Source organism: Glycine soja, chromosome 5, assembly GCF_004193775.1.
Source record: "Glycine soja cultivar W05 chromosome 5, ASM419377v2, whole genome shotgun sequence".
In the NCBI taxonomy this organism is placed as follows: domain Eukaryota; kingdom Viridiplantae; phylum Streptophyta; class Magnoliopsida; order Fabales; family Fabaceae; genus Glycine; species Glycine soja.
Window position 1 is genome coordinate 42658750 of NC_041006.1, and position 117890 is coordinate 42776639.

Below are 117890 nucleotides of genomic sequence, written 5' to 3' on the forward strand. Positions count from 1 at the left end.
CCGAGTTAAAGAATTTAGCGTCCGATAAATCATGATTTTTTTTTGTAGTGTGATTGGTAATGACTGTGACGTTGAGATGATATAAAAACATAATAATTGCATGTTAATAATTTTTATAAAAGCATATTTGGATAGAAAGTTTATAGTACGAGGTTGATTATAACTTAGGTTGATGGAGATGGAGTCCTTACTGCAGGAACGAAACAGAATCAGACTAGCCAAAAAGTTTTTCTGGCAAGTAAGCAAGAAACTAAGATAAGTCATCAAATTAACTTAGTCTTTTGCCGGTGAGTATGTAGAAGAGAATCTTGAAGAGTGGAGAACGAGTTGCCTGCCTTATTGGGAATGGATGTGATCGCTTTTACCGTATGTTTTTTTTTTTTTTCTAGATTTCTAGTCAATAGGTATGAAATTGAACAAACAATAGTTTACTGCTACTATATATGTCACATGACTGACCATCATGGGGACTAATTGTTCGTATATTATGGTACATTGGTCATTATACGAAGATTGACTAATCCCAGACGAAGTATGGAAAATTGACAAGCCAAAGTTTTAAGTGAAGTAATCTAGTAGAGGGAGGGCAGTTCAATTATGGGTGGAATCTAAAATATTTTTTTTAAAAAAAAAAAATTGACAATTATATGTTAGGCATATTTTTTCGTCAATATAATACATATGATGTCTTTTTTGTTTTATAAAAATTAATTGTAAATACTTTTTTTAATAATCTAAAATTTAAGCTTTAATTTTTTACTTTTTAGTCGACCATAATCTTAGAGAAACAGTAGTCTAAGAACTTTTTAATTAATTTAATTAGTTTAAAAGTTAATTTGATCAAAATAAATTTTATTCCATAAAAAAATTTATTATAATAGTTTTTAAATTATTTTCATAAGCTATTTTAAGTAGCTTACTAATTAATATTTTTTTTCTCATTTACTTGAATTTTTTTAATCTTATATTTTATTTTACATTTGTGTCGCTTTAGATTTATCTTTTAGTCTAATAGCAAATATCACCAAACATTTTTAATTGAATTAACTAGCTTAGACAATGTTTGACAAGCACTTTTAATTAGCTTTTTTCAATTAATTAAAAAATTTGTTTAAACTTATTAATATCATTTCGTAAATATTTCTTTTAATAATTTCTAACAATTTTCTTAAAACGCTACATTGTAGTTTTTAATATCTTATTTCACACCAAAAAAGCATTTAACAACGGTGGATCTTGAACTGAAGTTGTATCAAGTGAGCTTGAAAGTGAAACACCTTTCATATTAATTTTTAAACCAAAAAACACATTTTCACATCGGTTATGCCTAAAATTGATGTAAAATATTTGTCAAAATATTTAAATCAGTCAAATTACTATCTCGATCTTTTATAAAATCAATGTAAAAAATACTTATATAATATCAATTTTATACCACTAAAATATTTATTAAATTTCCTTATTCACATCTAAGAAGATTATAACTAAAAAATCCTAACTTATGTAAAAAGGATAATAATAAATTTTAATATACACATATTTATGTTTATAGACACACTTAAATGAATTATTGAAAACTTTTTAATTTTAAACTTACAAAGTTTGAACTTAATTTATTTACACAATCAAATCTAAAATAAAGTTTACCATAGAGGACATAGAGGACGTTGACATCAAGTTGTTTCAATTTTACTAGTGATATCAAGTTTAAGTTTTGAATATATAATTACATTAATATTTAAAGAAGAAAGTCTTTTGCAATCAATAATAACCTTATATATCTTGAGTGAAATAATCTTTTGTAGAAGATATATGTGATTTATAGAAAAGAAAAAAATAGTGAAATATTTAATGTATCAAACTTATTTAATTGATAAACAATTAATCTTTGATTATTTCAAAAATAGGTGAATTAATTTTAATAAAATTTAAATTAAATAATTAGTATATATATATATATATATATATATATATATATATATATATATATATTTCAACCGTAAATTTTATATCAAACAAGAACTTAACCACTTAACTATTATTATTTTATGAATTTTACTATTCATGATAGTAAAATTTGAAAAAAAAATTAATGATAAAATTTGTAAAATAATGATAATTTAATGGTAAAATATCCAATTAAATCAAGAGACAAGCCCTTCATATGCATTCACTTCCACCCACCTTCAATGACATGAAAATAGACCCCCACCAATCACGTCTCCAACAGCAACCGCGCGTACATAAGCTATGTTTTTTTGTTTTTCCTACTAAAATCAGGAGAATTTTGCAATAACATGATGAACATGTTGATGGAAACTCCACGCTTGGCTTGACTTTCATAAGAGATGCCTTATGGAAAGCAGTAATCATGTTAGGCATGAAGTTTCAAAGCAATAAACATCATTTCCAGGTGAGCAATTAATTACCAAACATCGCCACCACGCGAGGCCATGCCATTTCCACACCCTATTTATTCTTCTTTTCGATGTGACATGCGTTGTTCATCATCCTTTCTAATTCCAGATCTCTTTGTTTGTCACCGCTTGTCGTTTTGATGTGATATTTAAACTGTTCTCCTATGCTCATTTCCTCAAATGTCACTTTCCAATTGGAAGTAGCATAACATATTGCTTTTTCTCGTTACAGACGTTAATGAATGCGTGGATTGTTAATTACTAAGTTGTTGTAGTTTAATTACTAAGTTTGAGTTTTGGTTGCATTGGGTATTTGGAAACAGAATTTGGCGCTCTTAATAGTCTTACAAAGATCGATTAAGAATGTCTCTCATAAAAAAAATATCAATAGTATAGACCCAAATAAATAATGATTTTTTTGTTTCCTCAGTGCGTGTTTCAGTTATAATTGATTTTGATATATAAAATTAATTTTAATTAAAATGGAATTTTTAAGTAATATGATTTTTGCTCCGATGTTTTATTCTAAAATAATTTGATAATAAAATTCAGTATAAATTTTTTAGTTGATGTAAAACCTACTTAAAATTATCTCAACTTAAAATTAATTTTATACCAAAATTAATTTTTTAACGTGAGACTAACTTTTTCTATATTCACTTGAAATTACATTAATTATAATGTTTCAACATAATTTTGGATGATTCAACGTAAACCCCAACAAAAATTCTGAAAATAATTTGATGATAAAATTCAGTGTAAAATTTTGACTTAATGTAAAATGAACTTCTATTTCAACTTAAATTAATTCTATACCAAAATTACTTCAACATAATTTCATGTTGTGTTGAGTGAAATTTTACATAACCTGATCGGTACTGGCCCATGTGCTACATAATGGATTGCTCTGGTTATAAAGGCCCATTAATCAAACAATTTGTCCAAGTGATGGGCTAGGAAAAAAGACTGTATCAAATGGACAAAAAATATAAGGGAGTTGCTTAGGACACCCAGCAACTCGGGTGAAAGGGCTAAAATGCCTTTCACCCTTTGGTATACAATTAAATAGTGACTCGTCTGGACGAGTCACTATTCCCTCCCCCACAAATGCTTCTTCTTCCTCCCTTCCTCTTTGGCTTCCTACTTCTTGTTCCGTCTTTGGCTTGATGCGTATTTTTCCTACGGTGATGTGTGAAGATGTGTGCGTTGCTGCTTCGTCTTCCTTCTTCTTCCTTCGGCTTGCTACTATTTCGTGTGTGTTGCTGCTTCCTCTTCTTCTACTTGGTTTCTCCTTCGAGGTAAGTTATCCTTCTTTCGATGTTTTTTGGTGATTGTTGCTACTTGGATGATGTCATTGTTACTGCTTGTTCTGCTTCTTTATTGTATTTTTGTTGGTGTTTATTGTGGTTATCTAAAAAAAATTGACGTACGTACGGATCAACAATCCATATGATTCATATGGATCAACCTGTATGGTTTATACGGATCAGCAATCCGTATGAACCATATGAATTGTTGATTCGTATGTACGTCAATTTTTTTTTAGCTCTTCTCCTTTTTTGATGATGAAAACCGACCAAAAATCATCATATACTCCTAAAAAATTCACGTACACCACCGGAGACCAAATACGCTTTCAAACTACCCTTAACGGAAACAACTTACACTATGTTACGAAAAAATTTGTGGAAAAAAAATGACACTGCATAAATAAAAAAATACAACTACTATTTATAATCGAAAATATTATAAGGATATTTTTGATATTTTGGAAAGTTACTGAGTGCCTCAAGCAACTCCCAAAATATAAAAGAATTGTGTGATAAGAACTTTTTTTCAGAATTGGTTTATGTACTTGTAATTAGATCTTGCCCTGGAAGGAAATATGATACAAGAACATTCAAGTACAGTGTTATTCGTCATTCTAGGTTAAGTGTTACTATTTATATAGGAGTCTATCAATAATTGACCTGATATTATCGCAAGAGTATATCATATAATTCTATGCGTTTGTCTGGAGATCCTTGAGCATGTATAGCAATTGGTTAAAGTTGTTTAACGGCTAAGGATTAAGCAGCGCGTAAAGTGGGATGTCCAACTGGCAACAAGTAAACCCTCGCCTCAAGGTAAAAAGGGGTGCAATTTAGATTTTCTGTTTCTAACTGGATATTATTGAAATTCTCAAATTGCGCTTTTATATGTTTCTTTAAATAGGCAAATTTGTTGTTAGCGCATTCATAAATGGAGCATGTGTTGATTTCATTGTATTCGGAAGGAAAATAATCAGGTGGTGAATGTGAAATGTGAATCTCCTCTGTACATGATTAACGGTCGTCAAACAGAGCCGGCTGGGCGGCAAAACGGGTCCCACCCCTTGTTCATCTTTTGCCGCTAGATTTCAAAGTGGACAGAATTACCAAAATGTCCTCACTCTTTTGGCCTTACTCCACTTCCCATTCCACACAGCTGTTATAGATGCTGCTATTTTAACTTCCATCTTTAGTTTTCATATTTTTTAAAAAAACTTTTAAACTAGTACTAATTTATGTGAAAGTTTGTCTTTTGTATAATTTTGGCTATTGTTCTTTCTTATTATTTACTAACTCGAATTGTATGAAAGTATTTCCGTGTTAAATATTGGGGGCAATTACCTGTAGACCCATTGAGTTACCCGTGTCCTTTCACAAACATCTGAATATAATTTTGACGGTAATGTTAAAAGGACTATCTTAGCACAATATCTTTGGACCGATTAAACTTCACAAGTTAAACAACCACATTGAAAGAAAGGATTAAAAACTATCTGTGACGTATATATAAGAGGTTCCATTTGATTCAAAACTCAGTAATTTTTTGCAGTGAAATACAAGGGTCACATTGGTAAAGTAAAGCATTTTTATACTAAAACATGGCAAGAGCAAAACAAGGGTCACATTGGTCATTTCAGAAACTGCCGTCCGAGTCTTCTAATTCCGGCAAGTTGAATCCAATCACCGTAACTTCATATTCATATACCCCCCGAACGGACCAAAGTTTCACTCACTCTCCCGCCACCATGACCACCGTAACGGTCACGACTCGAGCTCAGATCCTCCGCCACACCGCCGCATTCACCTCCTCCGTCCTCTCGCAATCCGAACTCCGGCGCCGCCTCATCGCCACTCTCCTCCGCGACACCCCACTCTCCGACCAAAAACACCTAAACCTCGCCGCAGACACTCTAGAGAGCGCGATCTCGTTCTCGAGCCCCCCCACCCGCTCCTCGTCCCTCTCTCTCGCCGAGAAGCTCCTCCTCCCTCTCCCGGACTTCCCCCTCTCCTCGCTCCTCCTTTCTCTCATCCACGCCCTTCGTAGTCGCCCTACCGAATCCGCCGTTAGCCTCCTCCGAATATTCCACTCCAACAATAACGCTTCCCTCGCTCGTTCCGAAATCGCTCCTGCGCTCTACGAGTGCCTTTTCTCTCTCCACCTCTTCCCCGTCTTCCGCTGGTTCGATGACCAGAGGACGCGGATTCTCTCCTCGAGCCGTAACGATGACGATTACATTTATTCGGTAACTTCGGAGGAGTACTCCGTGTTGCTGCCTTGCGCGAAGGTGTTGTCGAAGATGAGCGAGGAGCAGGCCGCGAAGCTCAGGGAGGTGGAGAGAGAGTACGAAGATGTTCTCAACCAGAACTGCATGGTTCTCGCCGAGTATTTCAAAGAGGTTTTGGTCAACGAAAACGGTGACGCTGCTGTGGTCAGTCCACCGTCGTTGGTACTTAAGAGCGCCGCTGAAGATGGCCACGGCGGCGGGGAGATCAGAAAGGAGGAGATGATGCAAATGAACGTGTTGGAGAACGGACGGTATAATAATGTAATGATGTTGTATCTACTTTGTTTATCCACTTCGTTACTCTTTGCAAATCAATTTCTTTCCCTATCTGTTCATTTTTTTTAATAGATATTAATTGTTAGTTTTATTATAATGTTATTAGGAGAGAAAGAATCCATATTATTTATTCTTATCAGCTCGGGACACGATGAGAGCATGAACAAATTAATATTATTTTCATTTTCATATCAACTTATTATTTAATTATAGGATTACAATTTTTTCCTCACCAGCTGATACGATTTCTGTTTTCTTGAAATCATTCTGAATTTTGTCCAAGTATTTCATAATTTTCATGTTTTATGTTCAGTTTCCATTTTTTTTAAAGAAAGGTTTTCAGGTACCTGAAAAATTAGAAGAATGTTCATTAACTTTTGAAGGTGTTTTTACAAAAATAAGTTCTATTTTTCTTATTAACTACTAGTATTTTAGTTAGTAACATATAAGATAATGATTATTTTATATAAATAAATGTTTTAAAATTTTAAATTATATTATAATAGGCTGCTAAGAGAATTGAATATGATAAAGATAAAAAGAAAATTATTTAAAATATTTAAGAAAGAAAGTTTTTTTATCACTTGTAGAACACACTTCCATTTAAGTTGATGAATTTGTAGTTCTTGAATGTGTGAGATGCTAGTATAGTAATCTCTTGAATTAAAAAAAAATATATATATATTAAATAAATTATTGAAGTTGAAATTACTATATGTTAGTATTTGAAATGTACAATTTATTATCATTACAATTCCAAACTTTTATATGAGAGATCAACGTATATAGATTTCAAATTTGAATTATATTTGATATTTTTTTAATTCTAGAATTATTGTGACCTCACCTCAAATTTGATAAAGAATAAGGGGGGAAAACATTAGATCTTAACATATATAATAGATTTGACAATACTAGGTACTTGCATTTCATGATCATTCTGTGACGTTTATATCTACTGATTGCTGCAGCCAATATGGTCCGAAAGGGAAGCATCTATTGAATTTTTGAGCCCCAGTACCAGCAGCAGATCTTCCCAAGCGCCATTTTATCCTCAAAGAGTCTTGTCCAGAATCCTCAAGCCCCAAAAAGCTTCAAAAACTTGGACAACGCCAGTCTATTTAAACTCAACCGCTGATACTGATTTTTCTTTAGATGAGAGTTTGCTTAGTTCTTCTTCAGATTCTGAGGCAGAAAATGACGAGGTAATTCATGCTACCGAGAGAGGGAGCCGAAAAAATATTCCCACGAGGACTGAATTTTATATGCTAGTTGTTTTTAGTTGTTGAAATGCTAAGTAATAAAGCTGTGTCCTGTAGGAAAAGGACAAAACTGTTGCATTGTTGGAGCCTCGACAAAGCCAAATTAAGGAACAAATGCCAACTATCTTCAAACAATCAAGAGGGTACGCCAATATTTAAGACCATTCTTCGTTATGTTATTTCATGGTGTTCTGCATTCATTTTCTTTAACTTGGATTCTTCCTACTTGTAGTTCCCCAGATTATCCAATGGCAGACTTGGATACCCCGCTGCATGGAATTGGGAAGCATGCACATCCCAAGGACTTTGTCTGTCCAATAACAAGTTACATATTTGATGATCCAGTGACTCTTGAGACTGGTCAGACATATGAACGTAAAGCTATCGAGGAATGGTTCAATAGAGGAAACTTAACCTGTCCCATCACACGCCAGAAGCTGCAAAACACCCAGCTACCCAAAACAAATTACGTGCTCAAACGACTAATTGCGAGCTGGAAAGATCGCAACCCCCATTTGGTCCCACCATCGTATGAGATTCCGTACGAAGAAACCGAGGAAGCTGTGAAGCTAACAATCCCTTCAACTTCTCCTAATAGCGTTATAACGCAAGCCACGGTAGATGGGATGATGAGTGAGTTACGCTGTGCAATCAATAACCTTTATATGTCAGAGGTTCTCCAGGAATCTGAAATGGCCGTGCTTCAAATTGAAAAGTTCTGGAGAGGAGTGAATGTGGGAGTGGATATACATAGCATGCTATCGAAACCTGCGATAATCAATGGATTTATGGAGATCCTTTTCAATTCTGTTGAGCCCCAGGTGCTTCAAGCATCAGTTTTCCTTTTGGCGGAGATGGGGTCCAGAGACAATGCTGTTATTAAGACTCTCACACGTGTGGACTCTGACGTGGAATGTATCATGGCTCTTTTCAAGAACGGGTTGACAGAGGCTGTTGTGCTGTTGTATCTGCTAAACCCTTCCACTGTGAATCTTGCAGAGATGGCAATAGTGGAGTCTCTAATAACAGTTTTCAATAAGAAAGAGGAAGACTTGGTTAAGATGTGTTTGAAGCCCAAAACAGCTGCAGTGCTTTTACTTGCACGGATTATTGGAAGCAGTGAAGAGATAATTTCATCTTCGGTTGTCAATACCCTTTTCTCTGAAAAAGCAATAGGAACTATTGTCGGCAGTTTGGGAGCTAACTTGGCAAAGGAGAGGATTGCTGCAGTGGAGATCTTGTTGAGATGCATGGAAGAAGATGGCACTAGCAGGAACAACATTGCTGATAAAGCAGAGCTGACACCTCTTTTGGAAACCTTAATCGGTGCAACTGATGGAGATCGATTTAAGATTATTCAGTTTTTCTCTGAGTTAGTCAAATTAAATAGGTACCTATCTATCTATCTATATATATCTTTCATATTCATAGTTACACTAATCAAACTAATCTACTTTTTAGTTTGTCTGATAGCTTCCTTTTGGGTTCCCTTCAGGCGGACATTCAATGAACAAATCCTCCACATTATAAAGGAAGAAGGACCTTTTAGTACAATGCATACTCTTCTTATTTATTTGCAGACAGCCCTTCAAGATCAATGTCCAGTTATGGCTGGCCTCTTACTCCAACTCGATCTTCTGGTGTGAAACTTTGATGCTCCCTGAATATTGAATATAAGAACTAGTTGTATGATTTCTTGTTACAGTATCTTTGAATTACAGCCTTTAATTCACAAATGATAAAAATCTGTTTTACAAGTAATGGTGGCATAATTTTCATCATGATATTTTTAGGTTGAGCCAAGAAAAATGAGCATATACCGGGAAGAGGCTATGGATACTCTTATTTCATGCCTGAGAAACGCAGATTTCCCCGTTACCCAATTAGCAGCTGCTGATACAGTTATTTCACTGCAAGGGAGTTTTGACTTCTCTGGAAACCCTCTAACCAGAGAAGTCCTTCTTAAACGTGCAGGTATCGAGAAAAGTTCCAGAAGTCTTGTACAGGTGAATCAGATCAGCAACTTCAGCCCAGAAATAGATATAACTCCAGTAAAGTCCTTCGAAACTCTTCCTGCATTTTGACTTTGTGGATTCTGCTTGCCAAATATTCTCTCTGATACCTTATTTTTTGTTTGGCATCAACAGGAAGAAGAGAAGGCAGCTGATGATTGGGAAAGAAGAATTGCATCTGTTCTAGTTAGCCATGAGTTTGGCACTCTTTTCGAGGCTTTAGCAGATGGCATGAAGAGCCGAAATCCAGAACTACGATCAGCATGCTTTATATCAGCTACATGGCTCATATACATGTTGACCATTCTACCAGATACAGGGATACAAGTAGCAGCTCGAGCCTGCTTGCTGAAGCAGTTCATAGCTAAATTAAATTCTACTAAGGATGTAGAAGACAGAATCCTTTCTATGCTTGCTCTCAATAGCTTTCTTCATTTCTCTGGTAAGTTTCACAAATGCAGCCATTGATTACAAGTTACAATATTTCAAAAATCTGGTACAGCTAGATAATGACAAACATAAATATTGTCTAAGAAGGAATAGCTTCCGATCAGCAGTTCTTGAAGCATGATAAACTACTCAATACAGAATTCAACATTTATTTAGATCAGATACTATCTATATTTGTATTGGCTTCGTTATTAGTCTGTGAGACTTTCTTAAGATTTATATGTTCAAGTTCATGCATGTCATTGTTATACAAAATAGAAAATTGGTGATCATACATTATATCGTGAATTTCAGACGGCTTAGGTGATCTAACTTCCTACACTAAGGATATCATAAAAGGGTTGAGAGAGCTAAAGAGATCCTATCCTCTAGCAACTAAAATGCTAAAGGTTCTGGTTGAAGAAAATGAATCTAAAGCGGTAAGTTTGTTGTATTCTTATACCATTTTCTAGTATAGGCATGGTAGATGATTGAAAGTTCTTGAATGGAACAGGACATTTGGATACATACACAGCTCATAAAAGAAGACTGTAGCGAGAATGGAGAGGTTCTGTCTGTCATTTGCTTTAAGGATAAATTTTTTTCTGGACATACAGATGGCACTATTAAGGTAATTAGAGTTGCAACTTTACATGCTTGTATACTCTAGTGAATATTGAATTTAAGTCTGAACGAAAATATCTATAGTAGTTGAAATATTTGTTCCTTAGAATTACAGGAAAAATAAATCATTACATTATTGAACTATCGATTTATGCAATTACCATAAAAGAGAATGACGTGAAGCTAGACCTAAATACGTAAATATATAACACAAAATGGAGTGGACTTTATGGCGTGTTTTATGCCACATGCTTTGAATAGCTGGAAAAAGGGCAAGTCATGCTTGATCATTGGCAAAAAAAAGTTTGGTCTTGGCTGCAAATGACAGCTATATATATCGTAACATGAACTAACAGGAAAATACTTTGTAAATTCTGAAGGTCTGGACATTAAAGGATAACTTATTCTATCTGTTGCAAGAGATCCAAGAACATACTAAGGCTGTGACAAACTTGGTGATTTTAGAATCTGATGACAGACTATACAGTGGTTCACTTGACCGAACTGCAAAGGTAGAATTTTCTGCAGTTATTCTAACCTTAATATTGGGCTGCCTCTGCCTGCTAACAAAGGTTTATTAAAGAACAGGTCTGGTCTATTGGAAAGGCAGCAATACATTGTGTGCAGGTGCATGATATGAAGGACCAGATTCATAATTTAGTTGTAACCAATAGCTTAGCTTGTTTCATTCCGCAGGGGACTGGTGTCAAGGTACTCTTAAACTATGAAAAGTGTTCTCCTTTAAATGGTGTTGGCTCACTTCTTTTATGCAGGCTAGAGTGTAAAATAACACTAGTCTCCTTATTATGAATGTCTCTCTGTCACACTTACTTGTACACACAAACATTATTCTTGATACATTGCTCTGAGCTGTGTTGCCGTTCACTTTATTTTCTTCCTTTCTGATTATGTCTTTTGACAACAAAATCCCTAGGTGGGATCTTTACAGGCCATTTTTTGTAACAGATTCTGTTACTGCTTTGCCCTTAGTACTGAAAATGCTTTACAATTACTTCATACATACATACATATATACTACAATAAGTAACATTGCTTTCTACTGAAATTAGTTTGCTCTCTTATCAGGTTCAGTCATTGAATGGAGAATCAAAGTTGTTAAATTCTAGTAAATATGTGAAGTGCTTGGCTCATGTTCATGGGAAATTATACTGTGGATGCCATGACAGTAGTGTTCAGGTATCAAGTTTTAGCAAGTGTAAGACAGTCTAATGTGATGCTATATCAACATTCTTGCAATATTATTCTCATGATATTTCAGGAGATACATTTGGCCACTGGAACAGTTAACACTATTCAAAGTGGTTATAAAAGATTACTTGGGAAAGCAAATCCTATTCGTGCACTGCAAATTCATGGTGAACTTGTATATGCAGCTGGCTCTAACTTGGATGGATCCGCTATAAAGGTATCTCAGACACGTATATATAAAGATTAAAAATAGTTACAGTTCTTGCTAGAAACATTGGGTTTCATGATTTTTTGAATTCCCAAGCACAGAAAATCTTTGAGCAACTTGATGTTAATTTTAAGGGTGTCATACTAGCTAACTAACTGTTGCATATATAAATGTCAAGATATGGAACAATTCCAATTACAGTATGGTTGGATCTCTACAAACTGGATCTGATGTGCGGGCCATGGCAGTGAGCTCAGAATTGATTTATTTGGGGTGCAAAGGAGGTACATTGGAAATTTGGGATAAGAAAAAACACAATAGAGTTGACACGTTGCAAATGGGTACGAATTGTAGGGTTAATTGCATGGCTCTAGACGGCAATGGAGAAGTTTTGGTAATTGGAACTTCAGATGGACAGATTCAGGTGCCTTTTTCATTTATTCAATTAATAAACCTCTTGTTTGTATTTTAATTCCAAAATAATTAACGATGGGAATTGTGCTCTGGGTCTACTTATTAGCTTCAAGTTTTTGCATTTTCATGTCATCTATACACCATGTAGCATTTGTACTTTTCCAAATCAGATATATAAACGAAACTGTAATTATAGACGTTTCCATTAACAGTTACTGAATCTATGGTTAACTGCAGGCTTGGGGAATGAATTAAAAGAAGATGCTGAAAGTGCAGCGGTACAGGAAGACATAGATGAAACTTACCTTGACATTTGACAATATTACATTCATTAAACCTTAAAAATACTTTCATTTTTTAGGTTCCTTGTGAGCTGTATATAGCTCAAACTTTATACATCCAAGTGCCTTGTACATAGATTAACTCGTACATATATTGCTATATCATATGCATGAGATTGTCTTTTTAATTTTTATGCATTCTTCGTTTTTATTTCTTTATTTTTTTCCTTTTCTTTTTTTTGTTTAAGGATGTTTGGATGGGGACTTTAGTAGGGAAGGAAGATGAGGATGATTTTTTGTATTTTGAATAAACATTCTGCTTATATGAGAAATTAAAGAAAAATCTACATTTTTAATAATAAATACTATGCAATAATTTTCCATCTGTTCACAATATAAAGTTGTAGCATTCAAATTCAAATGTAACATTTTTTCTCTCTTCAAATTCACGTGTCATATTTTGTAAGGAAATTTGAGTAAAAAGACATTTAATGAAGTTATTTTAATAAATAGTATATTTATAAAAACATCACTTCCCTGAAGATTGAATGTGAACAACATCACTTCTCTGAGGACCAAGGGAGCACAAACGTGAGAATCCACACATCCTTCTTGAATAAACTTAATGGCGAATTTCGAATCTGACTACACAAGAAAGTTAGAGAAACCTCTATCAGTCGCAAGCTTGATTCCAATAGCAATGGCCCCGAGTTCCGCAAGATTGACCAAGAAAGCTAACATGACAAGACCATTGTGCGAAATGGAGACATCGCAGATCAACTTAAAACTGTTCTCTGGAGGAGCTTCCCAACAGATGGAGGAGTGTTTCAGTCAATCAAAAAATCATTATAATACACAAACTGAAACTTCTCTCATCTGCACTAATTCACTAATTAATATGTATTATTATTGCTTGAATCAATCAAAACCGAAATATCAACAAAACTCTAATTTCTGTTAAAAACAGGGATCTCCAAACTCTAATACTTATTTAGAATTATTTCATTTTATAAATGATTTGTTTAGATAAATTAATTTAAATGTCTAGCATTTCAAATTCTTAGTTTTAATGGGATAATTCTATACCTCAGTATGCAACATTTTATTTTTAAATTCATATTTTTCCAAGAGTATGAAAATAAATACAGATTTCTTTTCTTAAACTGTGACAAAATGGAAATTTATTTTTTATTATATTCATCAATCAAGATGAAAATCATATAAATCATATATTTTTTTAAAAAAAGTTTTCATAATAGTTTTTCAAAAATAAAAAAAATTATTTGATAACATTCTTTTGTTGCCACCACAGTTATTGTCGTGTCTTGTTACCAATACCACACCGTCGTTCTCTCTCCTTCGCATGTGACACCACTATTAGCGTCTTTCTCTCTCACTCCTTATTAGCATGTGACATCGTTGCCACCTTCATTCTTTCTTGTGACCACGTGTGACATCATTGTTACCATCGTTTTTTCTCTCTTTCGTGCATGACACTACATCATCGTCATTTTCTCTCTCTCCCAAGTGTGGAGTCACAAGACAACGAGAGTGAGAATTAGCGAGAACATCTCTAAATAAAATTTAAATTTTTTATTTTTTGAGAATATTTTAAATTCCTCTAATTTAATATAATTAAATTACCCAATAAAAATACTAGCATTTGAATTTCCTTTTAAATGTTTTATACACACTAGTCATTTCACTCAAAAAAATTTAAGTTTTGTTTACAAAATAAATTATTCGATTTAAATATCTCATCCAAATACATGATAAAAGAATTTTTGAAGTAACTCTAATTTTATTTTATAGAAATAAAGGTAGTGATATAAGTATAGGTATAATTCCATTCAATTCAAACAAATAAAATTATAATCACTGTGCAGCAATATCAAAACGTTATTTTAACGCTAATTCAAACATAATCAGAAGGTGAATTTTTTTTTTCTTCTGTTGTGACGGACAATGGTTTAGGTCTGAACATAATTGATTTAGGTTTTAGAATATCATCTTTATGTAATATTTGAATTTTGAATAATATGATTAAATTTTAGTTTTTAAATAAAATTATTTTTATGGTCTATTCTTTACAAGAAAATGGTTGTACTTTGTTTTAATTTATTACATAATAAGTTATATAAAATCAAGTTATTAATTTGATATGATTAACAAATAAATATAAGAAAATCTAATTAAGTTTAAAGACCACTTTTTTATCTTTTTTTTTTTGAAAAAAAATACACATAATGATCACTTCTTCAAATGTGTATGTATATTAGGGCTAATTTAATTGAGTGATTTTTTCCTATAATCATTGAGTTTTTTTAAAAAAAATTCAAAAGAGTATTAGATATTTATATTTAAATTTAATGTATACAATTTTATATGAAAAATCTTAATTATATTTCTTTTATATCAAAATATTTTTCAATAATGTTTTTAAAGTATAAAAATTATATTTTTTGAACTATTATAATTTTTTTTGTTATGTTAATGCATATTTATATTCAAGGTAACATAGGAGAGCGAATATTTATAAATTCATATTTATTGATCCTTTGGGATAATTTTTTTATAATCATTAATTTTTTATGTTAAAATGCTCTTAAATATTTATATTTATATTTAATGTATACAAATTTTATATGAATTATGTTTAAATTTTTTTATATCAAAATATCTTTCATTTTTTAATTTGAGAGTATAAAATTTATATTTTAAAAATTATTATATACTGTGTTCATTTTTATTTATGTTCATCCGTCGCACAGGTATCTATATATGACAAATCTATTGGACAATTTTTTTTAGTCATTGGTTTTTTTTATGTCAATAAGCTTACATATCTATATTTAAATTTAATGTATATAACTTCTATGAATAATGTTTAAATATCTTTATTTGTACCAAAATTAATTTAAATTATAAAAATTAGATATTTTTTAAACTACTACATATTTTATTTATGTTGCGTAAATCCATATTTATATTTAGCCATCACACAAGTATTCATACTACATTAAATCATTTGGGATCATTTTTTATAATTATTATTTTTTGTCAAGAGACTCGTAAATATTTTATATTTTAATTTAATATATACAATTTTCATATAAATAATGTTTAAATTTATTTTTATATCAAAATATCCTTATTTTTAATTTGAAAGTATAAAAAAATATTTTTTAACTACTACATATTTTATTTATATTTTTCTATTCCACATTTATATCAATTAATCACAAAAGTACTCATACTCAGACAAATTCTTTAGAATGATTAATTTTTTAAATCATTAGTTTTTTATGTTAAGAGTTTCTTAAATATTTTATAGGAAAAAATATGTTTTGGGTCCTTGTAAAATTTAAAAAATATTAATTATTTTTATAAATTTTTTGTATTAATTTGGTCTCTATAAAAAATAAAAACATATTTTTGATCTGTTAGACGATCTTTTAATGTGACTAATATACTTAATTATTTTTTCTCTATAACTTCTAAAGCACACTCAAAAGACAACATAATACTTAATTAATTCATTGTTGAGGGTTTAACTGTCAAGAGATTATTTAATCCGTTTGTAATTAAGTTACACCTGCAAGTATAAGTTTATTAACCAGGTCACATTATCATTTAATTCAGTTATCACTTAGAACCAATGATAATATGTTTTATTTTTACATGAACTAAATGAATATGAAATTTTTTATGAGAACAAAATTAATACTTTTCAAATTTTACAGGAATCCAAAATATATTTTATCATATTTTATATTTTAATTTAATATATATATATATATATATATATATATATATATATATATATATATATATATATATAGCTTTTATATGAATAATGCTTAATTTTATTTTTATAACAAAATATCCTTCATTTTAAAATTTGAAAGTATACTAATTATATATATTTTTAACCTATTATATATTTTATTTATGTGCACTAATCCACATTTATATCCATCCATCACACATTCATACTAGAGAAAATCCATTTTGATGATTTTTTTTTATGTCAAAACATTTTTAGATATTTATATTTAAATTTAATGTATACAAAATGTATATAAATGATGTTTGATTAAATTTCTCATTATATCAAAATATTATTTTTTTTAAAATTGAAAAGTATAAATATTTATATTTTTTTAACCATTATATATGATATTTATGCATATTATGTTAATCCATATTTATATTTATGCATTATAAGATAACTATACTATGACTAATCAATTTAGGTAATCATTATTTTTTTATAATCATAGATTTCTAAAAGATAAGAGAATATTTCATTATATTCAAGCATGAAAAAAAATACCCAAAAAAATTTATTAGCTAAATCACAAGCCTTAATGGTAATATTTTTTTATGAAAGTAATAGTTATAAAAATAACTATAAGAGAAATATATTCAAATATATTCCTTTTATTGACCGAAAATTTCATATATACTCATAAAAAAATTCGTCACTTTATATATAGAAGCTGTGTTTCATGAAGTTTTGCCTCCAGGCATATTTACCTAGACATTTAATCATTGCCAAGAAAGAAAGAAATAACTAATAAAGTCTTTTTTTTTCTTCAAAACTCTTATATGTTCAAATACATAAAAAAAATTATTTTTGAAATAAGTATTGACCATTTTAAAAAATATATATAATTAATATTTATTTTGAAAATATTAAAAATTGTATATTACTACATCCATTCTTATAAAAATATGAGCACTTACAAAATATATTGATTTCTAATTTTCTTTAATAATCCTGATTTATTGTGAATTATATTAGCTGAGATATCATCATTTTTATGAAGCTGAATGTATTTATTAAATTATTAACCATATGACTCTACCATAAATAAAAAAATAATATAACTCATATTTATTGGTTGAAAAAAATTATTATATTAACGAGCTATCATGTTTCTATGAGTAATAGTATTACATTTAATCAAATCATTACTTAAACCAATTAGTTATATAAATATATTTGGAATAAAATTTAACTTTATGACAATATAGAGTAAATTAATTTAACTATTTTTATTCATCGTGATAAATTAAGTATTTTTTTATATATAAAAATGAAAATATTATTATTAATTATTAATATAAATAATATTTAATTTAACCATTTGTATTAAAGAGTATTTAATTAATAGTAATACAAATTTTATGAGTAATAGTATTTGTTTCTTACTCACACACTTTACGAGGGTGAAGTGTAAAAATTAAAAATGTTCTTCTTATGTAATTATGCTACAGTGCTTCACCATTCCAGGATTACTCTAGATAAAAAAGGTCACACATTTATTAGATATTTTAATTTGAATAACGTGGCTATTGATTGTGTTTTTATCGTTAGTATATGTAAATTTTCCATGTGGAGGGATCAAAATGTTCTTTTCGTGTAATTTGACCGCAGCGCTCGTCAAATGCTCTATAAAAATAAAAATTGTTTCAATAATGATATTTTATTACTTTAGTAATATGACACAGGGCCGTGTCTACCAATTCTAAGTCCTTAGGCAAATTTTATGTTGAGTATATTATAATATAATTTATGAATTTATTTTTTATAAAAAAAATGTAATTTTAGTTTCTTTATTTTTTAATTGAGAAATTTTATTCTCACTTTTTAAAAAAATATGATTTTAGTATCTATGTCTAAATTATTAATCATGTGACAATTTTTTTTAAAAATTATTTAATTACTAATAAGTTTAATTTATTAAAATAAATAATTTAAAAAGTACATAATCTTGAAATTAGTCGCGGAAATTAAAATCCTGAATGTTTTAAAGCTGGGAACAAAATTTCTCAAAGAAAAAAATAAAGATTAAAATCGTGAATTTTTAAAAAATGATAAATAAAATATCTCAATTAAAATTACTTATTAAAGACAATAAGAATAAAAAATTATATTTTATTCTTTTTAATTAAGATTTAATAATCTAAGTAATTTTAATATTTGATGTCATGACAATTCATTCCATCACTATCTTACAACATTTTTATATCAAATTAAATATAAAAAAAATTTAAAAAAATTTCTCTTGACAATTATAACAATATTTATGTATATACATATTTTTAAATTGTATAATTTCACTAATAAAGTAAATACGTGTAATATAGCAAAATTTATTATCAAATAAATTAAACAAAAAAATAATAAACCTATACGTAAAAACTAAAAAATCAACAACGACAAAAGTTTGAGGCGAAAGCCTACCGCCTCATTCGCCTTGCGGCAGCCACTGCTCTGATATGACATTTCATTTTGTTTTCATTAGTATAGAATTTTAGCCCACATATTATATATACGAATAAATAAATTGTATTATTAATTTTCAATAACATAAAAGATATATGAAAAATTATTCATATCTTAATTTCAAAGTAAATAAATATCAAATGATTCAGATATATAGAGTTTAATTAGTAGCTTTAATCAAAATTAATAATAAAAACACTTTAAATAAGATGACATTAAATATGTAAGAATGATAATAAAGACATAGAAAAATACCTTGAAAGGAATCGAAAATAACTATAAAGAATTTATTTTCCCTTAAATAATATATTAAGATATTAATATGCATAAGTTTAGGGGGGAAAATCTGGATCAGTAATTATCTCATATATAAATTGATTTTTTTAGAAACACCTAATCTTAAGATCCCCGGCCCCCAGGACTGCTTAAAAGGCAATTGGATAATAAAATTTGATAAAGCAGAATCTATCAAAATCAAATCATCAACTAGCAGGAAGGAAATACCATATTATAATTATAATTAAGATGAATGAGGAATCAAACTTCACTGCCGTTTTTTTGTGAAAAGGTGTTCTTTGCATGTAATTTGGCCACACCACACCTAGTTTTCAGTTATTTATTTTAGGTTTAAATATATACTTTTTTATTTAATATTTTTTATTTTTAGTTTTTCAAGTTAATTTTTCTAATCCTATTTCATGTAAGTTTATATTTTTTAAATTTTAATTCTTATAAAATATTTTTTTATTTTTTGTAAATTGATATTTTTTTTTAAATTTCTATTCCTATAAACACAGATAACTTATAGGAACTATAAATAAAAATATTAGAATCTTATAAGAAATAAAATCAAAATACATAAAATTACAAGAAATGAAAATAAATAAATAAAAACTTAAAGAATATAAATTAAAAAATATCAACTTACAAGAATTAAATTTTAAAAAATAAACTTACAAAAATAAAAACCCTAAGTTACAAAAATTTAAAATATATTTAAGTTATTATTTTAAAAATAATTTTATACTCCTCATCCAAAGTTGATGAAGTTTAAAAAGTTAAAGTGTTTCGAAAAAACTTGTTTTAGAAAGAGAAAAACAAAAACCGTTTGAAGAGGGTGACGTTTCTGCACTGCCTTATCTATCTTTGAACCGGTGTTGCAGAGGCGGTGGGCGGAGGTGGCCGGCGGTGACAGCGGACTGTAGTGACAACTGACAATATGCAGAGAGATTTTTGTGCGGTGAAGAATTTTTTTTTTTTTTTAACTTTTATGAATCAAACGACTTTTTTAATTTTTAAAAGAATAGTCAAACGGGCCTAAGTTAAATGGAATCCAACATTTTAAAGTTCAAGTTTAGGCTAAAAAATGATATTTAAGCTTCAAACGAGTTAAATTTGAAATTTAGGTCTGATTTATTAGAATGTACAAATTTGAAATTTAACGTATTTAACTTATTTATAATTGTATTATTTTTTATTTATTAAATATATTCTTGAAATATTTTTTAAGTTTATTAATTATGTATTTAATATATATTTTCATGTTAAATATAAAAGGAAAGTGTAAAATAAAAGAATATTAGAATATAAAATTAATGTAATGATAATATTTTAAGGACAAAATTACCATTTATCTAATTTTAAATCAAATGGACAGTTAAAAAAAAAAAAAAAAAGACAGTTCACCGGCCAATACTTGGAATGACATAAATTAATTTTGTTTTCCTTCACTTTGGAGTTTGTGAATATTCGTAATTGGACACTTAATCATAATTTGAAGCGAGTTGAAGGGAGACGGCAGATACCGATATAAGACTAATTAGATGTGCCAAAATCCATTATTTATATCTATTAAGTTCTCGAAACGGTGGGAGTTAAAACTGATGTTAGTTAGTTAAGAAAAACTTGCTTAATTTGGAACTTCATGCAGATTCACACGCACAAGCATTGCCATTTTGATCCCTTGAGCAAACTAATTAACAACGCGAAAAGCTCAAGAAACTCACACCTCAAAAAAGGAAATTAGGAGATAATGACCAACGCCGTAAATGTAATGTGCTTTGCATGAGGAAAGCGTAGTTACTTGGTCTTCCATTATCCTACAAATTGGTAAGGAAAAAAGAATGAATATATGCAAGTATTTTATTTATGATATAGGGTGTCATTTCTTCGTAGTTTTTATGACGATAATTAAATGGTTCAATTACTGAGATGCGACAATAAATTAGATAATAACGAGGTCTAGCTGCACCGAAATTTAACACAGGAGGAAAGATAGATAGTGTGTGGAAACAAGAGGTTTTGTCCATGTCTGTGTATAAAACAAAGCTCTTGTATTGTACTAGTAACTAGCTTCAATTATACTTTGTGTGCAATCTTTTCATGTGTATCACAAAAGAAAAATGGAGATGTCGTCGATGGAACAAAAGAAAGCTACCGAACTGGTTGAAAGGAAAAAGGGTGGTTACAGAACCATTCCCTTTATCATAGGTGATGATTCTTTAATTTCTTTGCATATATCATCAAATATATATATATCATCAGAAGTTCTAACCAGGTTGTGATTTTTATTCTGCTAATTGGTCTAGCAAACGAGACCTTTGAAAAGGTTGCAAATGTGGGACTCCATGTGAACATGATTTTGTACCTGCTACAAGAGTATCATTTTGACCCTGCAACAGGAGCTATTATAATATTCCTGTGGAACGCCTTGTCCAATTTTTTTCCCATCTTTGGTGCTTTTCTTTCTGATTCTTGGCTTGGACGATTTCGTGTTATTGCTCTCGGAATAGTCATCGACCTTGTTGTAAGCCAATACTACTATTCCTACAACTCCTTATTGTGCATGTTGAACAACTTATTTGCAGTTTAACTACGTAGGTTTATCTTAATTATAACATAAGCAAAGTTAAAAAAAAAACTTATAATATGTTCATAAATTATTTTGTTGACGGATTCAATTCATTTCAAGTAATAAAGTTAAAACAAAAGTTTGACTATCGAATCTAAATTGACTTTATTTGTTCTTAAGTAGATGAATAAAAAATTAAAGAAAATTGAATTGAAAAAATTACGAGAAAAATAATAATTTAAATTGACAGAAAATTAAATCAAATAAAAGTAGAAATTAAATAAGAATTTAAATTAATTAATTAGAAATAGAAAGAAAAAGAAAAACCAATTATAGAAGTTAAATTCAGAAGATGAAAATGTTGAAAACTTAGCCTACTAAAACTACTCCTTGATATGTAATATTAATGATTTTTCTCTATTAATAATTATTCTAATTTATATATACATTTATTAATATACTCTAACTTTAAATTAGTCTGATTTTTTTAATTATCCTTGATTTCTTATATTTTATTCTACTCATTAAGGATCATAAATTCATCACTTTTAATATTCTCTATACAAAAATTTAAATAATATTAATTTAACAATTATTTGTTCAAAAAGAAAGAATTAGAAGAGAAAAAATTATAAATTTTTATATAATTTAACCCCAAAATATATTCGATTATTATATTTTTAACTTATTTCAATAAATTTTCTAGGATGACTTACCAAAGTAACTTACAACTTATCTTCATTACAGGGCTTAGTTGTGTTGTGGCTCACTGCTATTTTTAGGCATGCAAGACCTCAATGTGATGTAGAACCTTGTGCGAATCCTACAACACTGCAACTCCTGTTTCTTTTCTCTTCCCTTGCTCTCATGGCTCTTGGAGCTGGTGGCATTAGGCCATGTACCTTAGCCTTTACTGCTGATCAAATCAACAACCCTGAAAACCCACATAATGAGAGGACCATGAAGAGCTTATTCAATTGGTACTATGCTTCGGTTGGCATTTCAGTAACTGTTTCAATGACATTTATAGTGTACATTCAAGTTAAAGCAGGGTGGGTTGTGGGTTTTGGTATCCCTGTGGTGCTTATGACATTTTCTGCTATCATGTTTTTCTTGGGTTCTTGCTTATATAAGAAAGTGAAGCCAAACAAGAGCTTGCTCACTAGCTTAGCTCAAGTGATTGTAGCAGCTTGGAAAAACAGACACTTACCCATCTCTCCCAAGAACTCTGACATTTGGTATTTCCATAATGGCTCTAACCTTGTTCAACCTACAGGGAAAGCAAGGTATGTAGTACGTAACAATTTGTTTGTTAATATGATCCAGTTACAAATTATTCTATGTATGCTATGCATGCATGTTAATTAGGTTTGATGATAATTATCTTAAAGTGATGTCAAAAATAATTTTTAATTAGTTGATAGTATATTTTTTTTTTTACATTAATGGTGTATTCCTATTAAAAAATTTAAAATCTCGAGATTTTTGTATTATTAGAGACAAATATTAAGCACTAATGTTTTTTTAAATGAATTTGGATTCATTTCTAAATAGATAAAAAAAGACACAAATTTGCAAATAACATGTCATGATCCGTTCCCCCATTTTGTAGTGTTAAATTATTAATTACACAACTTATTTTGTGTAACATATTAATAAATTTTTGAGATTCTCCCTTGTTAGGTTCTTGAACAAGGCTTGCATGATGAAGAATAGAGAGAAAGATTTGGACAGTGGTGAGATGCCAATTGACCCATGGAGTCTGTGTACAGTAAGACAAGTGGAGGAGTTAAAAGCCATAATTAAAGTCCTTCCCATTTGGTCCACCGGCATCATACTTGCTACTAGCATAAGCCAACAATCATTTTCTATTGTCCAAGCTCAAACCATGAACAGAGTGGTGTTCCATATGACCATCCCACCCACCAATTTCGCTGCATTCATAATCCTCACTTTGACCATATGGGTGGTTGTGTATGATCGCATTCTAGTTCCCTTATTTCCTAAGGAGCGAGTACTCACCGTTAAGCAACGAATGGGAATTGGGCTATTGATCTCATGCCTGGCCACTCTAGTAGCAGCATTGGTAGAAAGGAAGAGAAGAAATGAAGCAATAAAGGAAGGGTTTATAGATAACCCCAAAGGAGTGGTGAACATGTCAGCTATGTGGTTAGTGCCCCAGTACTGCTTGTATGGTTTAGCTGAGGGTTTGAATATCATCGGACAAATAGAGTTCTATTACTCTCAATTTCCTAAGACAATGTCAAGCATTGCTGTTTCTCTATGTGCCCTTGGTATTGGGATGGGAAACGTCTTGGGAAGCCTTATTGTCAAGGTTGTGAAAGATGGGACCAAGAGAGGAGGAGAAGCTAGTTGGTTAGCATCAAATATCAATAGAGGGCACTATGATTACTACTATGCCCTCCTTTTCATTCTGAATTTGGTTAATTTGTTATGCTTCTTCATATGGAGTCGGATTTATGGGAGTACTCGTGATATAAAAAATTGGGAGGAAGAGGTTGACACGAGAGTATTAGAGAAAGAGTTGGACACAAAATGAAGGGGGAAAAAGAATTAAGAGAAACTAATGGATTATCTTGTATATTTTGCCAGTACTTAGGAACCGTGAAATACATGAGTATTTAGATTATTTAAATATATTATATCAAGAAAAAGAATTTACATCTTTTATTTTTGCAAAAATTATAAATTCAACAGTTAAAGATGAATAAAATATGTTTTTGTCCCTCTAAAATTTTTAAAGTTGAGTTTTGATACTTTTACATATATGATTTAAGAGTTTTATAACATACTATGCATTATGGTGGTATAAAATATTTTATGCTATTAACCAATAAAAAATTCTTATTGATATGATTATTAAGGTTATTATTATTTAAAATAATTATTATAAAAACTATGAAACTGATACGTATGATTATTTATAGATATTAAATGATGATGTAAGATTATTTTACATTATTAATGTATAAGTTATTTTCTTCTGACTGAAAATAAATTTTTACTAATATTTTATATGTATATAAGATTTAATTATTCTTTTAATTCTTACTGGTACAACAATTTTTATTTTTATTTTTTATAGTTTAAAATATTTCATTTTAGTCTTAAAGTTACAATATTTTAACCCCTCTTTTTATTATGGTTGTTTAGAGTTGCCTAACGCTATTACATTCATATCTTTTAAAATCCCTACAAAAATTAATTTGTCTAAATTTTTTTGACAGTTTTCATCGTCTACTTTAGTTTTGTAGCAATTTTAAGGAATTTAGATATAATGGTGTTAGACGATTTTAGATAATGAAGATCAAAATGATTAAAAACTATAACTATATATAAGGATAAAAATGAGATGAATGATAGGAACTAAAAGAAAAGGTTGTTATAACTATAGTTATCCTCATCAAATTTTCATTTTCATAATTCATTTTTTTTCTTTCGTTTTTTTAATCTCTCAATCAATTATTTACTTTAAAAAATAATTATAACTAATTCACATCTAATTTATACATACTACTTCTTAACTTATTTTTAAAGTAGAGAAAAGTTATCAAAATTACGTTCCTTTGAATGAAATTGATAAGATTAAATCTTTTAAGGAAAATCTCAAGTTCTTTGTAAAAGAAAAATAAATAAATTGAAAAAGATATTTCACTAAAATAGTCATCTTAAAATTACAAAGTACTTTAATTAAGATCAATAAAATTCGAAAGGTGTGAAAGAATTTTTTTTATACTTGTATGTGAATTAAATTTCTGGCAAGTAATCTTTTTGTACGTGTAACTTCTGCTTGCACCAATATAACGGGCGATTCTTCTAAGAAAACAAGAAATAGGTTTGATACGGCATGTACGTGACTTGGAATCTAATTAACTAGGAGATGCAAAATAGAGTACATGAAGCTTTCGTTACACCGAGGGGACCAAATTTAACTTCCATTTATTTATAAATTTAAAAAATCATTTTCCAAACATCTTATGTAAAACGATTCAATTCAAATTAACTTTAAAACATATTTCAATATTTAAAATCAATTTCGTTAAAATTACTTTTATCAAATCAAAAGGACAGTTAAGAACTGAAGCCAGTTCACCGATACTTGAAATGACATAAATTATCTTTTCCCTCACCCTTTGAGCCTTTGATCCGTCGTTGGACACTAACCTAAGCTTTTCGTTCCACCGAGTCACATATTTAATACATCGTAATCTCTCACTTAAAGCTGGTTAAAGGTGGATGATGACAGATACCGATTTAAGACCAATTAGATAGTTTCTGAAATCCTTTAATTTATATAGATAGTAAGTTCTCACAGCCATGCATGGGAGTTAAAACTGAAGTTAATTAGTTAAGAAACTTGGAATCTTGCTTTGGAACTTTATACAGCGCGCCCAGAAAAGTATCCTAGTTTGTTGGGAGTGTGACAAGCTTCTTATGTAATTTCAGCGCTGAAATTGGTAAGGAAAGGAAATAATATGCAAGAATTTATTTATGTTATAGGATGCCATTTCGTGTAGTTCATATGACAATAATTAAAGGGTTTAATATGTGGTTAATTAAATGACTCACCTTTAGTTAAATGACTCTCACCTTTAGATGATAATTAAGTGTCAAGAAAATAATTTTTTAATTATAATTAATATTTGCTTATAGAAACACCAAAAATTAATTTTAAACAACCCCAGACATGCACCTAGATATATTCTAATTTATTAATTAATTTTTTAGATCTATCACCCCAACAGTTGTTGGATCACCATAGTGGTTATGTAAATTTTACGCTAAAAAAATTCAATCCTATGCATGGAGTGTGTTAGACATGCCATGTAGACTAATAATGTGATCATCTTGTGAATTAGGTCTTGGGACCGGTTAAACTCAAATCCAAATAGTAAAAAAAAAACTTCCTAAGATAGCTTAAGAAAACATCTTATAGCTTATATGAAAACGATTTGATTTTATTTTCTCTTAAATTATAGGAATAACTTATACACCGTGCGCTTATGTGATAAACACTTCATTAACCACTTTACCAAACAGGCTTTCTTAAATGTCGGTTTTTATCTTCATTATAGGGCATAGTTGTGTTGTGGCTCTCTGCGATTGTTAGGCATCCAAGGCCTCAGTGTGATGTAGAACCTTGTGCAAATCCAACAGTACTGCAACGATCCTGTTTCTTTTCTCTTCCCTTGCTCAAATGGCTCTTGGAGCTGGTGGCATTAGGCCATGTACCTTAGCCTTTACTGCTGATCAAATCAACAACCATGAAACCCCACAAAATGAGAGGACCATGAAGAGCTTCTTCAATTGGTATTATGTTTCGGTTGGCGTTTCAGTAACGATTTCAGTGGACATTTATAGTGTACATTCAAGTTAAAGCAGGGTGGGTTGTGGGTTTTGGGATTCCTGTGGGGCTTATGTTGTTTTCTGCCGTCATGTTTTTCCTTGGGTTCTTCCTTATATGTCAAAGTGAAATCAAACAAGAGCTTGCTCACTGGTTCCGCCCAAGTGATTGTTGCATCCTGGAAAAACAGATACTTACACCTACCTCGTCAGAACTCTGACATTTGGTATTTCCACAATGGCTCTAATCTTGTTCAACCAACAAACAAAGTAAGGTACGTACCAATTTGTTGTGCCACAAATTTCATACGACAAGCTCTCATGTAATCTGTGTCCATGTTTCTTTGAGTAGAGATTAAATAAGAAAGCCCTGTAAAAATTAAAGTGGACACTATGACCCAAATTAATTTGCTGTTAAAAAAGGTTAGCCAATCAAAATATAAAGTCTTTTAAAAAAATAAAAATTATGGGCTATATTAATTCTTATTGAAGACTAAAATGTTGAGTTTTAGGACTAAGTTCTCTGTTTGGATAACTTTTTTTATAATTACTCGTAAAAGAAGAAAATAAAATAGACCGAGTTTCTCATATAAGCTAATATCAATTTAAGCACTTAAGTTTTATAAAAGGTTTTTTTTTTCATTAACTTCTCTAAAAACTAAAGTACATTGATTGATTTTATCTTATGTGACGTCAATGCATTTTACCTTGTTAATTATTTTCTTCTTTTATATATAAGTATTTATTTATTAAGAAATTTATAAACATGACCTTAATATGATTTATATATTAATTTTACCTCAATGCATTATATCTCTATACTTTTTTTCTCTTCCTTTTCTTTCTTTGGGAGTTTAAAAGTATGTTGTCAAGGATGGACCTATAGGTAGCTACCTTGTGGACTTGGGGGATTTGGTACCCAATTTATTTTAATTTTAATATATATATATATATATATATATATATATATATATATATATATATATATATATTATAAAGTAATTAATTATTTCATTTGAGTTAAATAGTAACATTTTAGTGTTATTTTTTCTTCTTTTTTTTTATAAAAAATGCTTTTTCTATAGTTTTATTATAAAGATAATTATTCTTATCTTTTTAGAAAAATATTATATTTTTCTTACATAGTCTTTTGTAGAGATAATTGTATTTTTTTTCTCTCTTTCTTTGCAAAATATTTGAATATCATTTATTTTAAATAGTATTTTTCTTTTATCATATGTGTACATACCAAAATGTGGAGTTGATTGACTTTAAAGGAGACGTAGTCTAGATAGATTTCACGATTTCATACATTGAAGGGTAACTATCCTCTCCTCTATTAGGAAAACATAAGGAGAGACTTACAAAATAAAAGACTTCGAACTCAAGTAAGCATGTGAATGAGTTGAAAATAAAATAAAAAATGTGAGATAGAATATGGTATTTATAGCGTGGAATAAGAACTTCGAGTCCTTAATGGTAGGAAATAGTGGTATAACAACTCTTGTAAATAATTCATTGTTCATAAATAATAATTAATAGATAATTCATAACTTGTAAATAATAACTTGTAGATAATCCAATGAATTGTAAATAATTCATCACTTATAAATAATTCATTGTTAATAGATAAGTACGTACTTGTAACTTGATAAAAAAAAAAAAGTATTATCATTGAGATTCAAATATTGAAGTATTTGATTTAATGATAACATGTCGTTAGTAGCTGGACTGTCAAGGATGGTGTGTCCGTGTTCCTGTAGGACTAGCTAACATGGAGAGCTAACATACATATTGGAAGGTCAGGTCATTTGCCACGTTAATTTTATAAATCCCGAATAATACAATATGTTATTGTTATTTTAAAAACTATAAATAATTATATTTTCAAGACTTTATTAGTTTTTCCCCGTATTATAAATTATGTAAGAATTAAAAGTTATTTATTAACATTAGTCAATGAAGTAAACTTAATTAATTACGAAAACCAAACATTGGCTTAACGATATAAAGTTTGAGATGCACTAGTAAATATTCTCTATTTCCAATCAATTCTTTGAATATATTTTTTCTTTTTGTCTATAATTTTTTTTTCTGGTATTGCTTATGAAGCTCCAACATGTTTTTAGCCTTGAGTGCATAGACTCAAACACATCGTTGAGTAAATCTTGAAGAAGCAAACCAAATACCGAGTTGTATTAAAGATATCTCGGAATTTATTTTTAGGACAATGACTATTGTCACAGTATGACATTTTTCTTCTTTTAGTCTTTAACAATCTAAAAGGATGCTTTTCTTTATTGATTTTTGGCCACTATTGTTTCGTGAGTAACATAATTCATTCTAAATTAATAAAATTTTAGATCACAATTAATATGAATTTTTGCTAAAACATTATTATTAATGTATATATGAATATTTTTATTATAAATTCATGATTTTTTTAGCACGTGAAATCAATGATTGACATTTATAACGTTAGGTCTTTAAAAAAAATGTTCATGAATTTGTCCTCTGTTTAGATATATTTTCAATTAACATTTTGATAAATTACTAACTTAATTAATATTTTGGAACATAAATATTACATATATGAAATTTGATGTGTATATGAATCTTAATTTTTATAGTTACTTCTAAAATTTTTGTTTAGCTCTCTATCTTTAATTTGTATGTGGTTATCCATGTATCATTTTCCTAATTAATTATTTGGTTTTTTCCTGCTTAGGTTCTTGAACAAAGCTTGCATAATCAAGAACGGAGAGAAAGATTTGGACTCGGATGCCCATTGATCCATGGAGTTTGTGTACAGTGAGACAAGTAGAGGAGTTGAAAGCCATGTAAGTTCTTTTCTTATTTGAGATACTCATGCTTAGGATATATTTATTAAAAAGTTTTGAATTTCGGTGTCTCGGGATATAGGGATTGGTATCCGATATGTATTGTTCTTTTGCTTTCTACTCCTTTTATAAGTTTAAGGTAGTTTAATTTTAACACGACATCACATTTAGCATGAGTTTTCGTGTTAAGCGCGTCTTTGAACTTACTTGTGAGTTTTTTTCTCATTAAGTGTGAGTTGGCATTAAGCGAAGAGACATGTTGGATTTATTGTTTCGGTCTTTAACTTTTTCTTCAAGATTTTTTTCTTCACGTAAAATTTTCTTTTTTTGATTCCTCTGGATAAAAAATTATAATAATATTTTTTTTTATTATTTCATTAAAAATAATATAAAATTTTTAGACAAAATTAACTATCAAATTAACTTAAATTTAACGTTATCGAGTAACTCCTATGTTGAATCTTATAGAGGTGCTTAACTCCTTTTTCTTTTGAGAATCTATTCTTAATATAAATTACCATTGGAGTAAAACTTAAAATGGAGTAAAACTTAAAATAGGTAACAGTCCATCTACAAGCATCGGTTCTTACTTGTCAACCTTAATGTGGAACCATTTTGTCAGCTTTTTAATTTTTTTTATATACTTTTTGAGTTGCATCAGTTCAGTTAATAAATAAAAGATTTAATTATTTATTTATTTTTTATAATTTTTAAATTTATTTTTTTTAATCTCTATAATTAATAAGTATATTTTTTAGTCTCTAAAGTTTATATTTTAATTCTCAAGAGGTCTTTGTCATTAAATTTTTTTAACTCTATTAGTTAAAAAAAATTAATGTTAAAACTTTTTAAGAATTAAAATATAAATTTTCAGGGACTAAAAAGTCTACTTATTAACTATAAGGATTAAAAAAAATAAAAATTATAAAAATTAAATGAGTAATTAAACCTAAATAAAATTATTGTTAAATAAGAACATGGAGTTATTGGTGGCTCTTTTGGTAGATTTTTTTAGAAATAATGGGTTATAGAGATTGGGTGCTTAGGCTGGAAAAGATAAAAATAACTTGTGTGAATAAGTGGAATCCACTTAAGAACTCCAAAGAGAAATACTAAATTGGAAATGGCCTAAAGTCTCAATTAAATTGCTTACCCAAAGGGCACTTACTTGAATTTCTTAATTACATGTCAGTTTTTATCTTCATCGCAGGGTGGGCTGTGAGTTGCGGGATTTCTATGGGGATTGTGTGATTGTCTGCTATAATGTTTTTTTGTGCCCTTCCATATACGTCAAAGTGAAACCATATAATAGCTTGCTCACTGGCTTCGCCCAAGTGATTGTTCCAGCCTGGAAAAACAGACACTTACCCCTGCCTCCCAAGAACTCTGACATTTGGCATTTTCGCAATGGCTCTAATCTTGTTCAACCAACAGACAAAGTAAGCTTACTTAAGGTATGTATTAATTTTTCATATAATTCATATGATAGACTCTCATGTAACACTTGTGTATGTGCTTCTTTCTTTGCATAGAGATTAAATATATATAGGCATGATAAAGGATAGAGTAAACACTAAACGACCAAATCTATTGTTAAAAAATGTTAATCCTTAAACATAAAAATCCCACTTTAATCTTTAAAAACAATCAAATATTGGCTATATTAGTCCTTTTAAAAAACTAAAGTGTACCATGTTTTATATGACTAACATTTATAATTTTTAGAAACTAAATAAAATAAGATTTGTGTAGTATTGGAGATTAATGTGTCTTGCACTAATTTTTTTCGAGAAGAAATTTAGGTATATTGCTAAATTAGTAAGAAGAAATAGACACAAAATTTGAAAATCGTGTACAATTATCTGGTCCCGGTCCTGTAATATCAAATTATAAATTAGAGGAATTATTTTGAGCATGTTAATTAATTCAATATTTCATTGATCTCCCTTCTTAGGTTCTTGAACAAAGCTTGCATAATCAAGAATAGAGAAAAAGATTTGGCCTACGATGGGAGACCCATTGACCCATGGAGTCTGTGTACAGTGAGACAAGTAGAGGAGTTGAAAGCCATAATCAGAGTCCTTCCTATTTGGTCCACTGGCATCATACTTGCGGCTACTGTAAGCCAACAATCATTTTTCATAGTCCAAACAGGCACCATGGACAGGATGGTGTTCGGTTTAGATATCCCAGCCACTAGTTTCACTTTATTCATAATGCTCACTTTGACCATATGGGTGATTGCATGTGGTATGATCTCATTCTAGTTCCCTTTTGGCCTAAGGAACGAATATTCACTGTTAAGCAACGAATGGGAATTGGGCTACTGATCTCATGTTTTGCCATTATAGTGGTCAACATGTCAGTTATGGTGGCTGTTGAAATACAAGTATATGAGATAAAATTTCATATCAAATACAAATAAAAAAATTAAATATATTTTCTTAACTCTTCTTAATTCTCGAATATGATTTGACACAACGTTTTACTTTCATTGGACAACTAGGGGGGTGTTTGGTTTGGTTGTTTTCTGTTTTCATTTTCACTGAAAACAGAAAACGATGATGAAAATGTGTTTGGTTGGATTTCTGAAAACATTTTCAGTGAAAATGAAAACAGGAAACAACCAGAAAATGAAAACAATAAATTTTCGTTTTCAGTGTTTTCAGTTGAGAACAAAAATCTCATTTCGGGTAAAATGAAATTGTGGTGACAATGAATATAATTTTAAGCAAATCTAAAAATACAAAAAGACAAGAAGTCAATATATCATAAATTTTCAGTATTTTTATTTCATGAAAACAGAAAACAAGAAGTCAAACCAAACATATTTTTAGAATTCTAATATTTTAAAAATGAAAACAATTTTCAGAAAATGAAAATAGAAAATGAAAATACAAACCAAACACACCCTAGAGTTTTTGTATTCTCAATTTCCTAAAGTAATGTCCAGTGTTTCTGTTTCCATATTTACCCTTAGCCTTGGGGTGGGAAACTTGGTGGGAAGCCTCATTATCAAGGTTGTGAAAGATGGGACAAGGAGAGGAGGAGGAGTTGGTTGGCTAGCATCAAATATCAATAAAGGGCACTATGATTACTACTACGGGCTCCTCTTCATTCTAAATTTGGTTAATTTGCTATGCTTCGTTGTATGGAGTAGGGCTTATGGGAGTACTCAGGATATAAAAAATTGGGATGAAGAGGTTGACAAAAAATTGACATCAGAAAAATGTATTCTCTTGTAGCAGTGGAAGAAAGATATTTCGTGAATATATTTTTCTTATTAAAAGAAGAGTGAAAATAAAAATGGAAAAAAAGAAGTAAATATATTACAAGAACTATTCAGTCTATTTTATTTTTACATAAAATATAAATCCAACAATTGAATATTTAAAAATAAATTTAATCAAATTGTGAACATAACAAGTGCAATAGAAATCACCTAATTAGAATTAAGTCCTATGACCAACCGAGCAGCAATGAAAGAAGCAACAAAAACAATTGGATTTATGATAGTTTCCTGATAGTTAACGATATAATCAAACAAGGAATTATGACTTTATTTTTTAATTACTAAAATTTATTTGATTGAAATAATTAATAAAAATTTCGAATTGCAAAAAGTAATAGTTATTTAACTATCGGAATTACTTTCAAATTTCTGTAGAAGAAGGATAATTACTTTGAAATATTCCAGGAATTAATTACGTGACACTTATAAGTTATAAATAAATGTTGTAAATTGTAATTCATGAGTATCATTTCAACAAATCTATCACATTTAAGAGGAATGGTAGCATTTCTCTTGTATCACTGTAATTGATTGATAATTGATAGGGGGGCAGAATTAAGAACAAATTAATAGGAGAGAAATTTTTTAAAGCTTGAAAAACATAAATTCTGAAAAATATATTTTCTGAAAATGAATCAAATTTCTTTGATTAATCGTTGCAATGCTAATTTAAGTTTTTTAGAAATCAAAAAATTATATAATATTTTTATCACATTAAATAATTTAATAAAAAATAAGATGAAATTTTTACTGTAGTAAAAGAGAAAAGAGAAATTAGATGAAAAAAAAATAAGATTTTTATTTCTTCCATGGATTTTTTTGTTGAAAAATTGAATAAAAAAATTTAAAAAACATAAAAAAAATGTTGTTTTTTTAAAATTAATAACAATGTACGATTTATAATTTCAAAAAAACCAAAAATTTCTCTCATACTGCTCAGAAAATAAAAAAAGAAAAAGTTGAGTGAGAACCGAGAAGAGACTGATAAAAACTTAGAGGCGAGGCAATAGGCATTGGACTTGGACAGTGAGTGTGATGGAGATGGATCCTCCACCGAAGAGCTGGAGCATCCACACCCGATCCGAGATCATCGCAAAATACGAGGTCATGGAGCGGGTCGGGTCGGGAGCCTACGCCGACGTCTACCGTGGCCGTCGCCTCTCCGACGGCCTCACCGTGGCCCTCAAGGAAATCCACGACTACCAGTCCGCCTTCCGAGAAATCGACGCGTTGCAGCTCCTCGAGGGCTCCCCAAACGTCGTGGTTTTGCACGAGTACTTCTGGCGCGAAGACGAGGACGCCGTCCTCGTCCTTGAGTTCCTCAGAACCGACTTGGCCACCGTCATCGCCGACACCGCCAAGGCCAACCAGCCCCTCCCCGCCGGCGAGCTCAAGTGCTGGATGATCCAGATTCTCTCCGGCCTCGACGCCTGTCACCGCCACATGGTCCTCCACCGAGATTTGAAGCCCTCTAATCTCTTAATTTCCGAACACGGCCTCCTCAAGATCGCTGATTTTGGACAGGTTATCTCATTGTCAACAATCGCAAAACCCTAACCATCTAGCTATTCAAATGTTAATTTAGCCCGTGTCTGCAAAATTGATTTTTAATTTATAGTGAATTCTCCTATTAATTTGTATTTAGAATAAAAAAAACTATTCAAACATAAAATCAATTTTGCTGCTCATCTAAACACACACTGACACACTTAATCCCTCAAAATGAAACCAAACAGCCAGTGAATTGATGGGTTGTTTTCTCAGGCAAGAATTCTCATGGAGCCTGGTATTGATGCTTCTAATAATCATGAAGAATATTCTAGAGTTTTAGATGACATTGACAATAAGGATACTATTACTAGCACCCACGATGGGAATGCAACATGCAACACAAGTGACGTAGATAGGGAAGAGGAAGAACTTGGTTGTTTTACGTCATGCGTTGGGACTCGTTGGTTTAGGGCTCCTGAGTTGCTTTATGGATCAAGAAACTATGGTTTAGAGGTTGATTTGTGGTCCTTGGGATGTATCTTTGCAGAGCTTTTAACGCTGCAACCTTTGTTTCCTGGAACTGCTGATATTGACCAGCTTAGTAGAATCATTGGTGTTTTGGGTAACCTTGATGAGAATGCTTGGGCTGCTTGTTCTAAACTTCCTGATTATGGGATAATCTCCTTTAGCAAGGTGGAGAACCCTGCTGGTCTTGAAGCTTGTTTGCCCAATCGGTCCCCTGATGAAGTGGCTCTGGTGAAAAAACTGGTTTGTTATGATCCTGCCAAGAGGGCCACGGCGATGGAGCTGCTTCATGACAAGTACTTTAGTGATGAGCCTCTTCCTGTTCTGGTTTCTGAGCTGCGAGTTCCTCTGACCAGAAAAGAGCAAGATGGGGATTCCCCTGGTGGGTGGGGTGATATCAACGATATGGATTCCGATTCCGATTCCCAGTTTGATGAGTTTGGCCCTCTGAATATCACAAGGACTGGTACTGGTTTCTCCATACAGTTTCCTTGAAGAATTCAAGGTACATTGTATTCTTGGAACTGCCTTTTTGCCTTTTCTGTCGTGTTGCTCAACTGTTACTATTTGCTGGAAATTCTTCGGTGAGAATATTGATAAGAAAAATCCCTTTTTTTTTTTCTGATTTGTCATTCACTTGTGAACAAAGGGATAAATTATTCAAAAGTAATTAGAATGATTGTGTGTTTACATGACATTCATAGTTGACCATGACACTCACAGTTGATAGTTTATATAATACATGGACTTGTATCCTTCCAAATTCACACATATAATGATAGCACGTACTATAGTTATTTTTGTGTTTATTCCTCTCATGACACAACTAAGTAAAAAGTTAGCTGCAAGAGGATTCATATCCATAATACAGCATCATATAAAGAGTAAGGACCGACTTTTTGTGAGTGGAAGTGGCAAATTCTGCAGCCCAGCTATGTTAACAGGGGTCTTTGTGAACTTAGACGTTGAAATATATTTTGTTTAAATTTATATTTTTATAAAATTTAAAAGAAATTAAATAGAGGAATATAATTAGCTTTCCTCTTTCTTTTTATCTTTTTAAGAAATTAAGTTTCCTCTTATTAAATAACTCTGTTACCTTTTTAATATGAACTCCACTACCTGTTTTTGTCTCTATATATGAATACTATTTTGTCATAATCATTTATTGGAGAAAAGCTAGGCATACCTTATCATCTTTAACTGTACATAGAAATTGGATAATGAAAATGATAGAAATTGGATGGTTATCTTCATGATATTTGTAATCCACTTTAAATCCATAGTACCATGATTTGAAAAAAATTAGAAAAAATGAGAAGTTATATGTTACTCATGACTTATTGGTTCTCCCCATGTCTTTTGATTAACATATCTTATAGCCTATACTTTTTAATCTTTAATACCTTTTATTGATCTAGAATAGGCTACTGCATAAACATTATGAAGAGAGACATACTTTTTCTAACTTAATGTCCATTACATAATACTAGTGCAGGTTCTTTAGCCTTGGAATTTCCTATCGCACTTCGAACAATATATATTGATTTATGCAATTTCGGAATCAGTAGAGTACTAGAATGCTACTTGGATTCTACTTCTGAAGAAACCATTTTAAACAAAATATTTATAATGCTAATTCCTGGATGTTTATTTTTCTGTCAATTAATTTGCACAAAAAAAAGCTTTTTATTCAACCTTGTCTTGGGACAAATGTAACTTAAATATATATATCATTTTAGACACAAATATATTTAGAGTTACATTAGTAACAGGTCTTATTCACTTTTTTTCCTGGAAAATTTGTTCCAAATAAGACGAACAGTGAACCTCTTATTTCGGGACATTTCCGTGAACACTTATGCTGCTCAATACTATAGCTTTCAACTTGAAGCTATTATATACGTTCTTTCTTCCTAAAGCATTACGTTAAAAATGAGACAAACTTTGAAAAATGGAATGTTATTAAGCAGGTATCTCTTCTCCTTTCTATTTGTAAAAAACATTTTATTTTCCCCTTTCCAAGCGTGGAAGGAAAAATAAGTAATTCAACAACATATCAACCTTGGGCAAAACTTTATGCCATTTATATGGCAAATAATTCTCTAAACTAGGCATGGTAGAAGGGCGGGTTTAGTCTTCCTTTTCTTGACTCCCCAAGTATTTCCTTCCCCCACCCTCTCAATCTCTGGGGTTCAAAAATCAGACTCATCTTTGTCCCTCTTTGGGAATTGAGTTTCTATGTCCCGTCCGGTTTTTAATCCTATCTTTTTTTATTCATAAAATAATAAAGAAAACAAGACAATTTTTTTTTTTATAATTGGACTGAAAATTGAAATTTTAAGTAAAAATTATTTAATCTTATTTTTTTTATAAGCTCAAAGAAATAGTAATTATGACAACTTATTTATCAAGGGTGAAATTTCAAGTAATTAACAACATATTAAGTAAAAATTGTTTGTTTTCATTTATTTTTTAAGCATAACATGAAATTAAATAAAACTTGTACAAAAGTATAAGAAAAACAATAATTTCATGTGTAAAATAAAACATTAATCCATTAAAATTGTAAGGTTATAATAGTAGTTTAAAATATTTATTATATCAGAATAACACTAGGGTGGAGGCGGGGGCAAGGACCAACAAACTTGATCTCATCCCCGACCCCAACTGTCTCAATTGAAAAAAATTCGAACTCGAACTCAATCCCGATCAACTCAATTTTTTCTTATCAAAGTCGGTCGGGCATAGATTGTTCCTCGCGGGGACAAGTACACTTGTCATGCCTACAATGTCAGTTGATTAAAAAAATAATTACAACAAAAAATTAGAAAGAATGATAATCTAAATATGAGTATGATAGTAGGATGTGAGTTACATTCTTTATCTTGTATAATATAATTCAATTCAACTCTTGCAACTGTAGTTCGAATATACTAATTTACAAGTCTTCATATCTCATTAGGAAGGATCTATTTATTTATTAACTATATTCTTTATGAGATAGGAGACCTTTAAAAGAAGGTCTTCATGATGCAATCAAATCTAATACCTAAAGGGGTGTTTGGTGATGTAAATGTGTTTGGTTGAATTTCTGTTTTCTCAATGAAAATATTTTCCCAAACTAACCTGAAAATAATAAAATATTGTTTTCAGTTGAAACCAGGAATCTCATTTTGGGTAAAATGAAAACACGGTGACAAAGAATGTAATTTTAACTAAATCTAAAAATACATTCCTTTTGAAAACACATTTGCAGTGTTTTTATTTCTTGAAAACATAAAATAAAAAGTCAAACCAAACATGTTTTTAGAATTTTAATTTTTTAAAAATGAAAACAATTTTCAAAAAATAAAAACAGAAAATAAAAATACAAATCAAACACACCCTAATTCTTCTTCATTCAAGAGTCTTTGAACAATTAAAAATAGTATAGATTCATTTCCTACAATGGCTAACGTTTCCTATAATTTCACAATACTCATATTAACTCATTGAACGCATTTGAACAATTGTTATCAAATTTTATGGTGTACATATCCGTTAGTTTCTTTACGACGAGTCTTTTTCCTTCATGATAATCAAACTACTTGACAATGGGGAATATTACTTGGAGAGTGATCATGATACCTTTTGTAACCTTCACCTTAAAAAGAATCAAATAATGTCTTGACTTTTATGATGAATTGCTCTCATGTTCGCTTATATTGGGCTAATCCCAGTTGAGTGTGTCTTCCATGGTCCAGTTTTAGTGGGTAGTTCGATTGAAGTTTTTAAGCTCTTTAAGCCTTTTCACACGGAATATATAGGGTTTAATGGTTTTATCACGTTTTCCTTAGAGCCACCATACACATACAGAAGCCTCTGCCCTTTCCCACCAGGTGGAGTCAGTTTGTTATCTACTCCTTTGCTATCACCTCTGGAAAAATACAAAACATTTAAACATGTCATTTCCTTTTCAATTTATTATCCTAAACATATACAGCAAAAGACTTATAGAGTTTATATTTCATTTTCTTCACCACTTTTTGTCTTTGGTCCCAGAAAAGAAAAAATAACTGTAATACAGATTTTTTAATTACCATGTAATAAATATTACATTTGTTTTTTATTTATAAGACTCAATTAATTAATTTTTTAAAATTAAAAAAATGATTAATTTAACTGATAACAATAAATTTATCTTAAATTTTTATCTTTTTTCAAAAATGCTATTGTTATTAACGTTGCTCTCTCTCTAAATGTTTATTAATACAACATTTTTTATTTAATTAAAGATGTTCTAGTGTAAAAATAATTAATACAAGAAATATTATGTATTTGATCTTTTAAAAAGGAAAAAAATATTATTTTTAAATTAAATCTTATAAATAGGAACAAAGTAATTAATGTTACTTAAGAAATTTGAGTTTTTCATTGAAGTTTTTTTCTCCTACTCGTACTTTTTTATTCACAAACTTTTGGCATATGAAAATTAAAATTTAAAGAATACAAATATAAATATTTTACCATTCTGAAAAATTTTATTGATAATTTCCCAATATTACTCTAGCATGAAAGCATGAAATGATAGCAAAGTTAGCTCGAAATTGCACTTAATGGTAAAAAAGTTTGCTCTTGGAAGTCAACAACTGGAGTGGGACCGCTTTATTTTAGCGCGAAATTCTCTCTTTATTTACATTGTAGGTTTAACCCAAAAAACCGAATCACCTGCTATAAACCCCAGCGACGCAAAGTGAGACTCCAGGTAAAAAACACACACGTGTCCACAATGAACGGATGACATAAAAAATGGTTTTGGACGAGGGTTGAATTGAAGGGCAGAGAAGCAAAGAGGCGCACCGCTTCTATGAATTTGCGCCGCGTGATCGGTACTTTAATGAAGGACCGTTGGATGAAGAATGGAACGATATCTGGCCGTTGAATATATACGAAAATTGAATTTGAAAAGCTTGGGAGAAAGAGGGAGGAGGAGAGGGGGCGAAGGCGAACACCACCAACAAAGAACACACACAACACAACCCCTTCTCCCTTCTCTTAATAATTGCAAAGTTTTTTTTTTCTTTCTTTCGTTCTTCTGTGTCGGTGTTTGGATCGAATTGTCTTTGATTCGAGAGTTGAACGCAGAGTCGGGCGCCGTTTGGATCTGAAACCAGTGAATTTGAGCTTATTTTTTGTTGAATTTGTAGCTGATTATTGTTGTTGTTATTATCAATAATCGGTGAGAGGAGTGAGTGAAATTTTGATTTTTTTTTTTTTAAATTATTGTTTTGATGGGGGAAGGTGAAGCTGAGGGGAGTGATGGCGCTCCCAAGAATATTGTGTCAAACGACGTCGTTGCGAATGCCCTGTTGCCGTTCGATGTTCCCGCCAAGAAGCTCGCGCGGCAGCTCGATTTCACCGATTTCGGTGGGATGCCGGCGCCGCCGCAGCCGCCGGTGATTTTGCCACTGCCGCCTTCTGCTTCTGTCAGGGTTGGGTGAGTTTTTTTAATCCTAAATGTTTTCTATTTTTCATTTCTCAAGAATATGGATTTTCAGATTTCTTAGAAAAAAAATAAGGTGTAATTGTATGTTTTTTTTTTAAAAAAAAAATGTCTGACTTTTGGAAATTCTGGGATTGCGAGTTCGGGAATAAAGTTTCGATTTTTATGCTTCTCGTACATGCGCGATGCTTGTTTGGTAGTTAGGAAGTTGAGTTGCAATCACAGTTTGTGAAGTGTTCTGTAGGAAATTTCCTTTCTGGTTTTGGGTTTGGCTGGTTGAGAAATGAGAAAGAAGTGACCGATAATTATTATTAGGTTTTGGTTAATTTAGTATGCATTGAATTTTATTTTATTTTTCTTGCAGCTGACGTGCTTGTTGATTAATTGAATTGCTCTTTGGTCTTCAATTAACGTTTGTTTTATTCAGGAAACCAGAATCTCCTAAATCGAGACCGAGGCCTGGCTTTGAAATTAAAGAAGCTACCCCGAAGAAGCAGAAGCAGTGCAATTGTAAACATTCAAAATGCCTGAAGCTGTAAGTGAAATACTCTGACTTTCTCTGTGATTTTTGTATTGTGCTTTTGCAGCTTGTTGGATGCAATGGGAAACTATGTGGAGCTAATGTTTGAAATGTCTTGAGCAGATATTGTGAATGTTTTGCTTCGGGAATATATTGTGACGGCTGCAACTGTGTAAATTGTTATAACAATGTGGAAAATGAAGCTGCTAGACGAGAAGCAGTTGAAGCTACTTTAGAACGGAATCCAAATGCATTTAGGCCAAAAATAGCGAGTAGCCCTCATGGAACACGTGATAGCAGGGTATGTGGTTGGTTTAGCTTTTGTGATGATTAATGTTGTGTGTTGTTTTTATATTGTGGCCGATAACGTTGATTAAGGGTATTGTATTTATTGATTATAAATTTAGAACCACATCAGGCTTGAATCTGCTCCACTGTTACAAGACATTATTACTTTTCTTTAATATGCACAAGGGATATTTTCTGCATTATAATTGGAGGTCACTTCTGCTTGTGTAATTGTTTTCCCACAGCATAATTTTATGTTCCATTAAGTGCATCATTCCATAATTATGGAATTATGCCTTTGCTTATTTAAAACAAGACATAGTTTAGATAAATTCGTTTTTTGGATCTCCTAAAATGTTGTGTCAATGAAACCAATACATTTCATTTTTGGTTTCCTTATTTGCATTTTCTTTTAATTTAGTAACACAAGGATAGAAAGTCAATAAAAATCGGAAAGCAATGTAACTAAAAGCAACTCAGGACTCAGGTAAGTGACAACCACTTGTCTCATTGTCTGCACAAAATGTTGGCTTTTGAAGGTATACAATTTTTCTATGACAGTAACCTATTGTTAATACACCTGACAAATTCACTTATATATGCTCTAAAGTGTAAAACTGTAAATAAATGATTTTTTTTTTCTGAACTCAGTAATTTTTCTAGTATTGTTAAAGATGTTGCATTTTTTTTAGTTTTTAATTGTTGACTATCTGTGAACTTAAAAATAAATGTAGGAGGATGCTGGGGAAGTTTTGATATTGGGAAAGCATAACAAAGGGTGCCATTGTAAAAAATCTGGGTGCCTCAAGAAGTACTGTGAGTGCTTCCAAGCCAACATTCTTTGTTCTGAAAATTGTAAATGCATGGATTGCAAAAACTTTGAGGGAAGTGAAGAGAGACAGGCTTTGTTCCATGGAGATCAAAATAACAACATGGTGTATATTCAGCAGGCGGCCAATGCTGCCATAACTGGAGCTATCGGTTCCTCTGGCTATTCTTCACCACCAATATCAAAGAAAAGAAAAGGTCAAGAACTGTTATTTGGGCCAACCGTCAAGGATCCATCAGTTGGCAGGCAGGGGCAACAGGTAAAAATTTGTTAATATTGTTCAGAGGTTTATTTTAACTTGCGAAATTGGTTAAATTGCAGAAATGGAGAAAAAAAGTTATCCAGTTTTACAATGTACTGTCACATAATCTTACTTGACTGTAATAATTACAATCATGTAATAGCAGTTTATATTTCCAATTAAACATGAAAGATGCATTTAAACTTGATTTAGTCCTTATTTAATTTATATATGCTCCCTTTGATTTGTTCCAATGTGTCTCCATGAGGAAGGCCTATCTCAAAATGCTAATCTATTGTGAATGAATAAAGACAAATCAATTCTGTAGCTTTGATGCTGAAAGTTTTGGTTCAATACCATGATGACTTAACATCTGCTCTAAAAAAAGCTCATCATGAGTTGCTATTTCATATTAGCTCGCTGCAATTTAGGGTGAAAACTATTAATGACTTTTTTATTTTTCAATTATATACAGTAATGTCATGAATGATGAATTATATATATATATATATATATATATATATATATATATTCTTTAATGTTCACCTGTTCACCAGGCAAACAATGTCAGAGTTCCTGCACCCTCCTCATCCTTGTCACCTATCCCAGGTGCTCGTGTTGGACCAGCAACATTAGGTCCTTCAAAATTAATGTACAGGTATGACTGGTTAAATTCATGAAAATAATGAACTTAAGATATATTTATTTAATTTAGTCATTAACTTGATTACTGTTGTAGGTCTCTTTTAGCAGACATCATACAACCACAGCACCTGAAGGAACTTTGCTCAGTTCTGGTGCTAGTATCTGGACAAGCCGCTAAGATGTTTACAGGTATGTTGACATGTTAAATTGTCAATTATGAATTTGTGTTATTTGTTTTGGAAGTATCATTACTGTTTTCTTTTTTAATTTCTTATGAGTAGAGTGGTAATAACCAAGAAAAGGTTTTTCTGTTTCCCACATTTTCCCTGTCTTTTCCCTTTCTCAAATGATCCTAAAAAAGTTGAGCTGTTCCATACAATGAGTGAGCATTATATATGGATTGGTATAATTTTGCATCTTAGAAATTGAATTGTTACATCAGATAAGACTTTCTAATTTGTTGTTCTAGAAACAAGTGCATCAGAAAATGAAGAGCTAAACAAGTTTTCAATCACAGTAAGGTTTAGAATTTTTTTTATCACCATGCTGTTTATGTGCCATCAAACTAGTTTGAGGATTTAATTAGCTAAATAATAAATTACAGAATTCAGCCTGTTTTAATTGATAATATACCTGCAAACAATAGTTTTCTTTAAGGGAAATGAGGAAAGCAGAAAAGGAAGTGCAATTAATTAAAAGCTGTTTATTTTGAACTTTGAAGTGGAATTAATTCTATGACACCTCTAAATGTTTGGTAACCCTGCCCATTTGCTGATGTTATTTGCCACTTGATAGTTGTTTGGTGAGTTTTAAATATGGGACGGAGTGCAATGCTCAAGATGCTGTGGTTTGCAAAAAATTTAGCACCTAAGAAACCTCTATATTGACAAGTGACCTTTTAGTGAATCTAAATTTTTCCTGTTATTCCATAGAAAATATGATTAGGAAACAGTTCATAAAACACTAAGAACTTTTTGGTTTCTGGAAATGCTTTCTTTTCCTATTTTCTGTTTCACTCATAATTATTAAAAAAAAAATTCATTTTATTTTGCTTTCAGAGATTTATATTGGAAATGGTGAAAACAAGAAATCAAGTGAAAATAATGTGGCATTTTTGTAATTATATGTAAAAAATGAGAAAATTGAATCAAAAAATATTTCCCAAAACCAAACAGGCTCTAATACTCGTGGAGTCGTGGTCCATGAATTTACAGATATACTTAGAAGTAAAGATTTTGGACTAGAAACTTCTAGTTTTCTGAATAATTGATGGTTCCAGTTGCTATCTACCAAACAATATTAGCTTTATCAATGTGCAATTGTACATTATTGACTTATTTTCTCTCACCAATTATTTTTATGACTGTGACAGACCACAAAAATTTCATGGATAAGCATGCTGAAGATCAGACAGAAACTTCTCGTGCTTCTTCAACTCAGGAGCAATTACCAAGCCAAAAGGAGGCTAATGTTGAGAAAGCTATGGCTGATGATGATTGTTCAAGTGCAAACCAGACAGATAATATCAGCCCGAATAATTCTTGTTCAGATGGTGCTGATGTCCCAAAAGGGAGGCCAATGTCTCCTGGAACTTTAGCATTGATGTGCGATGAGCAAGATACAATGTTCATGACTGCTGCCTCCACTGTCGGGTCAAGGGCACATGCTTGCAACACATCTTTGCAACCGCCTTATGGACAAGTAATGACAGAGGTCTATGCAGAGCAAGAAAGGATTGTATTGACGAAATTTAGAGATTTTCTCAATAGAGTTATCACTATGGGAGAAATAAATGGTAAGTTAATACTTTTTTCTGTTCTAGTTATAATTTCTTTGCAAAAAATTTATGAAATCCCATTCTTAGCACTGGTTCTCTTACAAATGAACCTTCTCAACTTTCAATGTAGACAACACCCACCCTCCCAATATCATTGACAAACATCCCAATAACTGCTTGTTTATTTTCCATTAGTTGATTTGTCTTTGTACCACCCTGTTAGTTATTTGAAGCTGAACCTGTATTATTTATGTATAAAGTGTCTGTATTTGAGCTCTGGTACTAATATCTATCAGTCCAGAGACAGTGTGTAAATTCATGAAGATAAAGAAATACGGCAAAGAAAGGAAAAGAGCAATTCTGGAACCTTCTGTTAGTTATCTGATACTCCTCTGACCCATTTGCTTTATGCCTTCTGGCACTGTCCATCCATTTCTTTAAGCTGCACATTTAACGTGACTATCTTCATGATTTCATTGTTGCTCCCCTGCTGAGCCTTGAGGCTTGATCCTCTTCTCAACGGTAACATTTAACTCCTCTTCTCAACGGTAACATTTAACGTGACTATTCTTAGTTATATCACATCCCTGCACATGATTTTTTGCCCCTCTGCCAAGAGCCAATCTATTCATATTCCATTTATTCCTCAGCAAGAGCTTGTGCAGTCCTTATACACCTAATCCATTTACTTTACTTCAAAGTTACGGGGGTGGTTCTGTTTTTTTGCTGATTACAATTTAATGGTGGTAAAGGATGAGTGAGTTCTATCATCTATGGAGCATGAAGTGAAGACCTCATATGGATAGAAAATGGTTGTCTCTATAGTTGTAAAGTGTACATCAAGACAGTTAGTCAGATTAACCAGCTGTTTCTAGTTTATTAATGCTTTGTCAGGCCTGCTTTTATATCGTTATGTCAGTTGAAATGGATTTGAAATTTCTGATTTCCATGGTCAGAAAGTATTGTGTGCTGGATTTCTTGTTTGTCTCAAGTAGAAATGTTAAATGTAATTGTTACACATACTAACACACTATATGTTGTGTATTTTTTGCATTTCCTACTTTATTGCTTGTTTGAAGTGACTGATTTTTGTTCCCAATTTCAGAAACAAAGTGCTCTTCATTAGCCAGAAGTGAATTAGAGAGTCAAAAGGATCCAAACATCAATTGTACTGGAAACGCCAGTACTGAGACACAGCATCAGCAGGGAGCCACTAATAACGGTGTTGCCAAAACGGCGGGCAACTCCATTAATTCTACATCTTTGTTTCCTGGTGGTAGTCTTGTTTCTGAAAATGGTGAAACTTATCCGAAGGTTGAAGAATAGATATGAAAGGAATCTAACATAGATGAGCAGAGATAACTCTGGAAGAAAAATTGTTTGAAGGTATGCTACAACTCTGAACTGTAAAAACACTTTCATTCTTCATTATATGGCTTCTCTTTGATGGGGGTGTCAATTGTCAAGCACACAGGCCCACCAAGTAGTCCAACTAGGATCAATTTTTTCGGTTATCAATTTTCTTCTTTTAATTTGGTCATTCATATAGAAATCTGAATTAATTGCTCTGCTTCGTCGTCTATTAATTATTAATCTATTAACCAAAAGATGGTTTTGGTGGACACATGTCAAAATCTCATGGAATTTTTCCTCCCTTTTCCAACAAGATCTAGTTCATTGTTGTCTTTTATTTGAACCGTTCAGATGGCATAGTGATTAACAAATATTTTTAATTATAAATATATTGTGCTATCTCTTTTTCTTCTAATAATAATATTATCGTTACTTTTCTTAATCATAATATTATTATTATTAGAAGAAAAAGAGACAGCACAATAAATTTATAATTAACAAATATTTGTGAATAATTTGAAATTTTTTATTATTTGTGAATAACTTTACATTGTCAAAATATAAATATTTAATTTTATGATTTTGTTCATATATTTTCTAAATCTTAATAGGTATTTTTTTTATACTTTTACTCTATTTTTTATTTTCATTACTGGGTAAGACAGTCGTGTTATTGCACTTTCCAACTAGTCTGTTCTGGTGATTGTGTTGTTCTTATATTGTGGTTGAGTCTCAAAAATACAAGTTCTACTGTCTGCTGAGATAAACATGAATAACTTCTTTATTTTGCGGGGTATTATGCCCAAACAAAAAGGAGTTACATGTGAATTGCCGTAATTTTGTTAAAGTCAGATAAGATAAATACTGGTATTATTCTGTTTAGGATTAATTGGAATCATTTATGTGTTTGGTCTACTTTGTTTTTAAAAAATAACTGTTTTTGTTTATTTTTCTGAAGAATTTTTTAGAAATAAGTGGTTATTTTTCCTAAAGTTATTTCAAACGTGATCAATCGAATAAATTAGATGATATGATGATAACGGTTTATATTTGAAATACATATAAACATTTTTAAACATGTAAAAATAGATTAACATGTTAGTCTAAGTAAAAGATTTTTTTTTTTTAAATAAAGTCTCGATGTGAACCTTGGATGGAGTTTTAGGCGTCCGTTAGTACAATTGTGTCATTCAGCAGCTTGCATTAAAAATTGCCAAGGATTTGCAAAATAAAATCTGTGCTTTGCTATTTCCTAACACGAATGAACATTTTCTAATCCGCAGTAATTCTGTATTCATTTTGAAAAAATGTGTAATACAATGCGCTAACAGGAACGGTTTAAGTTTGATTGTTTTTTTAGTTTCAGGCCATATTGAGCTGAATAATAAAAATATACTTTATGCGTCTGGCTCCCAAAGGAATATAAAAACAAAGTAGACCAGTAAAACAATTAGTCCTCTTCTCTCCGTCACCGCACCTCCCACAACCACCATTCTAGCAACTACTGCCAATCTCTCTCCGCCGCCACTACCTTAGCAGTCCGGTGCATATACGATCGAGAAGTCAAGATAACAGCAAATCAAGAAATCAAAAGCAGAAATTAAAAACAAAGGATTCAGAAATCAGATCGCAGGATCTTTCTCGAACAAATTTCATAATAGATCCAACAAATCGAAAACAAGAAATTGAAAACAGATTCGTCACCGCCACACGCGGCTTTGTCTCGCGCCTTCAACAATCATCTTGGTACCACCAAGCCATCACCTCCATTTGCAACATACGCGTCGGGACGACTGCCAGAGACGACCATTCCTTTTCTCATTGTTGTATCGCCGCAAAACCATCGAAACCAGAGCCACCGTCGTTGGTTAGGGCCACCCGCAACTTCCTCGCTCTTGACACCACGCTTAATCTCTCTTAGCGTCTGGCGGCAACGTTTCTAGCGATCTCGTTCAACTCATTTGTCATATTTTTTACAAATTTAGATATAAATTTTTTATTTTTTCTCCGGAGACGACGTCTAATAAATTTGAAAACGAAAATGAATATTTATTCAATTTAATATTCATAATAATCAAAATAGTGTAAAAAATTGTACGATCAATTTTTTTTATAAATATCCTATCAGTTAATTATAAATATCTTAAGCATGGCTTTGAAGTAATTAATTAATTATTATAAAAATCTTGGAAGAAACGGATGTAATTTGTTAAAAAAAATAAAAATAAAAGAAAATGAGAAATGTAAAAGACGAAACGGCGCCGTTGCGATGGTAATAATGTGGTCCTGGGAAAGCATACTGCATAGTGATAGTAGCGGCGGGCGAAGGTTTGATACTGGGAAGAAGAATGGCAATGGCATCATTGAAGGTAATGTGTAGGTTTTCGTGTAGGTTACAGAGTGTTATTGCTCATAACCATAACAAGTTCACCAAACCCTCTCTCTCTCCTGTTTCTCTCTCTGCGCCACGCCTTTCTCGCACTTCCCGGTGAGACCACACCCACATCACTATTATTAACGTTTCCTTCTTCTAAACCTAAAACTAAACCTAAAAGTGACATTTTTTTTTCTGTGATTAGGTTACCAGTGGAATTGGGATGCTTGGAATCAATGATGCCGTTTCATAGCGTTGTAGCTTCAGCTCGATTAGTGTCAAGCTTGTCTATTGAGTCTCTCGGTTGGGGATTAGTTCCTCAAGGTCTGTCTCCTTCACTAATAGTAATCTTCTTCTCATTGCACACCACACTAATACCCCTTACTTTCTTCTTCTCTTTTGCACACTAAACCAACCCTAGTGGGTTAAGTTAATATTTCATATCTTGTCCTGTGTCCATTCTTGCTGTTTTCCGTTGCTTTATGAATTAGAACCGTAAATGGGGTGACTAAGGCCTGGTTGGATAAACTTTTATAGGAAAAGAAAATAAGAATGTAAAATAAATTGAAATCAACTTATGCACTTCAGATTTTAGAGAAGTTAGATGAGACAGCTTCTATAAAAGTCAAGTGCATAAGTTGATTTAACTTTTTGGAGAAGCATAATTCATTTTTCTTCTCCTATTACAAGTGATGTTTGAGAAATTTATCCAAATTAGACTTAATCCTGAGAACTAGTCTTTCAAGGTGTGGATAAAATGCTTCCTTGCTGATTTGTATGGACATACCATTTGGTTCTTGTTGGTTAGAGTTAGAGCTTTGTTGTGTGGAAGATTTTTATAGGGTATACCATATGATCAGCACTTGGGCACTGGAAGTATTTATATTTGTGATAGAATTTACTTAGATGTGAAAAATCATAAAGTGGGCTTTCAAGGGAAAAGATGTTCTGAAGCCTGGCACCAAGGGGTAGGAAGAGGGGGTTCTTCTAAATTATACAGTAAATTGCTCATATCATTTCCATTTTACCCATTGTCTTTAAATTTTGGATGTAAGGCTAACGTTAGAAAAATAGACAGGTATTGTTAGTCATATGATAGAAATCGCACTATGATAGTTGTATTAATATATTATGACTTAAAAAATGTCAAAATAAATCATGGTGTTATTTATTTATTGAAGTTTTGCTGAAGTGAATTCCAGGGTACAAGTGTTAACTGTTAACTAGAGATACCTGATGCTCAAAAAGATAAATATATTCATTTTTTTTTAATTATTGCATAAAATTGTGTTCTTTTAGACTTTGTTAGAAGTAGAGAAGTAGCCTGCATGAGTAAATAGCTACGTTTGATGTAAATCTTGTTATACCCTGTAGAATTATTAGATTTTTTTTAAGTACATTGTTGATATGATAATTGCACACATCTCATTTTTCCTTCTAATTTGAGGTACCAAATTTAATAACTGAACAACAATAACTTATTGTGATGCTTCCATTTGTCTATTTTACAGGTATTTCCATGCCTTTATGACAGCATTTGTCTGCAGTTAGTTGCTGCAAGGTAGCATTTTCATCGGATGGCAGGCTCATGTTGATGTTTTCATCAATTGTAATCTTGAGACCACTGACATAGGATCCTTCATCTGACATATTTGAGGAACATTCAGTGCAATTGATGTTGCTTACATAATGTTTGGTTCATTTTATCTTCCTATATTTCTGGAATATCATTTTTTGGTTTTTCCAGTCTGGATGATTTTCTTGTCAACTAATAATGCATTAAAGTGCATTATACTGAGGATTTAATCCATTTACTAGTTAACGTTTCCATTATTACTACAGATCTATGGTTTTACAACTATAAGTCATTGGCAAACCAGGTATGATATAGTAGTGTAGATGGGTCTAGCAAATGGGAAATGAGAATCATATATAAAAGTTGCACTCTCCCAATAACATTTCTCATGTAGGAAAGAGAGTGCTAAAGAGTGGATTGCTAAGATTCTCATGTAGTGTGATGATTTTGCATCCTTGGTTGACAGTTGACATGGGTGGAATGGGAACAAAATAGATTGTTGCTTTAGAACATGCTAAATCGGTACCTGCTGTTGTTGATACCTACCCTTTTGTTTCTATATGCAGTAATCTTGTTCCAATTCCATTTTGCTTGTTTTAATGATTTTCAAGAATGGTTTGATTGGTTTTTATCTAAAAAAAATAAAATTGTGGATTTGTTTGAATCCTAGGTTAAAAAAATTTAGGTTTGAATATGTTTTTAATCCCTTTTAAGTTGATATTTTTTCATTTTTAGTCCTTACAAGTTTGTTTTCTAATTTTAGTCCCTATAAATTGATACTTTTCCAATTTTGGTTCATGATTAAGTTTTTTTTGTTCTTTTTTAGTTCTTGTAAGTTTATGTTTGTTCAATTTTAGTCCTTTTCAAGATTCCAATTTTTTCATTTATACTCTTCATAAGTTCGCACTTATAAGAATAAAAATTAAAAAAATGTAAACTTACACCACTAAAAATGAACAAATTATCTTGCAGGGACCAAAATTGAAAAGAAGTAAACTTACAGAGACTAAAATAAGAAAAATGAATCTATAGGGACTGAAAGTGAAAAAATACTAATTTACAAGGACTCAAAATATATTTAAGTCAAAAATTTATATTGCATTTTATAGCAAGGCGTAGTAGTTTTCACTCAATTTTGATGTTTATGTACAAGCATTGCTATGACCCAAGAAAGGTTTGTAAAGTGTTTCTGTTGAGTGGCTTTGGACATCGACTCATCTCAATTGAAGGTTTTTTTTTTTTTTTTTTTCCATTGAGAGGAACTCCTTCCAACTATTGGCAAATGCAAGATATTTCTGTCTTTGAAGTTTTACCAAATGTGCATATTAACCCCTTTGTATGTAGTTAAGGTAGCTTTAAAACACATTGGCAATTTTTGGACCTTGATTCATCTCAATTGAAGTTTATTTTTTTCCATTGAGAGGAACTCCTTCCAACTATTAAAGTGTTTCGGTTGAGTGGATTTGGACCTTGATTCATCTCAATTTAAGTTTTTTTTTCATTGAGGCATGTGCAAGAAATTTCTGTGTTTGAAGTTATCAAATGTGCATAGCTTTAAAACACAATGACAATTTTTTCAGATAGTAAAACGTTACGGTGCAAAATTTTAGTAGCTTATTATATACCATTAAAACTCGGGGTGAGTCTAGGGAGTGCTCAAGTTGAGCTTACGTTGAAGAAATTGAGTTTTTAATTAACTTAGTCAATTTCATTACTGATAAACTTTATTAAAGCGAATCCAATGTATATTTTATAGTGGAAAAAATTAACAAATTTGGCACTGGATATGCAAGTTTAAAAAAGAAAACGATTATTGGAGAGACAACAAAGGGAGAATCATTTTGAAGTGAAGAACAGTTTTCTTTGGGATACATATGGATCTTTAGCTAGTTTACACAAATGCACGATTATAAATCTGGGTGGTAGTAGTACGGTCAAAATTTATATAGAATAAAATATAAAGAGAACAAATTAATTCTTTTGAAATATAAGGATCAAAATTTAAAAAGCTAAAGATTAAAAATGTATTTAGTTCACATAAAAGTAAATTTAGTGATTCAGCTCAGGTATAAGATTTAAATCTTAATTTTGGAGTTTTTTTTTTGTATTGGGAAGTGATTTAATTTATTTTTGTTTGTTTGAAAGGGTATATAGAATAAGAAAGTCAATGAGGTCATTAAGTGAATTGGTTGAAGAGGATGGGTGAGTAAAAAAAATATAGAATTATTTAAAATTGTATTTTAATCAATTTTTTCTATATGAGAAAAAGTTAGGATAAACCTTAAGATTCAGTGAGTGGTCACAGGATACTTACATTGTATATCTCAATTTCAACTTAAGTACCTTTATATTTAAATTGAAAATAATATCTTGAGAATTTTGAGTTAAAAAAACACAATCGGCCGTGAGACCAAATTTATTTATTTATTTATTTTAAAAAAAGAATTTAACCAACTATTTTTTTTTAAAAAGTCTCACAAAATTTTAATTAGATAAAGCTAAAGTGGAATTATAAGTCTTTTTTCTTAATCAATAAAATGTATATATATACCTCAAATATGAAAGAATCCATTGAATAAACCTTATGTGTTTTCACTCAAGACAACACTTATTATACATAATATGAATGAAGCAAAAATATTTACTAAAAAATAAAAAATTCAAATAAATTTAAATAAAAAAATATAATAATGTTAAAACTAATACAAAGGTTAACTTAAAAAAACAAAAAAAAAACAATACAGAGATCTATTCTTTACCTTTGGAATGTAGAGTTGTATCTTTGGCTGATTTAGGGGACTGCAACGACCTTGCATTTCATTTGACATATTGTGGCGTGGTAGAGTGTGTAATAAAAATTAATAATTAATTAAAGAAACAAAAAAAATTCAAGAAATAAAAGACTTTCATTTTTTTAAAAGGTAACTCAATTTTTTTATATCATAAAATTAAAGAAATTTATTTTATTTTGGAAAATAAGTAGTTGTATTGATTAATTAAAAAACTAATTAACAATTTGATAAATGGATAAAAGATAGGTAATCGAAGTATGAGAGTTCAAATTTTAAGCTATATTTTACTCTTTTTTTAATTCCTTTTTCCCTATCTTCTCTCCTATACAATTCATTATTAACGTCTGGATATATTTATCGTAATTTTTGTATTTTCATCTTTTAGGGACACATTTATCAACGGAATGAGAAGATGAAAAGTAAAAAAAAAAAATATGACAAATAAGTCCTATGTTGGCAATCCATGTTGGCAATCATTTCAGTGACAAATTTGTCCCTTCGTGCCACGTAGGCTATGTTATTAACATTGACAGACAAAAGTTAACGACGAGATATATTTGTCGTATTTTTTACACTTTGAGAGACTAAATTTTGTATTTTCATCTTTCAGGAATGCATTTGTCAGCGAATTACACATTGAGGGACAAAAGTGACTATTTACCCTTTAATCTAAATTATTCTTGATCATAGGGTTATTGTGAATAGGACATCAATCATTTAGATCAATATATATGTAATGATTTTTATTAAATAAAGATTAATAAATCTCATTTATTAGATTGCATATATAGATGATGTATATGTAAATTTCTTCATTGAACTGACTCAATTGATAATTCCTCGTAATGAATGTTATCTTGAGATGTCAATAGGAAATTCTCAAGAAGAAATATAATGATTTCCTTTGATATGATATTATCATAGTAATTAACAAATTATTTGTTATATTTTAATTTCGACCTTAGGACACTAGTTGAATGAATATTGGATGTGATTAAATTCTTGGAGAATTAATGATTGATTAAGAAAGAATCCATCAACTCTAAGTAATGAATTTGAGCTCTATGATAAAATTAAGACCTTGCACGTGTAAGACTAATAATATAGTCTAGTTAACCTTGAGTCATAAATGATGAAAGGAAATATTGCATTGTTACCTAGGCGGTAAGGAATGTAGTTAAGTGTATGATTAGTAAATTAATTATGATTAATGAATACAATTTAGTATTGAATCTACGAGGTTATACACAAACGAGTATTTCAAAAAAAAATTTATTTGATATTTAAATTTGAGAATTTAATTTAATCAAATAAATATTTTAGTGAAATATTATTATATTCTTTGCTAGTATCAAAAATATAATTAATATAAACAAAGAATATTATTTTACAAATGTGAAAGTTACGTATAAGGTAAGAATAAGAATAAGATTCTATTGTTATATATAAAGTTTAGATCATATGATTATTTACCCTAATTAATCATAAAAATTATTTTTGCATTACATAAAAACTTCTCAAAATAAAAAGATATGAGATAATTTTTATTTTCAAATATAAAGATAAAAAAATATAAAATTATTTTAAATATTTTTTTTTAAAAAAAAAGTCAAGATCCATATCTCTTTAAATGTTGTAAATAGATAACATCTACTTGATAGTAGAGTGCACAAAAAACAAACTAAAAAATGTAAGGCCGCTAGACCTAAACAGGAGAGAGAGTTTGCTCTCTATTTTTTATTCATCAAAGAGAGTTGATGCTAAAGATTGATAGTCTTCACACTTATAGAAAAAAATTATTACTTGAAGAATCTAATCTTCTTTATTTATTTACTATTTTTTTTAATGCAAATTAAATTCTAATTTTCCTTTTGGCAAGTGTTGAAAACAAATACGTATCATGTTGGTGATTGATGGCCCCCTTTAACTTCAACAGTCTGCAACTTTCTCACTCTTTGTCGCGTGTATCTTCCTTGGCCTTCAACTCAATATTCTTCTTCACCGGAAACCGTCACCAAGAGAGACAGGAGGGGTTCTTTCAAACCAAAAGCTAGCACTAGCAGCAGTTACAAGGTTAGTGAGTTAGTGAGAGAGTGAAGAAGAAAAAGGATAAGGATAGCCCTGAAGTGAAGCTGAAGAATGGTTTGGATATGTGTTCTAAAAGAGGTGATGTTATGGGGGCATTATCCTTATACGACTCAGCAATCTCAGAGGGTGTCAAACTGGGGCAGCATCATTACACTTTGTTGTTGTTTCTTTGTTCTTCCGCTGCTGTTGGTGTTGTTCGACCAGCTAAAAGTGGAAGTGGTGCTAGAACTTTGAACGCACTTGTTTCCTCCAATGAAGTTCCCAATGAGGGAACAAATGGCACACATTTTGAGTTGAACGGCAATGCTGAATTAAATTCTGATTTGAATTTCACCGAGAAAGATGGGATATAATTGGTGAGTGAGGATGTCAAGAGATATGCACTGCAGAGAGGGTTTCAAGTGTATGAGAATATGCGTGTGGATAAGGTTCAAATGAATGAGGCTGCGTTGGCGACATGGCTTTTGAGATGGTGAAGCAGATGGTTAAGGTCTTATGGTCCTGCTTTGTCCACCTTTTGCAATAATGGGGAAATAGATAAGGCATTTGCTGTTGAAAAGCACATGCTAAACATGGTGTTTACCCTGAAGAACCTGAGTTGGAGGCTCTCTCCAGGGTGAGCGTAGGAGCTGGAAATAGTGATAAAATTTACTATGTGTTGCATAAACTAAGAATTATTGTGAGGAAAGTATCACCGACTACTGGGTCTTTGATTTTTGATTTGTTTAAGAACAAGCAGGCTTCAAGAGTTGGGAAGAGAAAATGGGATAAGAGATTAATAATGGAAGCAACAGAGAATAATGGTGGAGGCAGGCATGGGCAAGGGTGGTTGGGTAAGGGGAAATGGGAAGTTGTTCATACAACTATTGGAAACGATGGATTGTGTAAATGCTGTGGGGTGCAGTTGACAACTATTGATCTTGATCCTGTTGAAACTCAGAATTTTGCCAATTTGGTTGCATCCTTAGCTGTAATGAGAGAAAAAGGGTCAAACTTCCAGAAATTTCAAGTAAGGAACTTTTATAATGCACATTTGTTCTAATCTCATTATAGATTGATGAAATTGAACTTGGAATATGTGAAATTGTGCGTTGCAGAAATCGCTTGATACTATGGACCTTTTGAAGCAGTGGTAGATGCTGCAAATGTTGGTCTTTTCGGCCAAGGGAGGTTCATGCCACAGAAGGCAAGTTACTGAATGTGCCAAATACTTCTTTTTTTTGCCTTGCTTGTTGTTCTTATTATGGTTATTGATTATTTTCTTCTGAGATGAAAAATTTTAGATCAATGCCGTTGGCAATGAAATATGCCAAACGCTCCCTTCAAAGAAGTTTCCACTTATTATTTTGCATAATAAACGCAGCAAGGGAGACAAAATGGATGAACCAATCAATAGGTCATTAATTGATAAGTGGAATAATGCTGATGCACTCTATGCAACACCTTCTGGATCAAATGACAATTGGTAAGAACAAAATGGGATAATATATTGCTGATAACTTTTTTGTTATCTATTTCTACTGATTATGCATATCATGCTTCATTTACTAACATGTGCTTCAGGTACTGGTTGTATGCAGCTATAAAATTTAGATGCTTACTTGTTACCAATGATGAGATGAGAGATCATCTATTTCAACTTTTGGGAAATGACTTTTTCCCCAAGTGGAAAGAAAGGCATCAGGTGAGCAAAGCTTTTTGGAAAGAATTTTTTTCTATCAGATATTCGTTCTTATTGTCGTACTGGTTTTATATATTTGCTGAAATAAGGCTTAACTTTGGTTTTTGGTTAAATCATATATGATGCTTGGCTTTGTTTCTCTTTCTTAGATAATTTGCAATTTAAGGCCGTTCTAATGTTGGAATCACTGTCTTCCAAATTTAAGGTACGCTTCAGTTTCTCTGATACTGGTAGTCCAGTGTTTCACATGCCCCCTCCTTGTTCTGTTGTTATTCAGGTAAGCTCTTACACTGTTTCAAAAATGGCGGAACAAGAATACAAATTAAATTATATTTGTCTATAAATTTAAAGTTTAAACAATAAAGTTTTAAAGAAAGAAATATAACATGGCAATTGTGGTAGCAGGAATCAGATGAAGGCCACTGGCATATTCCAATTTAAGCAGAACTTAATTATGAGTCAGAAAGAAGATGGTTGTGCATTACCCGTGCTAAATTAGACGTGCTTTCCAAAGATTCTTCAACATCTATAGGTAATTGCTGGCACACCGCACACTCACTGGGGATTGTATCCGGTTCACATTTACATGGTTGCTTTTACAACTACTTATTGTCTTCATTATTGTTGTTTCAATGAAATTAATGATATCAATTTCATGATGTATTGATATTTCTCAAAGTAAAAAAAAAAAAAATAGTTCTCAACAATGAAATTTTAAGCTTTAGCAACAAATTCATTATCAAAATACATGCTATATAGAAGAAATTTGTACTTTTCTAGAGGTTTTCTAAATTCTATTCCATTGATGCTTCTTGTATTAACTCTCCATAACTTATGCTACCCAAGTACATCTGGACTAATATACTCTCAGCTAGCTTATGATGAGTGACTTAAGAATGCCATGAACTGCTCAGGAAATTATCAGTTCTTCTAAAGTAATTACAGTAACTTTAAAAGTCTAAACGTAGCTCAAGCACCGTGAAAATGATATAATTTATTCAGTACTCGTCATCTCAATATATATTCCCTGGTTAACCTTTCCACCCAACCATTTACAACTTTCAAGCTATGACACTTTAGTAACGGTTGCATGAAAGTGTCATGTAGCCTACTTTAATTCTGTCTATAACAGTATGGCACACCTCAAAATCCTCCATAGAACTTATTTTTTGCGTGCATGTCTGCTTTGCATCCGTCAACATGAGCATGGTTTAACAACTTGATGCCTACTTTTGTATTCTGTACTTGGGAAGAGTGACTTCAATGTATGCCATATCTATTGCCAATTATAAAGTTATCCCTTATAAAAATTAACTCTGCATATCAATTTGGTGAATTTAACTGGATGTTATACTAATTCCCTCCTTGCTTTCCCTTCCTTTCATTAGACTCTAAACCTTTGCAAAAAGGAGAATGTGCAAGATCGGCTACTAGAAATGCGTCTGTGTTAAGATTTGACTGTTGGAACTGCCTAACAAATTATAGTAGATAAGATTTTTATGCTATTTTTTAGGAAAAAATAAAAGTCATGTTGACTGATAGGATAAAACAGTTTTGATCCTATTCTCTAGGCATGATTTGTTAGTGGTGTTATCTTTCTGTTAGTGATGTTATCTTTTTGTTAGCAGTTACTATATTTTCCATGCTTTTAAATACGTTGCTTCATATCAGAATAAAGAAAGCCTTTGCAGTCTCAATTTCTTTCTTTATGCTCCCTTTTATTGTTTAATATTTCTGTCTACTCTTATTAAAAAAAATAACAAATTGGTATCTAGAGCTCTTATCTTTAAGGGATCTGTGAGTTGAGAGAAATCACAATGGAGGGAGAAACATCATACACAACAGGTTCACCACCAATTTTTGATGGTGAGGAGTACGAATTATGGGCTGCAAGGATGACTGCTCATCTTGAAGCTTTGGATCTTTGGGAGGCAGTAGAAGAAAACTATGATGTTCCTGAACTACCTTTAGATCCAACGGTGGCTCAGATGAAGAATCACAGAGAAAGGAAGACCAAAAAGGCTAAGGCTAAAAATTGCCTTTTCTCTGCTGTGTCAAAAATTATTTTTACAAGAATTATGAACTTCAAGTCTGCCAAACAGATTTGGGATTATCTCAGATCAGAATATCAAGGTTGTGAAAGAACCAAAGGCATGCAAGTACTCAACTTGGGCAGAGAATTCGAGATGCAGAGCATGAAAGAGACTGAAACAATTAAAGGCTACGCTGACCGGCTGTTAGGCATAGCAAATAGAGTGAGGCTTCTTGGGAAAGACTTTCCTGATGAAAGAATAGTGCAAAAAATCCTGGTCACTATACCCGAGAAGTATGAATCGAAGATATCAGCATTGGAGGAGTCTAAAGACCTGTCAACCATCACCTTGGGAGAACTCATAAATGCTCTACAAGCCCAGGAGCAGAGAAGAATGATGAGACAAGAGGAGGTGGTACAAGGTGCGTTTCATACGAAAACACAAAATTCAAGAGGTGGCAAAGACAAGAAGAACAACAAATGGAGGAACGAAAAACCAGAAGGCTCCAACAAGCAGCAAGGTGAGACCTTTCCTCCTTGTCCGCATTGCAAAAAGACAAATCATCCTGAAAGAAAATGTTGGTGGAGGCCAGATGTCAAGTGCAGAAAGTGTGGCAATATGGGACATGTAGAGCGAATATGCAAGTCCAAATCAGAGGAAGCAAAGGTGGTTGCGGAGGAACGAGAAGATGAGCAACTCTTTGTTGCAACATGCTTTGCCACAAGCAATAGTTCCAGTGATTCATGGTTAATAGACAGCGGCTGCACAAACCATATGACCAATGACCTGAACCTCTTTAAAAAACTTGACAAAACCATTGTTTCCAAAGTAAAAATTGGAAATGGTGATTTCATCTCAGTCAAGGGAAAAGGGATTGTTGCTATTGAAAGCTTGACAGGTTTGAAATATATCTCTGATGTCTTATATGTGCCTGACATTGATCAAAATCTACTTAGTGTTGCTCAGCTTGTAGAGAAAGGCTTCAAAGTTATATTTGAAGAAAATTGGTGCTTGATCAAAGATGCAAAAGGAAAAGACGTATTCAAGGTGAAAATGAGGGCTAAAAGCTATGCTTTAAATCTAATGGAGGAGAAGCAAATAGCTTTTTCAAGCATGGCCACCAATGTTGAACTATGACACAAAAGGCTCGGACACTTCCATCTTGCTGGACTTTTATACATGCAAAAACATGCCTTGGTGAAAGGTGTGTCAATGCTTGAAGACAAGTTAGCCGATTGCATGGCTTGCCAATATGGTAAGCTAGTCAGAAAACCATTTCCTCAATCAACTTGGAGAGTAACTCAAAAGCTGCAATTAGTTCACACAGATGTTGGGGGACCTCAGAGAGTATCATCTTTAAATGCATTGGTGGAGAATCAAAGTGATTGCAGGTTGCAAACAATAAGGTCTGACAATGGGAAGGAATACAAAAATGATGTTTTTGATAAATTTTGTGAAGAAGCTGGCATTGAGCACCAACTCACCGTACCTTACACCCCACAACAAAATGGTGTGAGTGAGAGAAAAATAGAAGTATCATGGAGATAACAAGGTGTATGCTGCATGAAAAGGAGTTGTCAAAGGAGCTATGGGCGGAGGCTGCAAACACTGCAGTATTTTTGCTGAATAGACTACCTACAAGAGTTCTGCACAAAAAAACTCCATTTGAAGGCTGGTTTGGTTACAAACCAGATTTACAAAATCTAAAAATCTTTGGTTGTGTTTGTTTCTCTTATGTTCCACAGGTTAAAAGGGACAAACTTGATAAAAAGGCAGAACCCGGAGTTTTCATTGAATACAGCAACACCTCCAAAGCTTACAGAATTTTCCAACCTCAAAATGGGAAAATTCTTGTGAGTAGAGATGTCAAATTTATGGAAGATCAACAATGGAGTTGGGATGAGCCAATAAGGAAGCAGCTGCCAGAAATCCCACAGTTCCTTGATGATGATGTAGATGACATTCCTGTCAGAGGTACAAGATCTTTATCTGAGATTTATCAAAAGAGTAATGTAGCTGTCCTAGAACCTGCAGAATTTGAAGAAGCTGAAAAGGATGACAAGTGGATAAATGCTATGAAGGAAGAGTTGAAGATGATAGAAAAAAATGACACATGGGAGCTAGTGGACAGACCTCAACACAAACAACCTATAGGGGTAAAATGGGTTTATAGAACCAAACTTAATCCAGATGGTTCTGTAAATAAATACAAGGCCAGGTTGGTGGTGAAAGGCTATGCTCAGGTGTTTGGAGTGGATTTTTCAGAAACCTTTGCTCCAGTTGCACGTCTTGATACAATTAGAATGCTACTTGCCTTGACTGCATATAAAAGGTGGAAAGTTTATCATTTAGATGTAAAATCCGCCTTTCTAAATGGTTACTTGCAGGAGGAGATTTATGTAGAGCAACCTGAGGGGTTTCAAATCAAAGGAGAGGAGCAGAAAGTTTACAAGTTGAAAAAAACATTATATGGTCTTAAACAGGCTCCTAGGGCCTGGTACAGCAGGATAAATGATCATCTTCAAGATCTTGGATTTGTCAAAAGTCCAAGTGAGGCTGCATTATATGTGAAATTGGTAGATGCAAATTTAATCATTATTGCTGTCTATGTTGATGATTTACTTGTGACAGGAAGTGATGAGAAACTCATAAAGGAGTTTAAAGCCAAATTTGAATACTTGAGACAAAAGCTTGGAGTTTGTAGTTCCAAAGTCAAGGAGGAGTGTTAAGATTTGACTGTTGGAACTGCCTAACAAATTATAGTAGATAAGATTTTTATGCTATTTTTTAGGAAAAAATAAAAGTCATGTTGACTGATAGGATAAAGCAGTTTTGATCCTATTCTCTAGGCATGATTTGTTAGTGGTGTTATCTTTCTGTTAGTGATGTTATCTTTTTGTTAGCAGTTACTATCTTTTCCATGCTTTTAAATACGTTGCTTCATATCAGAATAAAGAAAGCCTTTGCAGTCTCAATTTCTTTCTTTATGCTCCCTTTTATTGTTTAATATTTCTGCCTACTCTTATTAAAAAAAACAACAGTCTGCAAAGGAGTCGCAACGTCAGAATCTTGTCAACCACAAAGAAAAAAAGGAAACACCTCAAGAATTGTCTAAAAATGTTGATATTTTTTTAGAATCTTTATCCTCAGGTAAAAATAACTCGATATTGTCTGACATTGAGGCTGCAGAGTTGATTGGTGATTGTACCATTGATTTTCATATATAGAGTTCCCTTTGTCGTATTGGTTATCTTGAGCTATACACTGGAAAATTATCATAGTGGTCTGGTGTGAAGCTCCAATATAGTTTTATATTACAAAGAAATACAACGGATAAGTTGTACTTTGATAAGATTCAAATTTAAAATAATATTTATTCCTTTTAATAAGATTTAATCTATAATGTTTCTTGTATTAATTATTTTTAGATTACAAATATCCTTAATTTAAAGAAGAGAAATGATGTATTTAAAGAAGAGAAATGATGTATTAGAAGAGAAATGATGTATAAGAGAAAGAAATATTAATTACAATGATAATTTTAAAAAAAGTTATAAATTTAAGATAAATTCATTGTTATCAACTAAACTAATCACATTTCTTAATTTTGATAAATTAAATAATTGAGTCTTATATATAGGAATGGAAAGAATAGTTCTAAATTCTTGTCCAAAATTAACTTTTCCATTTAAAACTTATTATGGCTCACAAATGGGATGGGACAAGATACTATTTGGTAATTCAATTTTTAACCGGCATCAAATAGCTTGGAATTTCAATTGAACAGTTCTTTTGTCATAATTCTAAACCATGTTAGCAACCATAATTAAATCAGATTTAAACAGCATAAGGCATCTGCATGTAGCAGATCCTTACGGAAGATATAAATAAATCATCACTTTCAATTAGTTTATAACTCAATTTGTATGTTTAGAACTTGTTTGTCGCTGTGTGATGTTGATTTTCGAATCTTGGTCCTCTACGAAACCACCTCTCCACTCTCCTACCCGGTAGCTAGGTAATTATATGCTTCATTAGTTTTCTATGTTCTAGACTTCTAGTCAACACAGTGAGAACCATTATGGTTAATTATTTTGTTTCCTTCTTTTCTTTCCCATCTTCACCCAAATCTTCTGCTCAAATACTCATTTTTCACTGCCATATGGAAATACTGTTATATAATAATCATTTGCCACCTTAGAGGGGTCATTCCAAACCCCAAAGCTTTTCTTAGATTGGAATACCACATCTTTTCCCTAAAATTTTTGTCCCAACTATAAAAATGAAAATAATAAAATTGACCCGTTGGAAGATTTAATTGTGATACTCTCTATCCTGATATACATATTTATATAATAAAATACATGAAAATATGAAATTATATAAAATAATTTTATTCAAAAAATATAAAGGAGTTCACATGAGTAAAATATTTATATTCGCATTAATCATCAAATTAAAAACTTGTCAATTAAGAGTATGAAAATATTTTCTACTCAAAACAAGGTCATTCAAGTTTACAAAAGAACTTGAGTTAATCAACAAAATAAAATATATAAAGTAAAATAACATGTTCGGAACATCATGCAATTAAAATAGAAACTCGTGCCTCAATGTCACAATATCACATCCTATCAGAGCATTATGTCCCAACGTCCTCTAGTATGGGGTTCCTTAAAACAATTCACTTGGTCATCTCCTCCCACGAACACAAGGTTCAAGATTATACACAAACAACACATAGAAAGTGAGTTATCATATTCTTAAATAGGTAGAGATAAACAAAATCACATACACATATATATAATATAACAAACTCAACTTAGCACAATTTGCTTCATTTTACTACTCATTGCATAATATCGCTTGTCAAAGGATTTAATCACAATTCACACCTTCATATTAATCACGTGATTAGAAACTCACATCTCAAGTGCAACACATCATCTCATACTAACACAATTCATTACTCATCGTCATGTAACAAGTTATAATGATCATTACACAAATGTTATACAACAGATATACTAAGACTCAATCTTATATGCAATGTGGTATCATGTAAGTGAAAAACATCGTCGGACGGCTAGAAGTACATGACAAGACAAATTACACACTGGTAAGTCAGGTTACTCTCACTAGGTAAAATCATAGGGAAACCAATCAGGGTCACGCTAGTTTGCGAGAATGCTTTAACCATGTGGAATCCCCTCAGACTTAAAGGAGCACTCAAACCGGGTGTATTTACCCTCAAGGCCTAGACTCCAAAGAATTTGTTAGAGTTTCTCCCTCCTGATTCGGGTCCAACCTAGAAAACATTTTAACACACAGACTCTATCTATGAACTATACAAAACACATGACTCCTCAATTGTTCTCAAAATAATTTTAACTTTTCGCACCTCAAAGCGATTAAACTCATCGGATTCCCACAGTAGATCCCATCACAATACCCGTCGCCCTTAAAGGGTCTTACAATCGTGTGATTGTATGATCCATAACTCACAACTCAATGCATACAATATCTCAATACATATGTATCTTACAATTCAACACATATTCAATTTATCGCGTACATCCAATCTTAATCACAATGTTATAATCCCAAAACAAAATGTTATCATACTTCATAAATCATATACACATCACACAGTATTAATATATACATGGTACAAACACAGACTTTACTTATGAACTATGCAATACACATAACTATTTAATTGTTTTCAAAATTATTTTAACTCATCGCGCCTCAAAGTAATTCAACTCGTCGGATTCTCACAATGAATCTCATCATAATACTCGTCGTGCATTAACTTGTTGCCCTTGAAGGGTCTTACAATTGTGGATTGTACGATTCATAACTCACAACTCAATGCGTACAAAATCTCAATACACATGTATCTTACAATTCAACATGTATTGTATTTATCACTTACTTACAATCTCAATCACAATTTCATAATATCAATATAATAATTTATTATGCCTCATGAATCATATACACATAGCACAATAGTAATATTTGCATAACACAAAACATATATATATATATATATATATTAAATCGAACTATATTATTTTCAATTAAAAAGAGTTTCTATAGAAATTAAATTAAAATTGTATCAAAAGAAATTACTACTAAGCATTAACTTTACAACTTTCTTTAATTTATTATTTTATTATTACAATGTATATAACATGTTGATCATCATCATGAGAAAATACAAAACAAAGACAATAATTTGTATAAAATAAGCAATTAAAGAGAAGATTATTTAAAATACAATTCACGTCAATTAGAAACAAAAACCCAATTTCTAGGGTTCACATTCAACGCAAGAACACATCAATTTCACAATAATTTCATATCAGGATATCAATTGGTCTGTCAAACATATATAATTCACAATTATAATTATAAAGATAAAATCAAAATTACATAAACACCCAAAAACTCATCCTTAATTGATTTTCTAAGGATCCCTACACATGTTCTCACTACTATTCAATTGTTAACAACCCATCTCTGACCTCTAAGCGGACTCACATGTGTAGTTTAATAGCAATAACGACATCTCTAGTAATTTTCTAAGATTCCTCAAACTTTTTCTCTAGTTGCTCTGCTAAAGTTTCCAAGCGTTAGAGAGAAGGAGAAGAGATTGAAGCCTCAATTTTAATGTCTCTATGCGATGGGAACTTCTCTCCGTACATACATTATTTCACAAATCCCAATAGTGAGAATGTGCAAAAATGAGTTCCTAAGGTGATGTCCAAATTTCAGAACTATCCAACAATTAACAAGTCCGGGATCGTAGTTTTACTGAAACTGATTTGGGTATATACGAGAGAAAAAGAGGATTTTGGGATAGGAATAAGGGAGGACGAGAAAGCATATAAACATATTGTAAATGTAAAAATTGACCTAGTATGTCTTTATTTATAGTTAAGATACTTTGAGCATATTATTTATTCTATTTTTTTTATTTTATTAAAAAAATATTTTACTCTTTTATTAAATAAATAACCAATTAAAATATTAATTTATTTTTTAAAATATCTTTTTACTTTATTTATTTTCTTATACCAGGAAACTCTTATTTTAATTAACAAAAAATATTTCCTCTCATTTATTTAATTTTTGAAAATTCTATTAATTTTTAAATAAAAATTTTTTTACGGAAAAAATGAGATGTTACGCGTGGTTAACTATACCTAAATGATTGTAATTATTTTAATTAAATATTAATCATCTACTTTAAATGCACGGTTAAGATTTGCTCATTTTATGCTCTCATCTCTCTCCTCATACAAGTCCTACACGTATATGAAACATTGCATGTGCTATGCTGTTTAAGTCACAAACCCAATATATAAGCTCCAACAAGTCATGTGCCTTTCAAAATATAAATATCATTAATTAGCAACGACATATATCATATATCATATATTCATATTATTAATTAGCAACGACAAAGTAGCAAATGGTTAGTAATTACGAGTTACTGTTGGGTGTATGATTCTTAAATTTTTAAAGGAATGAAGTGTTATTCATTACATTATACTGTGAGTCATTACTTTGAGCTTTTAATTAGTTATATGCCCATGATGGTAAAAAACAGAATATCACGGGACTGAAACTGTTTATTTGTCACCATCCCCTATAATGTGTGTGCTGGCTGGTCATGGGCAGCAGAATCTATTTTCTTGGAACCTTGTTTGTTTAATCATATCACAAGCCTCCAAAAGTCACATTACATAAACCCTCTTTATAATTAGTTTGGAGAGCCTCATTCAGAAAAGTGATCAGCATTATATTAGAGCCTGTCTTTACAAGCATTATTATTATTTTTTTCATAAGGTAACACGACTGCTATAACAATATGATGGAGTTGATCAGTTTCAAGCCTTTAGCAGATGCTGAGGTAGAAGAAACCATGCGCTTTGAAAAGTCTCTTCAGGTTCACATCCATAGTCAACAATGCCATATGCCCATATATAATATGTTAGCTTTTCTTTTAAGTTCCAATTTTTGTTCATGCATGTGATGGTTGCAGGAGCTGAGAGAACTAAGGTCTGAGCTACACAAAGCTGCAGAATACTGTGAAACTACGTTCTCTAAAAGCGAAGAGAAGAGTGAGTGAGTGCTCTAAACTTACCATGCTCTTATACCTGCATTGTTGTGAACGTTACTTGTATTTGGGTTAAATTAATTAGCTTTCATTTTTGGCAATTTGATTCTTTCCCCATATGGTTGGCCATTACACGTGGCAAAATTTTAGTCATTGTCTCGTTGACATGCTAAACTCTTGTTTTCTTCCTTCTTTTTTAGCTTTTTTTTTTCGCTGTTTTTAAAAGATAAAGAATTTGATCAGTCTAGGGCTGTGAAAAAAAAAGCAGTTAAAAAAAAAACTGACCAAACCACTTTATAGAAGCCCTTCTGTTAGAACCAAACTGTTTCTATAAAATAGTCCAGATCATGATCAATTTTTTAAAAAAATGGTTTGATTTTTTTTATCGTATCGGTTTGGTTATCCTTTTAAACTCATTTATGATTCAGTTTTTATAAAAAAAAAAATGTGACTCAAACCAAATCATTTTAATAAAACGATTCAGTTCGGTTTATTTTATATTTTTTCCAAAACAGTTTGGTTTATTTTTTCCACACCAATGGCTAACACCACAACATTTTGTATTCTGTGGCCTCTAAGGGGCTTTTTAAATGTCTCCCTGAGGGGCAGATCCATAATCCAGAATCATTCTTGTGGCCAAACGTGAATTAGTTTTGGCTCGCATCATCAACTCAAAAAATGAGTTTAACTCAAAAAACGATAAATTTAGTGGAATTGAATAACTTTCCATCAATAAGTTTTTAGTATTGAAAAAAACTTTAAGTCTTACCTTCATTACAGATAAAATCAAGATAAAATATATAAGTAAGAAACAATTTTTTTTTATGAGTTAATTTTTAAGGTTGAATTAGACTCAAACTCATATTTTTAAGATTTGGTTTGATTTTTTTTTTTTTTTAAAAATGTTTTGAATGGTGGTCATTAGGGGTGTTCAAAAAATCCATTTGTATAAAACTTATCTATAACCAATTATATCCAAACCACTTTCAATCCATTTTAATGGGCTGGTCTTATATCCAAATCCATTTTTTTTAATTTTAAAACTAATCCAATTATTTGAATATGAATTGGATACTTTATTGGATCTTCAACTTTTAAAGCATCCCTTTGTAGATAACCTTGGTTGAGTTTGGTTAAAAATAGTTTTTTTTTTTACATCGATTAAGGCTATTTTGATCGACATTGACTGTTGCTAATTTTCAACAGACATGGGCCATAATTTTTTTGGTCGACATTAATTAATGATCTTTGTTAGTTGACATTGGTTGAGACTATTTTTTCGAACAATGTTTAGGTTTTTTATCAAAAATATCCTTGACCTATGTTGACAAAAAAAACCTAACCCATGCTAGCAAAAAAATAGCTTCAATCAAAGTCAGTCAATAAAACCCTACTTGATGTTGAACAAAAAAATAGTCCTTACCTATTTCAGCCAAAAAACATCACTGATCGACATAGGCTAAAAAATTTCTAAGTGACATCGACCGAAAAATAACATCTATCGACGTCGATCGAAAAAATTCCTTACCAATGTTAATTGAAAATAGTCTCATTTAACGTCAATTGAAAACCCCTGGCCTATGTTTGCAAAAAAATAACTTTGTTTGATATTAACAAAAAATAGCCTCAGCCGATGTGAGGCAAAAAACATCACTAACCAATTGTCCAAAAATTTCTATTTGACCTTGATCCAAAAATAATTTCGACCTTAGCCGAAATATATCCCTAATCGATGTTCGCTAAAATAATCTTAAGCGAAGTCAATAAAAAATAACCATGAACAAAGTTAGCTAACAACCTTAGTCCAAGTAGATCAAAAATTGATTTATGATTTAAAACTAACATGGTCTTGAAGTATAAACTGGTTTTAAAATTATTTTAAACCAGTTTCAAAAAAATTCAAACTACTGTTATCCAATTAAGCGAATACAAATTCTAAATCCATTCCATTTAATTGAATTTGGATCGGATACGGATTGAATAACTTTCGGTAAATGAGTCTTTGGTTTTATTTATTTTGTAAAAAAAGTTTTGAATGGTGGTCCTATATATTATTGGTTTCTCTAAAATTAGTATATAGGTTGAGTATCATCTGTAAAGAGTATTTCAATAATATATAGTAGTCGGTGGAGGTCTTTTAGTTGCTGTTTTAAGAGGTTACGTCTTAAAACTGTCTAGATAGTTTCGTGTTAGTTTGGTTGTGCTTTCTAATTTTTATTAAAGAGAGTTTGTTTGGTTACTGGATAGATGTTGACCCGTGACAGTTTGGAAAATAATGTTGCAGTGTGCTGGACAACACAAAAGAGTACATATGCAGGACCATGGTCACTGTTGTTGATCATCTTGGAAACGTTTCTGCCAATCTTGATGGCCTTATTTCTCACACAAATGCATTTTCTGAAGCTGAGTTACGAATCCAATGCCTACAACAAGTCAGTATTAAAAATACATATATATGATGTTATCTGAAACTTCTTGTACATCGTCCTAACATAAATGCTTTATTTAAATATCATCACACACTTTCATTTCAACAAAAAAAAAAAATCTAACTAAGTTTAATATTTGTTTCTTGATAGAGACTTCTCTCGTGTGAACAATATGCTCGTAAATTGGCCCTCGCGAAATTGCAATGGAATGAGAATTCGCTTAGATTTCATTCGCGTTATTTATCAAGTAAAATATTTCCTGCACTAATCTTTGTCAATCAAACACATTGTACCATTACTAATTTTCCATATATCTGATTCCTGTTTTATTTTATTATTTTTCAATTGATCAGCATCTCCCCTTGAGAGATCAAGCAGTAAAAAAGTAATAAGGTACCTCTCCATCCCTCCATAACATAAGCACACAAAAAAAAGTATTTATAATATTGACACCCGTAATGTCATGATCGATAACTGGACTCATGGACCTTTAACAAAAATAATATTTTAAATTTATCAAAAAATTTGCAGCCTCTTCTATAATCATAATTAAATAAATGTCAAAATCTATAAACAGTTACTCACTATTCAAAAGACACGAAATACATGTTATTTTTAATGAAGATATACGGCACTTCATCTATGAAACGTAAAGATATTTTAGTTAATATTTCTGACTTATTTTTATTAATATAATGAAGAGATTCTGAAAGTCAAGTTCCTTCAAAGTTAGAAGATAAACAAGCACCGGAAACATATGAGGATTTGCCACTCTTTTTGTACACCCATAAGCCTCCAGTTCAGAATTTGAAACCAACAGCAGCCACACTTAACGGGCACATCAATTTGGCCATGGGTAGGTAGCATATTACTATGTTTGTAATTGTGTAGTACTAAAATAAAGTTATCTTATTCTTCGGCAAAATTAATTAATTTTCTTTTTCCATTAATATTTCCTTGTTTTAAACAATAGTGGCACCTGTTAAGGACGGTTTGTCATTCTTAACAAAAGTTCCAAATCCTACATTCCATTTCCAAGTAAGTCACGTGTCCTCTATACTCTACTTTACCTGTTTTATAGTATAATTGATGATTGATATGCAAAATAAATTGGGTCCTAGTCCTAGATTTCTGATTAATTTGTGAATGTCTTTGTATATATATGTAGGGTACCCAGAAGGTTGGACGCCACAGAAGATCCTTGTATGGTAGTGACATCTTATGGCTCTTACGGCGTTCCAAACGAGCCCAATGAAAAACTAGGAGAATCTATTCAGTTGCAAGTCTTATGTTTTCATTGTCATCGTGGTTTGTCATATTCCCTCTTATTTATATTTCGAAGTTTAGTGCCAATTCTATGAATAGGGAGAACGTACCGAACATTAATTATAAGAAAATATTTGTATTCCAGGCTCTGAAAGTTTTTTTCACTTCTATGAAAGATCATCATGATATAAGATTTAGATGTAGCACATCTGACAATATATAAATGCTCAAAATTTCCGAAATGAAAAAGCTTGAGAGACCAACTACCTAAAAACTGGGTCCCAAGTGCGACCAAAATGGAAATGAGCAGAAAATTAAATAGATGGAGATTTCAGTAATGATCTTAGACGAGCAAGACTATATATATTACTCTTTTACCTCTTTGAAGTGTAAGAATAAATAATCTGCAAGAAGTGCAGTAATGACACTGCCTAATGTTTGCACTGACAGTTATCATAAGCATCATAAAACCCCGTATACTATATTAATATTTCGTTCCCTTTCCATGAAAGCTAGGAATAAGAGTACACAAAGCCTTTTAATTTAGTCCTTACATTATATCTGCATTGTCACTATTTTTTCTCTGTGATTCAATCAATCATTTTCTCCTTCCTTTTTCCCACTGCCTCAAGGTTATTGATATTATTTGCGAGTATGGAACTTCTAAAAGTTAATTGAACTCGATCATATTCCTACCCTTTAATTATATTCCTTATATGCTGCCCCTAGAAATCAACTTAATACTCGTGGATCCATAGTCAATGAAAAATAGTATCAAAATTCCATGTGTAAAATTCTTACAGCTTATCCATACGCTATCATAAATTGAAGACAACAACAACCTCAAAACAAACAAATTCAAACTCGAATATATAGAGAACAAGATAATGCATGGCATTTATGTACGTTCATGCACACACAAAAATACAAGCAGCAGTAGTCAGCTTATAATTAGCAGTGACAGAATATCGTTACATTTTGTTTTCTTAGCCAATACATTATTTAATTAATATTTTAATTTGTCTTGTCTTTCCTCTTGTTTTAAGAACGAATTTTTGCCTGTCATTAATCTCTAATTTATTTGGGTCACCATTACCGGCCTCGCCCCTATATCACAAATATTCAACATGCCAAGAAGACACAAAATGTTAAATCTGCTCGCCAAAATGCCTGCCTATTCTTGTTCCTACTTCAAATTTAGTGTTTTTAGTCGAGGCCTTGATGGAGTTTGGAAGGCTTACTTTGAAGTTAGAGTGTTTTCTTAGTATGGAACACAGTATCTTCTACCGAGGGAAGACCATTCTACTCGAGTCATTATAGGACTATTTTAGGTGATAAAATTCTAAGCACTGCCAAAGCTCCTCTTAATATTTAACATAATTCAATACTCAAACTAACTCAGGACAGATCCACTTGGTAGATATTGGAGGCAATTGCCTCCACAAAATTAAACTTCTGAATTTTCTTAATATAATATACAGTATATGTACCCTACAAATTTGTGTGTATGAATATTGTTCCTACTATATAATAATTTTGTATCTGTACGTTACTGCTTGAACTTAATACCACATATATATTAAACTAAAACAACCTTGTATGGATAGTAGTGAAAGAGAAGTTTAGGTTTTACTGTAGAAATGCATTGTACTATCAATTTAATTTCTATTAATTAAGAAACAGAACTCAACTGGTGATGCAAATTTGTTATCACTCAAACATTATACGTTTGTTCTATATTGTCCAATTTCCTCGTGTTTAGTTGCTGCGTTCTTTTTAGTCTTTTTTTCCCCCTCGCGATCGTGTACCAAAAAACAAAGAAAGAGAACTGCGGAGGATTTAACTACATTTATGATAGGACGGTATCGCAAAATGCAATAACAATCCCGAGGCTGGCTGCATAAAAATAAAAACTAAACATTTGAATAGCTTGCCAATTTTTGTAAGAAGAATGATATTTAGACACTTATCCAACACCCTATCAAAAATATACTACTCCATACTATTTTTCTCTGTCTCCTTTTTAATATCATATCATATTACTTGACATATTTACATTTTTTTTCTTTTTCTTTTTTCTATTTCTCTCTAAAGTGTCATATATAGCATTGGGGTGATAGTTGATTTTTTTTTCTTTTCCAAACACATACTTACAAGACAGGTGTAAAATACATATGAAGTTGAAAGGTAAAATTATATTTGGAATCAATTGGAGATAATGACTTGAGATAGGGGGAAATTATGGTTGCGAAAGATTTATTCATATGAAGTTCTAAGTCAATACCAAAAAATATGATGTTCTAAGTCCTCACATCATTAAAACCTAAACTAGAAAGTCATTTCGAATAAATTAATTAATAATTAGATGGCAAATATCATCTCCCTCTTTATTTTTTTATAATTTCTTTTTTTTAAAGAAGCTAAGACTCGCCTGGAATAAAGGATCGGAGAAGGAAAATTGGGATAGAAAGATTAGCAAGAATTGAACTCTACTATTCTCATTGATCTCTTACCAATTGAGGTACTAGCGAAAGATAATTTATTAACTTTTTTTATTTTTTTTAGATTTATTGAGCTTTTTATTTAGTTTAATTAGCTTTTTTCGTTCCAATTTTTTTATGTTGAGTTTAATTAAACAAGTCATTGAACTTCCCTACAAACCGTATTAAGAAATATCAATTAGTACTAGTTATAGTAATATTTAAGACAAGGGACTCGGCCGGCAAATTGGAACGTGAACTACTATTTATGGTTGGCAGGTTTAGCTAAATGTTTATGGTTAATGCTTACTCTTGCAAAATGATGCAACTATCTCAATTCTCTCTTATCAGTGTTTTTAAGAAGTCCTACTAAGAGTCTAAAGCCACTATTTATAACAAGTATGTTGAAGATATCGAATAAGGAAGTATTTTTAAATGCAAACAATGAAAAAAAAAAAACAGAATGCATCAATGGAATGTACAGTGTATTGAAAATAATATAATATTAAAACCAGTATTAAAAATTATTTTTAATTTTTTATTGATTGTATCTATCAGTATCGTACTCATGAAAAACTACGCTTATTCAAGTATTCATAATTATATTTCAAGGCTTCTTAGAAGAAAATATCCCCAACATGAAATCTGAATAAAAAAATGTTAAATATAGGTACGATTAAGTGCCTTTATGTTCATCCTTAAAAAAAAGTGCCTTTAAGTTCAAACTAATTCAATACCGAAAAATTTGATCATTCAACCGGTAACTACATTTAAAGGTAGTGAACGTGAACAGAAAGGATTTCTCTCTCCTCACTAGCAGTAAATGCCTCATCAAGACTAATAAAAAAAACAGTTCAGCCCATGAAAAGAACATTTCCTATTGACATTTTTTTTTGAGACGAAATAAACATTTTTTTAACAAATACGTAACTACATTTTTTTTAAAAATTTATTTTTTAAAATAATCGATTGTAAAAATAAATTGAACAAACAAGCATTGAGGACATCTAAAGTTTTTTTACATTACTCAAATGATGCTGGCTCGACGACCCTTGCGTCATGTTACGAAGGCAACAATCATTTACCTATATCATTCATTAACCAATTGAATCATAATTAAGTGTGCCAATGTGATGTCACTGTCCAATCTCCTCACCCCACAATGAAAATTGAAAAGTAAACATGTCCTTTTATGGTAATTCATTGAAAAAGTCTCTGATAGAAATGAAAAAGGGAAATACTAATGTTCTGAACTGAATTTTTGGCTTCACCAACTCGAGTGTAGTGCCAGTTTCCACTTTCCATTGAGTATGTAACTGACACACTTATGTTTCCTTGCACTCTGCAACATGTGTACGACGAAAACCATTTATGTCTCATTTATTGCAATCACAGTATTTAATCGTTCGCAATAATCAAAGGAACTGTAGTCCAACCTCTTCGGCTGATGCAAACACTTTCGTTATGTTAATGTATCCATCATACACGTGTGTTACTCCCATGAGTCTCTAGCACCATAGGAGTTGATTCTTCTCGTGGATGAATCTTCTACAAACCTTCTTGCTTCCTCACTCGCATAGTAACATAACATCTTTCAATGTTTTCATGAGTTTCTTTCTCATCTGGGTTATGTTGTTCTGCTGATTCTGGCGTCTCTGTGCTTTATACCACATTGTTTTGGGATTCATGCTAAGAAAAAGGTAGGTAAGTATGAAAACATGAATTCCTCTTGTGTGCTTAATGTTGTATTTTGTTTACCATGTGTGTGTGTTTCGTTAAATACGATACAAAGGATGGGGAGTGTATGGAGAAAAAAAGTTTGATTTTACAATGTGATATCATCTGCTGGCGTTACTTTCTTCTTATTTTTCTTCAACTTTCACAATTTCCATATTTCTTGTATAATTTCTGTGTTATGTCCCTTATGATTTCAGTGGAGATTCACTCACAGTCAACTTTCTGTCTATAAATGGTTATTACGAGAATCAAGTCTAACAACTATACAAATAGTTTAGTTTACAACATTTAGTGTTAAATGTTAGTGGTCTAGACTTTTTTTTCCCTCTGTTGATGTTTCTTTGATGTATGTTCATTTTGGATGACATTGTTGATGGGGACTGATTTTATAAGTGCTTAATGTATCAGTGGGACAAACAAATATTATGTTTGTATGCTGTAAAACTGTGAGATTCAAAGGGGACTAGACCACCATGTAAGTATTCTACAAAAATTTACGAAGAATTGACATGTGTATTAGAATGTAAACAACTTCTCAGTTTGTTGAATAAATTTATGTGACAGAATATCACCGGGACTCAGTCATGTATAGATCATTTCTGAGATGTGATGATCCAAAAGGAGTAGTAGAATGTGGGACAATCAGGAAATACAGGACTCGTTCTCACAAAGTGAAGGACAAGACAAGAATCCAGAAGACGGGTGAAAACTTGGAGACATCCTTGTCCTTGATGAACAAAAGATACAAAGAAGAGAATAAGGTCCCAAAAGGATGTGATGGAAATCTCATTGATCCATCATCTTATAGAGATATTATGTGTGATGAAAAGTCTGAAGATATTGCAGAAGGTATTGCAAAAGGAGCTCTTGGTCTGCAAGATTCTCTAATCATGATTCGCAAGTTGCAAGAAGAGGCTTCACCACATTCAGCTTCTTTTAGGATAAAACAGACTATGAAACCTGAAAGAGACAGAATTGAAGCAAAGATGATTGGTAGAACGCAGGCTAATCCATTTGGGGAACAAAGTAATCCAAAGGGGTTTCAAAGACCACAGCCTTCAGCTGGTGGTTGTCTAAGTAATTGCCAAGAGGAACTTAAGAAGGTGATTAAGGAGAGTTTGGTTAGGCAAAATATGTTTCCAAAGACCTCTGAAAGATTAAACTCTGGTTCAGAAACTTTCTCTACAAGCACAAGCCAATATTCTGCTGTCAGGACTAACAGCCTTTTTGATCCTTCTTTCTCAGCAATAGCTCCAAAGATGGAAAGAGCACCTAGCCTAATTTTCAAGCTGATGGGTTTAGAAGAAGCCCCCTCAAAATCATTTCCAGCTGTTAAGCAGAAACAGTTGGATAGAGAGCTAGATATGTCAAAGGTAAGAAAGAATGACTCTATAGCTGAGAAACAAAAGGCCCTGAGGGAAACTCTTGACACCACACATTTCAAAGGAATTTTGAAGGAGAGTTTTGTCAAAGAGCCCAAGCTTCATGTGCATCATTTCAATGATACCAATTCCAAGCAGTTTGGTGATTTATCTCACATTGCACTTATGAAACCTCAATGTACTCTTTACGAGGAATCAGTAAAAAGTACCTATATGTCAGTTCCTCCAAAAGGTTCCAGTTCCACAAACATGGGAAAAGAAATGGAAAAAGGTATATGCAAACGGGTGAACAAAGAGGAAGGACCTAAATTTCTCAAAGAGGTTATGAAACTTGATGCAAAAGGAATTAATCCTGTTGAAGAATCATCAGGTAAGGTAAAGCTGTATTGTCACATTGGTCACACATCACAGACAAATGAAACAATTGATAAAAAATGGAAGGTGCAGACCATTAGTAGAAAACTGCTGGAAAAGGATATCTCACAACCTATAATTGCGGCAACAAGACCTCAATATCAACGAGGAATCCCCTCCACAAAATTGAGGAAGCTAAAAAGTGGGTCCAGAATCGACATGAATGAGATTTCTTACCTAAAGAGAACAGGTTCAATCAACATCTCCACTCAAAAATACTAATAATTCCAAGGACCTAAATATTGAGATTAAAAAAACTGATTCTGTGGTATATTCCTTAACAGGTAGAAAGAATCAGATGAAGAACCAAAGCCCAATTATTGAGCCTGAACCAGCTAAACTAACTGTAAGTTTATTTTATATATATATATATATATATATATATAGGAATCTAAACGTGGAAACTACTTTGTTGAAAACAATGTTTGGATTGTAAAATCATTAATGAATGAATGAAGCAAGACCTTCAATCTGAGTCTGAATTTACAATTCTTCTGCACAGGTTGAACAAATCAGGAAGGGAGAAAAGAAGAAAATTTGCACTGAGATTAGTGCACTAGAAGATGAACTCCTGATGGTGTGTGAAGCAGATGCCCACATAAATAAGATTGGAGGTAAGCTTCTCAAGTTATTACTACTGGCACAATTGAAATGAAACTCAAAATGTGTTGGGTAATTAACTTTCCTTCAAACAAAATTACTTATATCCACAAATGATCGTAAGAATACAACAAAGATTACACTCTAGGAAAAATAATAATGAACTCAAAAATTTAGCGTGGTTTGACACCTTTTACTTACGTCTATGGAACTGTGTCAAAAGTATTTCACTATCACAAAAATGATTACAAGATTGTAACTCATCCTAAATTGTGCATCACTCTACAAACCCGAGTATCCCATATCCCATTCAATAGGTACAAGAAATGATAACACTCTCACATAGATATTTTTCTCTAAACAAAGTGACTTTGTTTCACAATCTCTCTACCCACACACTCTCTTCATGTGTATCTTTTTCATTAATTTTCTTCTCTATTTATAACGAAGATTGTCATAACTATAATAAATAAATTCTCTTGAAAATTGAAGCAAAAAAAATTTTCAATACATCTATTCAAATAGATTTTATCTAGTAAAATACAATCTTCTACTTTGCATTTAAACCACTTAAACCTTAGTGATAAAAATTCAATTCTGACCATACATTAAATGGACCTTATCTTTTGAGTTGAAACTCTACAAAATGCACTCGTTGTACTCCTTTGCATTTATCATTTTCAAAGATATGAAAGTAGCATGCCTTCTTAATATCTCGAACAATATCAAAACAAATTATTATAATTTCTAATGTCTGATGCAAACCAAAAGGTGTACTACTGCCCCCCATATGTGTTGGGGCTTCCTTTCCTCTGTCTAGTGGCCTTAGCTCCCCTCTATATCAAAATAATTATTTGAAGTTTCATAGCTCAGCGAAGATATTGTGGAAAAAGAGTTACTTCATCTATTTTTTGCTTGGATCATAAGTATAGAGCCATAATAATCCCTTTTATGTAAAAATGGTAATGTTAAGCATTTGTCAAATAGCTTTATATTATTTTTATCATAACATTACACCTAGGAATATGCATTGGAAGCTTCTTCATCCCATTACAAGCATTTTGATTCTGTCTTTATGTGACTTATTTCTCTAATTTTGATGTCACAGAAAAATACAAGCAGAGGAAGAGTTTTTCAGGCGATGACATTATTATGCTGCTCAAGTCTGAACATGAAAATAATGCTATCACTGCTTATAGCATTAATGCTGATAAAGAGGGGACTGAGCTGAAACATTTTCTTTTAACCTGTCCATCATTCATTGGACATGCAAAGAAGCTCTTCAATCTTGAAGTGGATTGTCCCAACACCCTACAAAAGGATGAAACTATTTACAACATGGCAAATCTCAGGCTTTATTTGGATTGCGCGTATGAACTCACTGAGCGTAAAAGCCTTCAAGAGTCACAAGTAGTTCGTTCTTTCTTGCTTGCTTGTGGAGGGAGCTCAAGATTACACATCTCCGTAGGCAGGTTGGCTGAAGAAATATGTAATGGCATTGAGAATCTGAAATTTTACAAAGAACACTCCGGGGAGGAAGTTTTTGCAGGCAATGATGTCTTTGCAATGATGGAGAAAGACATGAAGTGCAATGGAGAGATAAATGGTATGTGGGAGAAGGGTTGGAGGAGAGGATTTTCTGCAGATGAGGCTGAACTAGTTGTCAATAAAATAGAGATCCTGCTTATGAGTGGATTAATTGAGGAGATTATTATAAATTTATGATTACATCGCATTTCAGTATCTTCACCGGTTCAACTTGTAGATAATAAGGACTGACTATACAACAGTTGAATGTTAAAACAGTTGGCATAGTTGCATAGTTTTGGAATGAAAAGTTAGTAATCTATGAATATTAATTCTACCATTGGCGTTGGTTACACATTTTTAACACCATAACACCTTATGTGTTAACATGATCGCATGAGGCTGGGACTTATGACTTCATATATGATATTTAAAACTAATAGATTCTACTGAATTTTTAAACGCACACATGAAAACAGTTGGCATAGTTACCTAGTTTTGGTATCAACAACATTTAGTAATCTTAGATCACAAATACTCCTACAATTGGCGTTGGACACATTTTTTACACGACAACACCTCGTGTGATACGTGTAATGTATTTCACTTTGTATCAAGTGTCTAATTCAAAAATTATTGTTAGTGGTTCAGACACTTGAACCAAACCTTCATTTGAATGTCTTAAAACACTAAATAATATACAAAATATTTAATTGTTTTTGTCCATAATATTTAACTTATTTCGGATTTTTCTTAAAAAAGAAAACTTCTTTCGGATTTAATTAAACAATCTACTAAAACAGAAACTCAAAATTTTTAGTTGAAGTTAAAACAAGTTACACTGTGATTTGCGAGTTTAATAATTTTGCCTTATATTTTTTGTCAAATGAATTTAATTAGAATGCAATAATAGTGATTTATAATGTTTTTCAATAACATATTATTATGTCCAGTAAGTTTTTAACTTTTATAAGAATTATTTTAAAAGTATAGTTAAGACCATTTTTAATTAACTGATCATATAAAATAATTAACGTTTAACAATGCATAAAAAATAAATTCTAAGAATGTATCCGATAAATTTTTGCTATATATACATTTTTTAAGGGTTTAATTTCTTTGTACTCTCAGTAATAAAAAATTTATATTGTAAATTACTCAGAAATCATGTTATGTATTTTCAGATAGTTACCGTTAAAAAATCAATAAATTTATCATACAGATCATAATAAATAAACCCTAAAAATGATAATATAGAAATACTTTTTTCCGTTTATTAAAAAATTAAAGATAATGTTATCATTATTTTTTAATTATATCTTAATCTCTATCTAATTGTTAACTATTATACACACTTGTTATAAATAAAAGAACACACCCCATTTGGAACAATAATTCTATTTTTGCCACGAAGAAGAAATGAATATTCATATTGGGAAAAAGAAAAAGAAACGAATAAAGCTCAGACAATTTTATTTTATTATTATTCTTTTTTCACATAAAGCAGAGACAGCATCTTAATTATAGTTCTATTGATACACATATTCACATAGGAGAATCCAGAGTCGTCGGAAAGTTCCATCTGAGAGACAAGGTGATGGAGACACTTCAACAGCCATCATACATAGTTCTTCCATCTGTAACATCTAAAATATTTTGATGATGCATGGAAGAAAAATCAGATATCAAGAGGGATCAATTAAAAACTTGTCCTGCACTGCATATGGATGCTTCTCTGATAACCAAACCCTGTATTCTACCTCAGATTGTACATAAGATAAATCAAGAAGATGTTCCCTTAAAGATAAGAAAATTAAGGGTCTCCAGAGCAAAATAGATGAAAGTCCCTGATGAATGGGTGAAATAGCACCCAAAATTGGATCCCACCACACATTGCCACCCATTCCCATACACACTATCAAATTCCTGAAAAACCAAACACAACCACCACATAATCAATAGAAAATAACACATGCACCTCAAAAGAACTAACATTAGTCAAATTACCGTCATAGGAGAAATTATTACATAGTTTCAAATTACTAGGTGTCTATGATATTAATTAATTTTCAAATCCCATGTAATAAAAAATTAATAATGTTAAAGTATGTATCATGCAGATAATGGTTGAGACTTAAAGTCTTGAATTATGTAAATTTTCTCCAAAACCACACCCCAATTTAGAAAAAGAAAGAAAAAGATATAGTAAAAGTGAGGGACCTTCTTGATATGGGCAGCAATAGAGATGCAATCATAAACATCGTAGAGATCAAGAGCCTGAGAAGCAGAGGCCATGGCATGGATCTGCATCTTGGGTGACATGTCTGTTTCTTTCACCATAGCTTTTCCTTCCAACATCCTTTTGTTGTTCTGTGTTACAAGGTTTTTGCAGTGAATAATAATCTCTTATCTAAGGTTGAGATTGTGGCACCAAAGAAGCCCCTCTACTCCAGTTCCAAGTTCCAAACCCAGCGTTGGTTCCAACAATGATGATGCATTGGTGATTGAGTGATCTTATTATTGATGGGGTGGCACTACTTTAAGAGATACACGTAATCTGACCTTTATGTTCAGCTATCTTCTCTCTCTCTCTCTCTCTAATCTCTTTTTCTCCCACTCCATTCAATCATCAACAAATTACAAACCATTGTGATTGCATTTCTTATCTCTGTTCTTCAACTTGCAACTGTTTATTTTAATTCACTTATTTTATTACAATCTATTTGGTAAGAAATGTGGAAAAGTGAAAGTCGTTACTTCGATGTTAACGCGAAAATTTGACGCAATTTTTCTTCTAAAAACTGACGCAAAATCAAATAGGAGTATGTTATAAATTGTTTTTGTAAAATTAGTAAACGAATTTCCTCAAAAAAAATTAATAGATGAATAGTTATTTTGGTAAATAACAGTTTCTTGAGCAAAATCATTTTTCAAGCATAAATTATTAAAAACGATTTTTATAATGGTTAAAGAACCAATAAATAAAATTTATAAAAATAAATAACTTTTTATTATAAATCACAGTATTTGATATATAGATCATATTTAATGTTGTATTATTTATTAAAAAATAATTTTAATTCTTTCATTCTTATTTACTATAATGGTTAGTAAAAGTATATTAAAAATATGTATTTTAAGAAATTATATGAAATTTGTATAGGAAATAATAAACATATTTTTTAATGATGCATTGAAGATTTCTGTATTGAAAATGTCAAAATGGTTCGCGTCGCGGGGTTACGTATTTGTCCTTCTTATTCCTACGCGTAAAAATAAAATTTAGTCACATGCTCGTATGCGTTTCCGTAATATTTTATCATTAAAAATGTGGGGAATACTACCAATGGTTAAGTTAAGGATAAGATTGCAGTGAAAAAAAAAAGCAGAGGATAAGATAAAAATAATAACTAATAATATTAAATTTATCAATAATTAACATTATCTTTAAAATTATTGAACTTTTATTTCCTTGTTTTACTCATTTATTTATATAATATATATTTACTTAAAGGCATTTATATAAAAAAAAACTAATATAATAGTAATTAATTTTCAATACTCTTTTATAAAAATGTGCATCGAAATTTGTGCAAATGGAATCTAAACACGCTGGAAAGGGTGAGAACTTAGAAGATAATATCATAGAATATCCGCACCCCGGATTGGTTTGGTGCAGAATGCAGATTAGCTTAAATCCATGGATTATCTCGAATCCCAATCGTAATCCTTGCTTGTGCCTGATGTAATTCGCATTAATTCAATTCCTTTTGTCAATCTCAAGATATAATATACGCCGTGCAAGAGCACGTGGCATCTCTCTTTCTCATGTAATGGGATGCATAAATTAAGGTCATTGTTTCGTGCAGCATTTTTTTTTGTTTGCATCCAGTAAATTTTTATAAATTTTAAAAGTATCCTTTGCTAATAAATATACGGATTTGGAATCCGTATGAATCATATGGGATTCATATTTATTGTCGATCCATAAAAATATTATTGGATTCGTAATATGAATTGAGAATTTTTATAAATCATATGAATTAAGAATTTTTATGTTTATTAGCAGAGTACTCTTGAAATTTACAAGGTACACAAAGCAATTTCTGGAAATTAAATTGTGCTTTGCCTCCTTCATGTATAGGTCCTATTTTATATATATATATATATATATATATATATATATATATATATATATATATATATATATAAATAGCCCATTCCAAGTGTCTGGTGAAAATTACAGAATTTGACCAAAAAGATAAATAAAATCTAATTAAGAATTATTTTTATCAAAAATCAAACTCAGATAAAACAATTCAACTTTGACTTTCAGAAAATTAGACTAAGAAATGAAATTGTGTTGTGACTTATGTATGTATGGGTCCAATTCCCTTTTTTTTTGTTTTTTTTATAGATCTAAATAGTCCATTCCAAGTGTTTGTGGTTACTAAAAAAAACCTTAACCTTTCAGTTTATTAAAAAAAATAAATTCTAACTAATTTGAAACTTGATGAAAAGATAAATAAAATCTCATTAATAATTATTTTCTCTAAGGGTCAAATTCGTACAAAACAATTTAACATTATAAAATTTTCTTGCCAAATTTTGGTTCTAATATGGAACAACGGAGACATGCTTTTAGCATGTCACGCTGATAAAAATTTCTTTAATTCAATGCAATGATTTTGGTTTACACATATTTCACGATGCTATATTGTGATTATGACTATATTGGCCAAAAACACGTGTGACTACTGCGTAATATTGGGCCAAAAACAAAAAACGAGTAGCTTACGGCGTAATAACCATTCAATTGTTTGACCAATAAAACTCCATACCTTTGTTTCTTTTTTGGTGCTACAAGGGGCTAAAAGCCCAAAACTAGAACCCACCAAAAAAAAAAATAGAAGAGACATCAGTCAACATATTACATACACAAGTGCTTGGGGCACCTAACATTTTTGCTGGGACACCCAACAGTTTCTGAAAATGTCAAAAATATCTTTATGAGTATTTTTGGTTACAAATAGGAGATTTGGTTTTTCATTTCTGCATTACCTTCTTTTTTGCAAAATTTCACACCCTTAGCTTAAGTTGTTTTCGTTAGCTTTGCATTTTTTTGTCTCTGGTGGTGTACTTGCGTTGTTCAAGAGACATGATGAAGTTGAAAGATTATTTTTAGTTACAAATAGGTGGTGTACTTCCGTATGTTTTTAATTTTTTTAAAAAATTAAATCTGCATGGATTAATAATTAAATCTTAAATTTTAAATTTTGGTTTCAATGTTTTTTATAATTACCAAATTTAATATATTTTTAAATTTGATTTGAATCATTATCTTAAACTAACAATCTTATCGTATTTTAAATTTTGGTTTCAATATTTTTAATAACTATCAAATCAAATATATTTTTAAATTTAATTTCAATCATTATCTTAAACTAATAATCTTATTATATTTTAAATTTTGATTTTCATATTTCTTATAACTATCAAATTTAATATGTTTTTAAATTTAATTTCAATCATTATCTTAAGTTAACAATCTTATCACATTTTAAATTTAAAATTTTGATTTCAGTATTTTTTATAACTATCAAGTCAAATATATTTTTAAATTTGATTTCAATTATTATCTTAAACTAACAATCTTATCTTATTTTAAATTTTAAATCTTGGTTTCAATATTTTTTATAACTACCAAATTTAGTATATTTTTAAATTTGATTTCAATCATTATCTTAAACTAACAAACTTATCATATTTTAAATTTTAAAATTTATTTTCAATATTTTTTATAACTAACAAATCAAATATATTTTTAATTTTGATTTTAATCATTATCTTAACGTATAAATCATAAAAAATTATAAATAATATATTTTTTATAAATAAAATCAATACTTAACATATAAATAAAAAAAAAATTATAAAATTTCACTGACATTACAAAATAATGTTACACTACGAAACAATTTAAGTAATAATTGACAAATCAAAATTAAAAAAAAAACAAATTTAGAAGAAGAAAAATTAAAAAAAAATTATTTAAAAAAAAAAAACCATGAGTATTATGGATTGACAATCCATATAAACCATACAGATTGATGATTCGTATGAGTTTTTTTTTTTCCAGAAAAATGTCATTTTTTATTAGAGGAAGAAGAAGAACCACAACGGCATAGGAAATGAAGGAAGAAAAAAGAAAGAAGAAAAACCACCCAGTCGCGGTCACGCGAGAAGTGGTGGAAGAAGAAGAAGAATCACAAGAGGAAGAAGAACAATCACAATCACGATAATAACTGCAACGAGAAAGAACCACGAACCACCAAGAGAATGAAGGAGATCACGAGAACAATGAAGAAGAACACGACATACGTGAAGGAAAACAAAGAAAACAAAGAAGCAAAAGGAGAATGAAGGAGACTACCATGAAGAGGAAGAAGCGCAAAAAAAAAAAAAAGAAACACCACGGTGAAATAGTATGGACGCACCCTGTGACCGTATTTATATTAATAAAATGAAGGATATTTTAACCCTTTTACCTAAGATGTTAGGTGTTCCAACAAAACTTTTGAGTGCCCAAAGTAACACCCTGTTACATATGAAAAACATGGACACCATCGTGCCGCTCCATTCCACGCTTAGCAAACAACTCAGCAACCTGATTCACCTCATGAAGGATATGGTTGCAGCTGAGGAGATGAATATCCTTAGCCATATCAGCAACATGATTGCTGAGAGAATAGCAAACACACATCATTATATAAATCTTAAGAAAGCAAATTGGATATTAGATTGCATTGGAGATAAGTTAAAATTTAGGGTTTAGGGGGAGGGTCAACAAATCATTTATTAGAAATGTCTAACGACACTTACACAAGCACGCAAAATGATGACGTGTATATATTACAACAGTGCACAAAACATCAACAATGATAGGATAAGTACACACGCCAAAAACAAACTAACAAAATAATAATCCTGCACTTACAAATCCCAAAATTTTATAAGCATAAAACACATTTTCTTATAATTAACTTTTAAAGTTGTAGCCTTTGTCACTACAATTTTTTTTCTTCAAAAAAACAATGTTAAAAACACATTATTTTAAACACACATTCCACTATTTGTTGGATTTTTTTTAAATTACAAAAATTTAACAAACATGCTAGTGAGAAGTGAAACATATCAAAATTTATTATTTTTAATAAATTTTAATCAATAATAAATAATGTTAAAAAGGCATGCTACTAGCATTTCCGTTAGAAAAAACTGAAAACAAATTATTCTTTGATAGTAGCTAGTTTTTATTGTTCCAAAGATAGTGTGATGAACAACATGATTAATTTTAATTTGATGTATCTTTATAGCATAATTAATACTCATCGTAAAAAAAAAAAAAAAGCTAACATAGATACTAAATTCATTAAGGTTCTTGATGGACAGCGAAATTGATTATTAACATTTGTAATCTTAAGTCTTTATAAATGTTTAATTTGTCTTTTATACAAACACTTTGTAAAGGTAAAAATTAAAAGAAGGATTGAATTATGATTTACAAACTTTCACAGTAATTTTCGTAAAAAAGCTATCATCTTAATAGCAAATGTAAGACAAACACTCTAACAAATAATAAAAAAGTAAGATATATTTTTCTTAAAACATAAATCACAATCAAAAAGTAAGATAAACAAATAAAAATAAGAGACCAAGCATAGATGTTTTATATTGGATGGTTTCTACCATTTACCCTACATCTAGATATTGACAATCAAGTAAACTTTTACTATCTTTTACAAAGATGCAAGTTTAGTTTTACAAGCTACTTTTAACTTATTTCTAAATAATTTTTACGCTAAGATTTCTGTTGTGACATTTAATGTAATATTTAATGTTTGTCACCAATTAATCACTGAGACTAATAAAATATTATTCTTTTTTTAGCAGTACTCAAAATTTGTCTCCAAAGATCACATCATTGTTTGTTAAAAAAAGAACATTATCTTGTATTTTTGTGCATCTTTTTATGTAGCAGGTGGACTTTATTGTGTGTCTTTTCTCTCTCTTTTTTTGTCATTTGAGAGATTTTATGAAAAATATTCAAATATTTATTGCAAGAGGATCAAACAAACAAAATATTCACTTGATCTTAAATGCTTATAAATTTAAAGTGTGTCAAATAAGTCTCAAGGGATTGAAGAATATCACACTAGAAAATAAAAACAATAAGGAAGTTGAAAGTTCATGTGGTGCAATGACTATATAATTGTTTTTTTTCTATGTTTAAATATCTTTTTGGTATCTATAAAATATTGGTTCTATGTTTAAATATCTTTTTGGTTCTATGCGTTCCGTTAATCACAATATTAACTAACAAAAATTTAGTAGCGACAGAAAATAAAATCACACACAAAAATATGAAATACTAAATTTGAAAAAAAAAATTAGGTACCAAAATCAAATCAATCTATTTTACAAGTACTAAAAATTATTCAAGCCTTTGGTTTATTTATTATTTAATTATTTTTTATCAATTTAATATCTATTAAAATTAATATTTTCAAATTAAAATTAAATCAAATCAATATTTAATTTAACTAATAGTTTTTCAAATTGCATCTATTTGTGATTAATTATAAATATTTTACTAATTAAAGAAATTAAAACAAGTTCCAATGCTTTTTTTGTATTGAGGAGGACAAAAGCTCGAATTTTTTAAAAAAAGTGCAAAATAAGAATTTCACATGGAGATCATCCATCCTAATGTGCAATCAAAACGTTCAATTTCCAAGTTTCACAACTAAGATTTAAAAAAAGTAAAACCTTGGTGTAAAAAAAAAAATACGTTCACTAACTTAACCTCCCGAGTAATTTGGCTAGGTTATTTGATAGCGCAGGTTAGGAAGGGCGCACCCTCAGCACGTGCTAGAGACATCACCGAGTCACCCAAAACCCTAGTTCACAATTCTCCTCTTTATAAGCACTCTGTATGTACCTAACCAACATGTGATTGCCGGTTGTTGAGGCTAGGGTTTCCGTTTTCCTCTGCGATCCAATTTCCTTCGCTGCTTTCAGTATTCTCTTGTTTGTGATTGCCGATTATTGATTAGAAGGAATGGGACTGTGACGATTTCTGTGATTAGGTCTCGTTCGTCGTAATTGGCCTAACCGGCCTTGCCGACCATCCTGCTATATCACCACCCATATTCTGAGTCCCTTTTTCCCTCTTCAATAATTTGTTCTACGTTGTTAGTATTAGTTTTCTATGATTCTTACTTTTTCGATCGGCCTATGATTAAATCATAAATAATAGACAAGCATATGTCTGAACTATTTCGTGTGGAACAATCTAATCTTCTCTATGAGGCCAACTATTTATCTGTTTTCATAAGATTGTTCGTTTAGGTCTAGTCTTCCAAGGAAATGTTTTTCTTTTATGATTGGAGTGTTTGATTTTTTTTTTAATCTTCTGTTCATTCTTTTGCCAATGACGAGAGAACTGGTAAATGTGTAATGTATGATTTTTTTATGATTACAGACCCTACTGCCTTCCTTCTGAGGCCTTGCCTTTAACGGTTTTGATTTTCTTTTTTTTGCTGTATTTCTTTTTGAGATGTTTGTGAGTTCGTGTAGTTTGAGTATTTTTTTAAATCTATTATTTTGGTCCCTTGACCGGTTTAATTGTAGAAGGGTTATATGATGATTAGAAGCATAGTTCAGATGATTTATCTGTGATTAATTCTGTTGTTAGTCTTTCGCTCCTATCTGATGACCCCTTCACATAACTTTTCTTATTTGTTGACTGTTAAATTACCCGTTCTGCCAATTAGTTTTTGGAGTATTCGTCATCCCCCTTTAGCAATGCCTCTGATTGCTCTAGGCTAGGGATGAATGTGTCCCTCACATATAATGCTTCCTTCCGATTCACCTTGTCAGCTTTGTTTTTTTTAATGTTTTGCTGATCATTGTAGGATGGAATATCTTTATGTTTGAGTTCGTATGGTCAATGAATGCTATTTTTTTACTGATGATTAGTTCGCATGCATTATTATTTCCTCAGGTAATACATTGGTTGTTGTCTGTGATGATATCTTTTAAGGCTGTTTCTCAAAACATTCGCAGTGGCCGCCTAAGAGCTTTCGCCTTCGCCAGGCTTGAGAGCTAGTGCTGCTTTTATCCTTCCTTGGATGTCTGAGACGTTATACCTTAAATTATGTTTATTGTTGGTGTTTTTTTTTCTTTGTTGTTTCTTAACTACATTTGGGTTGATGATTAATTCATGACTCAATGAAATATGTTAATTTAGTTTAGAATGTTCATTTAGTCGATGATGACAATCACAAAGGCTTGTTTCTCTAAACATTCGCAGTGGCCGCCTAAGAGCTTTCGCCTTCGCCAGGCTTGAGAGCTTGTGCTGTTATTATCCTTCCTTGGATGTCTGAGATTCTGTAGCTTTGATGCATATTTGATTTGATTCGATTGGCTTTGTTTTATGATTTTTTTGCATTGTTTCATTTTTATGAAATTGATTTGTCCTCAATAGTTATGAAATTTTTGCCCGTCCTTCAACAACTCGATGATGATAAATTCAAAGGCTTGTTTCTCTAAACATTCGCAGTGGCCGGCCAAGAGCTTTCGCCTTCGCCAGGCTTGAGAGCTAATGCTGCTATTATCCTTCCTTGGATGTCTGAGAGTTGGTTCATTGTGCTGTGAATTGATTATTTTGTTTTGTATTTCATTTAATTTTTATAAGTTTTGTATACAAGTTTTTCTCACCAATTTTTTATTTTGGCATTTTGTCACATTGATCCACGCCAATGATGATAAATCCAAAGGCTTGTTTCTCAAAACATTCGCAGTGGCCGCCTAAGAGCTTTCGCCTTCGCCAGGCTTGAGAGCTTGTGCTGCTTTTATCCTTCCTTGGATGTCTGAGGTCATTATATTATTTCTTTGTTGACCATTTTCGTCTGTGGTTGATTGATGCTGTAAGTTAGTAGTTTTTTTTCTTTAGTATGATTTAGTTAAACATGGTTAAATGAAAGAGATGTTGTTATCACCCACATCTTTTGTATGTAAATTATTAAACTATGTAGAAACTGTATGATGAGTGATACAATTCCTCTCATTAAGCCGAAGCATTGAATAATCGTGGATCTATTGAAAATATTGAAGTTCTGGGTACCGAAGCTGCGAGGTTATACACTCAGACCTGGGATCGTTGAATGAGTCTGTTTCCTCATTACTTCCTTATTCGAGTTCGCGTCCCTTGAACTTGGAAATTATTAACTATTTTTTTGGTTCCTTGTGACAAAAATATGGCTGTGGAGAGGAAGAGAAGTCAGAAGAGAATTCATGCATCCAGGCTAAAAAACATCCATGCCAAAAAACGGTTAAAATTTAGTAGTTTCGCCAAGTGATTTTCTGACAGTTGTGTATTTTATGCCATCGTTTAACCGTGTGTATTCTATCAGTTATGGTTGTAAGTTTAAACGAAGATTATGTCAACTTGTAAGCTGTTTTTTGAGAAAACACTATGTATTGCTCATAAGAAATAGAAGAATGAATTGCATTACAGAATGGTAGTAAACTTGAGTTTGTATTTTTTAAAGCAATGCGTAGCATATGACGAAGTGTTTTTCGTTAGATTTACTATTTTAAAAAAATTAAGGTTTAAATAACTTGTTTGAGTACTTGTAATTTACTGTTATTATTTTTGTAAAAATATTATTTTAATTCTTATAGCACATTTTTGCAAGGACTAATAAAGTGTATTTAAGTTAAAAATTAATTAAAAAGTTTTTTTTGTAACAAAAATCCTTATCTATTTTGTTGGCAAACCATTGATGTTCATATCAAGTTAAGAACACTCGACACTTACAGACAACTTCGGAATTTCATAAAAAAAGTTCTTGCAATAACACCAAATGTAGACAATCAACAAAACATATCCAACTTGTTCTTGCTTTCTTGGGGAAGAATAAAAAAGAAGATTGTTGGAAGGCATAAACAATCGTCGAACTTTAGAGGACATAATCCCAAATAAAACAAGTCACGTGATATCAAGACTTTTTTTCTCTTCTGGGTCACTAATCCATTCACTACACTCACTCTAACAGTGAGTAAGGAAGGCGTTCAATTGATTTGGCATTCTTATCAGAATTCGTATTTGGACATGTCTTGCATTGAGCCAAAACCAAACAAGATCTATTAAGAATCGTATGCGACTTTGGGTTCCTCTGTTTTTGGTTTTGGACGAGATTTGTTGCCAGTGACATTTGTGAACGTGAATACGAAGATGGTGGTGGGGGAGGTCATGAGACTTGGGACGGTAGAGAGGAAATTTTGGACGTTAGTGAAGTTAGTTCTGAGATGGGAGCGCGATGGCGAGATCAGATCTGTGACGATGGGTTAGATACACCAAAGTTCCTTTGTGATGAGGTCTCAGAAACTCCATGCAGCGTTGCTTTCGGATTAGAGTTGGGGTGGCTTGATTCGATCGACGAGTTTGGTTTGTCCGAGAAAAACAAACTTTGGTTTTAGGTATTGGGGTACATTCACCCTCCTGGCGGTCATTTCTAGGCAGTGTTGTTGGGTACTGTTGGTGGTTGTGGATAGGGGTGGGTTAGTTTGGATCGATTTTAATTAAATTTAAAATCTAACTCAATCAAATTTAATGAGTTTGGTTTGGTTTATATTTTATAATTTTTTTTTAAATTTAATCCAATCCAATTTATTTTTGAACGATTTGATTTGGTTTAGATTAATGAATTATCTATTTTTTTTTCTTTTTCTTAGAATTACTATTTAATATCATAATTCATTTAAATATCTAACACAATTAATACAATATTATCATACGTCTGTAAAATTAATTCATTTAATATTATCAACATGATATTCTAAAATAGACTAATACAAATTAAAATAAAATACTCTGAATCATAATTATTTCTTACAAATTAATATCTTGTAATTAGATTTGTTATAACCAAATTTATTAAAACAAATGAACAAAATATGATTCATTAATATTATAAATATGATAGAAAAAATAAATATGAAAAAAATGTAAAACAAATAACAATTTACCAAAAAGTAATAATAAGAACCTCTAAGCACTAATAGTCCTAACACTTACAATCTCAATATTAAAATAATTTTAAAAATTTTGATTGGTTATGTTTTAATCAAATCTATAAATTTAAACCCATAGTCCAACTTATACATGAATGAATTGTTTTGGTTCAGTTCGATTTTGACTCAAATATATTAATGATCCAATCCAAATTTTTCGAATCAATTTGAGTCAATTCTATTGCGAAACCATACCCATGACCAGCCCCTTTTTTGGTGGAAGGAGCAGTCACTTGTGAGAAATGTAAAAAGAGTTGAGTGTTTGCTTGAGGGAGGCAAACCGAGGATTCGAGTGTAATATCTTATAAACATAAGATATGTGAGGGTAATTTGCTCAAAGAAATATTGGACACTCCTTTTCCTTCATCCTTCACTGAACTTCTCCCTCTTTGACAGCACCGCTCCATCCTGACAACAACTGCATTTTCCTCCTTGTCATCTGCTTTTTCGAACATCGACGACAACATGGCTGGCAAAACAACATCGTCCTTTCCAGCAACTGCGAGATACGATAAAATAGAGTTGTCGACATTGCTTTTTGGCATTAGGGGTGAGAAAGGGTCGCCGATGTTGATGATGAGGTTGAATCAGATGAACAACTTTTTGTCTTTGCTCTTCGATGACAATTCCATGACTCCATTAAGATGCTTGGACTTTGAAGATTAGAGTCCCAAAACATTATTATTATTACTACTGCAAAAAAACACTCCGTGTCTCAACTTAGAAGTGATCCATATATGTAAATGAGTGTAATTTGTTTTAAAAGATGTAATTGTTGTTGGAAATTCAAATTAAATGTTATAATGATTTATAATAATTGAGGATAAAAAAGTTTTAAAAAAATATGAAAGAGATCATTTTCTTTATAACAGTTGATTAACTTTGTGGGTTTTTTTCCCTGAAAACTCTTGATTAATTGCTTACATGAAATGATGCGAAGTGAAGTATGGCCCAGCGGAATTAGACCCACTGGAGGAGTAAGTGGCGTCGGTGAGGGAGGAGTGGTTGGAGTCGGTGAAGGATGGAAGGGAAAGAATGTTGTGTAATATTTCTTTCTTAATCTATTCTAGTGCAAATATTTCTAAAATAGTCTATAGATGTTGATTTAAAATGATCCATATCCAACGCACCATGTTTATTTCCCACGTTGAAAGATCTATTCAGGTTTCCCACCCTAGACTCCATCTTCAAGTTGTTATGTTAGTGCTCAGCATCAACTTTCGGAGGAAAAGGTACATTTGTAACATAGTAAACGGTGTGAGGGAGAAGCAGAAGCAGATCAAGGTGAAAAATTGTGACTACTGTCTAACAGAACAACAGCTGGAAAATAGACCAATTTAGCGGGAAACAAAGTTAATAATCAGGATATGATTTTTATTAAATAGTAAATAGATTTACAATGTATTATACTATTGTGCATTCCTTAAAGCAAAATAAATTCTAAGAAAAGTTGGTCGATAAGTTGGTGGTGATTTTTTGTATGACATGTATCTTTTACCGGAACTAATCTTCAAGCAAAATAAAATCAGTGTAGATTTGAGTAATAGATAATTTACAAGAACCAATATAAAGAATGTGAAGTAACCTAGAAATGTTTTTTCCACCTTACCAAACATCCTATATCTTTTCTAAAATTGAATAACAAAATCGGACAATACAAAAATTAGGAAAGGTTGTACAGTCTACAATAATCGATGGATGGAAAGAGTGGTCATTGAGATGGTAGCGAAGTCTCCGCACTCTCCTGCGTCTGCGTGGTTTCAACACTGCAACTTTCCTTAGAAACTGTGCCAGCAATTCTATTTGGTGGCCAATAGCGAAATACCGATCTACCTATGATATTCTTGGCTGGCAGGGGACCCCTAACAAAATTATATTTCATTCGCAACATAGTTAGCAAGTACTCGTAGAAATAACATTACTTATCACTTAAGATAATGAATGCATTTGGATAATTAAACACAGCCATTACCACACATGGGAGTCATAGCTGTTATTGCGGTTGTCTCCCATTACAAAGACGTAGTTCTCTGGCACACGCTGCAAAACAAATATTATAAATTAAACACAAATCAACAAACAAGTAACCAAGTTATGAACAGGGTCAGAACTATCCTAGCCCAAAACAGAACACTGCAAAGCTGTAGTATGCCTCCAAGACTAAAGCTTCCTACACCCTCATAAAAATCAGATTTGGAATGTAAAAATTACATCCCTTGATTTTTATGGGGTGCAGGAAGAAACACCCTGCCTCCAATTCCTCTGTTTACTGTCCTAAGATCATACCCAACACATTGATAAACCTTCACAGGCCTAGCTCAAATTATCTTAATCAATCCTTGGAATTAAATTAGAATTTCCTTTTCAATAAAAACATTTTATTTTGTCTTCTTATCATGTGAATAATAGACACATTAGAAAACCCAATTATAAATTTAAATGTTTTTCTTTTAATTTAGTTTTTAAACTTTACTTAACACTTAGAAATACTCATACTCATACAATACATATTACATAAGATACTTGATAGTTACAGTCTCACTGAGATGTCCTTGCATTCATTCCAATGGAGGACTTGGCATATCACAGTCATGCAAGGACCAAAAGAGAGGAGGGGAAGACAACAGAGCCAAAATATTACTCCCTCCATTCCATTTTATATGAATTTTAAGGTTTTGGCACAGGTGTTAAATAATGTAATTAGTACTTTGAATTTCATAAAATATATCATGTAACTTTCTAATATACCCTTTATCTCTCTAATTAATTAGACCTTTTCTTATTTAATACCAACAACTACTCCCACTAAGGGTACTTCATGGGGGAAAAACTATTTAATGCTTCATTGGTTCTGAAAAACGACAACTAATTTGGAGCCTTTTTTTTACTAAAATATCATATGAAATGGAAAAAAGGGAGTAAAAGGTACAACTTACTGTGGGTTTCATCTCATAAGCAGGTGGTTCAAGGATGTACTCTTCATTCTTCTCAACCCCATTAACTACAAGATGCCCTTTACGAACCTGCAAATAATTCAATCAGTGATATTTAAGAGACCAAGGAGGCACTGAATCAAGCACCCCAAGAATCTGACTTAAATTATAAATTACTTACATTCATGCAAACTTTAAAGTTCCAAGACCAAGTAAAAACCAAGAACCCTAGTTAACCATACTTTTGAACTAGAAAAAAATAAACTTCCCTCTAAAAACAAGAAAACAAGCAAGTGGGAACACAAATCCATGGACAAGCAAAAGAAAAGAACAGGATCACGAATGAAAATGCAACAATTAGTTGAAGTCACTAGCCATGAGATAGAACAATGCACAGTAAAATTTGTTCATCAAGGAACTGAACAAACAATGAAAAGCCAATCATGAAATAAGAGTATGAATGCTCTAATTCAGAGATCTTACCTCCACAATATCACCTTCCTTTGCAACCATACGCTTTATAAACACATCAAAATTGCTGTATCCAACTTCTTGAAGCACCGGAGGGCTTTTAAATATCACTATGTCACTTGCACATGGTTTTCTAAAATAGTATGAAACCTGAAAACATGAAGATGTATCTTTACAATGGAGATGCATCATAACAGATAGAAAGAAAGTCTAGCTGAATGCTGATGTCAAAATCTATTAAAAGAGCATAGCTATATGTTACATGATTTGTGTCACAACTATCAAGGCCTACGGATTCATCTACTTTTTGGGAAGTAATCAAATTCAACATTAAAAATTTCTCGTCACAACAAATAGCTACAAATACAAAACTATGATCTGTAAAAAAACTAAGCCAGTAAATAATCTGTTTCAGCAAAACAAAAAATAAAAAAATAGATCATAATCCCCATAACCTTGTATATGTCTCACAATCCGCAATTTTTAGATTCACAGTTCACAAAATTTTTCAGACAATCAACATTCCAATCACTAGCACTCACAAAGATAAGAAACTTAAAGATTTCATGAAAAAAAATCAGTTAATCATTTGAAAAGTAGTGAACAAAAACCTCAACTCGTATGTTTCCAGTGCCTGACAGACAGCTTTCCCAAACATTACAGAAAAGCACCAAACTGTTATCATATTCCAAGAAATAGCTGAAGTTTTCACATGAAGATGTATCTTCAATTCTTCACATGGTGACGCATCATATATCATAGCCATATCCACACACAAGATGTTGTCTCGACACGTTATTTTATTTTCTTTGGTGGAGTAGTTACTTTCAACATTGAGCAAATCTCATTATATTTCAAAACTAAAGTGAGAAGAGTGTAGTACTTTCAGTTTCAGAGGATAAAGTGTATAAGAAACTTAGAATTTATTTAATAAATAAAAGTAAAATTAGAAGAAGGTAAATGAAGAAAAAAGGTACCTTCTCAGCAATAATTTGATCTCCAACATCCAATGTAGGATACATTGACAGCGAAGGAATGAACCTCGGCTCCGCCACGAATGATCGAAACGCAAGCGAAATTGCGAGAGCCGCAAGCACCGTTTTTGCGTCATCAGAAGTGAAATTCAACCACTCCGACAAGGGACCTTCTTCCTTCTCCGCATCCCGGTCACCCCCACCCCCACCGTCGCCGCCGCCTCCGCCACCACTGTCGTCGGACTTGAGCACCGCCTTGAAGTCCTCGCCGGAATCTCTGAGGGCTTTGCAGAGGATTCTACGGTGAAAAGTTGCAGTGCTTTTGCCGAGGGGACGGTGACAGAGTGGCGGTAAGCGGAAATTGAAGAAATTGGGTTGGCTCAATTTAGGGTTTTGAAGCCATGGGAGTGATGGGATGACGGAGAGAGAAGGCATGTCGTCCTAATTAGAGTTGGATAATTTGAGCTAGCAAACTCTGCTAACAAAGAAAGAAAGAAAAAAAAAAATCACAAAATCTTCTAGTGATTGCTTTGCTTGATGGTGGTCTTTTATTACTTACTTCCCAATGTGGATTGTGTTTTCGTTTAATCAAGTTTTTCATGGATTATGGAAAATACTTATAATTTTAAACGAATTTTGAAAAAAAGTATTATTGTTAAATTATATATTATAATGAAAGTAAAATTATATATTAAAAAAGCATTGTTGATTTAAACGGAAGAATATCAAGTAGAATTTAGGGTAAATAATTATTTTTATTTTTGAATGAATAAATTTGTATGTAGAGATAAAAATTATTATTTACTCAAAAATATAATTTAATCTTTATTTTTTTTTTCATTTTGTTAATCGTTGCAAATATAATAAAGACTTAAAAAGCAAAATAAGCGTAGATAGAACAAACATAATAATAATGGTAAGCATAATATTAATTAATAAACATAATATTGGTTAATAATATTCATTTATTTATTTATTGTAATGTTATGTTTGGATAAATAACTATTTTTATCTTAAAATACCATGTAAGCTTCTTTATTAAGGGATGAAAAAAATTTGTTGTAGGACTAAAATTTGAATTTTTATCTTCTAAGGATGAACATTCGAGAACAGGAATAATTATTTATCATAGAATTTTTTATTCTTTCTCATCATGGTTATATTTTTAACATTTATGTTTGTGAAAAATAATGTGCAGACACCTTTGAAACTCTGCCATACTTTTTATGTGCTATACTAGTGGTCTAGGATATGGCCATCTACGATTTTGCTACCTGTTGAAGTGACGTCAAACCACTTTGGGCATCATAAAGGTTATGCTCTTGGAATTTCATTTGGAGTTCATGACATCCAACAAGTGCAAGTTACTAATGGCTACTTGTGCTTGTGTATTGAGAATGCAATTAAACCTTGAATTTAATAATGGTCCCTTCTCATTTGTAAAGTAAGTAAGCATGTTGGTCTCGTGCAATTTCATTTAATTGATATGATTCTATGCTTTTCAGTGTTTTCCTTACAAGTACTATTTATAAAAGTATGATACTCCAACAATGTTCAGTGTACACAACAATACAAAACGAATTTTGTAGTGATGCAGGATGCACATTTCATTGGCTAGTGAGCACTGAATACGAATAGCAGCAGTTCAACAAATTGAAATTACACCAGCATTTTGTCAAAATTGTAAGCGTATGTTCTGATTTCTGAAGTCCATGAATGGTATCTACAGTTTTTTCCACCTGAACTCATTGGCATGGTGTGCTGTCATGAAAGCAAACAAATCTATTTAGACAGGATTTGTGTTTCATCACTAATCAATTTGTGATCATCACAATGGTCAGTCACCTCAACAAAGTATTGACACTACTCTGCAACAGTCAAGGAATGGCCTAACAACCTGATTTTGAATCTGCTGACTACTTACAATCAGTGGTTGCACTCCATATGAACTTCTTGTGCGAACAAAAAACATGGAAGTAGTAACATTCCGCATGTTGTCAGACAGTTTGACTACCATTCGGCTTCTTATGTTTCCATTGGTTGTTCTTTCTGGATGAGCCACCACTACATCAGGTATTTGAAGCAGATTAGAGGGAGAAGCACTGAGTTTCTGTTTCTTATAAATACTCTCCAAGCTTTGCACTGGCATCTTGTCACTATCAAATTCTTGATCTAGCTCAGATTCTTCTTCTGAACCATTAAGAATTCTGTTGGCTTCTTTGAATAAACCAATGGCACGCCAAGCATCAGCCACCAGTTGCATAGTTGACATTTCAGGGACAACACCTCTCTCTTCCATAGTACTAAGTATCTCTTCTGCTTTCCATGGTTGTTTTGCTTCTCCATATCCCCATATTAATGTTTCATAAGTTTTCAAATTTGGGGAAGTTCCCATTTCATGCATTTTCTCACAAAGGCTAAATGCACGATCCATTTTGCCTGCGGCACACCATCCACTGATGATGGTAGTGAAGATCACCACGTTTGTTTGTACACCATATTTGCTCATAGAAGTCAGAAGAGACTCGGCTTTTCGTGGCTGTCCCGCACGCACATAGCCTTTTGCAAGGATGCTATATGCGTGGATGTCAGGTTCTATACCGGCCTTCACCATGTCGTTGAATATCTCCTCACAATTGTCCATAAGCCCTGCTGAACTCCATGCATTCATGATGGTGCTAAAGGTTACTACATCTGGTTTGATCCCAAATTCTTCCATCAATGTCAGTGCCTGAACAATTTTCATCTGTAAGTTACTATCACAATACTAGATACTGAATAATTACAGACCAACAGAATAGAAGCACAAAATGACAAAATAAACATGCAGCAAACGGTTCTTGGAGTATTTTCAATGTGTCAACAAACTGGAGGGAAAGGCATGCAAGAAAATATTGATCTCATGAGAAGTTTAAGATATCAGATCTCACCTCATCTACTCCATTTGTGTCTGTAGCGTCTAGATATCCTTTGATAAGAGAGTTGAAAACTACTGGATTTGGATGCACACCAAGCTCCTTCATTCTGTATAGAAACCTCAAGGCTTCTGTCATATTGCCTTCCTTGCAATAACCACTTATTATGATACCACAAGTTCGTTCATTAGGTTTCACTTTGTTGTACTGCATTTTCAATATTAGTCTTTCAGCCTTCTCTGTCTCACCATTCTGAGCATATGCCCTTGCCATCGTGTTGTATGTTACGACATCAGGCTGAATGCCAGAAGCCACCATTTTATGCAAGACATTCCATGCTTCTTCCAGTTTCTTCTTGGTACACCAGGCTTGGATGAGAATATTATATGTTCTATCATTGGGTTTCACATTTTCATCCTGACCCATCATCTCTAGCAATTTCATAGACTCATAAGGCCTACCAACAATCCCAAATCCTTTAATGAGTGTATTATAAGTACTAGTTGTTGGTTTACATCCATACTCCTTCATTTTCTGAAAGATTTTCATGGCCTCATCTACCTTGCCAGAATCAGAAAAGGCATTGATCATGGCATTGAGAAGTATTGAATCAGGCTTCATCCCATTGTCTGCGACTTTAGAAAGAAGTGCAGGAATAGACTTGAAACGCTTTTGGCGGGTTAGGGCAGCCACAAGAGTTGTGTATGTTATGAGAGTTGGCTTATGCCCTTCTTCAGTCAAATTGTGGAAGACGGCCTGAGCTTCATGTGGCTTCCCTTTTCCAATCAAAGCATTCATCAGTTTTGTTCTTGCATGAACTGTTTGACAACTGTTGTTTCCCCTACAGATCAGGCAGTGGGATTGATCGCATCTCTCTTGTGGAGTAGAGCTTAATTTTGGTTTGTTCTTCTTGTACTGCTGCTGTTTCAGAACCTGATGTCAAACTCTATCAATCTTATGGGCCATTTTGGTAACGAATTCAATTGAATGGCAGTCAGAAAATTCTCATTCAGATTATTAATATAATTCAATGTAGTCTAGTCCACTCCCTATTAGTTTTGAATGCCACATATTTCTCGGGGTGCAACTTATATATTTGTTGCATAACTTCACTTGATACCAATTGATTTTAAGCTGAAATATAACAGATAGCTTAAACAGACATAAAGTTCAAGCAAATGAAAGAGTAATCATTTAATGAAAGAGTGCATCTTATAAGTCTAAGTCGGACAAGTGCACAAAATGATTTACCAGAAGAACATATATTATTATACTAAACAAAAGCCAAACTAACATACATTAATTATAGGCAAAATTATAAAATTGGTCCCCCACTTTATCTCCAATTACGGATTTGGTCCCCCTATAATTTAATTCACAAATTTGGTCCCCCAGTTTTATAAATTTCTGCAAAATTGATCCTGGAAGCCCGATTTAGACGTTGACCGTTGACTGTCACGTGTCAACGTTTGAGTGATTCCCCGTAAAGACTTCATTTTTTAGGTAAAATTACACTTTTGGTCCATCAGTTTTACTCCAATTTCGATTTTGGTCCCCCTATAGTTTAATTCACACATTTGGTCCCCCAGTTTTATAAATCTCTTTATAAATTATTCCTGCAAAATTGATCTTTTGAATGGTTTAGTCACTGGTGCTAGAGACATGGTAGGTCTTGATAAATCTCGCACTTCTTTTTCATCGCAAGTTTTTCACTCACTTGGAACCCAGAGAAAAATAACTTTTTGTCTCTCTCCCACTTTCGGGGTTGTTCAACTTGGGAAAGTGGCGCATGAATCCTTACCTGTCTGAAATTTTCAGATCTCTTACTTTAAAAATAACTCCCTCTTTTTTTTTTTTTTCTTTTTTTGCTCCCTCATGTGATATTATGTGTATACGACTGTTTAAGTGGCCTATGTATGACAATGATATTTTTGTTTGAAATTTGAAATACAACTTCTCCTGTAATGAAATTTGTTTGAATTTATAAAGGAATTTATAAAACTGGGAGACCAAATGTGTGAATTAAATTATAAGGGGACCAAAATCGAAATTGGAGTAAAACTGGGAAACCAAAAATGTAATTTTACCTACAAAAAATGAAGCCTTTACAGGGAGCCACTCAGACGTTGACACGTGGCATTGACACATGACAGTCAACATCTGAGGTTAACGGTCAACGTCTAAATCGGGCTTCCAGGACCAATTTTGCAAGAATTTATAAAATTGGGGGACCAAATTTGTGAATTAAATTATAAGAAAACCAAATTTGTGAATTAAATTATAGGGAAACCAAATCCGAAATTGGAGATAAACTGGGGGACCAAAAGTGCAATTTTACCTTAATTATATAAACATCAGCTTAGTCTAACATAACATAGCAATTCAAGAAGCTAACTAAATGTCTAAACCAATTTTTCCTTAATTTAGATGTGTTAAAAAATTTGATAAAAATTAGGGAAGATTTTTCTTCACACTCTGCATGTTAGGAAGCTACAATCTAGTCCTACTAAAATCTAAGAATTCAAGAATGATTAGCGCATAGCTAGAGATTTTTGAGAAAGCAATAGATTTCTAACTGGTCAAAATCATAGGAAGATTAAGGATAATTGAAGTCATAACTAATGCAATTAACAGCACACATTATTTTCGAACATCATCATGAAAAAAAAATCAAGTAGTTCACAATACCATGACTGATAAATCTTTTGCGCTTTCATTACTCATGAGGGCTCCCTTCTTGCTGCTATCCATGACTGATGAGTAGACCTGATCTGATTCTCAGAAATCTATGGTGATTCTTGACTGCTTCTGATAGCCTCAGCAAGCTACCATTCAAGCCAGAATCAGATTCTGGCTACAAGACCTAGCCAGAGTGCTGGCTCTTATACTGGCACATGATAACGGAGATGCCTCATCCTGGATTATTTTCTATCAAGAACACACAAGAGAATCAACTAGAGAAGGTTCTCATGATTCATGAACTAGCGTTTTCAAAAACACAATGATGAACAAAATGAAGCATGGCATTAATCCAGAAATTGAGATTAGTAGAAATAAATGCTATCTAGTTGCTCAATAGAGAGTCCAATTGAGATAGAGTACTAGTGCTAAGGTTTACTTTTGTATGGTCAAGGGCAAATCTATGCTGTTTAGAGAAAATGGAACAACTATAGCTTAAAATCCATACACAAGCTGACAAACCCCACACTCAGTCACATTTGCTCCAGAAATCTTCATTTTATCAACAAACTAGTGCACAAAATCTAATCCATAAATAAACAGTCAAGAAGAAAATCCATAACTCAAACATTATGTTTGGGGTGAGAACTTTAGAAGCTGAACGTGGAATTGGATCGTGGGAATTTGCTATCTACATATATAGCAACAATAATACAGAAGGAACAAACAATCACCCAATTGTAACTCACAAAGCAAACAGTTGAAATATCAATTAGATGATCACGTCGTCAGCTTTCAGCATTAAAAGTAAAAGCCAGGCAGTGAAATGAAAAAAATAAACATTATGATGACTCAGAAGTAAACTATGGTGCATGCAGCATAGTTGATGGTGTTGTTCATAATAGTTAGGAAATTACAAGCTTGAAGGAAAGGAAATGGTACCTTAGTTTAGCTTTAGCAGTTGAGAAGCTTATGGTCTGCCTAGTTAGCAATGAAGTTGTGTTACATAGTTAGCAGAAGAAGATCCAATTGGACTTTAGTGGTTTTTCGTGTGTGTGGTATACACTGGAGATTCTTATCCACAAATATTTATCGTAATAAGATTTCGGGGTACTTTTTTGAGGCTGACATGGGAAAAAGACAAAGATCACTCGAGGAGTGGATTAGGCCACGCCAGCATTCTATTGGCAGGATCAAAATTTACCCTTTAGACTTCCAGATTCTCAATTTCAAACCCCCACCTTCCAGATTCTCAATTTCAAACTTCCCCTTTAGACTTCATTCACCCTGGTGTTACTTTTTTTTTTTTATTCATTGATAATAATATTTGGAAGAACTAAGAAGGCTTAATTGTTGTTACATTGATTAATGAATACAATGTTATCGTCAGAAATATTTCTGAAGTGTTTAACGATACCTGGCTTGTTTTTTTGTTATTATTTTCTTTTATCAGTTTTGACCGTAGATGACCAAATAATAATGTTGGCTAAGATTATTTTACACACGTGAACCGTTTATACAAGACTATCGATACACTAAAACATCTTTTTATTTTAAATTTTAAACATTCAACGTGACACCTCTCATTTTTTTTTCTTTCTATTTACATTATAAATTTTATAATATTTATATCTTTTTCTCTTTATCAAAAAAAAAATTCATCTTTACCGTTTTTTTTCATTTTAAACTCTCTTTCTCTTTGTCTTTTGTGTGGTTGTTGCGATAAATGAGAATTTATTCTTTTTTACAACATTTTTCCTTAAATACCCTTCTAATTAAAATTATTTTCATTGCATTAAGTAAGTAGTAACCCCTTTCTCTTTTTCCGGAGATACTACTGATAAGTGCTTCGATCTTTGAGGTTAGACCATCGCCCATAACAAAGTCACATGCGTAAGCAAGGGAGAATAATTTGAAATTAAAAATAAATGGGAAGGGTATTTTAGGGAAAATGTTGTAAAAAAAGAAGTATATTTATTAAATAGGGGAGGTATAATTATCCTTTGGATAATTGAGAAGGTAGTGATGGCAAGCCCAAGCCCAACAGCAATTGGCATAAAGTCCAAAAATCTGCAACATTTTCTATCTGTAGAGTGTAGATAGACAGTGTTTTAAAAAAACAAACTTCATCGGCTAAGTAACATGTATGGTGGTTGGTTACTAAGAAATAAGAGAGAAAATGAGAAATTTTTTATAATTATGAGTTTTACGTATTTTTTCTACTTTAATTTGAATATATTGTTTCTTAAGTCTTTTTTATTCTTTTCTCTTCCAGACAATGATGATGAAGATGTGGAACTGATACCAGAATAGCCTTTCTGTTCATCCAGTTAAGACCCAAGCTATTAGTTCTGCCATTCTCTGGGGTGTTGGAGACCTTTCAGCTCAGTACATTACTCATTCAGCTGCTCCAAAAAAACCACTTCAACTATCTGTATGTAACAACCCATTTCCCTTTCTCATGACTCATATAACTAACCCCATTTTTTATTATATCATTTTTCTGTCTAACCACTGCTTTCTGACTCTAGGATTGTTGTTATGCTAACATATACTGCAATGTTGAAGTGTCAATTTCTTGTGTGATAACATGGTTTGCATTTCTAAAGGTGGCATTTTTTTTTGTTTGTATTTTTAATGGAAAATGGAAGCTGATTTTAACGAAAATATATATTCCATCAATACCTAAAGAATCCTTTTATGTAAGAACCTTTAAGTTCAAGTGATACGCATCACACTTTTGATTTCCAGCTTTTATTGATTTTGAATTTTGATATATCTCTTGGCGGTTTCAGCAATTTGCCTTGCTGGTAAGTTAAGTTGGCATGTGCAACTTTTTGATTGATTGAAGCTAGTTGATTTTGATTTATTGATTATGGACAAGTTTCTTGGCAACCTAAGATAATATATTGGTGTGGTAGGATTCAGATGCTAAATTTACGATCAACTGGAACCGCTTGGCTGTTACAAGTATGTTTGGATTCGGTTTTGTTGGATCAGTTGGGCACTTCTGGTATGTGAATTCTATCTTGTTCAGTTTATTTACCAGTTTTCAGCTTTCAGTACTTCCTACTTATCAAATCATGTCTTCATATGGCAGAGTTACTATCACATAATTCACCTGTAAAGAAATTCTTCAATAACATATATCATAGAGATAGATTTTAATTTGCGAAGTAATGGCACAAGTATGATTTTTATGTGGGGAGTGGGGACTTTGTAAATCAGTTCGTTACAACATGAGATTGCGTCCAATTTTTTAGACATATCATATAGGGCTTTTGACTAGTAATTTTTCTGCAACTTTTGGGACATATCATATAGTACTTTTTTGACTTGTAATTTCAAAAGTGAAGAGTGCAGGCAAAAATACTAAATGAGGTTTCTTTTACAAATTATTGATTTAGATGAGTCTGTTTTGAAATTATTTATTTCATGGGTGTCTTTTTATACTACAAGGTGCTTCTCCGTTGGGCGCGTTTCCCGAAATGGCGACCCGTGACATGAGTTAGGAAGTGGTGACCTGTCAAGCGCGACTAGTCGTGATGGTCTGCCAGACACGACCACACGTGCTGGTCCGTTAGGCACTTCCTTCTGGACACTTTAACGTTTCGATCTTATTGTGCAATGCTTTTAAAATAAATAAAAATAAATAACGATAATGTGAATGACACATAAATATGTTAAAGAATCGGCATTTATTTGTAACGTCTATGTAAATTTTGGCTATTAAAAAAATATACCAACAACATCAATAAAATTATGAGCTTAACTAATAATAATAATAATAATAATGTGGTGGACATAAAAACTACTGCAATAAATAATTATTGTCATCAACAAACAAATATAACATATATAAACACAACATAATTATAACTAAATATTAAATTATTAAGTTACAATAAATTACTATTTATCACACAAAAAATATAAACAAAGTTACAATAAATTTATCGTCCGTGTCAATTTGTTTATGCACCTACAAAATATAATCATTATTACCATCAACAGAATAAATATTAAATAATGCTATAATATATCGAAGATAAAAATATTTACTAGTTTTGAGCAAAATTTTTAACCCGTATAAAGCACTTCAACAATGATACATACAACAGCAAGGAGTGAGACTCACCTGAGTGTAAATCACTTCAACGATTTCGTCGTGCAAATCAAACGAAGGAGGAAGAGGGGTTTTATAGGGAGGCGTGGAAGGAAGTGTCTGGCAGACCAGCATGTGTGGTCGCGCCTGACAGGCCACCATGTCTGGTCGCGCCTGGCAGGCCACCACTTCCTAACCCATGTCACGTGTCGCCATTTCGGGGAACGCGCTCAACGGAGAAGCACCTTGTAGTATAAAAAGAGACTCACGAGGTAAATAATTTCAAAACAGACCCATTTAGGTAAATAATTTGTAAAAGAAACCCCATTTGATATTTTTGTCGGGGAGTGCATTGAGATAGCTTTCAAGTTGACTTGCTTTAGGATTTTAAGATTGAAAAATGACATTCATTTCACTAACAAGCTTAAAGAATAAATGACAGTTCTGCTGAAGTAATTATAGGCCAAGTTATAATTCCTGCTGCTAAAGTAGTTGTACTCACTTGGAACCAACTTTCATGTCTTGTAGGTATGAAGGCTTGGACAAATTTATAAGGTTCAAGCTTCAACTAATGCCAAAGTCTGTGCGATCCGTGGGCACTAAAGTGGCAATGGATGGCATAATTTTTGGACCTTTACATTTGTTTGTCTTCTTTACTTACATGGGATTATGTGCTGGCAAGAATCTTCCTCAAGTGAAGGAAGACTTGAAGAGGAATTATGTCCCAGCCCTGATTTTAGAAGGTGGCGTGTGGCCAGTTGTGCAGGTTTTTAATTTTTGGTATGTTCCTGTGAAATACCAGCTTCTCTATGTAAACTTCTACTTGCTGGATCGTGCTTTTCTGTCATGGTTGGAGCAACAGAAGGATGCACCCTGGAAAAAATTGTTTGCATCATTTCATTCTACGAACGAAAAAGGAGGTCATCGATGTGGAGGAGGTTGATGAAATAACAAAAATTGATTGCTTAAAGCTTTTGAGTATTTTTATTTTATTTTATGTTTTCCAAGTTGTAATAGATATATTGAAGATAGATATTTTGCTTTGTTTGTTGTTGTTGTTGTTGAGTCTAATTATCTTGAACTGTAAGCATGCTAAGAAATTATCTCCGTGCTACTAGTTGAGTGCTGCAATTATTAGCATATAGTGGAAGCAAAGATAGATATAATATGATAAAGTCTATAATTTTTGTTTCCTTGTTGCACTGAAATGTTGGGTGGACGAGGGTCAATGATCTCTCTTTTCATTCACAAATAATACGTACTACAGAATTATTGTCTTCAGTACACTATACACTTTAAGGTGCCATAGCCCATGTTCCAGGAATAACGTAAAAGATAGCAAAGTCATCTGCGGGCACTAAATACGTATTAAGTGTTTTTTTTTTTCAACAAAAAAGGCAGTAGCTTAAAGGAGATTGACGTTCTTAGTGAAGATGAGGCACAGAGTCTAAATGTAAGCTTAAGTCATTGTTTAACGTGGTGATTTTGATAGCAAAAAATGATCAAAGAGGTGTGTTTTTTTTGTAGAAGAGAGTGAGGCCCATAAATTGCATTACTATTTTGCTTGGTGAGACATCCAATTAGATGCATTTTGGAAAAGGTTGGAACAGTTGATAGATTAATTTCACATGTATTATAATCACTAATGAGAACATAAAGTTGAGGATACACCGTTGGAAGATGCTCTCCCGATTAAGTAGGTGTCTCATAGGAAGGGTTGTTTTAAAAAAAAATCTCATCAATATATACTACAGTGATAATTAAAATAATCCAACTGTAAGTTTTAATAAACAAAAAAATCTATTTATTAGTTCCTAGACACTAATTAACAAAACCTTTAAACCAAACAAAAAAATACAAAAATCTCTGTTTTGCTTTCTGCGCTCTACTTGGACGAGTTTGGGAGTTAACGGGATCGTTTGGGATGGCCGTGTCCTTGTCTGGGTTGGGCCTGGGGCTCCAAAATTCTGGAAGAGTCAAGTTTAAAGCCTTTGTGGACGATAGTGTTCAGCATTGTCACTGTTTGTGCCAATGTTTTTTTATTGGGCTTGGGCCCATCACATGGGTCTATTCGTCAGAGATTTTTCCGTTAAGGCTTCGAGCCCAAGGGTCGAGTCTTGTGATTTCTGGGAAAGGGTTGGTGAGTGGGGTGGTGTCTATGACATTCTTGACTATTTCGAAGAAGATAACGTTTGGAGGGGTGTTTTTTGTGATGATGATGACTACGACTTTCTTTTATGTGTTTATGCCGGAGACCAAAGGCAAAACATTGGAAGAAATGGAAACACTATTTGAGGATAGTGATTGCCTAGTGGAAGTTGTTTTGGATAGTGATTTGCCTAGTTCAGGTACGTGTTATTGTGTTTACGACTTGAGGCATTGAGGCAAGTGGCATTTACGAAATTGTGCTTAATGCTAGCAAATTTACTTTTTTACCAAAGCAGATGTACTAGGCATCGAAGCAAGTAGTTTTTTACGAAAACATTATATTATCCGTATGATAAATCAATATAACATTTTTGCAATTGTCAAACAAATTATTATCAACTAATTGAAATTAACTCTAAATATAACTTTAAAATATTTATTACACGAATCAATAGTATTTTCATACCTTACAATTAATTAGCAATTAGTTAATAGTGATTTAAATAAGTTTTTGTATTTTTTTTATCTTTCTTCATTATATTCATCATCTCATCTCAAAATTCTCTCTTTTAGCCGTATAATTTTCAACAAAATTTTATGAACATATTATTTATTTGTTCATAATTGTGCTCGAATAAGTAATACTTATGTGGCATTCAAAGGGATCATATATAAAGCCCATCGTATGTTTGATTTAGAGAATAAAAAAAACGAAAAAAAAAATAGAAAAGGAGTGAAAAATAATTTGAGATTGTTGGGTAATAAAGATAATAAAAGAAAACAAAGGTAAATTTTCATTTTCTCTTATTTAGTTGATAAAAAGTGAAAGGAAAGAAAGTAAAGTAGATATATGTGTAAAATAACATAAATATTCATGTTTAAAAAATGAAAGGTAATAAATAATCTTTTCATAACTTTTTTAGAAAATACATTTTATACAAAAGGTTTTTTGATAAAAAGTGAAAGGGAAGAAAACAGACATATTTATAAAATAAAATAAATACCCCTATTTAAAAAAATGAAAGGCAATAGTTAATCTTTTTATAATTTTTTAAGAAAATATTTTTTACACAAGAGGTTTTTTTTATAGTGTAGAATAAATAAAATGAAATAAATTATAGTGTAAAATCAAATGAAATAAGTTTTAAAAAATAATTTCCGTTAAATAAAATTCAATTTTTTTAGATGATAACGTTTAATAAATGATATTTTAATCATAGTTTCATTAGTTAAATACCAAAATATTAACACCATAATAACATTCACCCATGCTGTGAATAAAATTGTAAAAAATAACCGTGGAGTTTATTAAAAATATTGCAAGTCCGATAAAAAAAAATAACACTCCAAAAATAACCATTAAAAAAATAGTACAAGAAAAGCACAATGTCTTCACTAACAAAGTCTAGTATAGTTAGCAAATAATTGAATTGGTTAAGCAATATTTGATGAAATAGATAAAACTCACTTTAATAAATTCTATCCATTTGTTAAGATATATATTCAGTGGGGAAAAAACACACACACACACAACGCCTTCTTTTAGATTAGTTTTTTTGTGTGGGATTCGTACCTTTCTTTTCTTTCCTCAATCTTCTATGTGCATTTTAAATTGGGGAAATGATTAATATTTGCTTCTTTATATTCTTTCTTCAATCTTAATTTCTAATGTCTTTCATGAAAAACTAACCAAAGGGTGAAGGGAGGTAGTGTCATTTCACACTAGTATTTTTTATTTTTTACAAAACTAAGAAACAAAGTTTTTTAAAAGAAAAAAAAATGAGATTTTCTCTCGATTAAAGCTTATATAAGTAATGTTTTTTTAGTAGGACGTAAGAGAGAGAAAAAAAATTCTCAATACTAACATAAGAAAAAACTTAGAAGAATGCTAGCGATAGTTTCTTTTGATATTGTTTATGATTGGTTAGAATTTATTTAAAATATTAATTTTAATAGATTTTATTTCTCATTTGATATAAATCAGAATCATTAAATAAAAAATAAAACCTATAAAAATGGTGTTTTCCAATAAATACTAATCAATTAATTATAGATAGAATCTTAGAAGGAGAGTGTAAAAGAGAAAGAAATTGGCAAACAATCGGATAAATAAAAATAAGAAAGAGGAAAATAAGTAAATCAAAATAAAAGAAACAAAGATGAGACAATCACAAATAGTAGGACAATTAATGAGATCGATGGATGAATGTCTTTTTAAGGAACTATAGAGATTGAATTGATATAGAGATTGAATTGAAATAAGAAGCACATGAATTATGGATTATTCAAACAATAATATTATAAAAAGACAAATGTTGACCGTGTTGAGAAGTGAAAAATTATACTGTATATGATTTTTTTTTTGGGTTTTTGTAATTCACACAATAAATACTATTTTCTTTTTAATTTTTTAATTAATATCCTAAAAACACTAATTAACCATAACCTCCTTAAAAATCAATTATATCATCATGTAAAATTCATCATAGGTAGAGCCGCTATGCATTTCTTCACCATTTCTTACCATTTTTGTTTGGAAACAAATTCAAGGGACATACCACTTTTTTTTCCAGGTTATGTCCTTGGTAACAAACAAACTCATATTTGTTGTTGCCTCCTATTTCCTCGCACCCCATTTTGCCATCTCTTTGCTATCAAACACATCATTATATATTTATTCGAGAATGAACAACACGCGAGGTAAAAGTAAATTCACAAAAGGATGTTAAAAAAATACAAAAGAAAATGTCAACAAAAAGGCATATCACGTAATAACTTCAAAATGAAATTACCAAGTTTGTAAGCCAGCCTTAAGTATCAGGTGAGTGCCCTTGCCAAATTACAAGATTTTTGGTAACTGTGATGAAGGAAGGACGCTATTCAGACGTTGCTAAAAGGAATGCGGAATCACGCACGCATAATGGAATGCTTTATTGCTTAGCCTCTACGAGAACTTCTTAGTTACTTACATTCAGATTGCCCATTATTATTCAAAGGATTTTGTTAAGGGTATAAGTTAAAAATAATAATAAATGAAAGATGTTTATTAAAATTTAAAAATTAAAGTGAAAATATATTGATAACATTGACTATATTTTACGGATAAAAATACTATTATATTTTTATGAAAAAATTACTTTTTTTCTAGTTTTTTTAACCAATGTTTAGATCAACTCTTTCCCCGAAAAATACGGAGAACTAACCTGTTTTTTCTATTTTAATTTTTACGAAAAAAAAAACCATGGTTCAGTTACCATCCCCATGGATCTTGTAGGGGTCCTTATTGGACCAGCACTGTGGAGTTGTTCACTAATTTCCTCTGTGGAGTGACAAATAAAAGAAGAGAAATTGTGTCTATACTCTATACATAAACATGTGTATATAAATTTTTGTACACCAAAGAGAGAAAAGTGTAGAATTAATGAGACAGGTGATCGTCAAAATAATCATACTTTGAGTCTCGGGTGATGAATCATTGAGAAAATGTGGTACTCTGTTCCTCACATCACACGTACCCACAGAACTTACGGGTTGACATTAATCTTAGTCATAAGGCAAATACCGTACGAAATCCATGTTCTCAGTGATCTCTTACGTTGTGTAAGTTACTCTAAATATAGATATTTTAGCTTCTGCTAGTGCCATCATTTACTAAGGTTGTGTTGCCTAATATTGCTTTTCTTGCTGATTTCAATTCAAAACTTTATAATAAACAATATATATTCCCCACTTTTTGACGACTTTTGCTCACGGTATTATTTGGGTCCAATACCCTTGTCTGATTCTGCAAGAGTGACCTGTCTGATGCAAACTTAACGTTAAGGATTTGAAATTCCAACCTAATCTTGCTATGGTTGCGCCAATCTTAGTTGCACATGTGGGATTTGAGGGATTATACAACGTGTTATGCATATATATAGTCAATATAAATGACAAGATCTAGAAATCTGTTGTGTATAAAAAGAAGAAAAGAGAAAGGAAGAAAACTACATGAGGACCATACGTCATGATCCAAATGTCAAACTCTAATACCTCCCCATGCTTTCATTGACAAGGCATAAGCTAACAAAAATGCGGTTCAGACCCTTTTTTATATAATCATAAGCAGAGCAAATCAGAGCAACAGTGTGTCAAGAAATCCATGTAATTGCAATGGTATCTCCTTGTCATTAAGTTCATGTGAATTTGAAAAGCTGACTGTAACTATCCCATGCTGTCTGTTACCCCCTTTGGTGGGGCTTTTGAACTAGTAAAGGGTAAGAGCTTCTCGTTTCCATGTGTCCTTATGTGTTTGGAACCTTCCAAGACTTTGAGATGCTCTTGAGAGAGACCTTGTCCTCATCATTCCATGCACATTTTTTACTGCTAATGTTTAAACGGGATAGATTAAGGCAACTAAAGAGTAATAGAATGGGATTAATTAAGTGGCTTCAACAACGATAAATTATTAAATAATTCTAAACTATGTTGTATTTGTGATCTTAATTAATCTCTAAATAACACGAAATTTGATGATAAAAAATTAACAACATACAATTATGTGTCATATATGAAAACTAGTTTGGATTGTATTGATTAATATACAATGACGACAACAATTTGTACAAATTACTCTAACTCTTAGCTACTAGACCTATGCTAGTGAGTTGGGATTACAGTGATCAATATAGGTAAAAATTTCTCAATCTAGATTAACATGTAGTAGTACTACTAGCCAAGATGAAACTTGTTGGTGTGGCATAGACTTGAAAGTTCAAACCTCTAACTTGTCTTCTAACTACCGGACGAGTCGAGCAAGACGAGAGCATGTTGACAAAAATGCTTAATAAGATCCATTTAGAAGGGAACATTGATAAGGTGACAATAATACCTTTGTCCTCCACTCCCATATCTCACATATCGAAAATCAAATTTCCCCTATTCTTTCTTTCTCTCTCTGTGCACTATATAGACTTTTGTAGCTTTCTAAATTCAGAGAACTGAGAAATAAATATACTGGGAGCCCCCACCTCCTTTCACGTATTTTGAAATCCAATAAAAAATAATAAAAATAATAAAGAAGGGGTCAAAATCAACCGCGAAAATAATACATGATTGGTCTCTACTCTCTAGTCCATATTATATTGAAGCCCACTTTCTTGGTTTAGGGTTAATGCATTGTACTGGTAACAGCTATTGAAATATGCAGATATCTCAAATGGAAACTGCCTACCATTTTCATCCAAATTATGATGATTTTGGTCAAGAGTCACTATTCAACAATTGGTTCTATAGGATGCTCAGTCTCAGTTTTCCCACAGTTGAATGCTAAAAATATAGGTACTAGGTTGTATTGGTTAATTAATGCCCCGTGAGACCACTTCCATCTATATATTATAAGCTATAAGCAGTTAGGTGCATTTGTCTTTCCTATTCTGAAGTATATTCTGAAGGTGGTTGAGCTAGCAAAAGAGTCCATCGCAATAATTTAAATGGGCAATTTGAATCCTATCCAATATTAATAAAATGAGATTTTAAGAACTTTTCTTCTTCTTCTACTGGTTGTGTCATTTGTGTGGAAGGGGAAGACAGGAAATAATTTAATACTGCTATTATATTGTACCAACATACTTGCATTATATCTCCTGTGAACATATGCTTTTTCGTGACTTGCATTATAATGTAACTTTATTAATAAATAATCATACAGCACGGGTCAGTTTAGATTTTTTTATTATAAAAAAGAGTACATATAAGAGAGAAAAAATAAATAAAATTAATTAAATTCTTTTTATAAGTTAAAACTAACCTATGAATATCCATTTTAAGAATTATTGAGTACATTAAATATTTAAACGGATAAAAGATTTTATTGTATATAATAATTATATCTGGCTGGAATGTAATTATTTCTTGTAAAAATATCTATGGTTACTAACAAAATCTATTTTTAGAGAATTTAGATAAGAATTTTTCAAAATTAATAAGCTAATTTTAATTTAAGAGAATTTTTTTTTTGTTTTACTTCCATATTATCTCCCCATATTATAATTATTTTTTTTAGAAGTTTATCTGACTAGTTTTAAAGGGGCATGTAGTTTGTTTGCAATTTTGTTATATAGTATCTTTGGAGCTAGGCGTGGAATCAACTCACTTCAGTTCTTCTAACCTTTTTTAAATAATTAGGCAAAAAAATATATTTTTAGTTCCTGCAATTATAGTTAAATGCGGTAAGGTCCTTATATTTTTATATTGATTAATTTAGTCTTTAAACTTTTAAAAAAAAAACATTGATTTAATCTCCTATCTTTTAAAAAAATGTAATGAATTCTTAGAAAGAAGGAAATAAGTCCACACATTTTTTAAAAATTGAGGAAATGAATTTGTAAGGACTTTGACCGAGTTTAACAAAAAAATATAGGAATTAAAAAATACAGTTTTCCCTAATAATCATGTACTAAAACTAGTATACATGGGTATGCATGTCGTCGTTGAGGAATTAGTTTGCAGTTTGTAATAGTCTTACTTTGTAGCTAACTGAAAACGAACGGAAGAAGTAATTGAAAAGCTTTTCACTGCTTTCCTGATCGATTTGAGTTCGAAATAAGGAAGAGAAATACAGTGAAGAAAAAATATAAACAAATCTGCGAGAGTATTTCATTTTCGTTAATTTCAGTCATAACACATACTTTCCGCACATAGAGTTAAAAAAAAAAAAAGGAGGAGGAGGAGGATAATGCCTAGTTTGATTTAAAGTAAATCCTTTATTTTATATTATACTAACCATGCATATATCACGGGACTATGTAGATGGAAGAAATCAAGTTTAGGTGAAGATTCTTAAACTGTTATTGAAAAGGCTATGCTAATGTAGCACTTTATTATTTTTATTTTGCTTATTGTGTATTACTAGGAGATACCAGCTTTCGTTTTCTACTATTTGAATTTCAAACATCATTAAGCGCCTTGGCCCTTGAACTATAGTATAATTAAACGTCCTTGACCGTGGTCCCCTATTGCCATATATGTCCCAGAGCAAACATATGATACGGTTGTTATATTGTTTTTTAACTTAATTAGTACAATTAGTCAATTACTATAATAATAGTATATCAATTTCAATAATTAACACATTTAATACTAGGAATAAGTTCGATCGCTTTAGAGTACTTTTAACGAGGATTGTTTAACTCACTTTTTTTATTTAAGAAACCCAACTTAATTACCTCACTTACACGACCGAAGTTGTGTATACAAGATACAGTTTCTTACAATTTCTTACGTATTGAATTTGGATTTTTGAATTCATAATTTTTGTAATGCTAAAAAAATCCATGAGAGAATGAACGTAAACAAATAAAAAAAAATAGATTGCACACAAAAATCATAAAAATTCACTATACATGGATCAAGGCAGCCAACATATTTTTAAGCATAAAGCAGATTTTAAGGTCAGACTTTTTTAACTAATAAATTATAGAAAAAATAGGGGTTTACAAAAACTAAAAGTGACCTTTGAGGTGGAGTCTTTTTAAAACTAATAAAAGTAACCGAAAAATTAGGAACCTTACAAAAATATAAGTGATTTTTCTTGTAGAAGGATTTGAATTTCATTCATCAAAGAAAAAACACGCCTTAGTTATCTCTATATTAAAGAAACTAATAATAAATTTATACCGGGAACCTAAAACAAGGGCTTGAGCCATGAGTCGCCTTATGTTCGGGTCAAAACAAAATTCTTCAAATTATGGATATGAATCAAAACGTTAAAATATTTAAAGTGTTGTCACAACGAAAAAAACAATGAGCCAAAAACAAATTGCCTTGTGACCAGTTGGTTGGTGTGACTAGAAAATTTTCATATATCCACTACCTTGCACCGTCACACAAATTGGGTATGTGAACAAGCAACCAAGCACGGTACAACAATAGTGATAAATTCTTCAGAACAGTAAATTTAATACTATAAGAAATCCAGTATATAATTTGGTTGTGAGATCCGATAGAGGAATGGAACACAGTGAGATTATAAAGTTTATACATTATTATTTTTATCTTTTGTTGATTGTTTTACTTTTTTTTTTTCAAAATTAAAGAGTAATAACTATTGTGATAAATGTTTTTATTGTCGTATTTAATTTAGTATGATAAATAATAAATAAAACACAAATAACAATGTTGTTTTATTATGACATTTAGAAGAAGAAAAAATGAAAAGATAACTAGTGCGACTATTTATAATATAAAAAACTCTCTTAGTTTCATCCTTAACTGAACTAGCTAGAAATAGAAGCAATTAGCCTAAGCCCAATAAATATGGCCTAACTTAAGCTCGATTATGACATGAAATTAATCAAATCAGTTGAAAAAGGCTCGTGTTTAATTCTGCTTCAAAATTTAGAGTCCAAACCCTACAATTTGGGTTCAAAAAGGCTTGACCGATTTATCACCTATAGCCTTGGTCAGAGTCCATTTTTAGGGTGAGAAAAATTATGTTATACATATTTTTTTTTTATTTTCTTCTAATTTTTATGATATTTTTTAATTTATCCCCTAATAAATACTAAGTATTCTCTTATAATATAATTGTTTTTCTTAAACTCTGTGAAAAAAATTTAAATGTCATTCTTTTTGGAATGGAGGGAGTATTGTGTTATGTTGTGTTATTTTTTTTTTTATGAATAAATATTAGTTATTAATTTGTTAGTTATTGTTAGTAGTAGAGTTAAACTCACAATCTTTTTTTCATCACCAAATTAATCATAATATATTCTCGAGTATTGTGTTATTTGTATTGACTTCTAACTAATTTATTTGTATTAATTTTTAAATGAATAAGATTCCACCTTGAAAAATGACTCTTATTTTTAATAAGGTTAGTAAGTAATATGTAAACATGGAAAAAATGGTGGAGAGTCCCTTGTCAACTTGTACACGGAAGGAGAAGAAAGAAGCAGCATGAGCTTGGGCATAATGAAAGCTTTGCGAATCTTGTTCATGGTGTGATCTGCAACTGTGCAGGTGGGAAACTTTTTTACTCTTGGACAAGAGAAAATTGTGCCTGTCCAGTAAGCCTACCCATGCCCTTGTGTTGGTACGTATCCAGGAAGCTTTACGCTTTTCAGAGTTTTTCACTCATACCCAGTAGTTGAACTTGGAGCACAAAACAAAAGGACAACGGGTAAAATTTCCTCCCAAATATTTGAATTCTCATATACGCCTCCCAGTAATAAGTTACACACTTACACCTCAAGTAGTTGAAACAAGTGAAATTAATTTGACAAGAGATTGTAAGTAAGTGTAATTTAAACGCATCAAATAAAAAATTATTATGCCACACAAGCCTAAGACCACATTGAAAATAGTTTTGTTGAAGCTGAATAAAATTATTAGTCTTCAATGACATATTTAATTAATGTTGAAACTCGATATTATTAATCAAGCACAAACAATCCCATTCCAATTAATTAAAATTATCTCTGGTTAATAATACTGTACATTATATATGTTACA

The 117890-nt window shown here is 31.5% G+C and overlaps 11 protein-coding genes, 8 non-coding genes and 2 pseudogenes across 23 annotated transcripts; 18 read left to right on the top strand and 3 right to left on the bottom strand.

Annotated features, from left to right (window-relative positions):
• Positions 1-5238: 5238 nt before the first annotated feature.
• Positions 5239-12921, top strand: LOC114413572 (putative E3 ubiquitin-protein ligase LIN-1). The gene is made up of 15 exons (XM_028378039.1): positions 5239-6273; positions 7260-7493; positions 7608-7693; positions 7783-8940; positions 9046-9190; positions 9344-9601; positions 9698-10004; positions 10307-10431; positions 10506-10622; positions 10996-11127; positions 11204-11326; positions 11702-11812; positions 11895-12041; positions 12211-12456; positions 12684-12921. The coding sequence occupies exons 1-15, from the start codon at positions 5326-5328 to the stop codon at positions 12699-12701; spliced, it is 4155 nt and encodes a 1384-aa protein (XP_028233840.1). The 5' UTR covers positions 5239-5325; the 3' UTR covers positions 12702-12921.
• Positions 12922-21301: 8380 nt separating this feature from the next.
• Positions 21302-24531, top strand: LOC114413573 (protein NRT1/ PTR FAMILY 1.2-like). Its single transcript, XM_028378040.1, has 4 exons — positions 21302-21512; positions 21611-21828; positions 22621-23159; positions 23557-24531. Exons 1-4 carry the CDS (start codon positions 21425-21427, stop codon positions 24431-24433), a joined length of 1722 nt encoding a protein of 573 aa, XP_028233841.1. The 5' UTR covers positions 21302-21424; the 3' UTR covers positions 24434-24531.
• A 2140-nt stretch (positions 24532-26671) lies between these two features.
• Positions 26672-32582, top strand: LOC114411581. Its single transcript, XM_028375218.1, has 4 exons — positions 26672-27512; positions 29966-30077; positions 31288-31531; positions 32032-32582. The coding sequence occupies exons 2-4, from the start codon at positions 30019-30021 to the stop codon at positions 32062-32064; spliced, it is 336 nt and encodes a 111-aa protein (XP_028231019.1). The 5' UTR covers positions 26672-27512; positions 29966-30018; the 3' UTR covers positions 32065-32582.
• A 1770-nt stretch (positions 32583-34352) lies between these two features.
• Positions 34353-36182, top strand: LOC114413574 (cyclin-dependent kinase F-1-like). Its single transcript, XM_028378041.1, has 2 exons — positions 34353-34893; positions 35134-36182. Exons 1-2 carry the CDS (start codon positions 34405-34407, stop codon positions 35878-35880), a joined length of 1236 nt encoding a protein of 411 aa, XP_028233842.1. The 5' UTR covers positions 34353-34404; the 3' UTR covers positions 35881-36182.
• Positions 36183-40304: 4122 nt separating this feature from the next.
• On the top strand, positions 40305-50727 carry LOC114413575 (protein tesmin/TSO1-like CXC 5). 2 transcript variants are annotated; one of them, XR_003666945.1, is made up of 9 exons: positions 40305-40864; positions 41298-41405; positions 41514-41691; positions 42413-42766; positions 43306-43406; positions 43488-43582; positions 44766-45188; positions 46276-46556; positions 50409-50727. XR_003666945.1 is itself a non-coding variant. In XM_028378042.1 (8 exons), the coding sequence occupies exons 1-8, from the start codon at positions 40659-40661 to the stop codon at positions 46494-46496; spliced, it is 1686 nt and encodes a 561-aa protein (XP_028233843.1). In that variant the 5' UTR covers positions 40306-40658; the 3' UTR covers positions 46497-46794. The 2 variants fall into 2 exon arrangements, 1 of the variants encoding a protein (XP_028233843.1); XM_028378042.1 differs by lacking the exon at positions 50409-50727 and having other exon boundaries at positions 40306-40864; positions 46276-46794.
• Positions 48747-50725, top strand: LOC114413576. The gene is made up of 3 exons (XM_028378043.1): positions 48747-49011; positions 49103-49221; positions 50409-50725. Exons 1-3 carry the CDS (start codon positions 48872-48874, stop codon positions 50426-50428), a joined length of 279 nt encoding a protein of 92 aa, XP_028233844.1. The 5' UTR covers positions 48747-48871; the 3' UTR covers positions 50429-50725.
• Positions 50728-55130: 4403 nt separating the features above from the next.
• LOC114413577 lies at positions 55131-58722 on the top strand (annotated as a pseudogene).
• An 8130-nt stretch (positions 58723-66852) lies between these two features.
• LOC114413579 (probable protein ABIL5) lies at positions 66853-71086 on the top strand. The gene is made up of 8 exons (XM_028378044.1): positions 66853-67027; positions 67124-67206; positions 69483-69630; positions 69778-69874; positions 69981-70020; positions 70329-70483; positions 70601-70665; positions 70796-71086. Exons 1-8 carry the CDS (start codon positions 66950-66952, stop codon positions 70880-70882), a joined length of 753 nt encoding a protein of 250 aa, XP_028233845.1. The 5' UTR covers positions 66853-66949; the 3' UTR covers positions 70883-71086.
• A 3536-nt stretch (positions 71087-74622) lies between these two features.
• Positions 74623-79359, top strand: LOC114413580. Of its 2 annotated transcripts, none has more exons than XM_028378045.1 (6): positions 74623-75077; positions 75519-75585; positions 75675-77096; positions 77191-77252; positions 77409-77520; positions 78615-79359. In XM_028378045.1, the coding sequence occupies exons 3-6, from the start codon at positions 75695-75697 to the stop codon at positions 79229-79231; spliced, it is 2193 nt and encodes a 730-aa protein (XP_028233846.1). In that variant the 5' UTR covers positions 74623-75077; positions 75519-75585; positions 75675-75694; the 3' UTR covers positions 79232-79359. The 2 variants fall into 2 exon arrangements, with proteins under 2 accessions (XP_028233846.1, XP_028233847.1); XM_028378046.1 differs by having other exon boundaries at positions 74623-75073.
• Positions 79360-80480: 1121 nt separating this feature from the next.
• Positions 80481-81696, bottom strand: LOC114413581 (dynein light chain 1, cytoplasmic-like). Its single transcript, XM_028378048.1, has 2 exons — positions 81254-81696; positions 80481-80959 (listed from the first exon to the last, which is right to left on the bottom strand). The coding sequence occupies exons 1-2, from the start codon at positions 81389-81391 to the stop codon at positions 80816-80818; spliced, it is 282 nt and encodes a 93-aa protein (XP_028233849.1). The 5' UTR covers positions 81392-81696; the 3' UTR covers positions 80481-80815.
• A 6461-nt stretch (positions 81697-88157) lies between these two features.
• Positions 88158-88255, top strand: LOC114413884. The gene has a single exon (XR_003667026.1). It is a non-coding gene; the product is annotated as a small nucleolar RNA Z43 (small nucleolar RNA).
• A 266-nt stretch (positions 88256-88521) lies between these two features.
• On the top strand, positions 88522-88602 carry LOC114413890. The gene has a single exon (XR_003667032.1). It is a non-coding gene; the product is annotated as a small nucleolar RNA U83 (small nucleolar RNA).
• A 124-nt stretch (positions 88603-88726) lies between these two features.
• Positions 88727-88816, top strand: LOC114413880. The gene has a single exon (XR_003667022.1). It is a non-coding gene; the product is annotated as a small nucleolar RNA snR60/Z15/Z230/Z193/J17 (small nucleolar RNA).
• A 94-nt stretch (positions 88817-88910) lies between these two features.
• LOC114413891 lies at positions 88911-89022 on the top strand. The gene has a single exon (XR_003667033.1). It is a non-coding gene; the product is annotated as a small nucleolar RNA snoR99 (small nucleolar RNA).
• A 93-nt stretch (positions 89023-89115) lies between these two features.
• Positions 89116-89238, top strand: LOC114413846. The gene has a single exon (XR_003666992.1). It is a non-coding gene; the product is annotated as a small nucleolar RNA SNORD14 (small nucleolar RNA).
• Positions 89239-89361: 123 nt separating this feature from the next.
• Positions 89362-89485, top strand: LOC114413934. Its single transcript, XR_003667073.1, has one exon. It is a non-coding gene; the product is annotated as a small nucleolar RNA SNORD14 (small nucleolar RNA).
• Positions 89486-89610: 125 nt separating this feature from the next.
• Positions 89611-89734, top strand: LOC114413923. Its single transcript, XR_003667062.1, has one exon. It is a non-coding gene; the product is annotated as a small nucleolar RNA SNORD14 (small nucleolar RNA).
• Positions 89735-89851: 117 nt separating this feature from the next.
• LOC114413946 lies at positions 89852-89975 on the top strand. Its single transcript, XR_003667084.1, has one exon. It is a non-coding gene; the product is annotated as a small nucleolar RNA SNORD14 (small nucleolar RNA).
• A 3660-nt stretch (positions 89976-93635) lies between these two features.
• LOC114413582 (chloroplast processing peptidase-like) lies at positions 93636-97086 on the bottom strand. Its single transcript, XM_028378049.1, has 5 exons — positions 96555-97086; positions 95590-95727; positions 95110-95196; positions 94146-94213; positions 93636-94035 (listed from the first exon to the last, which is right to left on the bottom strand). Exons 1-5 carry the CDS (start codon positions 96984-96986, stop codon positions 93885-93887), a joined length of 876 nt encoding a protein of 291 aa, XP_028233850.1. The 5' UTR covers positions 96987-97086; the 3' UTR covers positions 93636-93884.
• Positions 97087-98008: 922 nt separating this feature from the next.
• Positions 98009-103214, bottom strand: LOC114413583 (pentatricopeptide repeat-containing protein At5g21222-like). 3 transcript variants are annotated; one of them, XM_028378052.1, is made up of 4 exons: positions 103088-103214; positions 102155-102394; positions 99482-100384; positions 98009-99282 (listed from the first exon to the last, which is right to left on the bottom strand). In XM_028378052.1, the coding sequence occupies exons 2-4, from the start codon at positions 102215-102217 to the stop codon at positions 98398-98400; spliced, it is 1851 nt and encodes a 616-aa protein (XP_028233853.1). In that variant the 5' UTR covers positions 102218-102394; positions 103088-103214; the 3' UTR covers positions 98009-98397. The 3 variants fall into 3 exon arrangements, with proteins under 3 accessions (XP_028233853.1, XP_028233852.1, XP_028233851.1); XM_028378051.1 differs by having other exon boundaries at positions 99482-100387; XM_028378050.1 differs by having other exon boundaries at positions 99482-100399.
• A 1212-nt stretch (positions 103215-104426) lies between these two features.
• On the top strand, positions 104427-107452 carry LOC114411582 (annotated as a pseudogene).
• Positions 107453-117890: the final 10438 nt, after the last annotated feature.

Excerpts from the sequence above, each read along its gene's own strand:
- LOC114413574 (XM_028378041.1), top strand. The coding sequence starts at position 34,405 with ATGGAGATGGATCCTCCACCGAAGAGCTGGAGCATCCACACCCGATCC. Across the intron at positions 34,894-35,133 it reads AGATCGCTGATTTTGGACAG|GCAAGAATTCTCATGGAGCC; the intron begins GTTATCTCATTG and ends TTGTTTTCTCAG.
- LOC114413579 (XM_028378044.1), top strand. The coding sequence starts at position 66,950 with ATGATGGAGTTGATCAGTTTCAAGCCTTTAGCAGATGCTGAGGTAGAA. Across the intron at positions 69,631-69,777 it reads GAATCCAATGCCTACAACAA|AGACTTCTCTCGTGTGAACA; the intron begins GTCAGTATTAAA and ends GTTTCTTGATAG. Across the intron at positions 69,875-69,980 it reads TCATTCGCGTTATTTATCAA|CATCTCCCCTTGAGAGATCA; the intron begins GTAAAATATTTC and ends TCAATTGATCAG.
- LOC114413573 (XM_028378040.1), top strand. The coding sequence starts at position 21,425 with ATGGAGATGTCGTCGATGGAACAAAAGAAAGCTACCGAACTGGTTGAA. Across the intron at positions 21,513-21,610 it reads AACCATTCCCTTTATCATAG|CAAACGAGACCTTTGAAAAG; the intron begins GTGATGATTCTT and ends TAATTGGTCTAG. Across the intron at positions 21,829-22,620 it reads GAATAGTCATCGACCTTGTT|GGCTTAGTTGTGTTGTGGCT; the intron begins GTAAGCCAATAC and ends TCTTCATTACAG.
- LOC114413576 (XM_028378043.1), top strand. The coding sequence starts at position 48,872 with ATGGCAATGGCATCATTGAAGGTAATGTGTAGGTTTTCGTGTAGGTTA. Across the intron at positions 49,012-49,102 it reads CGCCTTTCTCGCACTTCCCG|GTTACCAGTGGAATTGGGAT; the intron begins GTGAGACCACAC and ends TTCTGTGATTAG. Across the intron at positions 49,222-50,408 it reads TTGGGGATTAGTTCCTCAAG|GTATTTCCATGCCTTTATGA; the intron begins GTCTGTCTCCTT and ends TCTATTTTACAG.
- LOC114413582 (XM_028378049.1), bottom strand. The coding sequence starts at position 96,986 with ATGCCTTCTCTCTCCGTCATCCCATCACTCCCATGGCTTCAAAACCCT. Across the intron at positions 94,214-95,109 it reads CTTATGAGATGAAACCCACA|CGTGTGCCAGAGAACTACGT; the intron begins GTAAGTTGTACC and ends TTTGTTTTGCAG. Across the intron at positions 94,036-94,145 it reads AGCTATGACTCCCATGTGTG|GGGTCCCCTGCCAGCCAAGA; the intron begins GTAATGGCTGTG and ends TAATTTTGTTAG.
- LOC114413583 (XM_028378050.1), bottom strand. The coding sequence starts at position 102,217 with ATGGATAGCAGCAAGAAGGGAGCCCTCATGAGTAATGAAAGCGCAAAA. Across the intron at positions 100,400-102,154 it reads CAAAAGATTTATCAGTCATG|GTTCTGAAACAGCAGCAGTA; the intron begins GTATTGTGAACT and ends GTTTGACATCAG. Across the intron at positions 99,283-99,481 it reads ACACAAATGGAGTAGATGAG|GCACTGACATTGATGGAAGA; the intron begins GTGAGATCTGAT and ends AAAATTGTTCAG.
- LOC114411581 (XM_028375218.1), top strand. The coding sequence starts at position 30,019 with ATGCCCATTGATCCATGGAGTTTGTGTACAGTGAGACAAGTAGAGGAG. Across the intron at positions 30,078-31,287 it reads GTAGAGGAGTTGAAAGCCAT|GGTGGGCTGTGAGTTGCGGG; the intron begins GTAAGTTCTTTT and ends TCTTCATCGCAG. Across the intron at positions 31,532-32,031 it reads ACAAAGTAAGCTTACTTAAG|GTTCTTGAACAAAGCTTGCA; the intron begins GTATGTATTAAT and ends CTCCCTTCTTAG.
- LOC114413575 (XM_028378042.1), top strand. The coding sequence starts at position 40,659 with ATGGGGGAAGGTGAAGCTGAGGGGAGTGATGGCGCTCCCAAGAATATT. Across the intron at positions 41,692-42,412 it reads ATGGAACACGTGATAGCAGG|GAGGATGCTGGGGAAGTTTT; the intron begins GTATGTGGTTGG and ends AAATAAATGTAG. Across the intron at positions 42,767-43,305 it reads TTGGCAGGCAGGGGCAACAG|GCAAACAATGTCAGAGTTCC; the intron begins GTAAAAATTTGT and ends CCTGTTCACCAG.
- LOC114413572 (XM_028378039.1), top strand. The coding sequence starts at position 5,326 with ATGGCAAGAGCAAAACAAGGGTCACATTGGTCATTTCAGAAACTGCCG. Across the intron at positions 7,494-7,607 it reads CTGAGGCAGAAAATGACGAG|GAAAAGGACAAAACTGTTGC; the intron begins GTAATTCATGCT and ends TGTGTCCTGTAG. Across the intron at positions 7,694-7,782 it reads ATCTTCAAACAATCAAGAGG|TTCCCCAGATTATCCAATGG; the intron begins GTACGCCAATAT and ends TCCTACTTGTAG.
- LOC114413581 (XM_028378048.1), bottom strand. The coding sequence starts at position 81,391 with ATGTTGGAAGGAAAAGCTATGGTGAAAGAAACAGACATGTCACCCAAG. Across the intron at positions 80,960-81,253 it reads TTGCTGCCCATATCAAGAAG|GAATTTGATAGTGTGTATGG; the intron begins GTCCCTCACTTT and ends TTGGTTTTTCAG.
- LOC114413580 (XM_028378045.1), top strand. The coding sequence starts at position 75,695 with ATGTATAGATCATTTCTGAGATGTGATGATCCAAAAGGAGTAGTAGAA. Across the intron at positions 77,253-77,408 it reads CTGAACCAGCTAAACTAACT|GTTGAACAAATCAGGAAGGG; the intron begins GTAAGTTTATTT and ends TCTTCTGCACAG. Across the intron at positions 77,521-78,614 it reads CCACATAAATAAGATTGGAG|AAAAATACAAGCAGAGGAAG; the intron begins GTAAGCTTCTCA and ends TTGATGTCACAG.